Source organism: Protopterus annectens, chromosome 12.part0 (genome assembly GCF_019279795.1).
Source record: "Protopterus annectens isolate FY-2018-M chromosome 12.part0, PAN1.0, whole genome shotgun sequence".
Lineage (NCBI taxonomy): Eukaryota > Metazoa > Chordata > Ceratodontiformes > Protopteridae > Protopterus > Protopterus annectens.
This window is the reverse complement of record NC_056746.1, coordinates 538,245,722-538,389,900: the sequence shown is the minus strand read 5'-3', so window position 1 is coordinate 538,389,900 and position 144,179 is coordinate 538,245,722. Positions and strand designations below refer to the sequence as shown.

Sequence of the window (144,179 nt, the reverse complement as noted above, 5' to 3'; positions counted from 1 at the left end):
CTGTCTGACAGTTTCAATATTTAGTATTCTTAAAGTGCTACTAATCATCTTTGTTTTATTATAATATAAACTAGCCCATCCATTAACAAATAACATATAAATTGTCTTTTTATAAATTAAAATATTGTTAGATTGGTTTAATAATTGGGTTTGTATTTGTCAATTGTTAGAAAGGCAATAACTCAGGAGGGTATTTCTTCATATTTGCAACAAATGATTTGGAAGCAAGAACTGGAATCCATCTTAATAAGCTTTATTATAAAAAAACTATTCAAACCATTAAGATTTTATTTAAATATTATTGCTATAGCCTATTTACTAATAGCGGTTCAACAGGACTTGCCTTTGGTGCTGGAAGATCAGAAGGCTGGGGGTTATCTTCACATATCAGCTACTTAGATTAATGTCCCAGCACTAGCAGTGCGAGATAAAAGGGGGAGGTACTACACTCCTGAGTGTGCCATGCTTTAGATGAGATGATAAACTGAGTTCCTATCTGTCTGAATTGAAGGATATAAAAGATCCCAGGGCACTTATTGATAAAAGAGTAAGAATGTTGTATACTTTATTCACACATTTGCATGTATATACACATTTATAAATAAATACAATCACTTTCCTTCTCATTTTCTTTTAACATCTTAAAGAACAAAACTATTTATGTTATATATTTCAAAAAATATTCTTATGACATATATTACCCTCAATCCTTTTTAATTTATTAATAACATCCAAAAGGACTCACTTCTTATTAAATAACAGCTCATCCATTCATGCCATCTAAATTTCACATGTGATTTAAAAAAAAAATCACATCAAAATCTTTTCAACAGGGGGACTGGCCAAGATGGTAAGCAGTTAACAGCACTTTTTTTTTGTTTGTTTGTTGTTTTTTTTTTTGTTTTTTGTTTTTTGTTTTTTGTTTTTTTTTTAGCTCAGCTTCATTTTAACATCTCTGACAGGATTTTTACTAAAAAAATCAAATAAAACATTTCAAAACTTGATGGATTTATAGCTGAACATCTGCTGAAAGATTTACTGCAAAAATAACAAGTCTGAAACTCTTTTAATTGCTTTTTCCTGTAAAGAAAAATAAAAATAACTAATTGTTTCAGAATGAGCCAATCTAAGCCCAGTGTATAGGACAGTACAATGAAAAAAGACATACAGGCTATACTAACTAACATCAATGAGTTATCTATAAAGATAGATAAATTAGAAAGCAAAATAGGCAATTTTAAACAGGAATGTAAAAAAGCAAGTTGACATGCTGAGTGAATCTCTTAAACAACAATCATCACAAATCTTAAGTACAAAAGATGCAGTTTCTGAATTTCATCTGAAAAAAAAAATAACTTATTCCAGAAAAAATAGAAGACTTAGAGAGCAGATCTAGAGGGAATAACATCAGGACTTATGGGATTCCTGAAAAAAAAGAGAGAGACAATATGATTCAACTCCTTAATACCTGGCTGCCTAAAACTTTGAACCTCCCTGAAGCTTTTTCATTTGGCATCAAAAGGACACACAAATCACTTTCCAACTCATCTTAAAAAAAAAAAAAAAAAAAAAAAAAACACCTTCACAAAGGTCAGTGATCATAAGATTTTTCTCAAGTCAAGATAAGGATTAGTCTTAAAAGCTGCATGGTCTAATTATCCAGTTAAAATTTAAGAAAATACTATACAGTTTGACAATGACTATTCAACATTAGTGATGTCAAAGAGAAAAGCATGTGTGCCACTTGTTAAAAGTTAAAAAAAAAACACAATATTAAAGCACAAATTTTATTTCCAGCAAAAATAAGGAGTCACCTTCCAGAAGGAAAGAATATTTTTAACACCTTGAAAGATGCAATGGACTTTATACAAAAAATAACCCCCCCCCCCAAAAAAAAAAAAACCTGAAGAAATGGACTGGAATATATCAACTTCTTTGAAGATAAATGCAACAAAAGATGGTTGGCTAATAAAAGACAAAAACAGTAAAAAACTGAAGGACAAATGAAAATCAATGTATTTCATGGTTATGAATTCCTATTAATTTAAAGAAGTGATTGAATACTTATAAACATGTGCTGAATATTACTTTTTACAAGGTAAATAATTTATTTCTTTTCCTACTTCAAATGGTTACTAGTATCCTTTATAAAATGTTAGAGTTTGATTCTTTTAGCTACATATGAAATTAAAGCCACTTATTTTCATTTAAAGTTTAAAAGGTTGAACTATTAATTTTATTAAAAGTTAATCATTATTATGATGAAACTTATGTTAGATGGCATACTTTCTGATATATTGGCATATCTGAGTAATGTGCTATTAAATATAATACAAGATGCAACAAATGACACTAAAAAGGCATGTTACATTACATTCTGGGTTCTTAAACTGGTCCAGTAGTGTGCTACTGATAGTATACTTGACATGCAGTAGCACCCAGGAAAGACAAGCTATGTTATAAACAAAATATAAAAATATAGCTTTTTACATATATAGAATTATTATTGGAATGATATCAAATAATTAGAATAACATTCACACTTTTACAAGTTAAACCTGATTACACACTATTTTAATGCAAGTTTATATTCTGTCTCCTTTAAAAAAAGACAGTCTGCATTATATTAAACATCTCATACAAATAGTGCTTACTGAATCATTAAATGTTATTTCTTTAAATATAATAGCTTTTAAGTAGTTAAAATACTTTGAAATATTTTTTGTTGTGTTTTTTAGTAGTTTGGATAGGTTTGAGGGATTGATGTGTACTGTAGACATGGCTCGGATTCACTTGCAAGTATTTTTATGTGAATTGTAACTGATGGACTGTTCATTTCAAAGCCCTTTTCATGAAAACCAACTTAAAACAATCATGAAAACTTTTGTGATGATGAGGGAGTTCTGAAAATTCCAAGAACTGTCCAGGATACTTCTTCCTGTTTAAAAGTAAATAGCCATAATATTTTGAATCATATGTTAAGATGTCAAAGAATATAAGTTAGATAAGCAAAAGACAGTGAATCGCCTTCTAAACCACTTTCAGTTATTACATAGTTCTGAATGCTTGCTACTGATAGCATACTTGACATGCAGGAAGGTTATGCTATGTTATAAACAAAGTATAAAAAATATAGTTTCTTACATATATAAAAGTTATTATTGGAATATCAAATAATTAGAATGACAGTCACACTTTACAAGTTAAAACTGGATTACACATAACTGTCATCCTTTTCATGCAAGTTTATATGCTATGTCTCCTTTAAAAAATGACAGTCTGCTTTATATTAAACATCTCATACAAATAGTGCTTACTGAATCATTAAATGTTATTACTTTAAATACAATAGCTTTTTAGCATTTAACATACTTTGAAGTGTTTTTGTTGTTCTTTTTAGTGGTTTGGAAGAGTTTGAGGGATTGATGTATAATGTAGAAGTGGTTTGGATTCACTTGTGAATGTTTTGTATGAATTGCAACTGATAAACTGTTCATTTGCAAGCCCTTGTCATGAAGACCAGCATGAAGCAGCTTAATTAGAGTCATGAACACTTTTGTGATGTTGCAGAAGTTCTAATATTTCTAAGAACTCTCCGGGTTACGTCTTCTTCTCTAAAAGTACGTAATCATAATATTTTAAAGTATATGCTAATATGTCAATAAATACAAGTTAGATAATCAGCAAAAGACAATGGATTGCATTCTAAATAAATGTCAGTTATTAAATAGTTCTGAATGCTTGCAGTATACCAAAAGGATAGTTTATATACTAGCCTATAGAAAGACATTTCTGATAAAAAATTTAGAATTGTGTTTCTCTGTTATTGTCTCTTTTTAATGATAACAAAACTTAATATCTCAGAAGAATTTATTATGGAAAGTTTGAATCTTAAAAGGGAAGATTTTTCAGATGTTTGTCCAGATAATATTAGACATAACAGAAATAGAAAGAGATCATAATAAGTAAATATGTATATAATTAAATAATGTAAATATGTCTACAAGGGTGGGAGGTTGACATAGTGGTTAAGGTGTTCACCTTATAGGCACAAAGTGCAAGGTTTGATTCTTACATGGGGAAATTGGATGGGCTTGGAATGGCCCACAAGGGCAGTTAGCCTAGTATTAATTATGAACTTATGATGCTATGAATAACTTTACACATAGTAAATAAATTAGAAAACATATAAAATCATCTGACCTATAACTTAATAAATATGAAAATAACAACTGACTTCCTCCCTATAGTAGACCAGGGAGATAATGTAAAGTACAGGGAAAGATGACTGTAAAGATATTCAGTTTGGTCAACTTATAATAAAGATTCTGAACACTTTTCTTATTCATAATAACTCACTGATGGGCTTTTATAAGATGATACATACTAAAAATATGAGACACATTAATATGACTTAGAAGTATAACCTAAACATTGTCAGTCTAATGGAGAGACTGAGAGGTAGTTTGTTCATCTTTCTCAACAAACTAGGAATACACTATGTGATGGTAGAATGTTTTAAGGTTATATCATTAGGTAATGTTTTGTTTCAAAGGTTTTGTCCATATATATATATATATATATATATATATATATATATATATATACATATGTGTATATGTGTATATATATATATATATATGTGTGTGTGTGTGTGTGTGTGTGTGTGTGTGTGTGTGTGTGTGTGTGTGTGTGTATATATATATATATATATATATATATATATATATATAAAATAAGTTTTGTACATAAATGTAATTTCATTATACCTGTGTTTTTTTCTCTCTCTTATATAAAGGTTGGATTTTAAATGCATATCTATTAATATTAATGGATTGAATAATCCAGTAAAGAGGGCGAGTCTGTTCAAATACTTACAATTATATAAGCTGAGAATCACATCTTCAGCCAAACGTTTAATAAATTCTGTAAATCTAATGAATTTATAAGATATATATGAGCTAAGAAAAACAAACTCACTTCAGTTTACCCATAATTCATATAAATATGGAACACAAATACTGATAACATTTTTGTCTCAAACAATCTGTTATCACATATCAGAGAAGTTTCAATGGTGTAATGCCCACTATTGGACCATAATGCTATAATCTTTAATAATATATTAAAAAATGACAATTTAATACATCACAGGAGATTACCTATAGTACATTATTAAAATAAAATGATTCAGTGATTGGTATGTTAACGAGATCAAAAATTTCCTAGAAATAAACATGAATGGTGAAGTATCTGACATTGTCCTATGAGATTCACTAAAGGCTTACTTAAATGGAAAAGTTACACGTTGGTATATTAGTAAAACAAGAGAATGGGAAAAAGAATTGAATACACTACAAGCCACAATAGACACACTAAAGTTAAATCTCAAATAAAATGACATTATCAATCAGTCTGAATTTAAAAACTTAAATACAAAATATGTTGAAATTCTACATCATAAAGTTTTAATATGCCTCGAAAAACTTAAACTTCAGGCATATTCAGTAAACCCATTAAGCTTGCATAAACTTGCTCTTAGATCAAAGAAAATGCATAGACGAAATCATAGCAAAGACATTATAATACACATATAAATAAAAAAGGAAAGAAGAACAGATATTAAAGGCATTCTTGGGGTGTTTAAAATATTTTATGAAAATATAAATAATAATACAAATAAACTAGATAATGATGATGTAGTTTAAACTTTTGAAAGGAAAATATAAATAATAAAATAACAAGTGAGCAAATAAAAAATTGATAGACCATATACTTTAACAGAAATAAAAAGATCAAAGAAAAAAGTTAAAAAATAATAAGGTGCCAAGCTTAGATGGCCTTATGTCAGAACTATATAAAATACTACTGGATGATGCAGTTAAAATATTAGATAAGGTCTACAGAGAAATAAAAACAACTGCTGATGTTCCCCATCATGGAAATATTCCCTTATATCACCTATTTTAAAACAAGATAAGGATCCTACAAACTGCACATCATACAGCCACATTTCACTTTTTAATGTGGACTATAAGATGTTAATGTCCATTTTAGCTAACAGAATTAATCTACTTATACCTAAACTAAATAGTGATCAAACTGGATTTATTTTAATAGACAAATACAGAATAATGTAATAAGAATGCATACATTAATAGACTATGCAAATAAAAATAAAAAATAACTTTTTATCATTAGTCTCAATTTAGATAAGCCTCAGTTAATTGGTCATATCTGTTTAAAACATTTAAAGTGTATAATATCTCACCTGAGCGAATTACATTCATTTGTAAGTTGTACAATAACTCTTGTCCTTATGTTAAAATAGGTTCTTTGCTTTCTAATTCCTTTAAATTACAAAAAGCCATAAAACAAGGTCATCCATTATCACCTTTACTTTTTACATTAGCTATAAAACCCTTTGCTAATAATATTAGATCCAATAAAAACATTAATGGTATTAAAATAAAATAAGATTTTGAACTAAAGATTCAACTCTTTGCTGATGATATTTTACTAACAATAGGAAATATAGAAAATTCATTAAAATATATTGTTAGTTCTATGAGACAGTTTGAAGAAATCTTGAACTTAAGATTTAACCATAATAAAATAAATACAAAAATATTCGGACTTCAAATATAATAGCAATCAAATGAAATACCTTGATATAACCATTATGCCTAATAGCAAATAAATGATACAAACAAACTTTCAACAAGTTTTTGATAAACATTTTAAGTTTAGTCACAAACTGGAACAAATTCTTCTTTATCATGGAAGAATGCTTAATGCTTATTAAGATGGTAATTCTCCCTAAAATACTGTTTGTCTTACAATCTTTAGTACTATCTCCAACAAAAAATGATGAAGAAGATAAATAATATTCTACTTAATTTTCTTGACATCCAATTAATTAAATAGTTTCCTTTGATTGGCACAGAAAAGGTTGGAATAATGGAGGAATGGGATTCCCTGATATTCAATTTTATGCTACTTTAACAATTGTAAAAGTTATAGGATTGTGGATAAATTAATCTTATGATTCAAAATAGAAATAAATACATCAAAAATATTATTAGTAAATAATAAATATGTACAAAATAGTAGAAAACCACAGAAGAACCAACCAGCAGAATGTGAGTAATCCAAAGGACACCAAGTTTATTGAAGTTAAGCCCTTTCCTCTCTATTACATAATAGAGAGGAAAGTGATTAACTTAAATAATAAATATGTCACAACCAGTCACAAATTATTCCTAATAGCTTTATCTGGTTATTAAAAGATTTTTGTGAAAATGGAATGATACCCTCTTCTCAAATTCCCTATTTAAATAACTTCATGTCCTCTTTCCAAAAATCCACATGTTGTAAACATTGTATTAAAGAATTAATATTTTCATGTTTCCAATTGCATATACAAAAGACTGGTTAGAAACTCATGACTTCAACAAAATGCTAGTATTGAAACAACAAAGTAACTTAATTTATTGGGGTTAATTCTTAAATGGTACTGCTATATACTGTTGAAAATTTAAGGTCCAAATACAATCAAGATTCTGAAAATTGGTTAAATTTACAAATATTCAGAGACTTTGTGAACACAGAGATTAATAAGACATTTAACCTAGATAAGAAATTGCTCCACAAATTATTGGAATTCTTAATAAATTGTTGAAAAAAATAAAAAAAGAGGCAGAATCAGCAAGTCCAAAGATAAAATATTTAATGTAGTTAGCGCTTCCATCTGCCACTAATGAGCAAAATTCATCAGACTAGTAAAAAGGAAATATTCTTTAAATAGTAAAGAATACATGACATCACTTCCAATCCCTGTTAAATACAAATAACACTTTTAAAAATTGTATATACAAGAATAAACAAAAATAAATGTCTACAAATATAGTCCTACATTAATTATTCATATATTGAAAATCATCTTTCTAAAGATTTAGCCATGGTGGTGGTGCTGCAGTAGCATTGTCGCCTCACAGTAAGACACTGTCCGGTTTGATTCTCAGCTAGAGCATCTTCTGCATGGAGAACGTACCTTCATTGAAGGTTGTGCATCAGGGCTCGCAACTCGGCATGTAAAAATCAACTGCCAATCATTAGCAGAACGGAATTCCGCTGTGGCGACCCCTAACTGGGAAAAGCCGAAAGACACACATCTTTCTAAAGATTTAAGTTTTAAGCGACATTTAACATTAAAGTTGTCATTTAGTCCTGGGTAACTAAAGGCATTCAAATATAGCTGCCAATTAAGTTCCTTTTCTTCCAATAATAGTGACTAAGGGCCACATCGAATGTCAGTTCTTTAAAATAGCATCTATATGGTAGAATTTCAGCTGTATGTTGGAATAAACTAGAATAGTAGGATCAAAATATTTAAAAATCCAATAAAATTTTAATTTTGCTGAATCAACAGTTAAACAAGAGAAGAAATATATGCATGTATGATCAAGCGCTAATAAAAACAGCAACAAATACTTGACCATAAAACTGAGAGTGGTTTAGGAAATTAAGTTGTTCTCCAATTTGTTAACCACCAAAGCCAAAATAATTTAACAAAAAGATCTAAATTAATAACTAAATTAAATAAATAGTATTCAAAATCCAACCAATGATAATTAATAGCAGATACTGAAGATACCTTGAATGGATTTCAGAATTATTATGACAATATTAATGATGGTGATGATGATGTTTTAGTTCTAGAAGAAACAAATCTAGGAAAAATATATTAAAACTAATATAACAAAAAGGACTAACATTAGGTAAAATTATCTTACTAAGGTAGTATAAAATCCTGAAATTATAGATCATAATAAAGTTTTAAAAGCTAACATTCCTGATGCAGACGAGACTACACCTGAAATATATAAACATTTTTTACACATAAAATTGTTATTCTACTGTACAAAGTTTATAATAATAAATAACATAATAAACTAATTCTCCAGCTAGGAAATATATATATTATGAACTTTCGCATTAAAACAGCATGAATTAAATGTTGATTTGTAAAGTTTCTCTGTCACTCTTGGCAGACAAGATCAAATAATAGACTAATTATCCAGCTAAGAAATATATATATTATGAAATTTGGCATTAAAACAACATCAATTAAATGTTGATTTTAAACTTTTTATGTCACTCATCATACAGGATCAAAGCATTTTTACTATTCCTAATTGATGAAGATAAAACTGAGTTTATTATGTACAAGCTCAAAATAATAAGAAAGCTGTGTATTGTGGTTGCAATAAATAGGATTTAACAAATATTACTAACCTTAAAACCTACCACCTTTGCTCCTGGTAACATATTATCTGAGTACTTAAATATTGCTGATGATGCCCTAGCATTTTCTATCTCTAACCTAATCAACTACTCCATCACCAAAAGCTATATCCCAAACCTATGGAAAGTGTGCTACATTCTTCCTCTCCATAAAGGTGGAAACCCCAATAAGCTCTCAGATTTTAGGCCTATAGACATACTTTCTACACTTTTAAAGATTCTGAAGAAGTGTATCCAGCCTCAGCTCCTTAGCATTCTCACTGAGAACTGCCTCCTTCCCATTACACAACACAGTTTCCATTCTTTTCATAGTACTTGTATAGTACAACTTAGTTTTATAACATCTGTTAACCGATGTCAAAACTCCAGAACGTAGTACTTTTCCTGCATCAATCCAAAGCTTTTGATATGGTATCCCATCAAAAGCTGATTCAAAAACTAGCTTGCCTACAAATACATGAAACTCCATTATCTTGGTTCTCCAGCTACCTCTCAAATGAGCAACAGGCAATAAGACAATAAAATTACATCTTCTCTTTCCTTCCCATTACAGTGAGTGTCCCTTGAGGTTCCATTTTAGGTTCCTTGTTGTTCAATATATTCATTAGTGATCTCCAGCTATCTTCTAAACAAGCCACTATCATACAGTATGTAGATGATTCAACAATCGGCTGTTCTGCTAAAAGCATGCATACATTAAAACAACTCACTCAAGAGTCTTTCTCCATAATAGAGACTTGGCTGTCTGATGCACAGCTGCTCCTTAACTTCAAAAAAACAAAACTGATCCTATTTACTCTAATGTCTCAACTGACTACAAAATCATTTCAAAATCACTTCTAACATTAAAATAGAACTAGTATCTCAAACTTCTAGGAGTCACTATTGATGAAACGTTAAAATTTGATCATTACATGTATAGAGTCAAACAATACCTCAGAGATAATGCCAAAAAAGTATCATTCAATCCCATCTCATCCCTACACTAGTTTATGCTGCTTGTACACTCCATTCAATTCTCACTCTTGGAAAAGTGCTATAAGGTGGTGAAATTTACATCCCCATCTGAATTTAAAAAACTTTAGTTGTTAGAGTTAAGGCACCATCTTACACTTTCTCAACTAGCTACTTTTCATAAACTCATCTGTTATTCAATTGCCTTAGTCTGAAAAATATTCTCCAGCTCTGTAACCCAAGTAGACAGCTGAGATCCACCAACAAAATGTTATTAACTGCTACAGAAGCTAAGAACTCAACTTGTGACTCTTTGTATTTCTCTTTCCTGGACAAAATTTGGAACTCCTTTCTTTTTCCTCTAAGAAACACAGTAAACACTTACTGTTTTAATGCAAAAAACAAAAGAATACCTAAAAGATGATAAATTTCCTGGCCCTTACTTTCTCATATTCTTTCCAAGCATTAGACACTTAGTATTGGTCCAAAATCTCCTCCTTGACCTCTACCTCTCCCTCCCTCTTCTTTCTTCTATTTATCCTAAAACATTATTTCTCATCTCTTAATACTAATTCTCCATTAAAATATATAAAAGGTCAGAATTTTAAGTTGCAAGGAAAATTTGACTGACAAACTAAACGTATAGTCTATGTGGCCCTCTCCCAATCATGTAATGCTTTCTATATTGGCAAGACTGAACAGATGCTAAAAGAACAGATATATGAGCATTCATATGAAATTAAAAAAAGGTAGAACTATAAATGCACTAGCTAAACACATCTTAAGCAATCAAATGCATCATTTTAATTTAGTAGTCTTTAAGAAAGTGAACATGAATAGTAGAGGAGGACCATGGGCACTTCACCTTGAAAGAAGGAATTGTACTGGCAAGTATTGTTAAATTTGAATAGTTGGTCTGATTCAAATGGCCACTGTTCAATTGCCTGCCTGAAAGAACTATCTAGATAAACTTATGTATATTTAAATTATTTTAATATAGGTTGTTGTAATTTTAACATTAGGACTCCTAGTTTACTAATTGTTGTTTGATATATAGTTTATATTTAGATTGGTTTTTAGAATGGTTTATAATTCTATTTAAAATGACTATTCTAAGCTTTGTGTAAGTAGTGTAAGAAGGGGTTTATCTCTTTAAACTTCTTAGGATTGGTTAACTTGTCTAAGGATTTATGTGATTCATGGTGGGGTGTATTTAAAGACTTGAAATGTAACTAGCTTTTTATCTGAAGACATCATGTGGGTAACAGAATGAAAGTGCTTATCTCATGTTACTCTATGGTTTTGTTGTTTTTACCCTCAGATTAAAAACATTTATATAAGCCTCCATCAAGTGCCTGGCATTCTTCTGCATTGTTTTCCTGGTTTGTTAAGTCTGTGTTATTAAGCCTCTATTTCCTCCTTTTCTCTCCCTCTACCAAGTTAATTTCCAAATATGTTCCATAATCTTTACATGCTGCTGCTAAGTAATAATAATAAGCAATAATATGTTTAAATGTATAGTTATTGAGTACTTGAATACCTCTGTTGATTAATTGTATACCCCTGTTTATTGTGTTCTTAATGTAATATATTTTCCAGAATTGCCCCCAGAAAAAAACTAATTACAAGATATTGCTATTAATTAATGATACTCTGTTTAACTTTCCCATCTGTTTAAATTGTGTGTATTTGTTGATTACTTGCATACCTCTGTTTAGTGTGTTCTTTATGCAGTGTTGGAAATTTTTTGGACCTTTTCTTCCCAGCCCTTCAGTTAAAAGGGGTAGTTTTCCCAGTTGGACTAGCTCAGTAAACAAATGCAATAAATATATAAATAAATAAACAATCCTTAGACTTCATTTAATAAAATGTTTTGATTATTTAAATTGGTTATATCTTTTCAAAATGCACAAAGGCTTTGATTTCTTTAAGTGTTTGATAGATATAAGTAAGGATTTTTATCATATTTTAAATTATGTTAAGATGAGTATGTATTTAGCTTGTTCCTTTGAAATAAAAAGGAACAAAATCAGACTGCCCCCTTTCCCTTTGCTGTTCAGTTTAGGTGTGGAACCCTTAATAAACATAAACAGACAAGATTCTAATATTAAAGGGTTTAAATTTAAAAAAGAATTAGAACAAAATAGTTCAACATTTGCTATTGATCTATTATTAAAGATCAGTTATTAACTCTAACCATAAAACCTATGTGATCTATCATGGTATAATAAATAAGAAAAGTGTTCTTACAATAGTAAAAGAAATTTAATCATAACTGAAGCTGTAGACAAAATATTAGATATTGTTTTATCATGCAATAGAGATTATATAACACAAAATAAATACAACATTATTAGTAATGAAATTAAACAATTTCAAACTGATCTGGATTTTTTTTACTTTTGATGACAGACAATATTTAAGACAATTATACTTACAAAAGTTATATATAATTTAGACGTCTTCACTATCGCCAAATTAATGACAAATAAAAGAAATAAACAAAATTCTAGTACCCTTTTTAATGGTGTCCATATAATATTTGCCTTAAATAACCTTATTAGTTCATAGGATATGGAAGGTATTGGATTTCCTGACACTGAAACATATATTTTACCCTCAGATTTTAAAATTATATTCTATTGAATAGATCCCTCATATAGCTAAATTGGAATATAATTGTGTTTTTGTAAGCATTCCAAATTAAAAATCTCCGCACACCATTCAAATATAATTTAAAATAAATCTTATTGGTTCTGGATAATTTTCATCAGTATTCTGTCATCCAAAAAACTCCAAATAAGTTAATTGCATAATATAATACTTATTTTTATGAACATTTAGACTTGAACACATTATTTAACATACTTCCACTTCTATTGTACTAGTCAGTTCATTGACAGAGCTAATTTAAAAATGAAATGGAGGAACAGAGAGATAATGGACTTTTATTTTGGGTGAACTGTCTTGCAACACTTCCCTTTTATCTACTGATTCAGTTATAGCAAAAAAAAAGTTTTATTACACAAATACTACAAAATATTCCAAATATAGAATCTAAAAATTACTTTAAACTTTTGAATTTCATTGCTTTAAATCTGATGAACAAATCAATACCTATATTTAATTCATGTAATTTGTATAAATGCATAAACTTTTAATAACATAACAAGTCTGTTACATCAAAACCAAATACGGAGCACAAAAACCAGTAAATAGAACACAAAAAGGATCCAAATGGATGCAGGTGGAAACGCCAAAAAAATCAAAACGTGCTGGAACACAGGACAAATTTATTATAGTAAAGCGCTTTTCGTCTGTGTGGTACACAGACTTCCTCAGACCAAAGGTCCTTTTTGAAGTCTGTTACATCAAATAGTCATATATGAATCAAGTGATTCCATCATCATCATCTTCTTTTGGCTGTTCCTGTTAGGGGTCGCCATAGCAGATCATCTGTTTCCATTTCGTCCTGTCCTCTACATCATGCTCTTTCACACCAACTGCCTTCATGTCCTCTCTCACCACATCCATAAACATTATCTTAGGCCTTCCTCTTTTCCTCTTACTTGGCAGCTCCATCCTTTGCATCCTTTTCCCAATATACCCAGCATCCCTCCTCAGCACATGTCCAAACCAATGCAATCTTGCCTCTCTTGCTTTGTCTCCAAACTGTCCAACCTGAGCTGACTCTCTAATATACTGATTCCTAATCCTGTCCATCCTAGTCACACCCAGTGCAAATCTTAACATCTTTAACTCTGCCACATCCAGCTCTGACTCCTGCCTTTTTGTCAATGCCACCGTCTCCAACCCATATAACATAGCTGGTCTCACTACCCTCTTGTAGACCTTCCCTTTCACTCTTACTGGTACCCGTCTGTCACAAACACTCCTGACACTCTTCTCCACCCATTCCACCCTGCCTGTACTCTCTTCTTCATCTCTCTTCCACACTCACCATTACTCTGAACTATTGATCCCAAGTACTTAAACTCATTCACCTTTACCAACTCTACTCCCTGCATCCTCACCATTCCTCTACCCTCCCTCTCATTTACACACATATATTCTGTTTTAGCCCTGCTGACCTTCATTCCTCTCCTCTCTAAAGCATATATCCACCTCTCCAGGGTCTGCTCAACCTGATCCCTACTCTCACTACATATCACAATGTCATCTGCAAACATCATAGTCCATTATGTGATTCAATCATACTTTGCTAATCTATCTGAAACAAACTAATTAAATTTGAAATCCCATGCAAGAACTACAGCCTCTCCGTTTTATAAAACATTTACTTGGAAATGTATCCACTGATCATTTTAATCCTGTAAACATCTTTTAAATACAAAATAATGCTTGCTGGAGGTGTAACTTCAATACTAAAGCAGGCTAGTAGAATGTATTTTATGACTGCATTTTATTGAATGATTTTTGGTCCAAATTTCAATAGATTGGATAGTCCTTATGGTTAGATAACTTTATTTTGACTAAACAACTAGTACTATTTAATGATGCTATCTCTTCTTATGTAAACTAGATCAGAACATACTTCTTTTTTCTTATTTGTAATTGTACAAAAGACAATCCCCAGGATTTAATAAAATCTGTGCAGGCTCCATGTAGAGCCTACATGAAATGTATCCATGTACACGGCCATGGCCCCCCTCGGCAGCACGCCATGCATGTTAATAATGACACTCTGCTGAGGGATAGCATAGGAACAGGGATATTGAATCAGTGTAGGAAGAAGTATAGAGGCTACCCATGGTCATGGATGCATACAGAGTAATGCTCCTTCTACTGTTCCCAGATACTGTTGAAATGCTGTGAATTGGGTCAAATGTGTAAAATTTTATTTTATTTTTTTTCCTTTATTAGTATGTTTGCATGGCATGGCATGGAGTGCAGCAATACCAAGCTCTGCTCACATATAGACAGATGACATCTGCCAGACATCTAAAAATAGAAACCGGATGTCATTAATTATCATAATGATGTATTTATCTTATTTTACATTTTTTTTAATTGCTGCTTGCGCGCGCCGAGTCGAGTAGTGCTCATACATACATAGCCAACAGTTGCCAGACATCTAAAAATATAAACCAGATGTAATTAATTATTTATGTCTGGGTCTATTTAAGCACATTTGCATGGTGCACAGCAGTGCTTAGCAATGCTAACAGGTAGCCCAGTAGTGAAATATGGCACTGCTGAGTTGTGCTGAACACTGCTTAAACATGCTAATGGTGACTTTTGTTTGCACAGTGCTATGCTTAGCTAAAACCTCAGTTGTGCAAGTTTTTGCACTGTTTAGTTGTGCTTAGCTGGTTTGCACAATGCTAAGCAACACTGTGCTTTTTGAATGTTGCTCAGTGATGTGTAAGGGGGAAAAACCAGTCTATATTAGGCACAATAGTTGGGAATTCTGCAACAGTCTTTGGAGTCGGACCAACCGGTGAAATGGCAGGCCATGCTGGTGAACATGAACACTATTGGACACAGAGATGGGGTGTTCAGGAGTCCAGATCTTTGTTGGACTCCTGGTAAAAAGTCATGAACCTAGGCTGCTGCAGGGCAATTTCCAGGGCTTGGAGTGGAAGGTGGAGGCCTGGGACTGGTTGGCCAGGGAATTCACCAGTGTTACTGGTATCCTCTGCACAGGTGAGCATTGTTGTCACCATTATGATGACCTGAAGTGGAGAAAGAGGGGAATCTTGGACACCTGGGTCCAAGAAGCCAGAGCTAGGAATTCCCCACAAATATGTAAATTTGTTTTTCACTGTTTTACCAATATCAAAGCTGAATGTCTGCAAAACTGGTATGCATAATGGTGTTCTTCTCTCCAAAGAGCTGCAGCTGAGAGGGCTCGCAATGTCGATTCCCATGCCGGGTGCCTGGCCAGGTTGTGACATGAGTGTGGTATGTACGGATTTATTATGCTAACTGTAGTGCAATAAGCAAGAAAGAGTAAAGCATTTACTGTAGTAAAGTATACACAATAAAAACCGTAGTGCAATAAATGGGAAATCGGAGCTGTAGTGTAATAAATGAACAATAATAACTGTATTGCAATAAACAATACCAATAATAGTAAGCAAAATGATGTACAGCAGGATTGTGTTGTCATAATCATTGCAGTAGAACTGTATGCATTGTTTGTGTATGGTAAGGTTGCTTCAGTCAAGTGTAACACTGTAATAGCTGTAGAATGCTAAACCAATGGCCTGCAAACTGTATTGTTTAACTCATAGTACTGTCCAAGGCTATCTCTGGGCCAATATTGGTTGCATAATGTTCCCTGTTCCTCCTACTGCAGGTAATAAAGGTATATGGGTAAGGTAACCCCTCTATGGGCAGATATTGTGTGGACTTCACAGACATTTATAAGCAATACCAATAAAGTGCTAAGCAGCATTGTTGATTCCTAAAGAGATCTGTATCAATAAATGCAGTACAGCTGTATGCTGACACTGCAGTCAAGTAAAGCACTGTAATAGTTCTAGAATGCAAAACAAATTCAGTCACATAGTACTATCTTGTTCTCCCACTCCAGGAACAAATGGTATATGGGTGAGGTAGCCCATGTTATAAGCAGATATGATTGTGCTAATATTTCACAGACAGTTATCAGCAATACCAATAAAGTGTTAAGTGGCATTGTTGATTTCTAAATACATCTGTCTACATATTCCCAGAAAGGCTGTATTCCTTGCATGTCTGTACTAAGCTGCTGCAGTCAATGTTACATTTTTTTCTCAGATGTCCCCTGCAGTCACAGCTATTGGGTTCTATTCCCATGCCTGCCAACTAAGGCATAACAGATGTCTAGTTTATGTACTGTACACAAACATGCCTCTCAAGTGTTACAATTTCACGTAATGTAATTAAAACTGCCCAATCCGTCTGTCACAGGATTACCAGAAAAATGATTACCTTGAATGCAATGTATTACCTGATCTGCTTACAGAACACCTTGCTAGTTATAGAAGTCCACATTATGTGAAAGTGTTCTGTGCAGTTGTGTACCTGTATTTGTTATTGCTCAGACCATACTGACCTATGCTAACAGCTTGAGAGGTATGTACGTGCTACATCAACTAGAGGAGAAATGTAGTCACTGTACTCAAAATTGACACTACATGCCTGTAGAGCATTTATCAGTCTTTTCAGGGATATAGTCTGCATTGTCAGTAATGGATTGTTTCTCTCTCTCTCTCCCCACCCCTTATTTTCATTTATTCATTTATTTATTTATTTATTATTGTTATTTATTATTATGATTTAATATTAACATATTTTCTTTAACTATATTTTTGCAAAATGTGATGCATTATTGTTATGTGTTATTATGATTCAGTATTAACATATTTTGTTAAACTAACTGCTTTGTTGGCCTTATGATTTACTTCTTACTGGCATGTTATTACCATACTGACTGTTATGTAATTTGATGTTGTGTTACACATAATATACATTAATATGTATTTGGATTAATTAAAATGATGTTCCATTCTATTAATACTAACAGTGGTTTGGTTATTACTAACCTTAACCTATTGCTATACCTCCTTTACCATAGCATGTCAAGGTAGACTGGTTCTGGCTGATCCACCTACCTTGCCTCAACTGGCCATGGCACCAGGTCCCAGCACATCTGACACTCAGACCGGTGGTAACCCCTCTGCTGCCCTGCTCTACCTGTGGTGTCAGGTAGTAACACCCCATGGGATGGGGCCTAGCCCCCCTCTGGGAGTGGTGGTGGAGGGGGTGTTGTCACCCAGGATGAACTGCTGGCCTTGGTGTGCAGGATAGTCTACTGTGGTTTTGACCACCGTGGTGCCAGATTGAGGGCATGCTGGCCAACCTGGTGGGGCAGCCTTGCCCTGGTGCCCAGCTACCAGCACTGCCATCTGCAGGGCAGTGAATGACTAGTGCTGGCAGTCCCATGGGTGGGGATATGAGTCATGTTGCTGCCCTATGCTGGGACATAGGACTTGGATTCCACAACTCTCTCTCTTTCCAAGGTGTTCACACCATTTATGTGTTACACAGCACCCCTGTCTGCTGTCTTGTCTATCTACAAATGCAGCCTCACCTACCCATATTACCTCCCCCACACATACCTATGTCACTTCCCCAACATTCCTATCTCACCTTAAAAAAAATGGGCACCTGTCCCAAAAAAAAATATTGTCCCAAACATAGCTCTCTATTTTGCACACATGTCCACTGGATGGGTCCCCTTCAAAACATCTAAAACCCATAACATCTAATTTCATAACATTGAGACCAGAACAGCTAAAACCCAAAACATCTAAAACCCATAACATCGAATTTCATAACATCTAACACTAGAAATCACATGAAAATAACATCTCCTTCACATATAATGACATATAATGACACCAAACTACCAAACCCACTTTTTGCTATATTTCTGCAGGGGGGCTTGATACAGTGGGGTTATAAAATTTAAATTTTTTCCACTGTAGTGTGATCTTGGAGTTGGCATGTTTAATTTACATGTGGGGTGCAGGGGGGGCTTGCCCCCCTGCAGAAACTTACTAAAAAGTGTGTTTTGTAGTTTGCTGTCATTATATGTGGAGGGGATGTTATTTTCTTGTGATTTGTAGTGCTAGATGTTATGAAATTCGATGTTATGGGTTTTAGATATTTTGGGTTTTAGATGTTCTGGTCTCAATGTTATGAAATTAGATGTTATGGGTTTTAGATGTTTCAGAGTAGACCCCCCACTGTACACACGTAATTTGGTCCAATTGCCTTGGCAATGCAGTTATGTTGTCCTCACCCGTCTCTCTGGGGTTGAGAATTCAAAGTCATGTACAAATTCTGTCAAAGTGCACAGTTGTTGCTGTACAAGAAATGGATAGCTATGGTTCTTTCCTACAACTTTCCTACACATCCTTACCTGGCTTTCACTTTGTTTTTTCCCCCGATTGCACCCCATTTCACCAATTTCCTATCTTCCCATTTTTCTTTTCTTTATATTTTTTTAGCATGTTGCTGTGCAACGCACCATGTTGGACAGCTTTGCTAAGCTCACCTAGAGCTATATTGACTGTATGTGTTTTTAAACTTGTAATACACATGTACAAAATAAACACCTGTCTCATATTTCGTACACAAGATCGTCGCACCTGCAGACCACTGCATTAACCTGCCATGCCACACAACTCTTAATTAAAACAGGTGCTTTAAACAAAACATAGTAATTGCCAGTTACAGGCATTAAGCATGTTTCATCAGAGCTGAGCACTGCACCACATTGCGCAAACTTGATTAAAAAGTAATGGAAAAAATGGGAGTGTAACTTGGACTCTGGTGCAATAGTATACCACTAGAAAGCCAAAAACATAATAATGGATGTAAGTGAGGCCTGTGATAGCAGGTAAATGTGCCCTTCAGCAGCAACATGTAGAATGACACCTGCTAAGGCATTAATGGCAAAAATGCATGTTCAACTGGGACTCTGGTGCCCACATACATCCATATAAAGCCATGCACATACTGATGGATGTTGAAAATGTATGTCACAGCCTGCATGTGGGCACATATATCTTGCAAATTTACCTGCTGCAGCAATGACTCACTAGTTCAGTCTGTTAATCGCTTTGCAAACAGTACATTTTGCCACACACAGTCCTGGGTTCAAATCCAGTGGTGTGTAGAAGTGAAAGTACAATATTGTGAAGGCAGCAATTAATGACTGAGTCATGCACTCTTTATCTATACAATGCATTGCAAATGACATGTCTGCTTTTCACTGATGGAAGTCACAGGCCTGCAGGTAGGAACACACTTCACATACCCCTATAGCAAAACTATATGTGCATAAAGTGTCATGTCATGCATTAATATGCATTCACAGAGAATGTCAAAGCAGGTACTGCAAATGAGGGCCATTAATATCAGAGTGCACCACACAATCCTTCTAAAGTCATTGTGCAGATTATCACAGCTGCACAGCTAACATACACATTGGAAATCCTTACTTGTAACAAGACCTGCCCTCGTACATGCTGCAAATTACTACCAGACTGTAACACATGACCTGGCAGTTGCCCAAATGGTGGACATTGTCTTATATTTATAACCTATCTTACTCAAGGACACACCAAACATGTTGCCTAGTACTCTGTTAGTGATACCGTTAACTAACATACTTACATTAAACACATACCTTAATTGGAGTGGAAAGGGTAGACTCACTCTGGCTCTGCCTCTACAAGAAGGCTGGCACAGCTCCCACAGTTACTCTTACAGCTTGCTGTCCTCCAAAGTGTTCACACTCTCTGCCTATGTCTATTACCTGCTGCAGCAGTTGCAGCCTGTAGCACACACATCTCTATGTAAAGGTTTCTGCTACAGACCTAGCCTCTACAACAATGTAGTCTCCTCACTCCAGTAATGTCGAGCACAACATATCAGAAAGGGGCCCTAATCTACATGAAGGCCTTATATATTGTACAGGGGTTGCATGTCATTGGCTGATAATAGTACAAATCAGCTGTGTTGGCTGCAATTAGCCCCATGGTTTGGTTTGGAGACAATCACCTGCTGATGAGAAGCATGTTTAAAAGGCAAGCAGCTAGCTATGGGGAACCATTCTGTATGAGGCTTTCCTCACACAGAGCACACCTTTGTGAAAACTTTTATCACCACTAATCAACATAGGACTATTGCACTCCATCAGGTATGTAACTGATTTTGTATACAACAGAATGCAGATGGGTGAATAGACTTTTGGGGAATAGGGATTACAGAATTAAGCCTGTCTTAGACCTGTGATAATGACATGTCATTGATCTCCTGCTGTCTTACACCTACACAGGATGTACAATACATCAAGGGTGCAACGTCATTTGTCATTGTGGCACACTGATCTCATTGGACTGTCCCTTTATAGTGGTTGCAATAGAACACTTATATTTGTATGGCACTGTTCTTATGACATATTATCCGGGGGTTGCCCGTAGGAGACACACCACAGTAGACTTGAGTATTGGGCGTATAATCATAGAGCAGTATCTGTCATGGCATACAAGGGGATACCTGACTATTGCTACAATCTCAGTTGTATCCACACACTTAGTATGTTTGCACACTGTGGAGTATGACATGTGTGACCAAGTAGTGGATAGTGTCAGCCATTTTGTCCTTTCTGTACCTCTACATAGTGTACTTCCACATATGTGATCCTGTAAAGTATTCCCCTTTTGTTGTCTTTCAGGAATCATGTACCCTAGATGCCATGCACCCTTCAATGATGCAGAAAATGAAATTACACTGAAAGGACTAAGGCAACATCATCACATCTTACAGTCCAGGGGGAGGCAAAACAGGGAACAGCAGGCTGCACTTTGGGCAGACCTTGTCTGTGATGTGAATGGCATAAGCCATCAGGGCAGGACATATGAGCAGGTTCAACACTATCCAACTGACATGATCAATACTGTACAATGAAGGGCAGCAGATGTAGCCAGGGATCATGTCATTACCAGCGGAGGACCTGCAGAGGAACAACCATTCTCAGCCACTGAGGAATTCCCGGTGAGCCTAGGCACACACAACAAATCTCAGGCATCCATTACACCATACATCATGGAGGTGGTGCCACAGTTTCCACAGCAGAGGAGCATGCAGGTAGGCTTACTGTTATCAGCATTGTAATACCGTAGCAATCAGTGTGTCAGGCTGTGCATACTTTTACGTGGGTGTCAGGTCTTTGTTCTATGGGGGGGGGTTAACCTCAGATGTACTCGCATACTCAGAATGTGAAAATACAAGTAACACAGTAATTACTGTAACTATGAGATATATGGACATATTACCTTGTTGTTGTTACCTTGCTGTGCTGTGACATGCATTGGTACTGACATTACCTCACCCTCAACTATTCACAGGTCCGTCAGGTATTGGCTAAGGCCATGGTCCTGCTCCTGATAAGAATGACAGTTATTAGTTAAGGAACATTTATATTCTATTAAAGTTAAGGGCCAGAATAATGTCCTAAACATACTTTCGTGTATAAACAGGGTAGAATGTTTTTATTTTCCAGTCTGGAACAGGTACCTAAAGATCTTAGAGGGGGGTAATCAAAGGAGTGTAGTTGAACAAAATGAAACTCTTTGGCAGTGACATTTAAAAGCAGATAAGCCTCCTGGTTTAAATGAGGCAATTATTCTAAAATGATTTTTTAAAAACAAAAGGTTGAAAAGAAAATAAATTAGGCAGTGAAATGTGTATTTCACTATACTTGTTAAGATAGGTGTACTGGGTTTTTATGTGTTGTTTTATCAAGTATAGTTTCATATTGATTAATTAAAAGGTAAATTTTACTGGTTAAGTTTTACTTGATTTACCTGAAGTGATTGTTATAAAGGTCTTGAGTTGAGTGTGTATTTTTTTCTGAGGAAGTCTTTTTTGGATGAAAGCGGAGAAGAAAAATGTTTGACCGCTAATCCAGTTGTAGATATTTGTTATTATGAGTATTGCTAGATTTTTCCTACACAACAGTGCAGGTATTCATGTCCCCTTTTTTCTTTCTTATCACAGGTGACCAGGAGGGTTGGTGTTTCTCTCCTACACAGCCTGATGTCAGTGTCTCTTCAGACTCTGATGATGATGGTGGCCAGAGTGATGCACAGGTGGGAGTGTTGGGGGCTGACTGTGTCCCAGAGGTAGACATCCCTCTTCTGCCTCAATTGTCACTGCACACAGTCAGTATGCCCACACATACCCAGTCCCCGGAGGCCACAGATATTATACAGTCAGAGGGGGGGACATTGAACAGGAAAGTGTGGCAACTATGGCTCCAATGAGTGTAGACATTGGCCATAGCCAGAGACCTGGCAACATCCCACACAGGTGGATTGACAAGGGTGCCTGTAGGAGGCCTGCTGTCTGTCCACCACCTGTTGCAGGTGTCACATCACTGGTCATTCGGTGCATGTTTTGGGCCATCATGGAGGCACATTCTGAATGAAACACCAAATTTATGCTTAGGGTTATGGATGCAGCACAGTCTGACATCCATGACTGCTTCCACCACATTGGTAAAACCCTAGATCAATTGACCGATGCAGTGGACAGAAGGTGGGCTGAGACAGTGTCTATCTTGGACCACACATTGTCTGTGCTGGAACATGTGGTTGGAGTTGAGCATTGGACTCATAGACATAGGTCAGCAGCCCCATCTGCTGAGAGTCCACGGGCCCATGCACAATCATGCTCCCATACCGGCAGTACATCCAGTGCTACAGAGGGGGTTGTGCTGTCCACAGCATGATGTGGCAGGCCATGGGCTTATGGTCCTGGGCATTCCTGTAGGGGACACGGTCCCAGAAGCAGCAGTAACCATCAGATACTAGCACTTCTGTCCTTGGGAGTGGAGGTGCCAGTGCAACTCCTGGCAGAACCAGTTCCCATTTTTGGGGCTGGAGACGGTGAACTGTCAACTCTACCATGTATGGTCCAAAGCTGTCGAACATACACACATATAGGACTAGCACTGAGCTTGACTGTGTACATGCACACACACACCACTGTCAAATGCAAGTCACCTACAGACACACACGGTACCTTTCCATGGTCCATCGTATCTGTTTCCCTTCCTGGCTCACACACATGCTGTCAACCTTTTGGGTCATCCTAAGCCTCATGCACCCCCACACAACACCCTGTGAGAGTGATGATACCTGTGCCACATCCCTGTCATCCTTGCCATTGATGCAGGGAAATCGAGCTTTGTGTCTGATGCACAGGGTGACTATATTAGGTAACATGTACTTGTGTAATGCAATGTTGTTTTGCCATGCCACATGTAGTGGCTAATGACAGATACTGTATGCTGGCATTTGTCATGAGTACAACACATACTTTTGTGTACCTCATGTTGTATGATGTTGTAATGGCTGTATAGTTACACAATGACAGATGAGTCACAGATCTGTTTCTGTTTCTGTTTCAAGAGTCTGTCAGGATAACCTATGGATACACAGTGGCAATAAAGCAGCATAGGATGGCATGTCAGCACAGCACAAATATGTCTTCAGCAAGGTACAGCACTATAAGTGCATTGCTCCATAGGTTCATATGTGTATAACAGGCTAACAAGGAGAATGGTGGCATTCAGTATACTCGTGCATCCCTAATCTGTGAACAGGTGTGCTACCCTAGATAAGTGCCACCAGGGTTTAAGGAACACTCACATCTACAAGCTATCTTGATGGTGATGACCCATCTACAAATATCCTGTGTCCACTATAGACAGTTGCCCATCACCAGTTATGATTGGCATGTTCTGCATCCCATTTTGTAACTTGCACATGCTGTGTTGAAGCAGATTTGTGCTTCACATGCATGGAGGGGGGCTATTTCATGGAGGGTGTACTGTCTGTATTACATACCTGTCTTTCCAGCATGTACTATGTATACCACAGTGACGTTGTAGGTTTGTAGAACAGGTGAGACATCTGTTAGTCCTGTCATGGATATGCAGGAGGAACAAAGTGGGATCTGAATCCTCCCTGTATGGAGTCATACGCATGCCCTCCAAAGCATGTAGGGGACAGACTACACATGTATGGTCATGACACAGACTCCATAGGACAGTTTATCTACACTGTGTATCGGTGTACCATGGAACCAGTGTGGCTGCTGCAGGTGTACAATATGCCTGTGTAATGGCATAGCACAGGTGCCATTGCACACAATAATAGGTGTGATGACTGCCACATTCAGTATAGTAGTGACAGTCTGGCATGTATATCTCAAACCTGTCAGTATAGGTTGTACAACAGTGAATGCATCCCCACAGCTTACTGAGCAGTGAGAGTTAAAAGCTACATTACTCTCTGTGTCCATAACTCCATGTGTAATGGCACAACTGTGTGCGGTGTGCAGACACTACAATATTTTGCAGGGGTGGATGATTTACCACAAGATAGTATTGTGCAGTCATTGATAGTTAGTCTTTGTCAGTGGCTCAGAGTACAACTGACTATGTCTTAGGCCATCCTGGATAACTGTTGGTTCTGTGTGGGATTCTATGACAGTTCCCAATATGCAATCACCTGCTAATGTACTCAGTCAGAGGTCACTGACAGAGGCTGTGACTGCAAAGAGGGAATGGGTAGATGGGGTAAGCCAATAGTGGAGGGTGGTGAACTCCAGTGGTGATTGGCATCATTGTGGCATAGGTCTTGCAATGCTATATTCCCATAGAAAGACTGTCAGACACTTGCCTATCCACCAGCTGACATAACACTCTGTACATGATGTATACAGTTTCCAGCTAGGTCTGCTAGCCTAATATTGTCACACACCTTATCAGGCCATGGTTGGTAGAGTGAGACATATGTACAACATCCATTGCATGGTGTAACAGTCAATGGGCTCCGCCGGTTAGGCATGATCAGTTCTCAAGCAAAAGTAAGTGTTTGTTCAAGTGTATGCAGTGTCAGTGCTCATACCCATGCTAACTTCTATCATTGCATTTCAGGTGACATGACTCAGAGATTTGGTGACACCACTTGGCACTACATGGTAGTTGTCCTCTATCCAAGTAAGCATTGCTGTTACTTCCAGCATGTTACAAGTAGAGAGTCATGCAAGGTGTCGGTACAGAGCACAGACAAACACATTAGGGAACTGTAATATGTACACACAGTGTTGTTTAGTCATGCTGCGGCTCACTTGCCCAAAGGATGGTCAAGGTCCTTACCTACAATGCCCTGCAGCAGTGCCGTGATATCTCCACATGAGAAATCAATATAGTGCATCATGTGTTTACTGGTGTGGGTGACCAGTACAGCCCCTCCTAATGTGAACCTGTTGGGATCTGGCCACAGATCAGTCTCCTTAGAACTACTTGCATGTACCCCCCTTGCAGACAATACAGACATATATGTCAAGATAGCCATTTATTACCTTCTGTGGAATGGTTAACATAGATGGACTGCACCTCCCCCTTCAGATGGGACAGGCAAGTATGTAGAGCACTACACCTATGTATTATGTCAGGAGCATTACAATTGCATGAACTCAGCTGTACATGACAGGAGGGACACAGGCTCATCATGGCTCAGCAAACCTGACTGGTGGACAACTGCCATTAGCAGGCTGTACAGTAGCAGGTGGACAGTGATACAGTGCTATGTGACAGTTGGGGTAAGGGTGCCCCCCCGACATGGTGGCACTACCTCCTCAGCTAAAAGAAGCACATAGTGTTGTTGTGATGTTGTGTAGACATGGTAAGTGCCAAAAGTAGCCACCCTCACAAAGCAGAACCACAACACAGTGTAGTTACATGTGTGGCCTCAAAGGACAGGCCCAGATGGTCAGTGACCTCATACATCATGATGCCACATATGATAGGTCTGTACTCATACCTAACCTGTACACCCACACTGTCTGTGTCAGCTACTCTCCCTTGTCCCCACCACATGTGGCACATGACATTCCTACAACCTGTCCCATAACTTCCATATTTACAAAGCAATTCATAACTGGCCTCTCATTGGAAGATACACAGCATCTATTGCACATGCTAGCATTCCAGGCTGCATCCCACATATGATCTGACAAGGATGACTAACACCATTGAGAAATCCTTGCAATCATACTGAAACTACTGGCTGCATACCCAATGAGTGGACAATGGTAACTGTTATACCCTTGCACAGAGGTGGTGCATCCACTGACCAACATAACTATACACCTCTTTGTTCATAGGTTCATAGGTTGGTACTAGGATATTGGCCCTAGGGCCTATACAAGCCTAGCCATAACAATTCCCTGGCTATTTCTTCCCACACTATTTACTTCCCTGGACCCCTGTCTAGCAGGGTGACTGATGTAATCCCCAAGGTGAATTTCCTTTCTCCCATCCAATCATCAAGGTTCCTTTTGAAGAGGGCCAAAGAGGCGCTCTGCTTGACATGTATGAGCAGTCTATTCCAGAGTCTGGGGAGTCTCAGGGTCAGGAACCTATCCCTCCAGCATGTTTTGTTTATTGTGATGACAAGGTTTAGATCCCTGGAGCGTGTGGCTCTGAGGGATTGGGATTTCTTTAAGTGTAGCATATCCAACAGCTCTGGGTTTGACATGGCCTTGTATGTTAAGCAGAGATTGCCTCTGAGTAGACGATATGTGACAGAGTATAGCTGGAGCTGTTTAAGGTGGTCAGCATAGATCATCTGCTTTAGGCCTGTGATTCTTTTAGTGAGGTATTTCTGTGGCCTTTCCAGTTGTTGCAGATGTCTTGAGAGGTACATAACAAATGGGGCATTGTATTCTATAATGGGTCTAATGAGGGATGAGTACAGTGGGACAATGATCTCCATTTTTCTTGATGAAAAGCCCTTAGTGATGAGGTGTGCCACATAGAAGGATTTCCTGACTGTTATGGTGATTTGGTTATCGAAGGTGAGACCACTGTCCATCTGTGTCCCTAAGTCTCTTATCACACTTTCAGTGTTCAGTGTACTACCACCTATGTGGTAATTTATGGGTACATGTTTTTTTCCCAAAGGGGATAACTATAGATTTCTTGACATTGAGCTTGAGCCCATGGCTCTGGCACCAAGCATCTGTTTATGTAAGGTCCTTTTGTAGAGTATCCACATAATTTGGGGATTCAATAATGGCTCCCAGTTTGCAGTCATCTGTGAACTTTGTTAGCCAGAGTCCCTTAGTGTTGGCCTGTACTTCAGAGAAGTATATGTCAAACAAGAGCAGTCCCACGACTGAACCCTGAGGTACTCCATTTGTCACTTGTCTGGAGCTGGATTTGGAGTTGGCTACTTTTACAGTGTGGGCTCTGTCAGTAAGCCAGTTGGCAACCCATCAAGTGATGTAGGGATTAATGCCCAGCTTAGTAAGTCTATCTATGATTCTAGAGTAGGGGATGGTGTCAAAGGCCTTGACGAGGTCCAGATAGGCTGTGTGGACTGCCTTACCCTCGTCCACGGCTCTGGAGACTGATTCGAAGAAGTCAATCAGGTTCAGGATACAAGATCGGCCCTTAACAAATCCAAACTGGGTGGGATCCAGTGTTTGAAGGTTGCCAATGTCTTTGTTTATAAGTTCCATGATAATACGTTCCATGGCCTTGCAGATCAGGCTCGTCAGACTGATGGGGCGGAAGTTCCCAGGATTCAAGGTGGATCCCCCCTTGTGGAATGGAATAACTGTAGCTGTGCACCACTCAGTGGGCACGAAGCCTGAGGTGAGGCTATTATTAAACATGATACTTAGGTGAGGTGCCAGTTCATTTTGTAGTTCATGTAGTACACGGCCTGGGATGTCATCTGGTCCCATGGATCCTGTATTCTTAGCTTTGGAGAGTGCATTTTTTACCTGTGTGGGCATTATTACCAGAATTTGGCAATCTTCCGGTATTGAGATAGGCCATTTAGGGAGTGAGATGATGGTAGAGTTGGCACTGAATTAATCTGCCAAATATCTTTGGGATCAGTATATTTAATGCCATTCGATTGTAGGTCAGAGCAGATCTGAGCATTGCCATTTAGATTCTTGACATAGTTATAGAATGCCTTGTGTTTGTCTTTGGAATCTTTAGCAATTTTATTTTCGTAACTAGCTTTGGAGGATTTTATGAGGGATCTCAGCTTCTTACTGAGGCTGGTAAGGGAGTTTTTTGCATCCTGGGATTTTCCTCTTTTCTGCAATAGATTCTTCCTTTTGTTGTAAAGTTTATTTATGGCAGGGGACCACCAGATTAGCTTCCTTTTTTTGGAAGAGAGCTTCTTGGTTGCATTTGAGATGGCATGATTCATGCATGAGTGGATGTGCTCGTACGGTGCTTTAGTGTAGGATTCACCGGTCGAACTTTCAGTTCCCGTCTGGATGAGTGTCATGAGGTTTGTCACTTCTGACTTCAGTAGCATGAAGTTGGGTTTGGAGAAGTTTTTTATGGAGGTTTCCTTACTGGGGGTTGGGGGTGGGATGTGGATGTTAAGGATGATTAGCTTATGGTCAGACCTGACCAACAAGGGAGTGACCATAGGTGTGGAGCATCGATTTCCCATGTTGGTAATGACCAGGACTAGGATATTGGAGCCCCTGGTGGGACTATGGATTAGTTGATCCAGGGCATTGGAATTTATGAATTCCAAGAACCGTTAACCAAAGGTGCTGGTACACGAGTAGTTTTTCCAGTTAATGCCAGGGTAGTTGAAATCACCCAGTATTAGGATGTTTGGTTGTATCTTAATATTTTCCAGTATGTTTAGAAAGGCATAGTGAGAATCTTGCGGCATGGTGCTGGATCTGTAGCAAGCTACAATTTGGATTGCAGTCTTACCTAGTGTTAGTTGCACCTGGAGAATTTCAGGCACATTGTGTTGGGCAACTAGCCTGGAGGTGTGAATATCATTGGTGAATATGGACACTCCTCCACCTTTAGTGTTTCGGTCCTGGTTTGGTGGCTGAAAAGTGTGATAAAAGTTGTAGCCTGGTATTGCAGGGGTGCTCTTTGGAGCCTTGAACCAGGTCTCAGTCACTGCACAGATATCGATGTTCTCCATTTTTAGGAGTTCCTCGAGAGAGTGCATTTTGAGGTTTAGACTTCTATCATTAAGTAGCATTACCTTCAGATTTTGCATGCTTGTACCTGTTATGGTGGTGGTTTTGTCCTTTGAACTTTGCCTAAAAAAGACACTATAGGGTTGGCAAGAGCCTTAGCCAGTAACCTGAATCACAGGGGCGACAGGTGCAGACCATCTCTGGCAAAGCATCATGGTCTGTCGATCATGTTGTCCCAGGCAGACAGATACTGGTTCCCCTTTGAATGACACCAGAAGCTTAGCCAATTGCTGAAGTCAAGTCATTTTGTCCTTATATGGTGGTTTCATTCTGTGTGAAGGCAGGATGCTACTCAGGGCTAGGGTCATACTTGCCTGGGCCACATGATCTGAGAGCTCTTCCATGTCTCTTTTCATGTAGTCCAGGGAGGTAAGTCTCAAGTCATTCACTCCAACATGGACAATGACAGAGTCATAGTTGTACTTGTTGTGGAGTGACTTGAGTGCATGCATTATGTGGCAGATCCTGGCACTCGACAGGCAGCTGACTGCAATTTTCTCCTTGTTCAGCCTGGTGAGTGGGACATCAGTGTGCCTGACTATAGAGTCACCTATGACTAAAGTGTTAGATACGTTGTCTTGCCTTAGGGGCTGTTGCTGTGTGGCACACTGGTGTTGTGAGCTATGTGACACTTTGATTGTGATTGGTGTTTGTTTGCATTTCAGCTTCAGGGGTCCTTGTTGCTTTGGCAGGTTACAGTTAAGGGCCTCCGCATATATGGATTTAATGTTGCTATGTGTGGGTGTTGGTGGTGTGGGTTTAGAAGGGCTATGTGTTGCTTGAGGTGTAGTGTGGGTGTTAACCTTCTCCTCTTGACTGTCTAGCACAATCTTGGGTGGAGAGAGCTTTGCTTCCAGTTTGGCTATGTAAGTGCATCTCTCGCAGGTTGTAGTGTTGGGTGGTAGGAGGAGAGGGTTGTCTATGTACATGAGGCAATTGCTGCATTGCCCCAGTATGCCCAGATTCATCAGGTGGACAGGAGAAAATACCGGAAGCTGACCCTTGGACATGCCTGGTTTGGTGTTTTTTTTATAAAATACAGAAGCTGTTTTCCCTTACCTTAGCATGGTACTTTGCAATTATAGGCTGTTTATTGCCTATGATTAATTTCTCCTTATTAACAAGGAGAGTTGAGTGCTTGTATCAGTTTAAGGCTTCCTAGTGCTTTCCAGCAGGTATTAGAGCAAGTGGCTTAACGGTAAGATTTAAAAAAATGGTTTATCCTAAACACTGCAGTGTGCACTAGATAAGTTAGATGTGAAAGTAGGTAACTTAAGTTTTACCTGTCTAAAAAGTTATGTTTTAGTGGAGAGTTACTATTTTTAAAACAGCAAGATAGATTGAAAGGAGGTGGTCACTTTTGTATTCTGGTACTATGGAATGCAGTAGGATGGCCAATAAATCTAAATAGCTGAAGGGGAGTGACTTCACAAAATGATAATTTTGTGCCTACTCACACAAGCCAGTGAAAGCAGAGAGGAAATAAGATATATGGTCAAATTAACATAAGAGGCAGGCAACTAGAAAGACAGTGGTATTTAAGAGCACAACAGTAAGCGGGTGGGAAGGTGGGGAAAAATTTCTGCCTGACTCACAAGAGACAGAGCTGTGATCTCTTTTGAAGTTTTAATATGCAGTTAAAAGCAGAATACAAGTAAGACAGAAGGTAAAGAAAACAAATCACAATATTCAAAATATAAAAAGGCAATAAAGTAATACAATATACACCAAATAAAAAGCAAACTAACTTTTCCTTCGCAGCAAAGTGTAGTAGTGTCTGGGTGAGCCTTTCTAGTAAAGCTGAGTATCCATATTTGTATGCCCATAGGAGCGATCATCATGGAGCTGATCAGCACACATATGTGTTCTACACACAGTTGACTGTACAGAGTTTGGATGTGTGAGAAGGGGGAGCATGACTGTTCACATGGTGGACATTTCCGAGGCAGTCACCATGGACCTGGGTGAGGGTACATCAGAGCATACAACCCCCTAAACTGAATCAAGCCATCTGACTATATCCCCTTTCAGACAACATTTACAAAGCACCCACTTAGGCATCCATGATAATGTCATTGTAGAGGTCACTAAGTGGCCTATTGCTGCAACACATATGCAACTTAGGGACATCCACTTCCAATAGATGATCTGCAAGCAGCAGTGCTCAACAGGGTGCAGTCCTGGGTCTTCTACTGCTTGGAATCCATTCAACCACAATACACATGACTACTGACTGAGTGTGGCTAACAATGTTGGCTGATGCCTGCAAAGTGTAAGCATTCATAGAGTCTCTGTAGTATGTCACTGTCCTGCAAGAGGGTATTGTGAACACATGCCTGTTGACATACTAATGACCATAAACTCCATGCAAATATATAATGGGGTATCATTTCCATCAGTTAGACCTATGTACCTGGTAAGTAGCACATCAGTCACAACATGTGATGTACATACTCAAGGGTGAATGAACTGAGCACACACACTTGGCCACACAGGTTTACACCTAATGTGCCTCAGATCACCATGTCTCTACAGTGGTATGGCAAGAATCATATGGCATTGCTGAGGCCACAGTCACCAGGAAGTGACATACTCATAACCTCTAAGTACTCTTCCATCAGCATGCCAATATCTGAGTGCAATGGCCATTTGGTGATGTGTTCCAAGCAGTACTGGCAATTGTACACAGCAGTATGGTCCCTCACAAGGACAATTCACATCTTCAGTATGTGTTCAATGGGGATCGTCTGCAATGAGTGCCATTGTCACCTGTGGCATATAGAGTACTCAGAGGTGATCTGTGCCTTGCATACGGGGCAATGTGTAACCCTGCTTGATTGCATATGCTGCCTATTTGTAGGAGGCATAGTAGATGGATAACTCACTGTAAGGACATTAACTTTGTATGTAACATTAGTACTACATGCTTGTTGGAGAGATTTATCTAGCAGGCTTAAACACACCCATGAGACAGAACCATGCTTAATGGCACACAGAGCACCTCAGTGCACCTCAGCACATGCCATCTGCATGATTGGCTGGGCAACTGTCATCTCAACACAGAGCATCTGCCTGTGTCCCTCTTGGACTGGAGCAATATGTCCTGATCCTTTAACTATGGGTATAAATATGTCTATGACTGTGAGGGCTGTATAGCCATTATGCTAGTGAAGTTCAAATGTCCTATGGTTTCATAACATGATGTAAAATGCTCTAATAGGCTCACACGCAAACATGGCTACATTGAGGTTAGTGCCACTTCCAATCACTGTGTAAAGGACATGCCAAGGCACACACATAGTGCAAGTTAGCCATATGTAGATGTGAACACTTACCTATGTAATGGTATACACTACAGATCACAGTATGTGTTGCCCTCAATACACCTCATGTGTGCTAGTACTATCAGCTCAGGACATATTATGCTTGATGACATCAGCAGGCCTTGTTGTGGTCAGTCCATTGGGAGAGCCACATCACATGCTACAAATAAAATACTGCAAAACCCTAGATATTTCTAAGTTACCAAAGTGATCATATTTATGCCAGCTGCACCAAGTAACCTGGAGTAAGATTAGAACCCCTACCTATCTAGTCTTACACACTATAGATCACAGTATTTATCACATGTGCCACAGTTTAAGTCTGATACTACACTGTCAGCTGATAGTCTTAAGGTGAATGACATCAGCAGGCCTTGAAGAAGAAGGCAGTTTGGAAGCCAGCAGCAAGTTACAGGGCCAAAATTGCATAACCACTACAGGTGAATAGCCCTTGAGGACATGGCAATTGTTTTGCAGGGGTAGACATGCACCCCAAGTAGCCTAGAGTGAGATTAGAACCCCTACCTATCTAGTCTTACACACTATAGATCACAGTATATATGGCATGAGTCACAACTTAAGTCTGATACTACACTGTCAGCTGGTAGTCTTAAGGTCTACATCATCAGGCCTTGAAGAAGAGGGCAGTTTGAAAGCCAGCAACAAGTTACAGGACCAAAAAGTACATAACCATTGCAGGTGGGTAGCCCATGAGGGCATGGCAATTCTTTTGCAAGGGTATATACACACACATGCACCAAGTAGCCTGGAGTGAGAGTAGAACCCCTACCTATCTAGTCTTATTCACTATAGAGCAGAGTACGTATCACATGCACCACAGGTTGAATCTGTTGTATATGTGATTGCAGGCACAATACTTGTGCATTAACCAAACTAGGTTTGTGTTGAACAGCATCTGTGGTCTGTAGAGTGATATTGCTTCATACTGCTATCTGCATCTAGTATCCTAGTAGTGGGATAACTGTTAGTATCCTCGTTATGTGTGTACAGTTACCAGTATAGCCATATCTGGCTGCTTGCAGTTAGATAGGCAAACATGTAAGTAGGAACAATGTGCCCTGTCTATGCATGCATTGACAACATTGTACACTACACCACCTGATCACCTGCATCTCTGTACGTGGTGACATCCAGCAGGCACAGGGGTCTGTAGGTAAATGGATTATGTACTGTTACACCCTTAGTTTGGATCTTTTGAGCAACAGTATGGATGTGTGATAATGCAGATTTACTCACCATTATTATGGTATGTAGGACAATACAGACATCCCAACTCATATTTATGTAATTAATAGGGGTGTATATATAAATGTAGCTGTGTGTGTGTGTGTGTGTGTGTGTGTGTGTGTGTGTGTGTGTGTGTGTGTGTGTGTGTGTGTGTGTGTGTGTGTGTGTGTGTGTGTGTGCATGATACATATATGTGTTATGTAGATATATGGGGAGAGTCTATGTATCATTGTGATATATATATATATATATCGGTATATATCTATTTGAAACCTAATGACAACTGAAATAGTGATCAAAAACCACCAACCATGTAATAGAAACTACAGCACCACAGGAAGGCTCGACCAAGTCACTTGTTAAAATGTAGACTTTATTGGGTGTGACATTAACTGAATCATAAGTGCATTACCTAAAATCACCACGTTTTCATCATAAACCAGATTTCTTCAGATGAACATCCCAACAAAATGCCAGTATTAAATATCCAACCTCATTAAAATCCTCCAATAAAAACACATCCATTAAACTTCCTAATTAATTGTTCATCATTCTGATGATGGAGAAACAGAATTGCGCTCATTTTAACTAAGTGTTTGGGCATGCCCAGTGGGACTGTCAGTATTTATAAAGTGACCATGGGTCACACCTATCTGTACTCCAGTCTGGGATTTTGTGTGTTACAGACCATACCTCTCAACTGTCCAGAGTTTCACGGAATGTCCAGAGTGTTGGCTCATAATGTTGGTCTGCTCCTCATAAAATTTGTGGCTCTCTGGCAAATCACTTGGATGAACTGAGGATTGAAGTCACTAAATAATGACATACATTTGAGTTTCTGACTTCAAATCCTTCAGAAAAATGTCTGTTGAAACAAACCCTGTTATTCTAGCATTTTAAGTTTATGGGATCAGTGTTTAAAATATGCCCCCATTTGTGGGCCTTTGTTCACCCATTTTGTCAGGCTTTGTCTAGAGTTCCTGTACAAAGCACTTGAGAAGTATGTTACAGACATTGACATCCGTTCCTGTTTCACTCAAAATGTCCATGGCATTCCCCAGCTGTCTGTTGTAATTAATATGTGACTGAGGTTCATAATGGTACACCACAAACAGAATGACAGTATGTGAAAACACTGACATAATAATACCTCACATGCAAACAATGTGGATACTTCCAGATTAGAACCATCAACACCATCATCCCATGCTAACATCCCTAATCCACTGACCCACACAAGCTGCCAGACACAGTGGGAGTCATTCATCACACATTCAACAGCATAAATGTGTACATTGTTATTTCTGCTTTACTTTGGACATACAATGTGTGTTAGAGTACTATGTTAACAGCCCTGAGATTGCCTGGTCCAATGATATACCATTGCTGACTTCTTATTAAAACAGTTATATGGGAACACTGCTGTGTTGGGGGTGGGGGAACATCAGCACAAAGGAAATACAACTAATGTGCTGGCTAGGCACATATTGGAATTCCCTACTCATAAATTTAATTTCACTATTTTACACCAGGAACAATATAATAAAAGAGGGGGGCCATGGGCACTCAAGTTAGAGGAAAATGAGCTTTTATGGCAGATTCAAACTATTGCACATATATTTCCAGGTCTTAATGATTATCTATTATGTGCACTTTGAAACTTAAGCTACTAGATAGGTAAAGTTTCCACCCATAAAAGCATAAGAACGTGAATTTGGAGGATTGTTGGTTGGTTTTTAATGTTCTTTTGGATATCTAGGTTTTTTATATAACACTGTTTTTAATTTATTGTAAGGTAACTAATATATGTAATGACTTCATTTTGGGTTTTTAAATATCATTCATTAATTCATAGGTTAGTAATATGAATGCAATTTGGCATGTGTACCTTTAATATTGTATTGATTGCATTCTTAATGTGTTGATTGAGTCAATGATGTTTACCATTAGAATGTAGATATAAACTGCTGCACCAAATAGAACTGTCTGAAGAAGTTTGGAAATTGATTCAAACGAAAGCGCTTACATAATAAAATTTTCTACGAGGAGAATTCAGCCGTTTTGCTTGTTTGTTTGCTTTAATTGTTTTTTAGATACACTCATCACTGTGGCATGCCACACAAACGTGTGCCATGTAGGTAAACAAAGTTTAGCACTTAGTACTCACTTCCCCCCAAACTTCCACGCTCAGCATGGTGATGTGCCATGCAAACACACGGAAAGATGCTCTCTTTAGCTAAATAAAGCTTAGAAGTTAGTGCACACAGCCCCCTGAAAAGGCATGCTCAGCACAGTGGTATGCCTCACAAAGAAGGGCAGCTAAACTGAAATAGGCTTAGAAATGATTGGGCACATCCTCCCCTGATGTCATCTACCTTTTCTGTAGACATCAACATAGTTCACTGCCTACACGGAGGGTTTATGCAGACACAATTACCCTTTATGCTATTCAGTAACTCCACCTCATCTGCATAGGGAACCATGCTCACAGCTTGGAAACTACATGCCTCAAAGCTCTACCATGTTAGCAACTGCACAACGGACCATGGCCTAAACTCCACGCAGGGTTCTGTAATACATTTCTGTCACATATTAATTTTGTTTTTTTCCATTTTTTTTTTTTTTTTTATAAAGCATGTTTTCACACTGTACCATGCCATGCAAACATGCCCAGATTATTAAAAAAAAATAAATAAATGTATTTCCTTTACTTTTTCAGACACATAGAGGATAGTTTCACTCATATCTGTACATGGTATGCCATTTCTGTCCATATATCTACATTTTTACAGCCCCTTTTTTTTGTCTACATTCCTGTACATAGAGTTTTTCCATCTACACTACGGACACTGAAACAGGGTCTGCAGAGCTACCTGTCTACTTGCTGGATCACTCTACCTGCCTCATTTGCATGATTCACCTGCTTATGAGGTGATCTGCATGCCACAGGATTTTCTGTGAGCTTACTGAATCTAAAAATGTTCATGGCTGTGTTAGCAGTACGGTGCAATGCCTACACAGAACAAAAATGCGCAGGCTTTATTAATTTCCCACAATTACATGGAACTGGAACAAAACTCTCCCACAGTCTCTGAATGAAATCACTATTATCTCTGAATGAAGCTATTTTATATATCTATATTTTATTAGAAACAAATGTTATTAGAATAAGATCTAATGGTACTATAGTGCATGACAAAAACTAGACAAAATTAACAGTGCTGTTAGGTAAATTAATCAGGTATATGTTCTTTATTAATTAATATCCATCTGGCCTTTTGGGGGCAGGAGGCTGTGAGGCAGGGCAGCAAAGGTCAAATGAAAGGCATCCAAGTAGACTTCAAGAATGGGTGAAAGGGGAAGGGGCAGAAGTTCCCATTTCCAAAAGGTTGTAGTATCTTTTCTGAACCTCTATAATCTGCCTATACTCCCACACAAAATGTTTCACCATGCTTAGTGTTGTCTCTCCAAAGGAAGATTCTTCCACAGGAGATTCAAGAGAAAGGGAATTTACACCATCTGAATGGATCCGGCCATGGGAATGGAAATCAGATAAATAGGCCAATGAATTATCAGAATCAGAAGTGTCATCATCTTAAGAAGGAGCCTTTTGAGGAGAGGTGCTTGGAAGAAAAGGATTATGGGTTTCAGGGCCATAATGGCCTTGTACAGGCCTTGAGAAAAGTCTATCCATTCCTTCTCCCTAGAAAGAGGAGGAGGAGGTTACATGTTTAGTCTTTTGGCATGATGCCTGCTTGAAGCAAGTTTGGTGGCTCAGATCCCTCAATAAGTTTACCTGGGATCTACTCCCTAACTAGTACCTGGGAAATTCACTCTGGACCCTCTGAGATGATGATTCATAATTCAGCTTTATCTGTGGATTCTTCAGTTGTGAGAACCTCTGATGTCATACCAGCCTCTGACTGGGCCTTGGTGGTGGGCATCTGAGATGGAACAGATTGTGCCATAGGTGTTGAAACCTCAGTGGGTATGTCAGAGTCAGAAAGAGTCAACCAAGTTTCTCGGCTAGGTCTTTTAAGGTTCTTTTCAAGTGGTAAAGATACGCCTGAGGAAGCAGATTTCAACATTGGGTCTCCTGGAAAGTATTGAGCAAGGAAAAAAGTACAGTTGTGTACACTTACCATAACTGTAGATGTTTGAGTGTATTCACTGTTGCAGTCATTACATTTGGGTTATCTGCTTGCAGGTAGCCCTCAGTCGGCCTGATTAACAAAGTCTTTGGTCCTGCGTCAGTTGCTGTCTCTTCTTCCATGACGTCAGGTCATCAGGGGTATAAAACATGCAGCCGACGTCATTACATCAGTTTTTCTTGCCCCAGATATCAGATGCCCCCCTAATGGGAAGCAATTAAATCTATAAATATACAAGGTTATATCTCAAACAAAAAAGCAAATACACCAAAAAGCTTTTAAGCATTGAAAAGGAGAGAAGAGGTACACAACTGTACTATGTTCTTCATGTTTCACTGTTGTAGTCATTACATTTGGGTAGATTCCCAAAGCTAAGGATGGGAGGAGGAATTTAGATAGCATTAGGACCAGCTATAAGGCCCTGCAAAACTGCAGTGGCAAAGCCAGCTCTGGATTTAGAGAAAACTGGCAAATGATAATGCTTGGTGAAAGTATGTACAGAACTCCAGGTAGCAGCTTCTAGAATGTCCCTGGTAGGTACGCCTCTGAGAAAGGCTGTAGATGTAGATGCAGACCTGGTTGAGTGGTATCTGATCCTCTGTGGGATAGGTTTTCCATGGTGCTTATAGCAGAAGTGAATGCAATGGCCTATCCATTTGGAGATAGTTCACTTTGAAATAGCCTTCCCCTCTGTCCCTACAGCAGATGCCACCAGCAGTTGTTCAGATTTCCATTGAGGTTTAGACCTGTCCAAGTAGAATCTAAGTTGTCTGTGCACATCTAAGGAGTGCAGTATACATTTCCCTTTGCTCTGTGGATTAGGAAAGAAGGTAGGCAAATGAATGGACTGATTAAAGGCCACACTGGATACCACCTTTGGCATGAAAGAGGGATTGGTCCTGAGGGACACCCTGTCCACATGAAAGATGATGAAAGGCTCCACTGCCATAAGGGCCTGTAATTCAGATACCCTTCTTGCTGAAGTGATGGCTAAAAGGGAAGCTGTTTTCCAAGAAAGGAATTTTAAATCTGCAGTAGCAGCTGGCTCGAAAGGAGGAAGGGTGAGTTTCTCCAATACAAAGTTAAGGTCCCAAGCTGGAGTTGGAGTTCTCCTGGGTGGTCTTAAAGTTTTGGCCCCTCTGAGGAACTGCTTGAGCAGTGGAAGAGAGAAGAGGGGAGATTCTTTGTTATAATGAGCTGAAATGACTGAGGCGTGAATTTTTTATTGAGGAAAAAGACAGGCCTTTGTGAAGCATCTCATTTAAGTACTGTAAAATATGAGGTAAATTGAGCACTGCTGTGCTCATCCCTTGAATTTGGTTCCAGGCACAGAATCTTTTCCATTTTTCAGCATAAGCTTTTCTAGTACTAGGCCTCCTTGCCTCTAAAATGACATACATCACTGGTTTACTGAGGGATGGTAAAGGAAAGCTTAGGTAATTAGCCAGGCTGCTAGGTTCAGTGTTTGAAGCTGAGGGTGCAGAATCTGGTTCTTCTGTTGAGACAGCAGGGTAGGAGTCAGAGGCAGGTGCCATGGGGACAACAGTGACACACTGTGCAGGAGGGGGTACCAGTGTTGGCATGGCCAGGCTGGTGCAATCAAAATCATCCTTGGTTTGTCTTGTTTGATCTTTAGTAGTACTTTGGAGAGCAGAGGCAGAGGAGGAAAGGCATAAACTGATAGTTTTTTTCCAGCTGAAGGACAGAGCATCCACTTTCCAAGCTTGTCTGTGGGGAGTCCTTGCACAAATTTTTTCCAATTGATAGTTCTGGGGGGAAGCAAACAGGTCTATATCTGGGCTACCCCATTTGCTTGTCAACATGTTGAAAATCCTTGGTTCCAGTTTCCACTCGTATGGGTCCATGAGGGTTCTGCTTAGTCCATCTGCCAGTGTATTTAGTTTTCCTGGCAGGAATTGAGATTGTAGATGTACTTGGTAGTTCAAGGCTGTGTTCCACAATGACATGGCTAGTCTGCAGAGGGGGTAAGAATGTGTACCCCCCTGCTTGCTTATGTACCACATAACAGTGGTGTTGTCCGTCTTTACCATTAATTGTCCTGGAAGAATGTGGTCCTTGAAGGCTGTCAGAGCATTCTGTATAGCTAACATTTCTTTATGATTGATGTGAAGGTGCATTTGAATTGGGTTCCATTTGCCCTGAATGCACTTACCTGCCAGGTGCGCCCCCCCCCCATGCATAGTCTGATGCTTCTGTTGTTAGGGTTTGGGCGGCAGGGGGTAGTGTGAATGGTAGTCCCTTGTTTTGGTGGCAGGCCTCTGCCCACCAAAGGAATTCTAGATGTAGACAAGGAATGATAGGAATCATTGCTTCTAGATCCTGAGAATGTTGACACCATAGGCTTTTTAGATACCATTAGTTTCCTCATATGCAGTCTTGCATATGGAATTAGAAGAATGCAGGAGGCTATGAACCCCAAGGCTTGTAGTATTTGCCTTGCAGATAGCAGGGTTTTTGTGACCACTTGTTTGAAGTAGGTTGTCAAGTGAATTTGTTTCTCTGGCATGAGGAAAGCCATCTGGAAAGTTGTATTCAAGCTTGGTCCCAGGAATATAATTTGTTGACAGGGTACCAGGTGTGATTTATTTTCATTTATGGTGTACCCCAGATAAGTTAGCACCCTCTGTACAAAAGCCGGATGATTCAAAAGTATGTCCTGGTTTTCTGCCTGAATTAAAAAATCGTCCAGGTAATAGTATATTTGAATATTTCTTTGCCTGCAAAATGCAATGACTGGAGCTAGGCACTTTGTGAATACCCTGACCACAGTAGATAAGCCAAAGGGCAGTGCAGAGAACTGATAGTGTGTGTAGCCTGCTTTGAAGCATAGGTATCTTCTGCAAGATTCCCTGATTGGGATGTGCAGGTATGCTTTTTTTAAATTTAGTGTTGCCAACCAGGCATCTTTGCTTAGCATAGGAAGCAACTGGTGAAGAGTCAGCATCTTGAATTTTGGAATCACCAAAAAGGTGTTTAGAGTAGAAAGGTCCAAGACAGGACACCATGAATTGTCTTTTCTGGGCACCAGGAAAAGTCTCGAGTAGAACCCTTGTCCCTTTTACTCTTCTGGTACCAATTGAATAGCCCCTATGCTTAAGAGAGAGAGTACTTGCTTTTGGGCCTCTGCCTCTGCCCACTGCTTTGGAGGTAGATCCAGCCAACCACTTGGAGTTGGTGATGTGTGGAAGTGAAATCTGTATCCTTGGGACACTATATTTAAAACCCATTTGCCCTGGGTAATGAGTCCCCAGTTCTTTGCATGAAGTGCAATCTTTTCCCCCCAAAGGGGTAGTCAGTTGAGAAGTGCTTGGAAGTTTTAAAAAGAAGTCATTAAGACAGTTTACCATGGGGGGAGTTTTATTACTCCCAAATTTGGAAGTGGAGGCCCCCCACTGCTTAGTCCTGTGTCTCCCCTGGGACTGAAGCCTGGGTACTCTGCTGGATCTGGGTTTGGAATGAGAAGGTCTGGAAGAGGCAGGAAAGGACCAATTCTTAGAAGGCCAATGCCTACTAAATCTTGGAGGGTGTACTTGTAAAAAGTCTTTAACAGTTTGCATAGATTTAGCTTTTTCCTCCATCTTTTTAAGAACTTCTTCTGCCTTGTTGCCAAACAGGTGGCCCTGATTTAAGGGAGCATCCAGTAATTTTGCTTTAACATGATCTGGCAAAGATTGCTCCTTAATCCAAGCATGCCTTCTAAGTACACATCCAGTTACCACAGCCCTGCAAAATGCCTCTAGTGAATCAAAACCACATTGCAATGTATGTTTACCAACTTGTTCAGCAGAATGCATAAAATCCTGTAAATCCTTATTTTCAGCTCAATCAGGAGTCAACATAATTTTCTGTTTAAGCAATCCAATAATATGCAGCTGATACTTTAACATATGAAACTGGCAATTCAAGGCCCTAATAGCCAAAGTTGCAGAAGTGTATACCTTCTGATCCCATCTATCCAGCACCCTGGAGTCTCTATCAGAGGGGGTAGGATTTTTGGCAGTAGTAGCTTTAATGCCCTTGGGTCCCTGTGAAATGGTTTCAGGATCCGCAGCAGGATTTTTGAAAAGGAACTTGTGAGTCAGGAACCCTGTAATATCTATCAGATTTTCTGGAAGCAGGAGATAAAGAGTCAGGGGCCATTGCTAGATTCCGAAAAGGCATCATCATCAATGTCCAGTAGAGGAGGTATAGCTAAAGGCCTGTGCTGGTGCAGGAGTAAGAAATCCCTAAGCCTCATTTTAGAATCAGAGAAATCCTGACTTTCCCAATGAAAAAGCTCCCTGAGAGTATGCAAGGTTTCACCAAAAGAGAAATCCTCTGTGGGGGAAGCAGAGGGAATACTGTCCTCAGCATCAGAATCCTCATAGGTAGATAAGGGTAAATCCTGGTCATCAGAGGAAACAGAAATTTCAGAATCCTGGTCAGAAGTATCATAAGCAAACTCTGTCCTAGGTCTCTTAGAGGGGAAAGGTTGGCTTCCCCTGATTAAAGTAATAAGGTCTTCAGTCATTCTTATCATTTGTTCTTTAGGCATAGAGGCCTGACCATGTGGTCTGGGCGTCAGTTTTCTAGGCCTTGAAGAAGAAGATGGCATTGGTTTAATATGCAAGTCAGTAGGCCTGAATACATCCTCAGAAGCCGGTGCCTGCACAGCGGCTCCGGACCTATCCAAGGTAGAGACATCCGCAGGTTCCACAGTTGAAGCATCTCGCAGCATACCGGACTCTGAATGGGTCTCAGTAGAGGCCTGCGAATCTGAAGTAGCAGGTATCAGGGGCTGCAAAAGCACCTCACTGAGTACTGGTGAACTGGGCGGCCTGTCTCTGTCTTTATCTTTGCCTTTCTTTGGAATGTCGGTAGTCGGATGGCTTACCGAAGACATATCAGGATAATTGAACCAAGCACCAAAAAATTTAGAAGCGCAAATGTACCGATGATGAATAGTTTGTGGTTTAAATAAGACACAAAACTGACAGCGAGGTACGTCGTGGTCAGGGCCTAGGAAAGGAATACAGTACAAATGAAAATCTTTATGAGGTATTTGCTTTTCACAAGAAATGCAATTATTTACTTTTACTGACATCGGTTTAGAGCAAGGAAAAAGTTTCCCCAACGGGGTACTTAGCTTTTATTTGAAGACTTCAGTTCTGAAACTCGAAAATGAAACTTTCAGGAGTCGGCTGACTGGCACTTGCGAACTGCTTCTGCTTCGGGCACCACACTGCAAGAAAGACTGATGTAATGGCGTCGGTTACATGTTTTATACCCCTGATGACCTGACATCACGGAAGAAGAGACAGCAACCGACGCAGGACCCAAGACCTTGTTAATCAGCCTGACTGAGGGCTACCTGCAAGCAGATAACCCAAATGTAATGACTGCAACAGTGAAACATGAAGAACATCAGGATTACATCTTAGGCATAAATGATTGGCAAATGGAACAGGCCTTGTAGTCATGTTCTGCTCCTAAGCAGAGAAGACACTAGGTATGCAAGTGTTTGTATGGAATTTGCATACAGCACTATCACCTACACCTCTTAATTAATTTCTAATATTGGTAAGCAAAAACACTTTAGAAAAGCAAAGGAAAGTTCCCCAATGGGGCACTTATCTGTTTACTTGAAGCAAAGGTACCAACAACTAAACAACGATCAGTCTGACAGACACACAATCTGTGTTCAGGCTGCCAGCAAAATGTCTGTGCAAGACTTTTGCCTGGCATAACTCCTTCTGTCACTATCAGTGTATACTGTTTTACCTTCTGGAGTCTGAGGAACTATGCTCATACATCTTCGTATATACCCCTATGCTTATGAGCTGAGGTCACACATCGGACTTACAGTCCTTGAAGGTAAAGCCTTGATACCCCAGTTGGACATCAGCAGTGATAACTCATTCATTATGAATACTAACACTGACTTCATTCAGGACATCATTGCCTTCTTATGGGTGATTTCCAGATTGTGCAGCATGTAATATTCATTCTGCTTAGCTTTATCCTTTTACACAGTCTTCTGAAGAATGAAAAGTGCAAGATCATAGTATGTCTCCATTTCTGAATGAGTAAAGGAGATACATAAAATGGAGTACTTTGATTAATAGCATTACTGATGGCATTGTTATAGGCCATCATGTAGGCCACAGAATTATATGCACTCCACCCTAGATGGAGTTATTCAACTAAATAAAAAAGATCAGTATTAGTAGCTCAAGTTTCTGTCTCTTGTCAACTCAAGATCATCTATTCAATGGAAGATCTAGCCAGAAATATGCCAGATGATGCTTCTACCAAGAAAGTGGCTTCAGCTACAGCTCAGACGTGATCATTTGAAGATGAAAGATCAAGTCTGCAGTGCATCCGTTTTGATGAATCATGTAGATGATGCATTAAATAAAGCCAAATATTTTTGTAAGTCACAGCTGACTGAGAATAATCAAATTCAGATGGTTCACCAAGAACATTGCAAACCCCAGGAGCAAAACCTTCATGCTACTGGCAAAATGGTAAATGAGAAGAAATGCATAATCTGTTCATGTGTCCATAACATATACACACACACAATTGTCAACCCTCAAAACATCTGGACAAGTTCAAGTGAAGTGTTAAAATGAGTGTTACTGTGCCACCGTTTATATTCTGGCTGGGGCACTGAAGCATACAGAGGCAACTGTAGCTTTAAATAAGTGCCAAAATTATAACCTATAAACACTAAGTTGAAATTCCCACAGCAAATTAGATATGGTGCCTGGCTTGATGCACAATTGCAGATAAATACAAACATTAATATAAAATATACTTTGTAGGATCAGCAGCCTACAGGTCCTTCCATCACTCTACAAATGACAGCAAATTCTTAGATTTAAGATTTATATCCAGAGTACCTCTACCTGAGAATTTTACCATGGCGTATTTTAAGGATACTCCAGCAGGAATCTGTATGCCACCTGAGAGGCATCACAAAAGAATGGCATACAAGGCCTCCACCATTTGACTGCTTTGAATGACCAAACACTGATGCTAAAAAAAAAAAGATAAAGGGAGGGGCCGTGGGTAGGTCTGTGAAGGTAAAAAAAAACTGAGAGAATTACTCTGAACAGGCATATCCAAAAACATTGCATGCGTATTAAAACTGCAATACAGACACATCAAACAACAGGGGGTCATGCTCTCAACACACTCCTTATGATTCCTATGTCAGCATTTCCTGAGACCCAAAAAGAAAGGGGGACAGAAACACAGCAGCTTTGAAAAGAAGTGGCATGGAGCTGAGTGACAACCATAGCTTGACTGTTGAGGCACTGCAAAGCTGATCCCTGATGCATTACTGACAGAAAATGTACTGTGGTGTACCTTCTTCATGCCGCATTTAAAAGAAAAAAACAGCAGTTACACTGGCATGTGTAACACCACAGGTACGGCAATGGAGTGTGAAATAATGCACTGAAAGCTAACATACACACAAAAACACAAAGTGCTCTGGTTTAACCAATACAATTATTTAGTAAGCTGTTGTCACAAAAGGTAATAAATATACGCATAAACATTTATTGACAGATGTACAGACTTTGGTATTTTGCTTCAGTGGGTGTCAGTATTCATAATTACCGATCTTTATACTCAGTCTACCTTTTCCGTGGGATAGTCATTGTGTGACAGATCAGTAAAGCTTGTTTATGGAGAAAGATCATTCATTCCCCTATGTTATCAACTAGAATTACAAACGGACACAGTTACACTTATATCTAGCCAGTTAACACAATATACATCTGTAAAGTGAACAAAAACTTTGCATTGTTGCAAAGATGTGTGTTTACACAGATTCTCATTCCTAAGATGGTTTATAACAATTCACTCAAGCAGCACATGAGAAACAGTTTGATCTTCTTGTTTGGTAAGCAATACATGTCTCCCTTGCCAACACTACTAAGTTCATATCTATGAATGTCTACTCCATTGATGTAAAGCTAAAAAGAAAATTGGCATCTGACACAAATATCTTCTTGAAGTATCTAGGCAGTCGTTGATTTAGCTTGTAACTTATTATCATTGTTCCAACATCCAGAGGCTATGATGCTGTGCTTATATTCTACATCAATAAATAACACATGCAGTATGTTAAAATAAACTTGACATTACATTGTTGCCTGCTTAGTGATGTTTAACTCCTTGCATTCATGAGATGTTCACAACATTAACACACATTCAATGACAAAACTTGCATGATTAACTCTTTCCCACTTCTCAGATAACTGCTTCATACCTCTCAACCTGTAAGTGCAAGAAATCTAGACAAAGTCAAAAATAATGTGGGGACAAAGGCCCAAAAGTTGGGACAATTTTTTAAATATTGGTCTTAGAAACTCACAAAGTTAATACAGCAAAAGATTTTGTATTAGAATGCATTTTACGAAGGATGTGAAGTCTGAAACTCAAATGTCTATTATTTACAGACATCAGTCCTCAATTATTTGCGAGAAAACTATAAATTTTATGAGACAGACCAAATAAATATAACAGGCAAAAATCTGGACAGTTGAGAGGTATGACCTAGGTACCCAATGAACATTACCATTTCATTCCTTCACATGTACATTACAGTACTGTCACTTTGTTTTTCTCTAACTTGTGGCATCTATTACTGCTTCTGTTCTTCTAACTGCAGTTTTGATTATTTAATTACCATTCAGGACTGATTGCCTGTCTTATGCCAGCTGCTTTCCTGGAAAGGCTCTAGATGGCCTGCAATACTCAACAGGATTAAGCAAGAACTGGAAAAACAATTAATTTAAAATTGCAGTGTGTTGAGTGGGGTGCACTGAAGACATTCCTGCTGCTGATTTCCACACAGCCTAATGGTACAAAGATTCCAAATCCATACTGACACAAATACTAATCCTCAGGAAGGACAATTCACATGTCCATTTTACAAATCTTGGGTACAGGAGAATAGCTTATTAACTTGATGACAAAAGCATGAACATTTTCTGATGCCAATATGGACAACAGTGAATGAAAAAGCATGCACCTTAGCTTGTTTCATTTTTTAAAACCCATAGATGAAGTTTAAACAGACAGAAAACTATAATGAAGTTAACAGCTACTGTTTTGTTTTACTGGACTTGCGTGCTTTACATCATATGACAGCTACACCTCATTGCCACAAAATACTGATGTAATAAGGCATGCAGGTTGAGTAGTAGTCCAGATAGTCATGCCTGAGTTCCTTCACATTATACAGATCAGTTAGTATCACCAAAGCAGTAAACTATATGATTTTCATAAAAACATGTTACTCAAGGTATTGAACTGTGTATGCTTACCTGCTTCTGTCAACATTAAAATAATTTCATTATATCAATTACAATGCATTTATTTGGGTTATTAAGAATGTGCATGATTCATTGTAATAACTATAATTTGTCTTTGGTTTTAATAAGAATGTGGTATTTATCCTGCACCACTAGTAGATGCATGCCAATCAGTATTCTGCTTACATAGTATTTACCACTAGTTCAGTTTGTCAGAGAAAGGTAACCTTCAGCATCTTGTTTATTTTCAAAATGGAAGGTAGGTGGGTTAACAGGAGCACCCCCTTAGAAACAGGATTAATGAAAACATAGTTTCTTGACATAATGACATCTACAACCCTTGCAGATATCCTCCCACATGATATATTGCACCATTACTACCCATTCCCATCAGTAGTGTTACAGTTATATAAGGAAAACTTAAAAAAAAACACATAGGCAGCTTAGTTTATGAGGTAAGCAAACAGAAGCTGATGTAATACACTAATGTTTATGGATCAGGAAAACCACCTTAGTTCACATACACCAAGTTGTATGATTCATACATCAAAGCATTTAGGGGTTTGCTATATTACACAGGACTGCTAGAAGAAAATGACATTTTGTCTCTATAGCTTGCTTAGATTCAGGAGCAAACATTTCTCACAGCTCTGCAAACCTGACATCTGGTCCATGTCTCTTTAAAAGCTTCTATCAGCTCTGCATTCATCATCTACTCTATAGTCCATTCTTTGTACTCACTACCCAATCCAAGGACTCAGGCTTCTTCAAACTGATTAAAGGTCATTCCTTCCATTTGTAACTGATCTACTCTTTTATCCCCTCCTATCTCCTTATACCCCTCACTTCACAACACTGTCATAATATTTTTGCAACCAAATCATGTTCCATCATCCAATCTAATCTGCTGCAAGAAGCACCTCATTCGGTATCACATCCTTGTATGTTCCCACCCATTCCTCTAGACACCCTTGTTGCCTTTCTTTGGGCTTCACTTGTCAATGTTATTTCCATGCATAGTCTCTAGATCTTTGCACAGTACACTAGTTGGGATCTCTCTAGTGAATGACAAAGTAGCTAAATGACTTCCTGTATACAGTCAAGCATCCTGTTGGTACTTTATTACTCTGTACCTGATAGTCTAGTAGCGTAAACAATGCTATCCCCAAGTCCTTCTCCTAACAAGTCTGACTGAGTCCCTTCTCTGCTACACAGCTGCTGTTCTTCATTTGCATTACCTACATCCTAGGTGCAATGGCTTGCTTTTGACAGCACTGAATCTTAACCTCCTTTCTGCTAATTCAGATTTAAATATAATCAAGAGAAGATGAACAAATAATATCCAGCTGTTAATATTATAACAAAAAAAATAAAAATATTTTTCAGTGTTTATCACATGTTGATGAATAAATATTAGAGCCATTCAACTACATAGCAGAGAACAGGTCACAAAGTTAAATTAACAGAAGCCTGTTGATGTTGAGCTTGTTTTTTGTGACATTGTGTTGTGTTGTGGTTTGTTTATTGTCACACTGTGGCCAGGGAGCATGTCATTGGGCATTCAGTGATGGGTCACCCATCCCTTACAGGAGGGAATCCCACAGTGGCCACTGCCTCTGACAGCCAGCATGCTATTCAACTCTTCCCATAACAATGGCAGGGAACACAAATATGTACTACTGTGATATGGCTCACAATGGGAATGGAGCTCAAAGTACTAAAATCAAGAGACACTGACCATCCAGCTATTTAATGCTGTGGAAGGATGCGGTGGTAGACCTTTCCTTCACATAACCAGTCAGGAACAGTTCGCTATGGAGAATGTCAAGGGATTTGAACAAATTTGTAATATGCTTTAAATTATAAAGAAAAAATATATGTACTCATCAGGGGCACAAATCACTTTATTGGTTATACTGGCAGCATGTTTAGATGACTAGATTACTTTGTCAGGTGTGATTATTTAGCATACTACTGACTTTTATATTGTAGCTGATATTGTTGATAGATGCAGTATGATTCAGTGAGTCCATCTTAAGAGACAGACTGTCATCAACAAATCAGAATGAGTAGCACTAAAATAAAATACCTAAGTCATGTGGGAGCTAGCCCCCATGCCATCCATGTACTGAGCTTTGTCCACTGCATCTTCTTAATACATCTACTCCAAAGCTGCTCACCTTCAGAGTAAGTTAAAGATTCCAGTTGAAATGGTCAGTCACTAAGTAAGGCTTGGTGAACTATAAATTAGTCTCGTTATACTAAATCAGCAGTGTATATTGCTGCATTCATAACTTACAAACATGTACTTGACCCTTACTTTAACCAAGCACCCTTGAGTTCTTGCTCCTTGCCCAACTTACTCATATAGATAAGGGGAAGTACATAACACCCAATAGGCCATTTCTTTATTTTATTTGTGCATTAAAATAACAAATTAGATGAGAACTGTCCTAACCCCAAAAGCCAGGGTAGGCAGTACAGCCCTGTGTGATAGCATGTGACCATAACTGATCATCTCTGTCTCCCTCTTTCTACTAACAAATGCACAAGAGAGCACAATCAGATAACCTTACCATTCACCCTAAAGCAGAAGACGCCCCACCTATGGCAGTAACAACACACTCCCCTAAGGAAGGAGAGCTAGTATTAGACATTTGAGACACCCCCACTGGCCAACTCCTCCAGTTCCTGGCCTACTAATTGGGTCTGGCACGTCAGTACACATGATAAAAACTACAAGCTTTAAGGAGATTTATCCTGTAGCCCTGTGTTTGATTCCATTAACCTACTGTAGGACTCTGAGCATTTTCACTTCACCAGGCATTGCTCTGATGCCTCTACTGAAAATTGGACTTAATCTAGCTGACAAAAAATATAAATAAATACATTTTAAAAATTATCCCAGGTTATAGAGATCCCCCATTGCAGCACAGCGCCACATTCATTAGAAGTGGAAGGGATAAAACTACAATTAACCTGCAAAGGCTAGTTACTGACACAGTGGATGAATGGTATCATGTGACTGATTTCTTTTGTTTTAGAGTTGTAACAGTGATACATTAAATTAATTATAGTTATGTAACAATCAGAATCTGAATTGTAAAAATTGGATTTTAACCACAAACAGCACCCTTACAAACTGTGTTTTTTCTCCAAGCCTACAGTATTTAACTGTGATGTATTGTTAAAGGCTCCACATTCATATTAGTTGAAAATGCTTGCAAAGGTTGAAGGAAGATGGTGAAAGCATTCTTTTTTGTCCCTGTTGGGGCTGGATTTTATTTTGCTTTGTCAAGGTAGGATTGCCTCCTCTACTCAGCATGGAACACACCTGACTTGGGGCAATAGTTTTAGCAGTGCCTTAATGATTCAAGGTGCGTTCAATTATAAAACTGAGGGCAGCTGTTAAGACCAGGGTTTTGTTTTAAAATCTGAGCTACAGTGCTGAACTTGTTCATATCCTCAGTGCAATTTTGTGCTCCAACATAACCTTTGTATGTAGTATGGAATCAGTAGTAACAGTCTGCCATGATTATAACCTTTTGCATTGTCAGATGTTAATGCTATGTAATAGTCATACTGGTAATTACGAATAGGTGTTTTGTTCAGCTGAGATATGATTTACAACTGCCTGTTTAGCATTTTAATGTTGGATACATTTGTTGATGTTGGTTATGTTTATCTTCACACAAATATTACTGTACTTATATTGGCAGAATATGGACTAATGTAGCAATATTAGAACTTGCTAGGGTGATTGTTTAACTGGTCGTTTGATCTCTCATTGTAATACAGTCTACATCTGTTAGACTAAGTAATAATTGTTAGGCATTCCCCAGTGCATATTATACAGTTATTTGTAAACAGTATTCCCCAGCCCTTTCCACACTATACAGTAATTTGTTTACAGTATTCCCCAGCCCTGTCCACACTATACAGTTATTTGTATACAGTATTCCCCAGCCCTGTCCACACTATACAGTTATTTGTATACAGTATTCCCCAGCCCTGTCCACACTATACAGTTATTTGTATACAGTAAAAGGTGTGTAGACTGGAAAATAAAAACTTTTAATTCAACAGTAGTAACAAAGGTAAGCGCTTCTGAGGTTGCCCTCTTCTTCAGACCTTAATAAAAATGTGAATATCAAGACAGTTTAAATACATGCCAACAACCAATAAAAACACTTAAAATAAATCAGTGCTGCAAGCCTCTCTTTCTCAGGAGAGGTTTTAAAGAAACAGCATTGTTAAGGCCAGGTGATACATGAGCTTTAAAATCAACAATCCATCTTAATTCTATAAACTCTGTTTCATTACATATATCACCTTCTCTTAAACTTTCATTAATGATCTGTAGCACCAAGAATTTAAAAGTATGTTGCAAACCAAAATCTAAACAATGCTTAGCTAAGGCATTAGTTGCTTTATTGTTCTTTATATCATTGAGATGCTCCATTATTCTCCCTTTTAGCATACGATTGGTCTTACCTATGTAGTAAGCATCGCATAAGCTGCACTTAGCAAAATAAACTATATTTTTGGTGCAACAATCAGCATAGAACCGAAATTCTATTGGTTTCAGGTACACTGGATGCATAATCATAGTAGTTGACCAGATATTACTGCAAATTTTACATGCTCTACACGCATAGGTTCCCCTGCGTTCAGAAACAGACTTAGCTCTAACATTATTATGTCTGTAACAATCTTTAAGATTTTTATTATTCTTAAAACTAAATTTAGGAGTAGGACCTAGGACCCTACTAATATCTGGGTCTGTAAGTAGGATGGGCCAGTTCTTTTTAACCATTTCTCAGGTTTTGCTCACGCCCTATTGATAACCTGATCACATTTTCCCTTTGAATCCAATGTTTCTGTTGAAATCCCACTTGAAAAACATGGCTAAGTTTTATGTTCATCTAGAGAGTTAATCTCTTCCACAGCCTTGTCAATCTAATTTATTTTATAACCTCTATTCTCAAGATCTACATAGAGACCTTTAACTGCATCCTGCAAATCTCCCTTGTCTGTGTAGAGTCTTTTGCAACATAACACTTGATTCTTAATAATGTTTTTAGTAACATGGCCTGGATGCATACTAGACCGATGTAAAATCTTATTTTTCCTGCAACTTTTCTTATGCATCTTGGTGGTGATGCTAGCAAGCATGTCCTTATTGACACTGATGTCCAAAAAGTCAATTTGAAATTTAGAGTGTTGTGAAGTAAAAGATAGATAGGTGGTAGTAATACCTAAATAGTTGACAAAAAACTCTAGTTGGCTCTCATTACCATGCCAAACAAGAAAAATATCATCAACAAACCATTTGTAAAAGGTGACATATTTCACAAACAAGGGTGAGCAGAATACCTTATCTTTCTCCCATTGGGCTAAGACAATGTTTGCATAGGTATTAGCACAGGCTGTGCCCATCTCAACACCAGTTTTTTGTAGAAACAAACTCTTTCTCAAAGAGAAATACATTGTTTTCCAAAATCAGGTCCAACAGGGCACAGATCACGTTAACCTTACTGTTGGAAAAGTTGCTTTCTTTAGATAAGAATTGCCTTATATTCTCAATGCCATCGTCATTTGGAATAACAGTGAACAAAGAGTTCACATCCAGTGTTACAAAGAAAGCATTCCTGATGTCAATTGCAGATCTAGAATCAGCCCATGAGAATAAGTGTTCCAAGAACTGTTTACTATCTATCAAAACAGCTGGTGCCGTACTCAATACCTGTTTAAGTTGTTTCTCCACATATATGGACATTGGCTCAGTTATCCAACCTCTTCCTGACACAATCGGTCGAAGGGGTGGATCTGAGAGGTCTTTGTGGACCTTAGGTAGGCCATATATAGTAGGTATAGTGGGATGTCCAACAGTAAAGTAGACATATAATGGATAATCAATCTGATATGTCATTAGTAGGTCATATAAATAAAAATTGAGTCTACTTATAATACCATTCACCTGGAACTTGTGTAACATGACATATACATTTTCATCATAAAGCATCCTAGCATTCTATCTAGATAGTCCATCCCCCTCCTTTATTAGCAGGTCTAAACACAAGATGTTCTGCCTTAGTCAGATTAAACAATGCTTAATTTTCGTTGATAGTTAAATTATGATGACAAAGTGAATGTGGATATATGTGTTTTTAAAAAAACAAGTAATTTTGTTCCGAATAACTCTCCTGCAATGGAGGCTTTTATCAAGATGTGTGAACAAGATCTTAGGAATGCAGCCTTTTTACTAAACCTAAGAAATCTTTTTATAATTTAACTATCAACGAAAATGAAGCATTGTTTAATCTGACTTCCCCAGCCCTGTCCACACTATACAGTTATTTGTATACAGTATTCCCCAGCCCTGTCCACACTATACAGTTATTTGTATACAGTATTCTCCAGCCCTGTCCACACTATACAGTTATTTGTATACAGTACTCCACAGCCCTGTCCACACTATACAGTTATTTGTATACAGTATTCCCCAGCCCTGTCTACACTGTACAGTTTTTTTTGTATACAATATTCCCTAGCCCTTCTAACACAAGACTTTGTTATATCTCATTAATCACACAGTAACGTAGGAGCAGGACTGTAGCATAGGCCACATGAACTTCAGCTAAACCAGCAAAGGCCCTAGACCTCACTCCATATACCCACCTATTCCAAGGAAGTGATTCATTTATAAGTAACAATATGACATGACTTTCCCCATCTGGAACATAGCCCTCATTAAGTAGCACCAATGGTCTGGGTTAGAATGACTACACTATTGAGCACAATCTCCATTGTACTTCCTTCATGTACTACAAATCCAAGTTCATTTAGCTATTGCCTCTTATGTTATCAAACAGTTGTCATAAGTGGAATAATCATTTATTTCTTACATTTATTTTAAACCTGTTGCACTGCTCTTAACCCTGAAGTACATCATTGCTGACTGATGCTAACTCTTAACTAATCAAGGTTCTCATCCTCAGCAGTACATCCACCACTACTCAGTAATCACTGCAGCGTTGCTATCAGTTTCTCATATAAATCTGTGAAGCAGCCAGAAGGGTTGTCAACTTCACAACCCTTACATCATTAAATACACTGACAGATACGGAGTGGTCTTGTGTGACATCACAGAGTAATGCTGCTTAGAATACATGCTAAACATTCTCTAACATCACCATCAACAACCCCCTTTTTTCTACTTCCTACACATGGTCAGCATGTCGAGTCAACTGCTGCCATCTCTCAAGTCATAGCCACTCTCCTAACTTCTTAAACACTCATGCCTGACTGTCACAGGTCTTCTCTCACATGATCCACCCACCTCTTTAATGAGCACCCTCATTTCCTCTTGCCTTCTTCCCATCTGTCCCCAATACTCTCCACCAAATTGTCTTCTGCTTTTCTGCACATGTGTGCCAACCACCTTAATCTGTTTCTCTTTGACCTTTCTACAACTGGAGCTACTTTGGCTTCTGCTCTTATGTCATCATTCCTTCATCTGTCCCACAGTGTGCATCCTACCACCCATCTCTGGCACTTCATCTCCATCACCTCTAGCTTTCTCAATTGCTTTGCCTTCACTGCCCAGGTTTCTGTACCATATAGTTGTCCATCGTTTTGTACCCCTTACTTTTCAGCTTCTTTGACATTCTTCCATCCTACACTAGCCCTGACATTCTGTGCCACTTGGCTGCAACCTATTTGATTCTAGCTTTGCCCTCATCATTCAGACTTCCCTTCTCCTCATCCATCCTTCCAGATAATTGAACCGGTTTACCTGTTCCACCATTTTGTTCTTCTATCTCAGTTCTCAGCTTATTCCGATTTCCTCCATTTGTTGCCATTACAACTGTTTTATCCATACTCAGTTTCATCCCATGTGTCTTAGGTTTTTAATTCCATTCCCCTATCCTTTTCTGAAGTTTTTCTCAAGAGTCTGTCTGTAATGCCATGTTGTCGACATACAGCAACTTTGTTGATCTGTCCACTCTGACCTGTTTGCTAATGTAGTCCATCATCAGTAAGAACAGCAGTGGGCTCAGAGATGAACCCTTATGCCTAACAAATCGCACTGGGAACCCCTCTGCTAGAATAAACACCATTCATAATTGGGTCACTGGATCCTTATACATCACCTGCATGAATTCTACCAATGTTACTGGGATTTTGAAATACTGCAGGACTGCCCAAATTAGCTTTATTGGGACCTTGCCATATGCTTTCCATCCCCCATCCTTTGCTGTCAGAGTCTGTCTGTAATGCCACATTGTCTGCACACAGCAACTTTTTACTACTCTACGGATTCATTTATCAATCAACTTATCAAGAACTTTCATGTAGTGTGACAGGAATTTGATACCTCTGTAATGCCCACAGTTATGAATGTCCCCTTTGTTCTTGAAAACTGGCATTATTATGCTTACTCTCAAGTCATGTTGGATATATTTCTCTCTCTCCATACTGCTTTAAGCATCCTCAAGAGACATTTATCTCCCATCTCACCCAACGTCTTTATCATGGCTGCTGTAACCTCATCTGAGGCTGTTGCTTTCTCTGACTTTATTTTCCTTTGTGCTGTTCTTACTTCTGTAGTGGGGTCCTCTTCTTCTGTAGTGGGCTCCTCCTCTTCTCTCATGGTAAGCTGTGTCTGAGGTAGTACAGCTTCTATGGGGTTCTCTTCATTCAGAAGCTGCTGGAAGTAGTTATTCCATCTGCCTTTGATGTCCTGTGGACTGGTGAGTAGCTTGTTGCTGGCAGCCCTTATGAAGGTTGTCTGACTATCTTCTTTATCTTTCTGTCTTTGTCTTGAAACCTGATATAGTTTCCATCTACTGAGTCACTTTCCAGAAGCTGGTAGAGTGCTTCCGATGTCTTGTTCTTTGCTTTTGCAACTCCACTCTTAGCCTCTTTGTTAGCTAACCAGTATTCCATCTGCCTGGTCCATCTTTTATAACTCCCACTTTTTCTTGCGCTCCTTCTTTCTTTTCATGACTTCCTGGACTTCTGCATTCCACCACCAAGTTTCTGTATGTACCTTATTTACATGCCTGGCTCAGATGCATATCTGTTCTGTAGCCCTTACACATGCTGCTTTCAGGCACTGCCATTCTTTTTCAACACCACTGACTTCCTTTCCTCTTAAGGTGCTGGAGCCCTGAGTAATTCATTGAACTCTTGTATTTTCTTCTCCATTCAACTTCCAGGTTTTCAGCTTAGTCTCTGTTGAATTTAGAGCCATCTTTGACCACTGCATGAAGCTGATTGCAGCAATCAATGGTTTATGCTGTGCGCCAACTGTTTCACTGGGGATGACTGCAATTGTTGATTCTACTCCACTGCCCTTTCCTTACTAGGAGAAAGTCTACCCGAGTTGCATGTTGCCACTGTTGTATGCGATCTTGGTACTGTCTCTCCGGTTGAACCATATGTTGGCCATCATCAAGCCATTTGCTAGACAGAAGTGTAGAATGGATTCTCCTTCTTTACTCCTGTTGCCCCACACATGTGGACCCAGGCACTCATATACTGTTCTGCCTGTGGGAGTATGTGCATTCAGGTCAGCCATTATGAACTCCAATTCATGCTGTCCTGGCTTATCTATTAGTTTTTGCAATTTCTGTCTGAATGCAATCTTTTCCTTACTATCACAACCCTGGTTGTGGGGCTTATGCTGAGATTATGAATGCTGCCCTATCTGAGACCAGTTGGCATAATGGTTAAGGTCTACATCTCCCATGCACAAGGCACAAAGTCTGATCCTGACCTCTGGTCAATGCAATATGGAGTTTGCATGTTCTCTCTGTATCTCTAAATTTTACAGCATTATCCAACTGTTGCTACAATGGCAAAAGGGCAACATGTCCTCTGGTTAATACAAGAACTACAAAGGGCACACAGTAGCATGAAAAGAAACTTTGCAATACCTTGAAATGTTATATAAACACAACACACCCTATTATCACTTCTCAGTTGTAAATAATTGCAAGAAACTAGGAAACAAAGTGGAGTCATCCTGCCCACAACAAAAGCAAGCTTGCCTGCATGAAAAGTCCAGAAAGCTTCTGGCATGAAATAAATAACTTGGCAGGGAGAAAAAAAGCCATTACTGACATCAATTCTCACAATGGTTGGTATTTCACAGCTTGTAAAGCAACAGCAGATACTTTTGCTACTTTTTCTGATATCTACAGATTACCCACAGACTGTGCCAGATGATACATCTTCCAGTCTGTAGTTTCACTCCAAGTTTCAAATTTTGCCCAATTTTTGAAATTGAAATTAACATCTGGCTTAAAGCCATACCCAAACAAGGGCAGGTCTTAACACTCATTAGCATTTATATAGCTTTAATGCCCTTGCCCTATAGCACATTAACACCTCAGTTTCATTTAGCTCCCTCAACAGGGCCTCTAAAATATTGTGAACAGCTACATATCCTTCATTCTTTACTCCCCTCCCACCTCCGAAATATGACTAAAAGAAGTGGGCACCCACCCCATTAGAAAGAGATCCTAGAAAGTTATTGGCTTCTCTGTGGATATCAACATGGTTTCTAGAAAGCAAGTAACACAAGTCCCTGTCTTTTATCATTCACTATCAGGATATTTAAGCAGATGGTTGATGAATACCTGAATTATGTGGTTTTCAGTGATCTGGTGATAACATTCAACAAGGTTTCACACAGAGGCTTTCACACAAGTTCAGTTTATGGGGACTCATTAGACCAAACAGCTAATTACTCAACAGATCTCTCAGAGTCCAAGTAGGATGGTCACTTGCCCTATCACACCAAGGTATTGGGTGATGTTCCCCAAGGATCATTCCAAAGGCCACTGATTTTTAATGGCTTCAAAAATACTGACTCCTACTCCATCCCAAACATTTGAGCCATGTTAAATGCTAATGACTTGGAATTCAGTGATAATTATGTCCTAATTAACAGGTCACTAATCGGTCACTTACAAAAAAAAAATAAATTTCTTCATATAGTTCTCAATATGAGCTTGAAAAAATTGCTGCCTATGCCATTTCTATACCTTAAAATACTAGGAAACTGGTCCAATGCTGCCTTGCTAGACATGGGCCTTGTAAAGCATTTCAGAAACTTGGGGGTGTCTTAAGCCCTCACTGCACTTTGGTGTACATATACAAAAATATAAAGTGTATGGATGCCTCAAAGCAGGATGCCAGAGATGTTAACCAAAGAATCCAGAATTACTCCAGAGTAAAGTGCCATGATACAAATGCTAGAAGGCACTGTTTCCATAAAATGAACACTGAAAGCAACTGCTTCTCTCCAAACTATCATAAGCTACATATGGCACCAAATAAAATCTCAGCAATATTACTGCATATAAAAAATGCAGACAGTTCTAGATCATCTGCAAAGTAATCCTTCTAACGGGTTCTGGTGTGTAGGTCACGAGACATTTCCACATGAACTACAATGCCGTAACCAGAAGCCTGAACCACCACCTCCCCATAATGCGTTATGGTGGAAAAGCAAACTCACTGTGGTGTTAAAAATTGGCCAGCCATACAGCACACTGCTATGAGCCCTAAGTGGCAACACAGCTGTACTATAACAACAGAGACAGCCTCATTTAAATGGCTACATGGCCATATTATAACAGAGATAGCCTTACTAGAAGTGTTATTGACAACATGTCTAGCGAGGCTGCCTCCATTGTTATAATATAGCCATGTAGCCATTTAGGGATTGTAGCCTTGTGCTGTGTGGCTGGCTGATTTTTAACACCACAGTGAGTTTGTTTTTCCACCATACCACTCTACAGGGAAGCGGTGGTTCAGGCTTCTGGTTACAGAGTTGTAGCTTGTGGAGAAATGTCTCTCAACATACACGCCAGAACCACCTTCGAACCTATTCTTTATTTTATGATCTCTTACATCAAGGTTATTATTACTCATTAATATGGATACTTATAGCTCATACATTTCACTAGGTTGTTTCAATCATCCGCACTTTCTTTCCCATCTCCAGACATCCTCTGTCACATGTTTAAACACAACACAGGAACCTTTACAGATCTTGGAAGTAAAACCTGCAGGTCACTGCTGCCAAGCATTGAGTCGGACCAAGATGGAAGCTTTTCCAGTCAATCTAAACAAGCTCCTGTTCAGCAACATGAAAGCGCAAACATTGAACAGGTCTTACTTAGAATAAAGGTGCATGTACTAGTTATTATACCAACCTGAAGTTGCCTATAACACACCACATTCTTGTCCAACAATGAATCAACTGTAAATTTGCACAATAGGAATGTATGCATGGCTCTGTATTTCTCTATTCTTATGAAAACATATGGCTGAAAAACAGGCCTTGGTAGGCTAGCTGTCTGAATGATAATGCAAACACCAAATATTCCAGGTTGCTAGTACTACACTGGTAAAGTGAGATTAAACAGCTTTGTATTTACTGGTTCATTAATTATAACTGTAAGACATGCACATATCACTATTACATACTACAGGACATCACAGGTCCAGCATTCACTGCCGCTCAGTCTGACAAAAGATAGGCATCCAGTTTTAAAGTCTGTATGGACCTTCATTGCCTGCCATGTTAAATGCTAGACACCCCATAATTTAAGTTCAAAAAAGACATACAACCTTATTCTGATAGTATAAAAACCTGTTAATTTTCAGATAAAAATACAAACTTCACCTTTACAAAAGACACATATTTCTGTTGAATACATGTAAGCATAACATTTTACCAAAAATAAAGAATTTAGTTTCTTTGTTCAAATGACTATAGCAGCTGTATTACTGCTACAGTTATATTGTACATCGCAGCTATAAGAATTTTTTTTTTACATTTAACATAGTTACATGTGATGTATCATTAACATATACTAGAAACAGTGACACGTTATTAATACAATATTGCTGTCACATTGGCACGTGCCAGTGGAAAATAGTCTGCATGTATATCCTATGATTTAAGCACAGTATTTTATTTAATGCTTTAAATTAGAAGGAAGTCAAAATGAGACACAGTAATGACATGTATGCACAGATATATGCTTATGGTTTTAACATAGCTCAATAGATTGCATCCTGCTAGTAAAGTCATGATATAAGGCACATAGTGCCTGAAGTTTCTTGCATGTATAATAAAATAGAATGTAGTTCAATCAGACAAGACTACACAACGAACGTCGCGATGAGGAATCACTCTGCCAGCATTAGTTGGCGATAACCAATCCTCATAAGTCTTCTCATAACATCTTTTCCACAACTCTTCTTTAGAAACCCTGTGCTTCGTTTTGCTGTATCTGAATGGCTGCTAATGCAGTCCTTTTGAGTTTGCTTGCAGTCACTTTTATCCATCAAGCTCAACTAAGTGAAATGGCTTTTTTAAGCAAAAGAATAATTTCTTTTATCCACTATGACAATGGTCTTCCATTCACTTGGACTTTTTGACATCTTGGTATCTGGTATTCTTCCATTTTTTTCCATGTACATTATTATCAGTTTCCAAGAAAGAACGGAGTGCTGCAACTCAATTATTTAATGTCTTATAAAGAACAAATGTAGCTTGCTCCCTTTGTCCTCATTAAGCATCACTTGATCCATGTTTCACATACGAGAACAAATAAATAAAGCACCATTTGTGTTAAGTTCACGGGGTAGAACAAAGCTGATCCACCCGTTTTTCAAATGAATATCTTTCTGTAGCTTATCTTCACCTCACATCTGAAGGAAAGAAAACAACAGTTTGCATTATTGGTGTATAAACAGCTATTTTTTTACTTAAATATTCTGATTTGAAACAAAAGCTTATGTGAATACTGTGTTTTTCAGAAGGAATGCTAGTACTATACAATTCTAATTATTACGAAAAAAAGTAAGCCAATTCCTGTGTCAAGAGAAAGGAAAAAAATTACTTAAACATTTCAAAATGATTACAGAGTCCTGTGTTTCTCAGTTTTATGTCTAGACTGAACAAACAAACATTCTTATAATATGGTACATAATGTCAGTGCCAGCACAATCCATTTAAAATGCTAACAAAATTTTTTAAACTATATAAATGGGCATATCAAATTCAAATTTCATTTACATTTTTAAACAACAGTACTTATATTTGCTTGTTGTTTGTATGTCTGTTTGCTTATCCGCTTGTCTTGTCTTGACTGTTGGGCTACAAGAAAATTTTCATCAGAGGCCTGGTGAATTTCCAAGGTTACAAGCAGTGTGCATGCATATTGTAAAAGTGAGTATAATGTAAGTTTTCCATACAGAAGACAAAATACAGAACATACAAATTCAGTTTGTAATGAACGATTGTACATCACAGGCACCAAGTTTATTTCTTGACTTTTACAAAATTAATTACACCATGACAGGTTGAAGAAAACTATCAGCAGTATATATACCTGGATAATAATTATTCCACAAAAGACAAAATGTACAGGAAGATAAATGCTGTCCCTGCATTAGAAGTTACATTTTCGGGACATTTGTGATATTATTCTGAGAAATTTGTGTTTGTTTGGGGTGGAGAGGGAGTGCCTTAAGAAAGCTGGAGAAAAGCTGTTAGTGGTGTACAAAAAAAAGACACCTGTTTTAAAAATGTATTAGAAGGTTCTGGTTTGATTAAGAACAAAGGGAAAAATGGTTAAATGTGGGCACTGCTCCCAATGTATATACTAGAGGGGTCTAGTATTTATTTGGAGAGCTTTGGCACCATAAAACCCACTCCCAGATATCACTGTGATAGCAAATGTATTGTGTATGTAGCCAAGTACCAGGGGTGCCAATGTTTTTACATAGGCAAGACCATAAGGGGCCTAAAAATATAGGATATATCAGCATCGGTTAGACATTAAAAAAGGTGAAGAAAAAAATGCTCTGTATAAAAATATTAGGGATAACCTGTCACATTACCTTAGCTTTATGGAAATTGATTGTGTGGCATTAGGATTGAGGGGTGGCCCTACTAATTTATTTTTAGAATACAAAGAATTCAGGTGGCAGAATAAATGCAATGTCTCGGCCCCCCTGGTTTAAATAATATGATATCCATTAGTAGTGTTTTAAAACTTAAAGCTTTGGTGGCTATTTAAAAAAAAAAATTTTCAAACAAAAGGGATACAGTCATGGAATGTAGTTTTTTTTAATGTATTGTGGCTTTTACCTGAAAGTTTTATTGTGGTTCTTTTTTCTAAATTGTTTTTATATGAAATGGTTGATTATGTTTGTGTGATGGGCTTTTAGAATTGGAATAACTGTTTTGGAAAAATTCAGTGTAATTAGATTAATATAATTAATATGTTGTGTCATGTGATACTGTTGGATATAAAGGGTGTGTGCTGAAGGGGTGCATTATTCTGAAGAAGTCTGTAATGCTGTGGGCAAAAGCGCTTAATTTAAACAAAGTATAGAGCTGAAGCTCCAATTTGTTTCCCTTTGGTTTAAAGTTTTTCCTTTTCTACTGCATTGGAAGTTTACTGTAACCATATAAAATGTCAGGACCCACTACAGCAAGTCCCGGAATACAGATACTAAATGACCAAAAGTGCAAACTTACATATACTACGTCTGAGATGCCATTTCTCAGGAAATTCCCTTTTCTCCCAGATATGCTGACTTTAGAGTCAGTATATATAAGTCCAGGGGGTGGGGGGTTGCCTCCCAACATGGGGAGATTGCAGGGGGATCTTGCCCCCCCCCCACACACAAAAACAAGTTTAAAAGGTGAACAATTTTTGAGACTCTTCTCCTGTGTTTTCAGTCTTTTTTGGGGGAGAGGGGCTTGTCAGAATTCAGCATTTTGAGTGGTGACATTTCAATAGGGAGCCAAATTTTACAAAAAAAAAAATTACCATACGACACATTTTGACACTAGTTCAGAATGATGACTTATGCAGTAAGGTATTGGATGAACATTGTAAAACAAAAATTAAAACATTCACAAAGCAAATTCACAAGACAAAATTAAAACAAAAGGTCTCTCTTTCTCACTCTCTATCTCAGGATATCACCTTGGAGAATTAATGAACAATCAGCCTGACCATTCAGTTTTTGTGGGAAAAAAGAATATAAGATTGCTCAGACCTCATTAATCATTTTAGCCAAATGTCATGCTGACATACTTGGAGTGGGGAATAGTTCAGCTCTGAAAACATCCAGAAGCCCTCTGAAAATCAGGCCAGTGAAGGGAGGATACATATGTGCAACAAATTGCCATGGATAAGGAATTATACTGCAGTGGAGATCCTCATGACAAACATATGTTATACACTTTTGCACCCCCTGACATGGCAGGTGGCTATGCCCTCATACCTCTGCTAATTAATTATTTTAATTCTAGGCCCACACAACCTTAGGATTAAGTGCAAAATTCTATTATATGAAAACCTGCTGTTCATGTGGAAATTACCTGCCTAACTGCTGAAATCCTGTTGCCATTTAATTTTCTGGTCAGCAAGCTTTTCCTTGAGTGTTTCTAGCACAGTCTTGACATTCTGGAGTGCTGCTCTTGTGTAACTTAGCAATCCATGTTTCTGAACATCAGTTTGGGTGGACCTCGTACTGTAGTGCAGTGGTCAGGACCTGGTTGTCTGGTTCAAATCCTGGTTAGGGTGCACTGTCTGCATAGTCTACCTTTCCTCCATGTGTTCAAGTTGGATTTCACTGGATAGTATAATTTCCTCCAACATTCCAAAGATATGCTCAACATAACGTATCTGAGATACTTCAGATGCAGCTAACATTGGGTAAGACAGCGATTCAGGTCGTATTCTGCTATAGATCCCCAACCATGTCCCAAGACTCACACTCCACATTCCTAAGCACCCTGGAGAATATTAGGGTCCAACCTAACACTCTCATACTGGGCGACTTCAACTACCCCTCCATTAACTGGGAAAACTACTCATGTACCAATACACTTGCCCAACGCTTTCTGGAATTCATTAATTCCAGTGCCCAGAACCAAATCATTCTTACCCCCACTAGAGGTAGCAACATCCTTGACCTGGTCATTACTAACATTGGCAAATGTTGCTCCACACCAATAGTCAACTCCTCCCTGGTTAGATCCGATCACAAGCTATTCACCTTAGAAATCCACATCCCTCCCACCCCCCAACAAAGGTAACCATCATGAAAAACTTCTCCAAAGCTAACTTTGGGCTCCTAAAAACAGAGGTGGCTAACTTCACGGCACCCATGCAAATGGAGAATAGTTGCATGACTGCCATATTATACACCGATGCACTGTGCAAACATGTATACAAGTGCATGGATCTTGCCATACCCAATAGAACTAAGACGCTCTCCTCAAAAAAAAGGAAGCCAATCTGGTGGTCCCCTGCCATAAACAAAATCTACAACAGAAGGAGGAAACTGATGTGAAATAAGGTAAAGTCCCAAGACTGGAAAGATTCCATTATCAGCCTCAGCAAAAGGTTGAGATCCCTCATCAAACCCTCTAAAGCTAGCTATGAAAACAGAATTGCAGCAGATAGTAAAGACAATCACAAGGCCTTCAATAGTTATGTATAGAATCTCCATGGTAATACCCAGATTTGTTCTGAGCTACTGCACAATGGTATCTCCTATATCAAGCCAACAGATATTGCAAATATACTGGCGAACAGATTCAGTGCTAACTTTACCCCCCCCTCCCCGAAGGACCAATCACAATACCAGTAGATTGCCAGGCACCCAGTATTACTGCTGCACAGGTTAAAGCAGCACTGTCCAAGGCCAAGAATACAGCTACTGTGGGACCTGACAGTATCCCTGGCTATGTTCTACATGAACTACAGAGTGAACTGGCACCTCACCTGTGTGCCCTGTTCAATCACAGCCTCACCTCAGGCTTTGTCACCACCGAATGGCACACTGCTACAGTCATCCCTCTCCACAAAGGAGGAGCGACTACAGACCCCGGGAACTATCGCCCCATTAGCCTGATGAGTCTGATATGTAAAGCTATGGAATGCATCATCATGGACCTAATAAACAAGGATATAGGGAATCTCCAATCTCTGAATCCTACACAGTTTGGTTTTGTGAAGGGTAGATCATGCCTGCTCAACTTGGTTGATTTCTTTGAGTCAGTCACCAGAGCTGTGGATGAAGGTAAGGTGGTTCATACAGCCTACCTTGATCTGACCAAGGCCTTTGATACCATTCCCCACTTAGGAATCATAGAAAAACTTACTAAGCTAGGCATCAACCCCTATATCACTAGGTGGGTTGCAAACTGGTTCATATATAGAACCTACAGTGTGAAAGTAGCTGACTCCAAGTCAGACTGCCAACCAGTCACAAGTGGAGTCCCACAGGGTTCGGTCCTGGGTCCTCTCCTATTTGGTATCTACTTCTCTGAAGTCCAAGCCAACACAAAGGGACTCTGGCTGACAAGGTTTGCAGATGACTGCAAGTTGGGAGCTATTATTAACTCCCCAAGTGATGCTGACATCCTATCTCAAAGGCCTCAATGAGACCAACGACCGGTGTCAGAACCATGGCCTTAAGCTCAATGCCAAAAAATGTGTCTTCATCCTCTTTGGGAAAAACCCAGTTCCCATGAATTACCACAGTGATGGTAGTCCACTGAACACAAAAGGGATTATAAGAGATCTGAGAACACAGGTTGACAGCAACCTCTCTTTTGACCACCACTTTGCCACTGTGGTCAGAAAGTCCTTCTATGTGGCACATCTCATTACTAAGGGTTTTGCATCCAGGAAGAAAGAGGTCATTGTCTCCCTCTACTCTTCCCTCGTTAGGCCAATCATCGAGTACAATGCCCCATTTGGCATGTACCTCGCTATACACCTGCAGCAACTGGAGAGGCCGCAAAAGTATCTCACAAAAAGGATCCTAGGCCTTAAACACTTGTCCTATATGGACAGACTCAAAAAACTCCAACTATTCTCTGTCTCTCATCGCCTACTTAGAGGCAATCTCTGCTTGACTTACAAAGCGATGTCTGACTCAGCTCTGTTAGAAATGCTACATTTAAAGAAATCACAATCCCTCAGCACCACATGCTCCAGAGACCTCAACCTCACTACCACAATCAACAGAACATGCTGGAGGGACAGGTTCATAACCCAGAGACTGCCCATGCTATGGAATAGACTTCCCCATACATGTCAAGCAGAGCACCTCACTGCCCTCTTCAAGAGAGATCTTGATGAGTGGATGGGAAATAGAAAATTCACCCCAGGGATCACTCCAGTGGCTCTACTTGACAGAGGCACTAGGAACTAAGGTTGGGTGGCACGATGCCAGGGTAATCCTATGGGCTAGGCTTGTAAAGGCTCCAAGGCCATTAGCCTAGTACACACCTATGAACCTATGCTGGTAGATGAATTGGTGATTCTGCACCCTGCCCATAAGTAAGTGTGCATGTGTTATGCTTAGATGTGTATGAAGCTGATAATGGACTGTCATCTTGTCCACAGCAAGTTCTTTGCCTTACACCTATTGCTTGCCAGGATAGACTTTGCTTTCCCTATGACCCTAAGTAGTCTAAATGAGGTATAAAATAAATGTCCTTAAAACAATGTACTGAACCCTATATATGTAATGTGTGTACATACTGACATACTAAAAATGATCAACACAACCAAATGTAGACATTGCTAATGTCAGCAATATAAAACCGATTTAAAAAATGATATGCAACTATGCAAAGAGAGCCAAGAGATCACCCTGAACATGTAAATTAAAAACATTGTTTTTACATGGGGGAGCAAGCCCCTCTGCACCCCATGCCCTACTTTCATTTTTCTTACTCCAGGATTGTGCAATACCAAGGAATCCGCATACTCCCCATTCCGGTAATCAAGGGAGCTCTTGCACATCTATCAACCATATGTTTAGTCGACCAATTTGCACTGCCTATATAGATATCGACTTAACAGTCAACTTGCTTCCTGGCATCTGCCCACATATACAATGGGGAAACTCCCGATCATGGGTATAATAAGGAATATATTCTGGTACTGTATATATATACTTTTATTTGCCTAGATTCTTAGCATGTTATTGTTTACTTACATTCCCAGTATATCACTAAAGGAATTAAAATCCTTCTAAACGCACCATACTTACAGTAGTCTCTAAAATCTAACGTACAGGATTTCAAAATGCACACACAAAAAACAGATTCACATGCCCTTCCTAAAAAATTAATATCCCACCTAAAATAATACTTGTAAACTGAAATCTACAAAATATACTGAAAAATACAATGACAAAAAACATGGATTACATTTCCTGTTCACTTTACTGTAAATAAGTCAAGTTTTCCCTCTGCACTCAGTAAACTAAACATACAATCCCAGCAAGAATACTGCTCATCTGAATCTGAACCCTAAAAATTAAATCATTTCTAAACGTTTGGCATGTGGATAGATGTGTGCTAAAGTTTTTAGGGGGTGCATGAGGTTTTAGCTGTCATTTAGTAAGTATTAGCCATGCGAGCTTTTTTTAATAATGACAGTACTGAGCAAATGGTACTCATGCAGGGGATGCTGTTAACCTATCAACAGCCTTTCCTTTGACTGCTGAAACTTCGAAGGTTTTGTGACAAAAAAGCTTTCAGCAATAGTGGAGTTTTTTCTTTTCTCTACTGTATATACAAGTTTTGGGGGGTTGCCCTCCACATAAGAGGGCACTAAAGAGACTTGGCCCCTTAAAGAAATTCTTCTGAGGATTGTAGAAAGGTGCTTTGTTACAATATCTTCAATCAATTGGCAGTCAAAAAATGGATGTCAATAGATAAACATGAATCCCTAATGCATGAATATTTTTTGTTTAATGTGCTCATTGCTAGGGTGCAGGGTTATGTTGTGGAAAGTGACATGCTTTTCTAGGTGTTTGTGTGTGTGTGTGTGTGTGTGTGTGTGTGTGTGTGTGTGTGTGTATACATTATATATATATATATATATATATATATATATATATATATATATATATATATATATAAAATGTGTGTGCATATTACCTTCTGATTGAAATGGCAGTCTTACAGTTCTCATACACGGACAGCCTGCAATGCATATCATTCTTGTAAAGCAGGAAGTTTTTCTAACATTCTGCACATAACAAAAGTTTTTTTCCCCCCAGAAATTAAAATGTGATTAAATGTTGTGTTAGATTTACAAAATGCATAACCTGTAGTACAGGCAGTTTTTACAGTACTGATATTGTCTTCTATTAAAAACAGTCAGGTTGTTTATATCTCACAATATAAGCAGAAATTACCTTTCATTGTCTCTAAACTATGATGTTTAAACAGCTACAATGAAAGTTTTAGATCCTGTGAAGAAATATCCATATTTACAACAATGTATTAGTGTTATTTTCAGCAATGTTATTCAGATAATTTTGCAGAAATACAGGTGACAAAGTTCAGTGATTTCATATGGGATTCTTAATATGTACCCTTAACTACATTTTAACTACAGACAAACCTATCCGTGCTCTCCAAAGATATACTTACATTAGTGCTGTCCTCACAGTGAGCTTGAGTGTTACCTCATAGGGAGGTCAAACAGAACGTCTAGCAAAAGCATGTTAGTATGCAATGCCTATTTGAACCTGTATATGCTGATCTTTGGCTTTTAACTGTACCAGTTTGAGAAGACAAACACTGTCAGTATGTGTGACGATGCATTGAGTGGAGCTGAAGTCATACAGCAAGAAAAAATTGTGCCCCTTCTGAACGACACCTATGATCCCTTACCATTGCTCCATTCTCCCTAATGCCAAAGGTCACTATGAGGTAGAGATGGAGAAAAGAATGGCCCAAAAGGAAATAAAGACCAAATGATCACAGCATCAGGAGCAAAATGCAGAAAGGGTGATAAGTATAGAGAGGTCATTTGGCTACAGTGATCATTCTATGATTCGGCACTGTCTTCAGTGGGAATAGGTACCCAGTCTATGTGCCAGCAGGCAGAACATGAGGGAGAAAAGAGACGGCTTTGGCAATATAACCACTGATGTTGTGCAGCCACTGATGGATGTCTGAAGGAATGCAACAAGGAGGATTTTAAGAATACTGGCAACAGGACTGTAACAAAATTTTGTAAGAATAGAGTCAGCAGACTTTCCATGTGGTGGGCAGGATGTGCGTCTATTGAACGGCTGATGAGCATAACTGCAATCACTTGTTTCAGTGAGGATTATATACATTGATTATGAGGGCGCAGTATCTCGGAATATTCCTTGTCTGAATGACAGCTGCACGTACTAAGCCAGGGAGTAGGATGCAGTATCACATACGATTCTTTCTTCTCTGAGGTACAGCAATCTCAAAGTAAGAAGTGTAGGTGTGGAAGGGCACAACCCTTATGCCGGAGAGGTGTCGGGAAGGTAGAACAGATGGTTTCACAATTTACTCTTTTTGTTTTTGAACTGCAGTTTGTCATGGTCTAGAAACTCACGGTAGTTTCTTTCACAAACTCAGCACTGCAGTTTGATAGGCTCTGATTCTTACCCCCCCCCCCCAGCTCATAGCTATTAACCAGAAGAAAATTAATGAGTTAATGGTCCTTTGGGGAGCATCCTAGAAGTCACAGGTCAGTGGGTGACCAGGGATAATTAAACAGGGATTATGTCACTGTATGATTCACAGTGACAAGAAGTTATAAGAGTGGCACAGAATGAGGCATGGTAACATAGGACATGTACCCCAACTTCAAAGGCAACAGACCCCAAAGTAGGTTGACAGTTTTGGGTAACTTCTCAGAGAAATGTCCAATATCAGTAAGATGGCACTCTGTTTAGTGCTAGGACAAATACTACTTAAAATATCTTCATCAGATATCATTCTGGGCTCAGACACCAAAGACTGTAGTACTGTAGCGGTACTTGCATGTGGGGCTGGCCCAGTCTCCATGGAGACGTACTATGGCTTGCATATGAGGTGAAGGGATGGTAATAACTGAAGTTTAATGCAAAACCCTGCAAGATCACACATTCCTTTGGGGAAAGGGGGAATCCAAGCAGTTTTGTATACTAGATGGGGAAACTCTGGCGAAGAATGCGTAGGAACAAGATCAGGTGGTTAGAATCATACGTTTTATAACAAAGGCAGAACAGTACAAAAGGGCAGACAGAGGATAATGCCACCATGATACTGACATGCAACTGGTGAGGAGAAGAGCATAGAAACACCCAGCAGTGTATCTGTCCTACCACCGTGTAGGACAGTGGAAAAGCCACAGCTGGAATACTGTGGCCAGGTGTGGTCGTCATACGTAAGAAGTGAGAGCAGAATGCAGTAAATGTCAAAAGGACAACTAGGAAATACATATAACATTAACACATTGCAATGCCAGGGAACAGGCAAGTGAATTGTAATTAAAATAAGAGCAAAATAGGAAGCACGATTTATGGATGGATGTGGTATGTCTCAAGAATGACTTAAGAAAACTACTCTTTGCAGATGGTGGTGAGCTCTAAAATGCAATACCAGAGTGAATCTCCTAAGCTTCCCCAGTCTAAGCCAACCCAACTAAGCCCAATCCATACCCTATGAGTCACAATCTCTTGAAGTGTTTCTGCTAATATTCTAAATTCATATTTATTACACTGCAGGATTGCTCTTTTTAATTTTCCTCCACGTTCAGAGCCAGTATTCTTCATCTACTGTTTGCTCAGATCTACTCAAAACTATCACTGCAGTACATCTAATCTCATCTCTTGACCCTAAGATGCTAAATATATATACCAATTTACACCACTGAACTGACTCTTGGACAATAGCCATGTTGTTAAATATGAATCTGGTTTGTATTTAATTGCACTTAACTGAGTTTGAATTAAATGTTTTGAACTAAATGCTGTTAATATTAGCTCCTCTGCTATATTATCTGTACTCCTGCATTATCTTGCTTTTTTTCATAAAGCTTTGCACTAGGAGGTTGGCATAATGGTTAAGCTGTTTACCTCACAAACATAAGGTACAGGGTACAACTCTCACGAAAAGGAAGTTGGCTAGGCTTAAAATGGCCTGCAAGGGCAGTTAACCTAGTACTTGCCTATGAACTATAAACTAACACATGGCCTCTGCTCAACAGGGTTTACTTTGTATATCTAGTTTGACCACTCCAGTAAACAAATGAACACTGTGGATAACAATTAGTAGTGTCCCCAGAGGACATAACAGTATTTGTGATTGTGTTAAACTGACCTTCGCTATATATCCAAATTATTTCACATGCATTTATTTAATAGTTGAAATTTTGCACACGATTTGTTACTGTTCATGGAATGGCACACAAAAGAAAAAAAAAAAATTTTGGAGTTTCAGTTTCTACATGCCTTCCCTTTTAACATTATTAGTTTCTCACAAATCTAGCATGATCCACTGTTCTACAGCTAGCTAAAATGTGACTACTGAAAGAACTCCACATTCTCTCAAGGAATTGTCTTAGGGACTGATGGAAGAAATTATATGAATTCTTAGGCTTATTAATATTTATTACCATTTAAAGTTTTAATTGGCCATTTGTAGTCATGTGTTGACACATTTTTGTATTTAAGACGGGATATGAACTTTATTTATTCTGAAGAAGTTCTAGCTATAAAAGGGATGAAAGTGCTAACTCATTTGCCTTGGTGAGCTTTTTTTTTTTGTTAAGATATAGATCACTAAGCTTTGTTTTATTACTATGATAGGAAATACTCTTTTCATTAATTTTTAATATAATTTTTTACATCCTGTGTATTTACTGACATCTAATCACTGAGAAAGTCCAACTGGGCAGAAGCCCATTTTAAGGGAAGGCCGGGGGAGAAATCTCCAAATTACTACAAAACAGTTCAAAAACAATAATTATCCATGACCATAAACAAAGTCCACCAAAAACTAGGAGCCTTATACAGAAATAAGCAACTCCTCACCAAAGCAGCTAGGATTTCAGATGCAAATATGCACCTTATCTCCACCCTACTTTATGCCTCTCCAATATATACCAACCTAAGGAAATGCGATTTATATAAACTCGAGACCTGCTACAACAAAATCACCAAATTCGCCACCAGGGCATCCTACCACAGTCACCACTGTCGCTCACTTACTGAACTAGGCTGGCTAGAATTCCCTCACCTCCTTCAATGGTATCAACTCACACTCGCCCACAAACTGGTTAACCATCCTCTAAAGGTCCCATCCCTCCAGTATGTACTCCAACCCTATCTCACCACCAAACCACTACGGTCCAGCAACAAAAAATCAATTACAGGTTACTAGAGCCAATAACACTGCTGGAGAAGCACTATTCTCCAGCGCTATAGCCAAATTATGGAACACCTCCCCCCCCCACAATAACCTCTCTACCATCATGCACCCACTTCAAAGCATTACTTAAAGCACACCTAAAAACATGCCGGCTATGCCCTTGTAACTCTCCCCTCTAACTTCTCCCACTCCATCTACCCTCTACCTCTCTTCCACCCCACAAACTACCTTTGACACAGCAAGCTCCAATACTTCTATGTCTATCTACTTATTATATGGCAGTAACATCTTATTGTAACAATTGTTAATATCTGCTATGACTTCGTGGATAGAACAGATGCTAGTTATCTACTGAATGTAATATGTTCTTCATCTGTAACTATGTTTGTAATATTTTAATTTCTAGGATTCTTAATCTGTAAATATGTCTGTAATATTTTAATTTGTGGAGCTTTTCTCTCCGGGCCTCCACTAAAAATGGACCTGCGTCCAGTCGGACATTCCCGGTCAACAAATGTAAATAAATAAATAAATAAATAAATACAATCTTCAAAAGTAAAAAAAAATCTGCATTTTAAATAATTATAACAAATTAGACATAAAACAAAAACATTGGTTAAGAATTGATACAAGGTATATGACAATCATTTAATATTTAGAGAAATTTTAGATAGTTTGTAGAGAAATTTAGTCTAATACAAATAATAATTGCATTATGAAGTGAGGGAAGCTGGTGCCTATCCTGGCTTTCAATGGGTATATGGCAGAGACGTATCCCTTGCTGGGAAGCCAATCCATCTCAAAAGACGTGCATGTACATTCAATCCAGAGGATCACCATCTTACCTACTATTACTTCAGTGAGACATGAAAAAAAAACAGGAGCATCTGACATAAAAGCCATGTTTTCACAGAAGAAGCCTCAGCCAAAAACCAAGCTAAAGAACCAATCACTGAGGCAGAAATGTTGTGCCACTGTTTTGTCCAATTCTCTTTTACACTTAGAAAACACTGTACAGCTATTTAGGATAAATACCAGTTGCCATTCATACCCCAGATGGCAAAAGGCATGCTTTTATTTAATCTTCCCATGTCTACTATCATTTGTTGCTGAAGTGATCTTACCAGCTATCCCATACAGCATCTGTGCTCAAAAACCAAAAAATGGGATCTTTATTCATCTGTAAAGGCGATGTAAAGACAAAACATGCCATTCACCTTCCTTAAGAGGTACTCATCAATCCAGTCATTCTTAAGAGTCTAATCACCTAACCTGTAGCAAAGTAGGCCCATACCTCAGAACAAAAATTACTAGTAAAGGGCATTACAGGCCATTCAATCACAATGTTGAGACAGTTAAGGTCATAAAGTTCTTTATGTTTCTTCCACTCAGACTTCTTGATAGGTTGTGATTTTGACCACATACACCTCCATAATGTTATTCTCTTTGCCAGGGTTCTGCTACATAAAGAAAACAAGATATTTTTCAAAAAACATCAGCAATTATCTTTTAAGTGCAGTATCTAATGGCAGCACAGACTTTATCAATTTTCAGAGTAGAAAAAAAAACATTTTTGCTTCCAATACACTGTAAGAAGAATTATTTAATATTTCAGATTTTTGCATGCACCAATTTTTGCTAATGTGAAGAGAAAAAGAATGAAAAATCCCTCAGGAAAGGAGTTTGATGCTTTGTATAGATATTCATGTTACCAGTGATCACTTAAAATCAGTGCTGGAAAGAAAACGAGATATGTAACATGCTAATGGTGATATGAAGCTAGGAAAGGAAAACAAAAGAAAAAAGATTGTTAAGAAGGATTATAGAAGCCAATCTTAATTATGCCAGAAAAACTGCTATGCCTGCTAGCCAATAATCCAGTGTCATTTCATGCTTGTAATGAATTCGGAAATCTCATAAATCACGCTAAAATTATTTACAGCGTTTAACTACATGCAAGATATGATGTAATGATTTCCATTAACTTCATTTTGTTCTGGCCACTAGGCCTGGAAAACCTCCACAGAGGTTCCAGAAATTGGCAAGCAGGCAGCAGTTCTCCAAAGTGAGAATTTCATTTTTGATTAAATCTGAATGATTGGTTGTAAGGATTATGCTCTGCATTACTTGCAGAATCTTTGCTTTTACTTCTCTCTATCCTACCTTATAGTCATACAGCTGCTGAAGTGTTTTTGTAGATCTTAATTTTTTTTCGTTTCCGCTTTTTACCTTTATCCCTAGGTCTTCCTGTTAATATAAGTGTAGGGATGATAAAAGGCCCTGAGAAAATGTATTCAGGTTGAATTATGTAAACAGTGTAATGAACTCCAGAGGCATTCATATTTGCAAAACAAGACTTTATAACTGCATCTAAAAAAGCATAGCATAACCAATGTGCCTGGCAAGTGTACGGAATTCCATACAATTATTTTACAGTTTGCCCAAAGGCAGTGGACAGAAACCCTCCCAAATTAACTTTTTTGTTCAGTTGTACTACTTGCTGGTGAGTGTTTAGTTATTCTGTGATATGCCGTACATGTTTAATTTCATCTGCTTATTCAAACACTCCCAGATATGAGAAAATTTCCCCCAGATGCTTAATGTATAACATCACATTTAAGCACTGACTTGTTCATATCAGGTCTTAGAAATGCCACTGATAAGTCAGGTGATGTTAAGAATTTTAATAAGTAATCACATATGTTTAGCTTTGAAACATCTTTTCATGACACAATGTAAAAAAATAGCAATTACACATTCGTTAAAAATATAAATGTACAATATGATCTATCAAAATATTCCAGTTCTGGCAAATAAATGTATAATCCATGACTAAGTAATATAGGATGATAAATGAGATTACCTGTTTCTTCTTCTCTTAAATCTGAATTTGAATGCTGTGGTACACATACACACTCCAAATGTTCTTCTAATCTTACAAGAACCTCCTTTAATTTTGTTTTTCTTCTAACAAATTCCACTTTTGCCACCTAAACAAAAATATCACTGATTTAGACCATCGAGGAAAAATGTCTGTGTAAGAAAAGAATAGTTAACATAATTCTATTAATTCTACCAAGTCAAAATATCTACACAGGATAGTCTATTTCCTTGATTTTTAGAGAATCCTCCTGGTACAGACATTACAATTGTGTTTTAAGAGTCCTTAAAATATTTGATAAAATGTTTTCCAGGATAGTAATGGTTTATCAGCCTATTAACTAAAAGTATAGGGTGGAAATAATGCCAAAAATAGATACAGTTGAAATGATTACAGAGGCCATATAGATGGCCTTATTTTATATATATATATATATATATGTATATACATCCACACACCAGCACATACATGGTAATTCACGCACCAGCACATATACAGTAATTCAAAATAATTTTGCACATACTTTGTCATACGTGAAAGAAAACAGGCTTTTACTTATTCACCAGCCTTATAACACTGCATTTGGATGGACACTGGAAAATTCTTGACAAAACCTAATAAATGTTTACTGCTGCAATGATGAACATGAAACTCAAGCAATACAGATATGCACATGAAGGGACTTTAGCTACATACTGTTACTTAAAATAACATGAAACAATAGTGGGTGACAGAGGGTACATAAACAGCATTCTTTCAGATTTGTATGTTGCTACTAAGATTCCAGAATAGAATACTGCAGAATTAATTTAAATATATTTAGGCACTGATCTGGGATGGTATATGTGTGGGTGTGTGCACACGTTAGCATACGTGTCTCCTTATGTCTGAAAGTCTGAATTGTAAGTTTCTTTCTTACACTTAGTTTTGCGTTTGATTGACTTTGACAAGTAAGGTGTCCAGTGAAGTGATACAAAGTCAGTAGGAGGCACGCAGACCTTTCAGGATAACACTGCCTTCAACTCTAACATGTCATTCAGTACTGTCACCAAGGGCATTGCTGTATGGTACTGTTGGATTGTCAGGCTTTTCCTGTAATCATCACTAACATGGGCATAACAGACTTTCCTTACAATTATCACCAAGACTGTGTGGAAGGTCAGGCCATCCCTGTAATCATCACAGAGATTTTAAGAACAGTCAGACTATACCATTTTCTTTATGACAATTCCTTAAACAAAGAAAATTTCCCATTTCTGTTTTTACCTGTCAAAAAGAAACAGAGCATATAACCATTTTATCTGCCAGCATACCTCATCACACTTAAGCAGACTTAATACCAACTCTCCCAACCAAACTTTCCTTCCCTGCTGTATTGACTAAATTTCCATTTTAAGTAAATCAGATATAATTGCACTACACTACAGGTGTACAGATCTTATTTGAAAGTTCTGTTAATGTTTGTCCTACATGTAATCAACAACCAATTGGTTGTAAATGCCCAGTCACAACTGGTCAAATTTGTTATTTATCATGTTTCTGATCTCTGAAGGGTAGGTATGACTTACCCTGCTCTGTTTTGAGGGGTTTCTCTTTTTTTCTACTGTTGGGTAATTATGGAGTTGGCATTTTTATTTATTGTCATTTGTTTACTACGGAAATTCAACTGGATAATTTTATCCATTCTCAGCGGAGGACCAGGGAGAAACATTACACAAATAAAAACAGAAAATACATACGCACAGGTAAAAACTGACATCATATTGGAATATACGGTAAATACAAATAATAAATACACATATGACATAGAATAACACACAAATACTATATTTAAACAAGATAAAAATGATATCATGCACGATATCGTGCAGTATTGAAATGTGTCGACATGTTATAAGTGTGAGAGTTTATTACTCACTCAAAGCAAATGTCAGAGTGGAACATTCAAACAGTGGGTGAGGAGTAGGACAAGAAGGGAGGGGAGAGCGAGAAAAATTATTTGTTAGCGGTAATAAGTGGGGAAGATATGGGCGGCAGGAGAAATAATGAGGGAAGCAAGATTCAAAGTAAGGAAAACAAGAGTAAGAGACGTAAAATAAGTAAAAGGACAGCTAGAGCGTATACAGGTATAAGGAGAAGGAGCTGAAATTATTAGCCAGGAGAGCAGCAAAGAGGAACCATTTTAGCTGCAGCGCAAGTAAAAGAAGGTTATGTTTTGCCCTTGTTGGTGCAGGGATTTTATCCCATCCTTTTGCGACACAGTGGGAGTACAGACTTTGACAGCAGTTGTTTTAAGGTTTATGGATGTCAAGTAGATTTTTGTCAAAAAGATCAAATGTGAAGATTTGGGAGATACTGGTGTAGAATTGTACTTACAGCTGGGCAAGAAGTGGAACTAAATATAATTTTGTTTGATTAGGCAAGTTGGGTATAATTTATTTGGTGGAAAAATTCTAGCCAATTTAGAGGTTTTACTGCAGATAAATAAGATACTGGACTGTGGGGGAATACACACACACACACACACACACACACACACACACACACACACACACACACACACACACACACACACGCTTGCAAAACATAAGTGTCAATTTTTGTGAGTAAGTTTACATTTGCTGTGGGTTTTTTTTGGTCAACTGTGACAGAGGTTTCTTGTTTGAAGGATCACATCTTAACCACTCATAAAACAAGCATTCTTAATATCCACTCATAAAACAAGCATTCTTAATATCCACTCATAAAACAAGCATTCTTAATATCTGGCATGAGCAACATTGAGCCTAACTACACAAGGCAGCAATAATAGCTCAGAACTGTTGAATGTATACTAACCTTAAAAGGAAAAAACAGATTGTTTCACATTATTGCATACAGAGTGCAAAGAAAGATCATTTGGGTCTTCAGCATAATCAAGTTGAGTAAAACTTTGTCCCCTTCAGATAACATTTGTACTTGCATAAGCTGAATAACATTATGTCAAGTAGGAAGAAAAGGACTCACCATTCTAATACTGGACATGCTAGAAGGTCAAACAAAGGAATAATGGCGTAGATTTGTGGTAAATGGAACTGAAGAACAAATTTCCCTCCACCAATGAGCTGGTTGGTGCTTCTGTGGCAAGCACCAATCCATTATCCAAATTCCCTAAATGAGGACGTCTCATTACTAATTCATTTGTAATGATAAAGTGGAGCATGGTCATGATTTAAAGAAAACTAGTACCTTTATACCTGTTAGTAATGTGGTTGTACAAGCTTTTGAAGCAGCTTATGTGAATGACTTATAAGAAGTATTTTCAAACAGTAAGCCATTTCATTCATTTAATTATTAATCTGAAAATGAGGTTTTGGCACTGGTTGACAAAGGTGGTGCCACAGATAACTACTTTGAGAGCTGATCGTACCCTGGGTTTAAATGCAACAGTTACTATAAACTAATAATAATGTATATTTAAAGCTAGATTATATAATACATATTGAAAGCTAGGTCTTTAAGATGAAATTTTATTAAAACTGTTGTAGGCTTTTAAGTATTTTTTTGGGGGTTTGATATTATGTATTTTTTGGATTGTTTGGTGTTAAGATTTGTAACACTTGATAAAGCAAATTATGAGCGCTTATTAACATTGCATGTGAAGTTCATAGTTTATTAAAGTTCCTTCTGTAATGTTCTGAGTGGGGGGTTTTTCTGCAACATTGCTCTTTTGGACCTGTTCGAACTTTGCCTGCTTGAGCTCTCATTTGTTAGTTTTTGACTCATTACATTCCTTTAGATTACAGTTAATATATTACCACTTTAATTTGTTTTTTTTTTACCACCAATGATGCTCAGAGATTAAATTTAAAATGACTTAATATATAAAACCATACATCTCAAATGTCCAGATTTTCCCTCCTATTTATGGTCTGTTCCTCATAAAATTTGTGGTTTTCTGGAATGTGTGTCAAATCAGTGAAGACTGAATTCAATAAGTAACATTTAAAATTTGTCCCTATTTTTGGGGCTTTGTCCCTGCCATTATTTTTGTCTTTGTCCAGATTTTTTCTGCTAAGAGGTTGATAGCTATGTATAAATCCCTATGCTTCCTTGTAATACTGTAGATGCTAATAGTGACAATCCAATGCACCAAATCACAACTTGAGAAATACAATGACAAATACGGTTATTCAGTATATTAAGCTATCCGTGGATCCGTGGAACAAAACAGAAATGCATGTTTTTTCTCTGTGAAAAATGTCCCACAACTGTACATTTTACTTCCCACTACTTAACATAATTAACTCAAGAGATTTTTTAATTATACTTTAAACTTTGTGTTGAATTGATTATGAACTGAAAATTTATATTTTTGCACAAAAAAGCCCATTCAGATGTGTCAGCAAATTTGTTTGAATAATCAGAGTGCTTCAAACAAATGGCTATCTTACCAGCTACTGACACTAACATTTATGCTATTTTCTGTGTGTCTGCTGAAAGTCCCACAGCAGTAACAGATCCTTTGAAAATGTATGTGTGAATAGTTAGAATACAGACTTCACCTACTCCAAGGTACAACAATCTCAGAGATGACACAAACAGTACGGGTATGAGGGGGTACAACTCTACCTTGGTAGATGTGCGGGGGATGTTCCCTGCAAAAATACTAAAAAACTGCAATAGCATGTTCCAGAATTTGCATTTTTTTATCAGATCACACTAAATAGTTTATATTTTGCTGACTTATTTAGTAGCACTAGGTTTTGGGCCACTTTTTAGGGTACAGCCAAGGTGCTACTTATACTACCTAGTAGGGGAAATTTGGCCAGGGCACTATGGGAAATTATTCTGCTCTATAAGTGATGCTATTTGTGCTTCCTGCTTGTGTCATGACTGAGAACACAGCAGAGAATGTGGCAGGGACTGGTTTTGTTTCCAGACTGTCCACTACAGCTGTTATTGAGTACAGCTGTTGCTGCTTTCTAAATGGAGGTCTTTGATGATTCAGAGTAATTCAAAATGGTGGAAGGTACAGATGTACATGAAGACAAGCAGTCAAGGTTGGCAACTGGTGCAGAGATTAAGGTTGTAAGCTTTAGTCCAGGTGGTACAGCGTTCGATTCCCTCTGTCGTCATTAGTTACTGGGCGACCTTGGGTGACCTTGAGCGAGTCACACAATCAGACAGTGCTCTCAACTTACTCCTTAAAAGGGGCTGTGTATCCAGTGGTCCTACCTGGTTAACAAATAGGCATTTATTCATTTATTCCATGCACTGACAAGAGTTGGGATGGTACTATGGAAACCTTGACTGACAACTCTCCCCTTGCAGTTGTGACTTGTTGGCATCATGGGATGCAAGTACTATTGCTATTTTACGTGAACAGTTAGGCCTTCCTGATCTGCTACTAATGATAAAACATTCAAGTCTTACGCTGCTTTTTCTTCCAAACAGATGCCTTTCCAAGTCCATGCCAAACTGTTAACGAACCAGCACTGTAAGTCTGCTCTGCTTCGTCTGTGTCTCTATGCAGGTACTCTTACCGAGTTTTGGTTTAGGGCTCTGCAACAAATCTGTTCAGTTTTCACTCAGCTGAAATCAAGACTCTTATTCATCTTGAATGTGTCATTTACATCAGCTGTTCTTGTTGAAAACCTTCTTCCTATGTTTGCATCCAAATGGTTCGTGTTGCCTTGGAGTAACTATGAGGTTTTCAATATTAGTGGACGCAGAAAATGTTGTCTACGTATGCATTTTCATACAGACCTTTTGGAAAAACACGATTGTGCTTTTTCTTGAATGAATTACATCCAAAGGGGAACAATAAACGAGCATTAACCCCAAAAGGTTTCAACAGAAATTCACCTTTAAAATACATAATAAAATGTTTTGATAGATGTTACAACATAAAAGGTGCAGATTTTCATTCTAATGTATCAAATGTTGGCATGTATTAAGTAATTTACACAGCTTGTATATTATGTTTAATGGATCGATATATTACTGCCCCTTGCAGACCCTTATCACTTTAGCCCAATGCTTAATCCTTAAACATTTAACAAATCAGCATAATTCTCCCAGACTTGAACTCCTTCCTCCTCCTGCACCAATTAATTTCAGTTCCAGCTATCCCCTAACTCGCCCTCAGTCTGTGACCAGGGTATAGTAATGGTACAATTCATTTCATGCCTCTGACTGATGTCAAGCTATGATTCTGGGTATTCCTTCTAAGTATAACTTATAAAAACGCACTTCAGTGGGGTTCCATGGCACGTTCTGTGTGACGCTGTTATACCCAGCTCTATTTAATAGTTGGGACATTAGGGCTGTGACTTGAGTATATATAAGTACTCGTGTACACTGGTCCTAGATTTGACACTATGCAACTTTCCTCTCCTGTATATATTTTTTTTCCTCTGAACATGTTGTTTATTATCCTTAATGTTTTTTGCACTAAAAGTAGGCTTTTTATTGTCTGTCCATTATTAGTGGACAATAAAAATGTGCACTAACCCAAAGCAAAAGCACAACTTAACCATAATGAAATGACTGTAGTCATATACCTATTTACAGGCCAATCATATTAAAAGCCAATTATTAGCCAGTCTGCAAGAAACCAGACTTGGAATGATTGCACCACAATCAAAAAATGGTGAATCTTCCATAGCATCTCTCCTCACAATGCTTTCTTAATCTTCCTACCAACAAGTTGAAAATACAGTTCTACCTAATGGAGGGCTGCTTAGCCCTGTTTTAAAGACCACCCTGACTTATCGCCCCATCATTCAAAAATGTCTTTTTACTATATCCTAATTTCCCTGTAACCTTACATATATCTTTTTTTTTTTAAGTTTTACTCCCAGTAAACTCCATAAGTGATGTCAGCCAGCTACTGTACAGTTAAAACAACAAATAAAAGCAAAATTAAAACTTAACTGTTGCATAGAGTAACTTTATGTCTGCAAAGAAGAAAAACAAATATGCTGCTGTCTGATGGTTTCAGCTCTTACTTTAGTAGCAGGATATCAGAGGTCTACACTATAGTATCACAGACTTGAAACAGAACTTTAAACAAGTTACTGTTACACACTGAATATGTGTGTTAAGGGTTACAAGCAGAGTGTGACTGGAAATTACATATTACTTCTTCTAAATAAGAAGATTAAGGAATGATTTTACTGTTTTTATAATCGGACCTCATTTTGAAGTAATTAAATACTTTTACACAGCACTTATGGGGTTCTGTTCAGGCTTAGTAAGGAAACAGTAAAGACAGAGAATGACTTGAAATTTCTTGTTACTGTCCACAGTGCATGCATAAACATTCTGACACAACAGTTGTGCGAGGTGAGAGGGGCAAAACTCATAAATGGGAATATAGGGTGTCTTGCCCCCTGCATAAAACATTACAATATATTTGCTGTGGTGAAGTCTTCTATGAAATGTCTTTGTGCATCAGCAATGATTCAGTGTGTGTGTGTGTGTATTTTGTCTTTTCTCCACTGCTGTGCAAATGTGTTTTTTGTGTATTTAAATAAGATAGGTGCCGGGAGTACGTGTTTTGAAAAAAAAAATCCCTTGGGTGTTTTTGATTGTATTATACTTCTGTTATTTTGAATTCAATTAAATGGTCTTTTAGTGAAATGGGCTTTCAGCCATTTTGACTGATGAATTGTTTTTCCAGTGATACCATCAATTAGTGATACCATCAATTAGTGATACCATCAATTAGTGAATTACCCTAAACCCCAACACACCTCACTAGATGAAAGAAAGCTGAGGAAAGAGCCAGAATACAAACTGTACAGTAATATGTTTATCTTGGGGACTTATAGCCTCGGTGCTCAAGGATCTTTGGAAGGTATTTTCACAGACCCTCTCCCAAATGCGATGAAAAGTACCCTAACAGCATGAAATAATTCTGACATTGTCAATAACTGTCTGATGCCCTCTAAAGACCAGCCTGCAATCAAATATTGACTCTTTCCTTACCTGAACTTCATCAGTCACTTATGTCAACTCAAGGTGATGGATGAAAGAGCGACCATTGCCTAGTGTTCTTATTGGTGCCATTTCAGACAGGTACTACAGAGTTAATTGGTAAAGAAACAAGAGTTCAGACAAATAAAAGCTAAACAAGCCTGCATTTCAGTGATGGCCCCCTAAAGTCAATAAAAAATGGAGCCTGCTTTCATCCGACCTGCAAACAAAGATTTTTGGGCACAGAAGCTAAAATGTCCCAGAAGCTTAATTTTAAGGCTATCAGATCTGCATAGGAAAATATTTAAATCTATGTCTGACATGTAAGAATGTTTTGCTGGAAGGTCATCTAGGTGCCAAAAGCAAAAATATTTACAGCCCGGCATGTAACATACTAGCCGTTTCCATGCTCACAATGCTAAACTTGCATGGCAGGATCCAGCCACACAGCCTGAAAGATAAACTAATTTCAGGACTTGTTGAACACACATTGTCCAAGGCTAGAATAAGGATATGATCTAACACAGTATCACATAACAGTGCAGACTTCATTTTAAAATAAATATAAGTGCAGATTTCATTTCAAAATAAATATAATAATCAGCATTTTCAAAAATAAAGTAACTGTCTACAAATACATTTTACAGTGCTTAACTTGGAGGAAATTATATGCAGTGCTTAGCAATGCAGTAGTTCTGTGCAGAAGATAATATATTCAAGATATGAATATACACTTTTTTCATAACAGACATCACGCTTTTGATTTTGACATGTTTTGCTCAAGTGACCCAGAATGAAACTCAAGCCCCTGCCGAGATGCATTCTAAATGAAATTCTTTCAAAAAGCTCCAATTTTTTCTTCAGGCAAAATACATTCAAAATAAAAGATGCATGGGAATCTGGAGATGGTTAAGCTTGCAACTTAAATCAACATGGAATATAATAAAATTCCTGAGGTTTTGTCCTAAAGCACCTGCTGCTGACAAACTCTGTAATTAATGCATGCAAAGATGTTTTAGGCTTCACATATTTTCACTTTCCCTGGAAATCATATCTTTGCTCCAAGGAGAAGAGATAATCATACATAATTATGTACCAAGCAACACTCTAAAGACATACTGCCATAAAACATTTACTTAAGCATGGAAAATGTTAGCTCTTCCTAATGGCAGTGGGAAATCCCTTCTCCAGTACCTGAATGATGATTCCAGTTAAGCTGGATACTAAAGTGTGTTTGTTCTCTTTTATAGGTATGCTGAATCAACACAGGTTAAGAATGACAAGTGTATTTAGTGCAGCGGTCAGTCATACAGCCAACATTTAGCCTTTACACCAATCTGCTTTCCTGCAAAGATTTTCTACACAAGCTTTTGTTCTGGTCACCTGAGGAGCAACTGTGCTTCAATAAACAACATAAATAATTGTGATTCAAACTAAGAAAATGCACATTAAAATGAAACAAACTACCAGTTGTTATTCACAAGCCCTCTGTATCAGAAATAATGTTACTGGTATGCTATAAAATAACATATTCAGCTAAGTTAATATTTACTAACAAGTTACACATGTATCTAATGTTGTGGTAATACCCTGTGTATGTTCTTAAGACTAAATATTTTTGTTACTACATCAACACAAAATAACTACCAGTAATCTGACTGAAACTTTATATATTAGCAACCACTGGAAATGTTAACATTTTTTCTTTGCTTTTACATTGTAATAATAACAATAATAGTAACAATAATAATAACACTGATGGAACTGAATCTTGACTGCGACCAAGAAATCTTGGGTTTGAGCCCTGGGACCTGACACTAGAGTAGTCAGCTACTGGGGATGGATCGACTGGTTAACACCATCCCCTCTTCCTGGTTCCCTTCTCTTTGGTACAGACTGAAGTGGGATATTCACCAACCATAATCCCAGTTACACTTAAGAGAAAAGGTCAATAAGAACAGGCTTTGTTACCCTGCTTCAAATTTGAAGTGGGCAAGATTTCAACTTGTCAAGTTTACTTTCACAACCTGAACATCATTGATGATTGTTCTTCACAGGGAATCACTGCTTCTGCTATTTATATGTATTAACCAACAGAGATTCAAAGTTCTTTGTCTTTCGTGTTCTTCACCACAGTTGTGTGACCATGGAATTAGTGGTCATTTGTGCATGAACATGGTACAAAATGTGCAGTATCATTGCATGCTATGCCTTTTGGGGTTAGGAAACTTATCCACATTCAAACTGCCATTCCACAAAGTAAATAAAAAAAATCCTTCCCCCCTAGCTGCTATAAGATACCCCCTTCTCTGTCTCTATAATAAGTAAGCTGGGAAATGAGCAGCAAAGTATCAGCAGTGGTTGTACGGAACAAGCAAACAAACAAATAAAGTAAATAATCTGTGAGTGGAATAAATAATTACTATTGCATTTACCATTTATTTATTTTATTTAACATTTGCTTACCGGGAAAGTCCGACTGGGATAAAACCCATTGTCAGCGGTGGCCCGGGCAGAAATGCTCCAGACGCATATCTTGCCCATAACCTACAGAGAGCATCATCTGTACAGTGAAGTCATTTACAATGATTTCACAGACAATTAGCCCTCTAATGAGAGCGGTTACTAATACCAGTACTATGGTTATGTATAACCAGCTGCTATAGGCACAGTAACTCAAAATCACAGCAAGGCAGAGAAACAGAAAGTTGATTATAAAAGTAAAGAGGCATAAAGGATGCCTGATAACATGCTGAATGCAGTACACTGGAAATAAAAATGCTGAATGAGAAACATTAGAAGCCATAATAGTGACTGCACTACAAAAGCAACTTTTTGTAAGCAATACCAATTTTTGGTATTTGTTTGTGTGCTCATTATATGTAATGTGTGAAAGTTTGCAAAGTGAAAAAAAATATTTTAATAAAGCATTTTTTCTTGGGTTTCCTGGAGCTGGTTGGGATCTTGATTTAGAGGGCAAACAACACCCACGCTTTAAAATGCAAATGTTACTGCTCTAAAAGGCAAGCTAAACAGACGGAGCTTTATTTATCTTAGTTCTAGCACTACAAGTGGAGACAAGGACAGATGCCTTTAAAAAGTGCTTTAATAATACAGCTTACATAAAGTAAGGCTGTGGGATGTTACATTCACATTTGTTCATTACAGATTGCCCAACTTTTTAGACCACGACTCCAACTCAGAAAATGCTTAGCTTAGCCACAGAAAAAAATTCCTGTTCAGAAAATCATTAAGCATAAAAAGGGTGCACCCCATGCAAGCCAATTACACTTGGTGAATGAGGTGGCAGTAATGCACAACTCTACAGTGGTGTGACACAGCACAAAGTCACACAAAAGAGTTGACAATGGTGAAAATCATGCACACATGGGTACAAATATGTTAGGACATCAAGGAAAACATATGCTAGCTGTACCTGCACCATCCAACTGTATCTACTTTCACTGGTGCAATCACTGCAGTACAGTTAGCCCACATCCCAGCAGTGCACCAATCATCTCACCAGCACACACACACCTGATGTCATTCCAATGTCAGGTTATTAGGAGTACCATGTTGTTTGCTAAGGGAATGTTAGTCTAAATTGCTGTGTAACTAAGCAAATTTCACCTAATTATTTATTCTTGAAAGCTCCAGGTTAGAGCCCTGTCCTAAGCCTAAAGTTCAGCATTATATAAGCAATCTAGTTTAGAAATTTTAAGGTCCAAGCTAGAGTCAGTAAATTGCAACTCACTCACTGGATTTACAGTCTCTGAATAACCACGCTGATATATTTCCCTGAACACCTACAGTTTCACACTCTGCTGTGTATCTTGCAACATACTAACACATATTAAAATGTGAAGGCAGACACTTTATTAGCAAAAAAAATAAATAAAAAAGAAAGCCTTACAAATTTCTTGTGAAAGAGCACTAATTGTAAGAGTGTATAAACTGCTGGCAGTCCTGTGAAGCAGGCTTGGGCAGCCTTTTACAAAAGAAATCCCACTGGATAAGAACTGATCTCTGCAAACTGACAGTGCTGATATAAAGACGGTGCTCTTCCCCATTTCCAGCCTTCAGCAACAGCCTCAAGCTTCTGGCCATTCTTCTTATTTATATCATGGTCTCATTAAACCTCACAGATGATGGACAGAGCTAGAGTATATGACCAAGGGATTGCAGATAGGAACTACAGAAATATGATCCAATTAAAACTGCATTTCAAAACTGCTCTAGCCACTCTGGACTTCTAACTACTGCCCCAAAATAACCCCGCATAACACACAGGCTCTTATCTTAAAGTTTATTTTTCTATGTATATAGCTCTTATGACATCTAAACTGATAAATCTTGGGTCATTTCATGAAAGCCACATCAAGATACCATTTGCACATGTAAGGTTCAGCTATTGTCTACCCTGGAATTCAACATGCAGATACTTCCGAATTAAGTATCCACCACAAAGATAATCTCACCATAATCAGAACTTCATTAAGAAACCAAAGAGGGAATGAAAACACTTCAGTATTTCACTCCATTACATCAGCAAGCAAAACATACTCCAGTTTAAGGTTAAGATGAAAACAATCATTTAAGTTATAACTTAAATAAATACTTCATTACAACCGAGAAATAAAGCATCTGAGGATAAAAGCACTCCGCTATATGCTTTATACACAATAAAAACACAAACATCATGATAAATGCAAGCAGAAGATCTGTGTATGGAAGACCATCACCCAAATCTAAACAATAAACCTGGCAATGAAAAAATTACCTTTAGTTTCACATGTAAAATGTCAGTCTAGTACTACTAACAGCCAAATGTGTAAACATGACAAAATAAATGCTTCCTATCAAGAAACGCAAAACACTAATGAATATTAATAACTGCATTTTCATAAAAAAAATCAGAATGTGGGCCCATTGATAACATCTTACAAATCCAAAATGCTCAGCAAAGAGCCACAAAAGCCACAGTATTGAGACTTGCTAAACAAATAAAAACAATAATAATTTATAAAGACTGCTGCTGCTAGCAATAATCAGAAAGCCTTGCTGTCGCACAGAATTCAGTGCTTTGAATAATAATGATGCATGTTTCAGACAGTCTTGACACAAAAGCCTCCTTACATACATGACCTATGAACTTTGACATGTTGAACTAATGTGCTCACTCACACAGTAGGTAAATGGAGCATAAGGGAGTTAAACCAATATTTACATGTTACAGTTCATCCACAGTTTATAGTCTTAACTGCATCCATTTCCGTAAGATGCTGTTCTCTAATTAAAATGCATGATAACTAAACTCCATGTCCAATCACAGCAAAAAAAAAAAAAAAACCCTAAAGTAATCTGCAAACATACAAATGTAATAAAGACCATTTTGCATAAACAACTGAGGCAACACACAGGAACACAGTGCACACTTTAGCACAAAATAATAAAGCAAGGTACTATGAAACTGAATGCTGTCCATAAAATAAAATGTTTACCATGAAAGAAATGTGCAAATCCAGCCAGTACACAATGGCAAAATATTTTACTATGCAAGGAATTGCCAAAAAAAAAAAAACATGTTGGGCCTACCAACAGATATGCTATGCATTTGGACAGATCAAACGTTTAATATTTAGGCATGTTAATTTATTGCCTTTTTTTTACCAGGATGGTCTAACTGGGCACCCAGGTCCATTTTCAGTGGAGGGCTAAGGAGAAAAGCTCCAATAAAGGTAGAAAAAATTTTAAAAAATTACAGAGAAAAAAGAATTTCAGTTTCTTAACAGTAGAAATGGGGTTTTAGGATCATGCAATGTGTAATACAATCAAGTCAGAGGGTAATACAATATGATTTTTAAGAGTATTATACAATAATAAACATGTTGCATTTACATATATGGCAATATGCACATTTCATTTACATAGGAGTGATGAAAAGCAGTATATACTTAGAAATGTAGATAGGATTTAGTTACATTACTTCCAGGATAAGACAGCAGAGCCAGAAGTTACGTATTGTTGATAGTCTTAAATACAGATATTTGATCGGATGGGAATTTGTATGCAGTAATCCACACTTTTTGATCTCATGGGGCTTTGTATGCAGTAATCTGCATTCATGGCCATCGACCATTCTGACACTCTGGGCCCGCTCCCTCACTCACTTGCCTTTGCCACTCACTCAGCTGTGGATTACAGTACTGCCAGTTATGAAGTACTATTTATTATACAGACATGACAGAAGGAAACATGACAAGTTTAGTAACATTGAAACAGAAAACTCTCCTTAACCTGTGCTAACACAAAACTGACCAGACTGATGAAGATCCAAGCACCTTTACATTTTAAAAGTCCAATGATACCATACTTTTTTTTTTAAATTTCAGATACAACCCCACAAAGTTTACATCTATTCATTCACACAGAACTACAATCATGCTAGTCAAGCTAGTTTTGGTTCCAGAAGTTACAGACTTACAAATGTGGTCTCACTGAAGATGCGCTACATTTTGCTGCCCATCAATGCGTATCATTCTGTGACATACGCTTAGATGCCTCTGTCATGAAGGTGGAAGCACAAGTGACTCTGGATCAGGAAAATGCAGTTTCTAGTTCCATACTAAGTTTTGAATCCTTCTACATATCCCTGTACCCTGCAGTACTATTATGGGATGGCTGTCAACCAAGTGATGTTAAAGCGGAGGCCTCTTCTGCCCCATGGCAGCACCTAGATGAATAATATACACATTGTTACACAGTAGCAGAATCGTTGATAACTGACCTCAAGCGTACAATCACTGGGATATACAACCATGGCTTTTTAACTTGTTCTTCATCTTCTTTGTAAGACTTAGCATAATCAAAGTGCCCATGCCTAATCAAGATGGTGTTTCAATAAAGATTTTTGTAAAGACTGGTATTTTTTTGAGCAGTTACAGTTCTTATATTATGTACCATTCTGATGTCTATAGTGTTCGTGGTGTTTTGGCTACCAAAAGTCATCTTAAACTCTTTTGCTGGCTATCCTCTACTATCTACATCAAACTTTTACTGGGAACTTTGCCAGCTCTGTTGGTATAGGATAAATCTGATGACAACCCCAGTAACCCAATTTTAATTAGTAGTTTGAGAAGGCATTGGAGTCGGTGGAAGGCGAGCAGAAAGGAGAAAGGGTGAGGAACATGTGTCTGGCCATACTCTCCATGTCAGAAACCTGAACTTCATCAGGTGTGCAGTCTCCTGGAGACAGGCCAAATGAATATGCCACATGTGGATGTGTGGATGTGTGGATGTACTTCACAAAGGCTCACGGCATGTCATGTCTTGGCTGCTATTAGGCATGTGCTTAAAGGGAAAAAACGTAATCCTCCACATATGAATGTTTGTACAACACTCCTGGAAATCTCGACTCTCATCCCAAGAGAGCCTCTGGGCTGAAATGCCCTCATCCTGAGAAATTAATGGATCTATTGGACAGCCAGGAGGATACAGTAAGTATTATAGTCACTTTGAGGACTGGGGGCAGAAAAGTTACCAAGAGCAAGCACTGTAGTTAATTCAGACCTGAGTTTCATGTTATTACACATGAAGCATGGGGGGGGGATGAAAGCAAGCAGTAATGTATAAGCACCCTTCTCTATTCAGCAAATAACTAATGTCAACAATGTCCCTTTCTCCGCAGCTGCACTGTATGCCTCTGTAAACAGCCATAATGTTTTCCTCACCATAATCTATGTTCAGCCCTGAAAAATGTTTCATGGCCAGAACTTACATGATGTCAAGTCCTCAATCCTATACACCTTATATAAACCTGCTGTTTACTTATAAACCACTAAGTATACAGTTTATTACTTAAATGCACCTCATAAAAACGAATGTAGAAAAAAATAGCATCACAGCAAATTGCAGCTAAATTGTTGCAGTTAACTTTTATGCATGTGTGGCTTTAGTGGCATTCAGAAAGAAATAAAGGAACATGCACAATGTATGCCAGCCATGAAAAGCGTCACATATCATATCACTAATTCTACAACTTGAAAATGATGTCTATTCACAGATGCAGCATTTGATTAAAAAAATATGTAGAGCCAGAACAGTGCATCTTACTAAACAAAGCCTGCAGGTTTCTGTCCACTCACTGACCCTTCTAGCTTGTGTGAGCTAAAAATACAATGATGTGACCTCATTAACTTGGCACTAAGATATCCTTTTGTATTTTATTGCAAGTAGAAAGACACTCTCATAAGCCTTAGCCACACGCATGTACAAAGGAGTTCAGTATGCATTCCGAGCATAGCCAGCTGTACATTCCAGATGAAGGCTTTACAACGCATCACACTGGCTAAATAATACCGCACAGTTCTGAGTGTAGACTTTTAAAATGCTCCTATTGAAATGTGAAAACAATTAATTACATCAAAGCTTACATGACAGCTTATCCACGGAAAATAAATAGCGACTGTAATCTAGCCCAGAGTTTGACAGAAGGGTCAGTGCACACCCCTACAATGGGCAAACTGTTCCACTGTAACCTTCTGCCCAGTTTAGTCTTCCTTCATTTAATGTTTACAACAATCAATTTTCTCATCAGAGAAAGTCTCTGCAAATGCTCTTCCAGCTCGTTTTGTATGAACAGCATATGCCTTTTGTCTTAATTCTGAGCTAAACAAGAACTGCTCTCAGACTCCCAGCTTTACCACACACAGGTTCAGTTACAGGAACAACCATTTCTGTCTAGGCGTGTCTGTACCCATAGATGTGTCACTCAGCTCAGAATACCCTGTAATTTCTGACACATAATAATGGAAAGAGATATCCTAAACCAATGACAACCTCATTGTTACATCACAACTGTGTACTGCTAAACAGTCTAAAATAAAATAAAAAAAATTGAAAAAAATCGAAATGGGTTGGAGTAGACATGAGTAACCAAGTTGTGACATGGTGGTGCGGTATAAGGATCTGGGGGGACAGGGGAAAAAGCAGCTTGCAGGAAAACTGGGGTGCTAGATGCAGAAATGTGTCACCTGAAGACATTGACAGGGGAGCTCAGAGCTTGTGTCAGTCAAATGGAAGGAAACACACACACACACACACACACACACACACACACACACACACACACACACACACACACACACACACACACACACGGATCTGGGTAGAATACAATGCAAGTAGAATGGAGGAAGAACAGGGAGACCAGGCAGAAAAGCAGAGCTGGAACCGAAAACAGGAAGCCAAGAGGAGCAAGAACATTGGAGTATGACTAAAGAGAAAAAGCTCAAGGATGAAACTATAGAAGGAGACGTAGAAGAGGTCATGTGGAAGCAGATTTTATTCCTGCAAATGGTAGGAAGATGGCATGAATACTCGTCGGAATCATGTTGATAGACTGACACTTTTCGACTGACACTTTTCCACCTGACAACAAAAACTCTGAAAATAATTCACTAAAAGCATTTTCATTGAAACTTGAAATAAATCTTTTTTTCAGGAGGGCAAGCCCACTGCACCTTCCCATGTGGAAGGACATCCCCTCAATAGGTATTCTATCGCACAATAGTGAAAAAAAATGGAATTCTTCATAGTCAGTGAAACATCCATCAGAAATGTCTGCTATCTACTGAAAGACTCCCTACTCATCTGGATAAGGGCACCAACCCATTGCATGATGCCCCCCACACACACATACACATATCTATGTACAATTTAGGGGATCATCAATTCACCTACAGCTTATCTGTGATGTGAGGAAGTGGATCATGGCTCCCCGGGAAAATATAGGGGAACACAAGAAGAACATACAGATTCTGCACAATGATGAATTTACCAGGCTACACTTAAAGTTATATAAACCTGGCAAGTCCATGGCACTGGAATTTGCACTGTGCCTAGGTTGCTGACATGCAGACAGCTTCTTTTGTTGACTTTCATCTTGCGATTTAACAGCACAAGAAAAGTCACAAGAACAGAAGTTACGCATATGGCAGGCCTGAGTATTACCTTTAAAGATGAGGATAAGAAGGTACAACAGGAATGTCAAGTGAGTGAACCACTGTAAGCAGGGTCCCTTTTGCTCAGATAAAACAAGAAATAAAAAAAACACATTCCCTTCCATGACTTTAGGAAGAATTACTCAGAATTACCTACAGTCAAAAATGTCGACCCCTTGTTCATTGGTATGGTCGACACATAACAACAGGCAACCCTGCATTCCACAGCTCTTGGCAACATTAATGTGCATCAGAGGTGAAGTGCTTAGTGTGTGGTTTGAGAGTATAGCTTGCCAATGTACAGAGTGCAATGCCAGGCAATCTAGTAACCACATTCCTGCCCACTGTAAAACCAGCTGCCCAGACTGCTATTCAAACCGATTTATGCACAGCATTAAGACAAGAAAAGGAATGGAAAAAAAAAGTCAGAGGAAAACATAGCATTTCTAATTATCTGACACATATGTTATACAAAAGATTCCACAATTTCCGTTTTCTGGCTTTATAATGCAAAATGTGCATGTCTTTGCTCTTTCAACACTATGAATATGATGCTTTCCACAATGTTTTCATCTCTGACAGAGGCACACTATAATATACAGCTCCTGTTTCTGTGTTAAATGCTGTAGGACGTATTATGATGACAGACAGAAGGTACACTATTGTACTAACCTATTCCAGTCAGTTCTACCTCAACACTGACTGCGTTTCACGAAAAGCAGGTACTTCCCTAACTAACCAGGGAGTGCATCAGAATTTAACCTTTACTTACACTGTGTCCTTCAGTGAAAGTCTTGCTATAATGTTATGTGCTGTAGCATGTACAGATATAACATTCATGCCCTCAGTGGGTACAGTATTCTACACAGTGACTGCAGCTCCTTAAAAGTAATGTTTTAATAACTTTTACTGATGCATTTTTCCAAACCTTAATGCAATATCACACCCTGTAATTCTGCTTCAGATATCCTTCTCCAGTACCAGTACTTTATTAATGGGAATACACAGATCTCTTTAGTCAAGGGACAGCAAACATCAATGAACCACAAAGAGAATATTGCACTGTGCTGTGTATATTAGAAGACTTAATATGCATGGCTAAAGTATTTCACACCATGAATCCTAGCAGGTGAAAGGCAGCATGTTTGTACAGACATGATGCACCAATGGTATGTGCAAAGCCACATAAGGTTGTATTACCCCACACAACATCTTAAAGAATTTTCTCACTTCATAAATTATACAGAATGAAAAATAATCATTACAACAAAGCCAGTGCATATTAGCAGGGGTTTCTGTGGCAGCCTGTGGCATTTTTCCCCCAGTACACATTTTCTTTTATTAACAATACTGCTGAGCACACTAGCAAAGAATTTTGCTCCTGTCAGTAATGCCAATAACCTGGGTTCAATTTACTATCCAGGTGCTGGAGGACCTGACAGAGAGAGAGACTGGAAGACACAGCTGCTGTCCAGTGTTCTTCCCTCGGAGAGAGAGAGCGGTCTTTTTGCTCTGCTGTGTTACTGACCCCTGGTGGAATACTGGAGTATTACTAATAGGTGAAGACCATATACACTCATCTAATGCCTAATTCAGTAGTTAGGTAGAACACGTATAATCTTACATTCTAACAGGAAATCTGTTGACAGTGAAGGTCAGGGAATGGCTGGGCCTGGACATTCAAGGTAAAGCTTCGGAGTTCCTGACCACTAGTTGGTTGCCCTTGCAGTCTATTCAGAACACAGCCAACTGGGGCTTCAATCACTGGACCAAGCAAATAGAATACAAATCTAACATGGTCAGGGAAGTAAAAAGTCAGCACAGGTGAAAAAAATAAAATTAAAAATAAAATCTATATTAAAATAAAATGATAACAACACCACCAAGGTATGTTACCCTCTGTTTGTGAAGTCTGTGTGAAAAGAAGGCAGAAGGGAATATGGTAAATGCTGGTACACATGTAAATGTAGTGACTGAGGCATGTTAATTACTGTAACCCACGAACAACAACCCAATCACCTCTGTAAGAAAACAGTCCCAGTGGCTGATTAAATAATACACGAGAAAATGTATGAATTATCACACACCTCATTGTGAGTCAAGTCCTACACACCAATGGAAGATTAAGCACAAAATATAAACTAATAAAAAGTTCACCAACATTATTTTTTTTACTGGGAAACATCCACAGACACACACACCAATTTCTTTCTCTCCGCCTGTCTCTTTGTTACAGTCCTGAAACTCTAGATAGACACACACACACAAACACACAAATGCACACATGCAGTTCCTGTAACCAGTCTATCTCAGTTGAGTACTGTACACCCCCAGTGTGTACACTCAGCAAGTAGAGACAAGCTGATAATATCTAGTTAACAAGTTACAAAGACATGTATCTGGGGCGTTTCTCCCCGGGCTTCCACTGAAAATTAGCTTCATTCCAAGTCGGACTTTCCCGGTAACAAATGTTAAGTAAATAAATAAATAAATAAAAATGCACACCTAACATGCATCAGAAACAGTCATTAGTGGGAACTAAGACATGTTTTTCCCTGTTCTTCTAACTCTTCACTTTTCTGCAGCAACCAAAAATATCACATTTCTAGCAAACTTACTGCAAAAAAGCAAGAATCATTTTAATAAAGTAAGGACTTCTGAAAACAGTGCAAGTATTGCAAAATGTGTTGATAAAGTGCTAAAAGACCTCTGAAAATGGTACAAATGGTCTCCAATAATTTAACTGCAGCAAATGAAACTTTCTGTACAATTTGCTTCCAGATTTTTGTATTCTGTATTGAACAATAAAAAAGTTTCAGTCATTTTAACAGTGACAATCATCTTAAAACAAGGTTTAAACTGCTGGCTGGCTAGACCTGCTGCGGGTACTAGTAGTAATCCATCTGCCATTAATTACCATAATATCACTGCAATGAGTGTTTTGTCACTCTGTCTTTTCCAGCTACAAGAAGAAACTGAGAACTGTTGCTCTTTGTGCAGCTGGCATCAGTACCTCTTAATCCTGGATGCTAAAATTCACCCACCCACCCCACCCCCACCCCCAAATTGATCCAACATTTATCCCACAGTCTGACAGGAGCTCAATGTATTGCTGCTATAGGATTTTTTTGGTTATGTTTGACCTATATTGTGCCTCCACACTCTACATATAACGATGCAAGCCCAATAAGACTTGAGAATGTCTGTTGATGCATACTCGGGTATTGTTAACCCAGAAAAAAATTCTGTTAATGTTTAGTCATTCCAAAATGAAAAAAGATTGACAACACAGTCAAATGAAGTCCATCCATGTAGCTAAACAAATATGGCCATAGCCCAAGTTTTGACATTTTGACTTATTTGTCTTCATGCATGCCACTACTACACCTAATATCTATAACAAGGAATTATTTTTTTCTGTTTCATCTGTAGCCATCAACCCATCTTCAGATACCTCTACTGACTCATTTATCCCCCCCAATCCTGACAGCATTTATCCCCCCCCCACTCCTGACAGTATAACATCTCAAATCACACCATGGGCTGGGTCTCCTTTAGGTTGAAACACAGGTGCTCAGTAGGAAGGTAGCTGGAATAAAGAAGCTGACCCACGACAAAGTAAAATCTTCTTTTTTAATACAAAATAGTGAGCGCTTTCGCAATGGTAACCATTGCTTCATCAGACAGTTCATTCAAACAGCAACAGCACTTAAATACATTAATTCATTACTAAAACAACCAATCCAACTACTCAGTTAATTCAGTGCTCAATTACTATGGTTACGTTTTGTCTTTAATTAATTGCTGAAGTCAGAAAAACTCTTGTTTAAAAACCACATGCACAAAATGCTCACCATTTTGTATTAAAAAAAGAAGATTTTACTTTGTCGTGGTTCAGCTTCTTTATTCTAGCTACCTTCCTACTGGACACCTGTGTTTCAACATTTTCAACTTCTGGGCTGGTTTGGATTTATTTGTTTGCTGCTAGGGTCTCCTTTATCTTGAAGGGCTTAACCTACCTGACATTGTTAATACCACAAATCATTAAGCTGGCGAGGTTCTCCTCCTTCTGGAGTATAGCCTTCTGATGATATTCCTTTAATTGTCAGACTTTGAGGAGGTGAGAGTCAGGATGGCAGATGGACATCATCCTGATGGAATCGGATTTTCTATTTCTAGATACAAAGACCCCTCAGTTGGTTTGCCTATATAGTATGGTGCCCTTCCTATCACTTCAACTCAAGCTGCCTGAGTAGAAGCATGGGGACTCTCCTTGTCTTGGCTCTTGCACTTGGTTCTCCGATTCAGTTCTTGGCTAGGCGGAGTCTGTACGTCTTCCCTGTGTCTACGTGAATTTTTACTGGATGCACGGGTTTCCTCTTGCATCCCAAAAACATGTTGGAGATCACAGGTTCATCAGTAGTTACTAGGCATGTAGTCCAGCAGACCCTTAAGAAGCCTAACCCAAATTCTGAATTGCCCCAAAGCACATGTTTGGTTAAGTGACTTTTTCAAGGTCACACAGTAGTCAAATTAAGGCTGAGTAAATCAAACCCTGAACAAGAGAAAGGAACTCATCAACAGCCTATAGCCTCAATCGTCCAACCTAACTGAAAGATGAATTCTGGAACTTCATATTGAGCACAGATGAGCATGCCATGTTGAGTGCATGTGTGTATGTATAGGAGTGTGTATGCATGGGTGTGTGCGTGTCCGTGCGTATGTCTTAAGATAAACCAGTATCCCGTATCCCGTTCTGGAACTGTGGTTTTATAATACACTGGGGGGGTATGTTGTTTCTCTACTGTAGCGCAATCCCAGAGTTGGTATATATTGTTAGGGATGGGTGGAGGATGTAGCCATCCACCTAGGTGGGTTTTAGGTGGTGCATTGTTAGTTACTGTTGTTTTGGGCAAGTATTCACTTGCCCTGTGCATACTTATCTGATTTGTGATTCCATGTTTCGTGATTTTTGTCTCAGTGTTGTGGTCATCAGTATTTTTGGCCTTTCGGTAAATAGAAGAAGACCCGTTTTAACATCCCACCCCTCAGCTGAGCGACTGAGCTAAGGCTCAGTCTGCAAATTTCATAAATGGAGATTGTTGTGGTTTCTTCAAAGTGACAGGGAGTGTTGTATATCCTCTTCTTATACCCACCTGTATTACAATGAAACAATGATTATGAGTTATAGGTAGGGTTTTGATAAGAAAGTTTTAGCCTGAATGAATGAAAAGGTCAGGCAACTCCGGAAACAATTTAGCAGGTTATATTTCAATGTTCCATTGAAACAGAACCCCTATGGTTTTTATTTTGTTTGTTACTCTGAGTGAATTTACATTTTTTTCAGTTTGGATACTTCCATAGACATATGGTGATGATATTGTGTTGGGTTCTTGTTCCTCCTGTTTTGTTTACCTCATTTGCTTTCTTTAAAAACAAAGATAACATTCAGTCAGGAAGTTTTATTTACTCAATCATTTTACAATGTTAAACAAACTTAAGCAATAAGGTCACCAGAGCAAGTCATCTTCCATAGTGTCTGTGAATCTCTTTGCTTGAGCACGCAGTACGTATTGAGGATGTATTCTCCTTCTGTGTAAGAATGGGTACTTGTATTATGATTATTTACTTATTTCTTTACTTGCTTGCTTACTCATCCATTTGTCTGTTTATTTACTTGTTTATTTATGCATGTTTAGCAATGTATAATCAATATCCTCAGAAACTGTTTCACTTAAATGTGCTCTGCCCTACAAACTGATGAGACAGACTTCCAATGTGCCAAATGGCTAGTTAGTAGCAAAGAACAGACGTTAGTGGGCAGCTGGCTTGTCTGCTCTTACAGACAGATTGGCAACCCTTTAGGGGACCAAAAGAATAGCTACAGTATGCATATCACAAAACCTGTGGTAGGTCACCCTTCCAGCTTGGCAGAATCCATGCTGGCAATATATACATACTACACAAGGAGGGAACAGTATATGCATGCTGGGGGGATAGGCATTGTGCATACTGCATAAAAAAAACTCTGGTGACCTTGAAAACCTGATGCCCCATCTCTTTCACCAAGAAGAAGGACTAAATTAGCAGTACAGGTTAAACACATGTCTCCAACTGCCTGAAAACCACAAAGAAGTACCACAAAAAAAATTAAATACGCCTGAGCTCAGTGCACTTTTCTGATAACTATATCTAAATAATGCCAGTATTCTGGGACAACACAACTGAATCATATTACTTAACTGATATAAATCAATAAAATATTCAGATGCTTCAATCGTTTACCTAGAAAGTATAGATTCATAGATGATTACTAAGATAATGACCCCAGACGACTTTTTTTAAGCCTAGTCATTATTCACAAAGGTGAGAATCCAACCCTGTACCTTATGATTGCAAGGTAAACACCTTAACCATTATGCCAACTGCTAATCCCACTATATTGTTGTTAATGGACCATGAAAATGGCTTATAAGATAAATGAGCACAGCACTGCACCAAGGGTAACATCTCTCCTATCAAATCAAAGCTCACAACTTTTATTGTGCCAAGATGTGGCTCATTGTCTTCCTGGATTAGACTTGGAAAACAAAATGACTATACCTTGTCAAAATGCATAACACATCAAAATGTTAACCTACTGTAGCATTCCAAAATTATATTCCACATTATCAGAGTGTTATGAAAAAGACTAGTTTAACATTTGAAGAGATGTCTTAAAATGCTGTTCAAACAAAGTTTTAAACTAATTATTTTATAAGAGAATAAATGAGGCTTGTTTTACAGATCAAAGGAGTACTGTGTCAAGTTTGACAGTGGTCAGACAATACAGTCAAAGAAATAAAAGATATTGCACATAAATGATGCAACATATTCTCACCTTTACCACTCTGTGATGTATCTGTGACGGTTGGCATGACAAACTACTAGTGTTGCAACAACCAGTGCAGCGTTTCACCTCCACACACGGCGGCCATATCAGAAAGTTTGCTGAAGCGGGATCAACCTGGCTACGAGGTATTTCGTAAATAACAGTCCTCGTTTTACAGACTGCAAGGACAGCTTCCTCTAAAAAAAAAAAAAGAACAAGCAAGACCAACTGTCATCCTGTCTGCAATGGGAAATCCTAATTAGGATGAGAAGTATTCACAGATAGTATTCGTAAATACAAGTAAATGAAAACAGTGTTTTATGCCTTCAGTCACCCAATGATATTACAAAGTGCCCTAATAAATTTATTTTCATCAAAAAACACCCTTTATTCACACTGCATCAACATTTACGGTCAAAACCTTACCTCCCTCGTTATAAAAATTTGGTAAATATCCACTGAACTCTAATGTGTTTAGAGATAATCTATGGTACTAATTTACTGGACACACGACATTCTGATCTAGTTCCTAACATCATTGTTGTCACCATTTTGTTCACATATTTCTGTTCTTCTTTTATGGGCTCCATTACTTCAGAAGTGAAAACGTATAGTTTCCAGATCACAGGACAATGAAAACTGTGCATTTTATACTAGCTACAGCTTTAGCCTCATATAATTTTCCACTGAAGTAATTCAAATTCTGAGCCTAACAGATGCTGGCAGGTTAACAGCACCTCAGCATTTCTACAGTACAGAATGATTCTGTCATTTTTCAAACCTTGGACATAAACTTGATCTCAGAATAGCCAGGTGTGAAATACCGCAAATGGATGTCACACACACACACAAGATAAATAGCAGCAGAGAGGAACTGACATTCAAATGAGTGAGGTGATTCTACATGTCCAAAATATGTAAGCCAGCAGAACAAGCCAGCCTCTCTTGCTTTCCCTGCAACAGTCATCACAAAATATAAAGAAAATCACACAACAAGAATATGGAATGCTTTGCAGAAAGGTCTTACAGCTAAGCTTACAATGCTGACTATCAGCCATGTCCTGCAGAACAAAATAAAATGGCAAATGATGTAAAGCTTTAGTGGCCAAAAAATATGTCCTTAATGTTCCACATATGTTGCAGAAACTATGACATTATAACTGAAACATCTTAATGTAATATAATACACTGAAAATAATATATTCCTACTTCTAATAATATGAAAACAAAAACAATCAATATAGGAATGCCTGAGATTCTATGTCTTACTGAAATTGAAATTGCAGAAAGCGCTTCTCCACTTTGTTCCTTTGATAAAGGAGGAATCCCAGTTCATAACTTGTACACAATAACAAATCTCTGCTATGCCATGTTTTAATAGCCCCAAAATATACATATTTCTCTTAGAAAACTACAGCATGCTTGAAAACACTCACAATTCATTCGAAAAACAATTTATTCATGATGGTTTTATCAAGTGCCAGTGTAAAAGAAATGCAGCTGCAATCCACCACTGAATGACACCAAAAAAAAAATGCCTGCTGAAGTTCTTGGTGAGACAGAAACAAAAAAAAAAAAAGTCATGTTTCTTGGTAAAGTGACAGTATGGAATTAATAGTCCCTGGTACCTGATCCTTTTTTCACATCTATCACACATTCGCTTTTAGAATCCTTCTTTCCCTGGTAACAAGAATGGTGCATGCACAAACCAGTGTATGCACCATTCCAGTTTCCGTAACGAGGCTTGACGCTAAATCTCAAATCTCCAGTCCAACTTCACCTTCAGTTTTATTATCTTCTATGGTGCAAAAATAGGCACTAGCAGAAATATGTTCTTAATTCTTAAAAGCAGGATGGTATATGCACAACTTCTTAGTCCCATTAGGACAGTATGGGAAATAGTGAAACATTCAGCTGCAGCACTACACAGACATTTGGCAAAGTACATTTTTCTCTAAGTGTTATCGATCCCTGGCAAGGTTTCAGATCCCTCAAGTAGATTTTTATTTTATTATCTGTAGCAACATAACTTTTCACTCAGCATCCTTTATACAGTAAACATTATGTATTGTACCTGTTAAAACTGGCGCTTCAACTTAATCCCTCACTAGTCCAAATACCTTTGTATTGTTAAATATGGAGGAGAAAATCCCACTTGACAGAAGACACACAAATTAAAAGTGAATTTGTTGTGATCTTTCTGTTAGCATTTTGTGAGACATTTGCATATTAGGACATTTGCATATTAGTGTAGGACAACAGCAAGGATTATTTCTCATGGCAGTCTTACACAGGAATACCACTATGTTCGGTACATGTGCATAACTACTGCTTATGATGCAACAAAAGTGCATAATACAATGCAATTGTGTTGAAAACAAACAATTTTAGAATGTTATAAAACTCAGAGGCTTACAATCTAGAAACCTGCAAGCAAACAAATAGTTAGGATGTTGCACATGAAGACTTGAAATTAGAAATAAACCAGCTTTTTAATACTGTGCCCCAACTGACATATCAGCACATTTTCAACCTGCTGAGCTACAACTATTGGGAAATAAGCACATTCGTTTTCAAAAAGCAACCTAATCAGAAGCTAAACGATGTGCCAAAGATAAACAGACTGCAGAATGAACCAGCAAAGCAGTATTTTTAGAACCAGGATAATGAACCAGCAAAGCAGTATTTTTAGAACCAGGATAATGTTTATCGGCTTACCGATGCTACGCTTCTTGCGAATGGATATGGGATGGTGTCGAGAAGAATGAGTACCATGAGGTCTCATGCTGGCCTCTGCATCCTCTTCCTCACCTGTTTATTTTAAAACAAAACAAAAAGTATGTAAACAAGCACTGTACAACCAAACAGTAAGACACTGATCAGACTTTTTTTTTTTAGTTTGTAAGTGATGCTGAAAGGCTCACATTAGATCTGTCTGCTCTTAAAAAGAAAATAAATGAAAGGCTACAGCTCCTTGATCTTATGAGCGTACAAATCATTTTTAGGGTAATTTACTAGGGCAAACGTACATTACTGCATGCATTTTGTAGTTCCTGCAGACAACCTTTTAATTCTTTGAAAGTGACCGTTTTGGCTTTGGGTTAAGAAAAACAATACATTCTAAAATTATGACCTGGTTTTCCATGTTCCTTCACTTGGACATTTACAGGTTCAGACATCTTGTGTAATATACACTGACAACTAAGAGTATTGTCATCAGTGGTGCAATGATACTCTATTCTTGGAGTGCAGTGTGGTAAGGCAAAACTGTAATATGCTCAAGTCTTACTTGCCACACCAGTTGCAGTAAGTTTCATTGCCCTTTTTGATGATGTTTAGCCTAGTGGCTGCCATACTATGCCTGTCAGCATAACTGACTCTACCATTCTAATGACTACACAGATAAAAACATGGCTATGTTACAATCTCTGCTAACATTCGGTAAAGAGCTAGTGACAACTCTGAAATCCAAAACCAGAATTAGAGTGGGCAGCACAGCCATTCATTAATCTACATGGATTCTTACAACACCAGAAAAGATGCCTACCTCAATAGCCCACATCTAATGATATTTATTCCACAGGGAGAAAGAATATAACTTTCACACTGTAGCCATGTGGCAGGTACCCAAACCAGGAAACACATAGGTGCAAAACAGGAAACATGTGGGCACAACTAATCAACAAATCAGAACATGTTACTCTGTCAAATTAAACAGCATCAGAACAAAATGGTAAAGCCCTTCTCAAAGTCTTCCCTGAACAGATATAGCGGTGGGAACCAAAACAATGAGGGAAAAACTGAATATATAAATACTAAGTAGACAGATACCAAGTATAAACTGTGAGATAGGAAGAGAAAAATCCAAGGGGCAGGCATAACAATATTCCAGAGGATACTGACCTCAAAGAAGCACCTCTAAAAAGACCTACAGAAATGGGTGTAAAATGATTTGTCTGGCAGTGTACTGCAGAGAAGTCTACAAACTACTAAAAAGTTTTAAGCTCTAGCCCTAAGTTTGATTCTCTAAGTCTCAACTTCTACATTGTGTGGTTCTGAGTAGAGAACTTAATGAAAAAGACACAACTGAAAACAGGCATTAGTGTCTTCTGGGTCTTGGCTAGCTAAGAAATGAATAAAAGAAATACTTAAAGCAATAACAACGGAGTTCAGTTAAATGAAGCAGTTCTTTTAGAAAAGTCTTCTTTCAACTTTTCTTTTTTTGTGTGTATAATATGAAATAGCTGATCAGTTGCCTTTAAATCAAAGCCTTCAGTATTTAAAAGGAGAATTCAGAACTACACCCACCCCATTGGGTATAAAGCCCATTATACCTTACATGTTGGAGACTTTGCACTCAAGTTATATAACATAATCATCTGCGAAGTTACTGAACCTCATAAAAAAGTACATCCCCTCAAGTGACTTCTAACCTGTAGAGCTGCATTTATGTACAAGACACCTCATTGGTCAAGTGGGCAGCAGTCAAACACCATATTGTGCAACAGTAAAGGCATGGCCTATGGGGCCAGCACTTGGCGCAGTCAATAAACTGTAATAAAACAGATTGTGCACAATGTTCCAGTTCCCTCTGTTACACTTAACAAAACAAACACAGCATGAAAAAAAGACGGGTGCCACTTCATTGTGCAAAGGAACACAAAGGTAAACAGAAAGGGGAACAAACAAATCAAAACAATGGTTCTCCGCACTGAGAGAATTTGAAATTGACAAGAGAGTTGCTATTAGGGGCAGGGTTACAAGTTAGCACATATGAGTAATGTGGGACAGGGTGGGTTCAACCACGATATGGCATTTGTTCAACAACTGTAATGCCGCCCAAGTTTGATCAACAAAACCGCTGAATGAAGTATCAGAGTGACATCACTGTAATAGCAGGGAATGATAATATGCCCTTTCGCTGCTAGTGTGTGGTCTGAGTTATATACACTTAACATGGTGGTTACAGCCACTGTTTTTTGCTTTACATGCGCCACGATTATGTCTTGGAGCATAGGTGTTTCACTGTCAACATTTTGGCTTCAATGAATTTTCTCAATGATTAGTGCTACAATATTTTTCAGTGGTTTGCAGCACTTATTATCTTACATATACTTCTCTCTGTGTGTACATGTATATATATATATATATATATATATATATATATCTATAAGCTATACATACACACACACACGCATTATCTATTTATACACACACACACACACACACACACACACACACACACACACACACACACACACACACACGTATACATACATATATGTGTAACATTTACCCCTGCTTTTGTGGGTTAGGTCTTGACTGAAAAGGGGATCACACAAATACATTTACAGAGTTAGCTAATTAATCAATTTTTTTTAAAAAACATTTACTACAATAAACATGAAACACAAAAAGGAAAGTGTTGCCACACCCTTGTAAATAACCATCAGCTTCTTAATGCATAGCATTCCCATAAATCTACAATATGCAAAAGTGGCTACACCATCAGCAGACCATTTTTACAACAGGCATATCCCAAACGTTGTCTAGTCATCCAGATGGCACATGTGTTTTTCTGTAATTCTTCAAAATTTTATAAGCACATTCCATTTTCAGAAAAAAACTGAATGCAATGGCGAGATTAACCGAGATGCTCACTGTACAAATAGAGGTTGGGATATTTAATCCCCACTCTGTTAGCATAAGCACCCTTTAGTAGTCTAAACCTCTACAATATCTATACTGAAGTTGTCACTATGGCCGATCCACTCCAAATCATTACGCCCACATGGAGCAGATGTCCTTTGCAAAGTGTATAACATTCAATTATTTTCTGTGCCAACATGAAGTGCCACCATTATAGCAAGATGCACCACACAAATACACATAAGGTGCTCTTCCATGCATGTTCTTTTTATGATTTTGTAAAGCCACAACCCAGCAAGACAAAACTAAATTTTTTTTTAATTTCTGTCAGGAATGAATCCATGATCTCTAGCTGGACAAGGCTCGTGATTGTGGGCGTCTCCCTTTTTTTCTTTGCTTATTTAGTCATCTCCAAGGCTTTAACCCAAATGTATTTTTGTTACATTTGACGACATTTTTACAAACACAAAATGAGATATAAATACCCCGGCTCCCATTTATTCAGCACATACAAGGCATTTTTAAAGTAACTTAACCATGTAAAGCTATTTTATTTATCCAGCAGAAATCTGAAAGCATTTTCAGAGACTTAAAATTAGCATTCACCCCTATAAATGTTAAACTTGTATGCCTTACCTAGGGCAATCGGCATGCTTCCGTTTCCTGTGAACTTGAAAGTTTGCAAGCCCTTCTAGATGGCTATGGTCACAGATATGGAGACTCTGCGTCTGTGTGCCTTTGAATACTCCATATACACATTTTGAACTGTTACACAGCTAGCACAGAACTATAAATTCTATGTAGCCCTCCATAACTTCACTATCTCAGTCTCTCAAAGCAAACGAGGCTCCCCAAGACCTATGGTTCTCATGTGAGACCAAACTGTGATGGCTCCGTGCTGAATTTTCAATCTTATATGTATGACAAATTCCTTCTAAATCAGACATCTTTCACTGGATGTTGCCACTTGGTACCAGTTAGCACCTGTGTCCTGTGAATAATATATGTGGAACGTGCAGCATCTGTGCCAAGAATAATATCCAAAACAGACAGAAGCAACTATGGCTCACAGGGAAAAGTAGCTAGCTATACCGCAGAAGCGTGTGTGGGTTTTGTGGAACACATGCCAAACCAACACTCATGAGCTCAGTCTTATTTTAATGTGTGATAATTGTAATTATATGTATCCAATTACAGTCAGTTATGCATCCCCAGTTTGAGGCACTAGGTCACTAATTACTGGAAGTGCCATTGTCTCTGTTTAAGCATGATGGCAGCAGGAAACATAACTAATCTGGAGATTTATGCACAGTCTGTCATAGCTGCGAATACCAGAACTGTATCAAAGGATGCCCTTCAAGAGGTTCACATATCATGTCAGCACAAACTATGGTGAGTTATCTTACACACCGCAATTACAAACAAATTGAGGCAGACTTTCTGCAAACATACAACTACACATGACATTTGTCCTATTATTATTGAATCCCAGCTCAAAACAAAGCAAAAATACATTTACTTAATCGTTCATTCATTCACTAAATGGTAAGTGGGTTTGTTCAGAGACTGATTTTAGCCAGAGCCTAGGCAAGAGGCAGAAAGCATCACAGACAGTAGTTTTTGTATATGAAAGCGGCATGAAGACTGGTGAATACAATGAGAAATTCTCTTCATGTATACAGTTCGTAAGAAGATATTTTAGGTTACGGTAAATAGTTAAATACATACAGTTTAAAGGAAGTATGCCGTATGTGATTTGTGTATAAATAAGACTGAAGCATAAGAAATGACTAGGTATACAGGGGCTTTAACAAAAACAAAAAAATAAATATATCAGCAACAAGAAAAAAGAAGCATTTGGTAAATAAGGGTATAAGAACAGTATTGAGGACGGTGATGGGGGAAGGAAGAAGAGAACATGTGTGTTAAATTGGCTTAAAAGCATGTACAATAGGTATTAGCATTTAAATTCCTGAGTGGAGCTTGCCTGAAAAGTGAAAACTTTACTCAATGACAGAATAACTTTCCTAATAAACAAGTGGCAAAATGGTTACCACATACATTTTTAACAAAAGCTGAACTAAAGTGTTTTATGAGTAAATGTTTTTATTAAAAATAAAGTAAGCATTTGTAGCACGTTTGCTTCTTCTGTTTTGTTGATACAAATTTGTTAATTAAAAAAGCAAGTTTTGCAAGTTAATGGTGATCACAGTAATACAATGACAAACTACACACACACACGGTAAGATCATAATTTATTTATTAATTTGTATGTTCACAGCAGTATCAAAAGTAAAAAAATAAATTCAGGTATTGCAGAAAGCTATTCCTTTCTCTAACTACACAAAGGAGCTCTCTGCCACCATAAGAACCTAATCTAACCTACCACAGAGATTACTTTAAAGTTATACAATTTCAAGTATCTCCCTTAATGTAAATAAAAAAACTTTTTCCAACACTTGAAAAAATTATTGTTTTACCACTGTCTTTTTGCTGTAAACATGCTTAGACAGAAACATATCAGTTAATTTCACATTGCAAATATGCCTGCTAATTTGCCATTATGAATGCCACTCTATGTCAGCGCTGCAACATAAACAGCAAAATTATCAATCTGCCTATTTTGTCTGAAATAAAATGTCTTATCCTTAGCTGGATGCTCAAACATAGGTGTCTTTCTTAAAATTAAAGTTGCCTTGTCCTCACATTTGTGCGAATATTATACAATACTGCACAACGAAGAATACACATATACTGCGAGTGTGTTAATGGGACAATGAAATGGCACAACCCCTAACATATATCCACTTGGATCATCTAAAATCCCAAACATTTAGAAGAATGGTTTGATAAAAACATTTCTGTGTTCTTTTTTATTTTTTTTTAAATTGCATACCACTGCCTGGAAGTTGTTTCTAACAGCATACACTACCCGCACACCACTGACTGCAAGTTGTTTCTAACAGCATACACTACCCGCACACCACTGACTGCAAGTTGTTTCTAACAGCATACACTACCCGCACACCACTGACTGCAAGTTGTTTCTAACAGCATACACTACCCACACACCACTGACTGCAAGTTGTAACTAGGCAGGTCAGGTAGCAGACCAGAACAAAGGTAATGATGAGGCCTAAGTGCACTTTAGCTAGTCATTTGGCAATACTATTCAAAAGTGAACAAATCAGCCAGCTTTGGAGCTGGGGTCACAGGGTGGTAGCATGGGTAAGGCACTGACTAGATAAAGGGGCACAGAGGGTCAAAATAAACTCAGTTCACTCATTTCAGTACTGAGGCAATAAGACTGACACCCAAGAAGGAAGAGAAATTACGGAAAGTGAACAGACAAAATTAGACTTGTCTAAAGCAAGATTCTTAGACGTCGAGAAAGAGACACTCTCTGTGATGATAAAAATACCTTCATACTTCCCTAAATACCAAGTCACAAGCATTACTGTGCAAAAACATAATACATACACATACATTTCTTTCATTGCAAATCTGAAGTGAAGTTAAGCAGTTAGGGATCATTTGTTCAGTGCATAGATGCAAACCCCTAATACAAAAGGAAGGGATTAGTATTTTGTTCATTTCTTGATTTTTTGAGTTGACTTGCACATGTGCAAGCACAACACTTTGGATCAGTAACAAGTGTCTTGCATTCAGAGGGGAAACACAACATAACGACTTCCTGGCAAGATACCACAAGTAGGGAATGCTTTAGACTTCTCTCTGTCTTACACTTCCATAGCTAGATGCTTGATAATGTTATTGCTTATCACTAGCACACTGAAGGCAAGGCATCACTGACATTGTTTATGCAGACTAATAAACTTGTCAGTGTGATTAATAGAATACCACTTAAAGAAAAACACTTCCCTGAAACTGTAAGATATATACTTTTCACCATATTTTAACAGTCTATGTACTACAAAGAGATAACAGATTTTCTGCATTTTTCTCATGATGTATCAATTCGTTATATCCTTAAGTAGCTGTTACAGGGACTGTCCATTATGTGGATTAGTACTGCATACTTTCATAGACATGGTAAGAAAAATATAAGGCAAGGAGATGTGCTATACTTGGGGGAAAAACTGATTTATACTGGGATATTTGTATGTTCATATATAAACGTATAAGATTTGAAGATATAATGTGGACACTCAGGACATACATACATACATATATACATATATATATATATATATATATATATATATATATACATATATATACATATATATATATATATATATATATATATATATATATATATATATATATATATATATATATATATATATATATATATATGGATCCCTATTGGATTGCTGAAGTTTCAAAACGTTGAAATTCATATGATCAAGACCATATGATCGAAGTTTTGAAAATTTGAAAATAGAATAAAAAAAATACAAAACATATTTGTTTTACATTTTCACAGGGGAGCGGGCCTCACTGCACCTCTACAACCCCTGCTAATTTAATATATCAACTCTGCGATCACACTACAGTGAGGAAAATTGTAAATTTTCCATTCTGCTCTATACGGCCATCCCCATTCAAAATATTCAAAATTTCAAAACTTCAGTCATATGAATTTCAAAGTTTTGAAACTTTGACAATATAATAGGGATACGTGTGTGTGTGTGTGTGTGTGTGTGTGTGTGTGTGTGTGTGTGTGTGTGTGTGTGTGTGTAAGAAGCATTTTTCATGGTGTATTACTCATACAGTCTTTTAAAGAGGAATAGGCAAATAAAACAGTGACTGAATTCAATAATGCATGGAGATTAATGTGTGCTAACCTTGACCCTGCTCCTAACTCTATACCTTACCTTAAAAAAAAAAATAATTTCCCATAATATTGTCACTACACAACACAGGCTCAGGTATATACATACACACACATAAAATACACATTAGGCTCAGATATATACACCAACACATTTGCAACACTAGGTATATCCCTTTACTTGACCCTTACTCTAAGCTTACCCAGCAAAACGCACAGACACACGCACGCACACACACACACGGACACACACGCACGCATACACACACGCATACACACACGCACACACACGGACACACACGGACACACACGGACACACACATACACACACGCACGCATACACACATACACGCATACACCCACACACACACACACACACACACACACACACACACACACACACACACACACACACACACACGGATTGCAACGTCATTTTTTTAAATCTTTTCCTTTTCATTCTTTGAAGAAATTAGGAAAGTCTAGCACTTCAGAAGCACTGACAAGCTTAATATGAAATAAAATGCTGCGTCATCCAGAAGGAAAGGAATCCAGATTTACAATTAGCAGCAGCAAGAATGAATGCCTGAAAACCATGGCACTGTGCTAACATCAGCACCGGCAATTTGGTGTCAGAATGTAGTGCACTCTTACATAAATACTAAGCTGTCACCCTCTTAACATTTCAGCTGCATATAACAGATAGTATATGCATGCGGTCACAATGAACTTCAGCCGTTTGCAGACGATCTCATGGTGCTAACGCAGTCATTTGCATTTCAAGAGAGACTGACTAAATCCAGGCTGTACCAGTGAACCAACTTGTTTCATCTTGACTCTGGGATTAAACTTAACTTCAGAATAGGGATGCTAAGTAAACAAATGGGATTTCCCATTTATTATCAGCAGGAAAGCATCATCAGTGTCGTATGTACTCCTTCACATAACCCAACAAAAAGTTGGGAAAATGTTCAAGCTGATAGGCTGCCCCCCCCCCCCCCTTTGTAATTTGTTTCAGTTTGATAACCAGGTAAGTGGGTCAACATACTCTTTTCAACCACAACCTTGGCACCATGTTGCAAGACACATAAGTATATAAAACAGTTAGAAAATGCCTGTAAATGTTGTAGTGCACTGTCCATGCTTACTTTTCTCAGTTTCCTGACCAGATCATGAATTGGATAGCAACATGTACAAGTCTTTGAGTTCTAACATCAAAGAATGTTCTACTTATTCAAATAACAATACTTGCAAGTTTGGAGTCCCCCTACATCTCAGTAAGTTAAAGCTCAATAAAGGTTCAGTCAAATGAAAACAGCCAGCTGAAGCTTCCTCCAGACAAGAGTATTTCTGTTACTGCCCAAGTGTTGGAAGCCTACACACACACATACACACACACACACACACACACACACACACACACACACGTGCACGTGCACGCTTTTATACAAACACACACACACGCTTATGTACGTACACACACACACAACTTATGTACACACACACACGCTTATGTACATACACACACACACACACACTTATGTAAACACACACACACACACAAAATCACATATACACTAATTTTAGGGGCATAAAAACATAAAGCATAGGGACATCTTCCAAAAGGAAGGACTCACTGCCAGTTCACATGTAGAAAATGAAACAGCAGTGATTTTTTAAGGAAAAAATGATTGGGGGGTGGTCACTGAACTTGATCAGACTGCATCTCATCCAGTTTATGCTCAGCAAAGTGTAGGGAAGCCTGCATACTTGGTTACTAGTTTAGTTACACCATTTATCTTTTGATGGAAGCCTGCGTACTGCCCACAGGCAGCACTTATGAAGCATTTCATTTAACTTTGCACCCTCCACTCCTCACCTCTGCCACTTTTAAATCTTAGTTATAACTCACACTTACAAGTACATGGCTGGTGGCATGAGAAAGATGATGAGTTGAATCAAAGCTGCAGGTCCAGTGGTGTTACATATGCAATTAATGTGTTCAGTGTTCTAGGCCCAGCCATGCTAAATCCTAAGACATACCACTGCTAGAAAGTTAAGTGGCTGCCATTTTTTAATTACCTCCTTACCAGTCATTGTCAGAGACAGTCTGAAACACAAGATTCTGTAAGTGCTTGCTATCAGACTTTCAGTATTAACATTACCCTTTCGTCATGAAGCCATATGAGTAGCGTTGCTGTTAACCGATGTAAAGATATCAAATGACACTCTCAAAAACAATCCACTGCCATGATGTCAGCTCACTCAGTCAAAATATTTAAAAAAAATCAAAACAAGAAAATAAAAGTTTGCATTCCTATCTATAAATTAAATAATGTATGTTTAAAAAAAAAATACAAACCAAGCCTTATGCTTAAAACTCTGTAATTCCTCACCAGCTGTACAATCCTGGAAACACAATAAATCTTCCTGGAAAAACAAAAAATGACTGCAGATATGAAATAATAGCAAAAATGTGTGGCAGAGGAATGAATTTACAAACATATATGGCACGGGCAACAATCAATGACACAGGCGTGGATTATAATAGGAATTTGTTCATTCAAAACCCAAGTTTGCTCACTGAGACTGTCATCATAATTAGATCTTGCCATTCATGAGTAAATCTGAGCAAAACCTACCCTCTAGCCATGAATTACTGCTATAACCTTGAAAATAGACAAGCATACACTACATATGCCACAGTGTATACATACATTTAAAAAAAAAATTATTATTTATTTATTGACGTTTGGTAACCGGGAAAGTCAACTGAGCCAGAGACCCATTTTCAGTGAAGGCCCAGGGAAAAAAGCTGCAATTACAGTAACAAAAAATAATATTGTACAACATCATATCAACGAATATTGACAGTATAAAATAGATACAACATTAAAATAAAAAGCATTTATACAGATATCAAAAGCATTTAATTCAAAAGTATTCATATCCAGTGTTTAAAATTTTTAGTCATACAGTTAAACCAAGTACAAAATGAATATTACTCTATGAAGCTGCTAATGCAGTCCAAATTGCTAGTAGTGTGATAATACCTAGAGCTGAAACAAAAACCTAAGAACAGTAAAAGAGGTGGATGGAAGTTAAGAAGTACTAGTTGGTAGTGATTTAGTGACAGTAACTTATTTACGGCGGCTTAGGCAAGTGGTTGCAGGAACACAGAGGAGGTCAGAGCATTCCAGAGTGAATGCTTTTATGGAGTCTAGTTGAGTAACAGAAGAGGGCAGAGCATTCCAGAGTTTGGCAATGGTGAAGGAATAAAGGCTTTGTCCTGCCCATTTGTTTGGGCTTTGATATGTTTAGGAGTTGTCTACTTGAAGACCTAAGATTTCTGGTTGGGGTGTATGTTTGTAGCATAGTCTGAAGTGAGGAGCCATAATTAGGGTTATACAGTAGTTTGTGTGCGAGAGTTGGTTGGGTGGTATGTAGACAGTGGGAGAATTCAAACCAGTTTAAATAAATTATGGCTTGGGAACGATGGGCCCGAGATGGCATGTTGGTGGCAAATTTTGTTATTTTGTAGTTTGTTCCTGAGAAATGCGTGGAGGTTAGTGAAAATGGGGCGAACATACAGGAGGGGTAGGGAGGAGTAGACTGTTGGCCAGTTTTAACTGGGTGGGCATATCCATATAAAGTTTATGCCTATAGAGCTTACCAAGGTTAAAATGGGGCTTTTTAATTGTGTTGTGAATATGATTTTCAAAGGAGAGTTTGTCATCAATTATGATGCCCAGACGTTTTGGCGTTTTTGCTAGTTGAATTTTGGTATTGCTTTGTGAGAAAATCTTAAAATCTTGAGTTAGAGGTTTGGATGAAAATATTAAGAGTTTAGATTTTTTTGGATTAAGTAGAAGCTGTGCATCATTTAGTCAGGATTCGATAGATATAAAGGCTTTTTGCGTTAACTGTTGAATATCCGGCAGGTTGTTAGCAGAAGCAATCATCATAGAATCGTCAATGTATTGGATGCGTGCGCTAAGATGGGATGCTTTATGGAGGTTGTTAATGAATATGTTAAAAAGTAGTGCCCCAAAAAGGGACACCTGGGGAGCTCTGGTTTTATTTGTAAGACATTCAGACTGCTTGTTTTGCCATTTGACAGATTGTTTCCTGTCATAGAGATAGTTGGAAAACCAAGCCAGTGCGTGTGGGGAGCAATTTAAGGATTCAAGCTGTAATACTAGTTTAAGGTGTGATACTTTATCAAAAGCCTTAGATAAGTCCAGTAATATAACTGAAGTTGATAGACCAGAATCCAAGGCTTTGTTAGCAGTGTTGGTAAATGAAAGTAAGGCTGTGTGCTGGGCAAAAACCATGTCAGATGAGAGCAAGTAAGTTATTGTTGGAGAGATATCTTAGCAATTGAGAATGTATACACTTCGCTAGGATTTTAGATAGAGGATACAATGATTGTTAGTGGCATATTATATTTATCATGGTATATGATTACATGTTTTGTCAAATAGCTGACCAGGCATTGTGAAAAAAATAATTATATTTATTATTAACAGTGAAAAGCTATACTGTCCAGAAACATGCACTATACAGAGGTGATGGCTACACCTGTTTAGGGATGAGGCTGCATTCTGGAAGCTGGTGTGCTTTTCCAAAAATCCTGGCTATACCCTAAGTCAACATGTCCACATAGCATGGGAGAGGCTGGCAAGGAGAATGCTGTGTCCGCATATGGCAACATGCTGACCAAACCACAATTAGGATTAGTAAACACATTTATGTCTGTTGAGGGAACATATGAAAAAGAGTAGACAATTCCTGTATGACACCTTCTACCACAATCACAAATCACCATTTAAAATGCAGTAAATGAATGAATGAATGACTGAATGAATGACTGAATGAATGCATGAATGCATGCAGCTGGTTATCATTTTTAGAAGGATGTACAACCTGCCAGCTCAGTTTTCCCAGGCTGAATACTCCCACAGATGGAGATTGTACAAGCATGTTAAATTAAATTGATGAGGCAAGAGGAACAGCTCCACTTTATGAGGCATGAGTAAGAAAATACCTGGACATGTATGAATACTTTAGACATTTTTCTGACACTGTGGATTCCATTCATTAGGTGATGCTACAGCAGGACTCATGAAATGTGACTTGTTTTAGGTGCACTACTTTAAATGCGATATCACTGGAGTGTCCCTTTACGGGTTAGTATGTCTTCAACAGCATGAGTTATCTTCTATTGATGTCTACAAGGAACATTTTGCTGCTTTGTGATGAGGACAAAATTAAACAATAATGTATGTGACAGTGTGGATTACTGGCAATTAACACAGGTTATACCTCACATACCCCTTTCACAAACTAAGCTAACTGAGCTAACAAGACAATACACAGCATCTAACAGTCAGACTCCAACATGCTTTATGCTACTTCAGCAATGACTTGTTGCAATTTAAATGCAAGACATATCTTCCTTATTTTTTTACACCTCCTGTAGGTAAAATAATAGTTTTATTTGTTTCATGCAAATGCTCTGTTGCCATTCTATCCCATGCTAGTATGACAAAGATGGGAGTGAATTTCATAAACATCCCATCCTGCTGCTGCTGGCTAGCATGAGGCAAGAAGCCATAATGGATTCACCTCAATTTACTCCACATATAATAAAATGATGCAAAAGCACACTAAGTGATCATTCTGCTGTAATTGGCTCAGCACTACTTCAGATCATTTAAAAAAGGCAGAGCTGCACCCCATAAAATTAGGGAACACAGCACTTGTGTTGTGTCCCAGCAGCACCCTCGTTCTGCTTCATACAAGGTATAAAACCAGACAGCTCCCTAAATTTTCTTACAGTGCCATGACCCTTTGCATTTTTCTGTTACTTCGTCTCATTTGGTGAAAATGTAGCCATGACCATACTTGCACAGGGTCTGCACTTGTACACGTAGCATTTACACTGTATACGTGTATATATACAGTGGATATAAAAAGGTTACACACTCCTTAAAATGCCAGGTTTTTGTGATATAAAAAATGAGACCACAATAAATCATTTCAAAACTTTTCCCACCTTTAATGTGACTTATAACCTGTACAATCCAATTGAAAAACAAACAAATCTGTTTGAGGAAAAAAATACAAAAAATAAAAAATGTACAATACACGGGTTGCATAAGTGTGCACACCCTTAAACTAATACTTTGTTGAAGCACCTTTTGATTTAATTACAGCATTCAGTCTTCTTGGGTACACACCTACCATCAATTAAAGAGACTCTGATTAACCCCAGATAAAGTTCAGCTTTCCTAGTAGGATTTTCCTAACATTGCCTGCTACACCAAAAGCCATGGTTCACAGAGTGCTTACAAAGCAGCAAAGGGATCTCATTGTTGAAAGGTATAAAAAAATTTCCACAGCACTGGTGAAAACAGTCATCAAAAAGTGGAGAAAATAAGGGACAACAGTGACATTGCAAAGAACTGGACGTCCCTCCAAAATTGATGAAAAGACCAGGTGAAAACTGGTCAGGGAGGCTGCCAAGAGACCTACAGCAACACTGAAGGAGCTTCAGGAATTTCTGGCAAGTACTGGTTGTGTACTACATGTGACAACAACCTCCCATATTCTCCATATGTCTGGACTATGGGTTAGGCTTGCAAGACGTAAGCCTTTTCTTGCACAGAACAACATCCAGGCCTGGCTAAAATTTGCAAAACAATACATCAAGTCTCCCAAAAGCATTTGGGAAAATCGTCTGATGAAACCAAGGTTGAACGGCCATAATTCCAAAAGGTATGTTTGGCACAAAAGCAACACTTCGCATCACAAAAGAAACACCATCCCCACGATGAAGCATGGTGATGGCAGTATCATGCTTCGGGGTTGCTTTTCTTCAGCTGGAACTTAGACTCTAGTTAAGGTGGAAGGAATTAGGAACAGTTACAAATAACAGTCACATTTGGTCCAAAACCTTCAGGCATCTGCTAGAAAGCTGAAAATGAAGAGGAATTTCACCTTTCAACATGACAATGACCCCAAGCATACATCCAAATCAACAAAGGAATGGCTTCACCAGAAGAAAATTAAAGTTTTGGAATGGCCCAACCAGAGCCCAGACCTAAATCCAGCAGAAAATCTGTGGGTGACCTGAAGAGGGCTGAGCACAAGAGATGCCTTCACAATCTGACAGATTTGGGGAGCTTTTGCAAGGAAGAATGGTCAAATAATGTCAAGCCAAGATGTGCCATGCTGATAGACTCCTACCCAAAAAGGCTGAATGCTGTAATTAAATCAAAGGTGCTTCAACAAAGTATTAGTTTAAGGGTGTGCACACTTATGCAACTAGTGTATTGTACATTTTTTATACTTTTCCCCCTAACAGATTTGTTTTTCAATTGAATTGTACAGGACATAAGTCACATTAAAGGTGGGAAAAGTTTTGAAATGATTTATTGTGGTCTCATTTTTTATATATATCACAAAAGCCTGGCATTTTAACAGGGGTGAGTAAACTTTTTATATCCACTGTATATATGTACGCGCGCGCACATGCGCACACACACACAAACACGCGCGCACACACACAAACATGTGAACACATGCGCACACACACACAACACGCGCGCACACACACACACACAACACGCGCACACACACACACAACACGCGCACACACAACACGCGCACACACAACACGCGCACACACAACACGCGCACACACAACACGCGCACACACAACACGCACACACACACACACAACACGCGCGCGCACACACACACACAACACGCGCGCGCACACACACAACACGCGCGCGCACACACACAACACGCGCGCACACACACAACACGCGCGCACACACACACACAACACGCGCGCACACACACAACACGCGCGCACACACACACACAACACGCGCACACACACACAACACGCGCACACACACAACACGCGCACACACACACACACACACACACACACACACACACACACACACACACACACACACACAACACGCACACACACAACACGCACACACACAACACGCACACACACAACACACACACACAACACGCGCACACACACACAATATGCACGCACACACCACATACACACACCATGCGTGCACACAACGCGCGCGTGCACAAAACATGAGCGCACAAACACGCGCGTGCACACATGCGCACACACACAAAAATGTGCGTGCACACAACACGCACGCTCACACATGTGCACGCACACACACACACATACGTACAAGTATACACAGATACACACAGACATGCACACATATATGTACCATAAAGATAAGTTCATTTTTGGGATGCTGCCCAAAGAAATGAGAATGTCCTTGAATGTGCTAAACCCTTAACATATCCAATAAATGGGTCTACTTTAAAAGACCAAATTTTCAAGACCACATGAACGATGTTTTGACAAAACTCTGTACCGTGATCACGGGACAGTGACGATGAGTGAATTTGCCTTCTTCCCCATTGTAGTGCAGTCTCAGAGTTTGTATTATATAAGTAACATGAGATGTTGGGGGGTACCGGACAGTGCACAGGAGGGCTAGCCCACCCCAGCCCCCACCCAAAAAAACACTGTTTCTGGTGTTAGTCTGTTTTAAAGCTATTCAAAATATCGATGATATGATCTCCACCTTATGAAGTTTGATGGATTGAAAAGTCAATCCACTGAACTGTCTATATACAGTATGTATGAAAAAAAATCTTTCAGAAAAGGACAAGGTATAGTGTAAAGTACAGTGTTAAAGGTATTCATTTGTCAGTCAAAAAAAATTGCTAAAAGAAAATGAAAATACATTGAAGTGCATTTAAATTTCTAATATGCATGTTAACTTTTCTGTAGCAACACTTGGTACAAGTGGTCACATTTAAAATGCAATAAAACACAGTGGAATGAAATACACAAATACTAATGTTTATTTGCCAAAAACATTATTTAGAATCTATTGATTTAACATGTAAGTGGGCAGCACATAAAATTGCATTCTCATAGATGGAAGTTTTTCCCCCACCAGAATTAATATATATGACACACCATATGATACACAACATCCTGGCAATAATTAAGCACTTCCACCAGCCTGGATGTCCACTATGGCTACTGATTCCTAGTTTATATTACACCACCGCCTAAAAGTTGTACCGGACACTGTGTGTTAAACACCTCCTGTTACACACAAGTACACGGCAGACAGCAATGCTGTACAAATGTCACAGCAACATTCTATATTTTAACAGCAAATGTTTGAGGACCCATTTATTCTACAAGTAAGTTTTCTGAGCAGCAGTAACAGATATGATGCCACCTTTGTGAAATAAAAATTATAAAATGATCCTGAACCATTACATTCCTGCTTTCAACATCATGCACAAACTCCCACTGAAATCAATCTAAGAATCATTTCACTGACTTGTAGGACACCCCTCGCCTCACATTCAACAATTATAGACTACCAGTCCTGATGTGGTAGCATAACAGGACCCAGTACTTAATTGTAATCTACTCTTGTCTTCCCCTGGAGTAACATCTGCCACACCATGAATAAGGATCCTGTTAACCCTGCAGATTACTTACCATACATGCTTTAGTCTTCATCCAGTATAATGCAGTAAAATACCATTGGAAAATAATGTTCATCTTAATTAGCTGACTTCAACAAACATCTGCTGCCAACACTGAAATCTTATTATGCTAATGAACAGTGCAAGTCCACAGGTTTCCCTTGTAAAGGATGGAACCGTTTATCCCCTAATGTAAGTCACGTCTGGCACATTTCAATGCATCTAGCTACTGAAAAACACCTCCTCTCTTTTCAAAATTGTTTATCTTTTGCATTCCACTCCAGCCTATGCACGTCTCCCATTTCATTCATTCTTCCAAGATATGCCGTTAGTTTCTTCTGACATCAACAGTGTGATACACATTTGATGTCTTTATAATGGTCTTTTTCTCATATGCTTTAGTACATAAAAGTTATCAGTCTATATATGCTTTATGCTGTACATGCATATGCGCGTGCACACACACAAACAATAGTTTATATATACATTAGTGTTTTTTTTTTTATAATTTTGATGTTCATGGACTTTGTGACCCTACAGATGCACTCCCTTTTATCTCTGTTGTTACTGATACAGTGAATTCTCTTTTTGCATAATTTTCAGTAACCATACACTAGTGATTATAAACGTTCTGAGTTGGCAGAGAAAAACAGCCTCTGTACAACAGTGCTTACTCCAGGACCAGAAATGATAAGCACAGCATCAATGACTACCCAGGCCCACAGGTCACCTTCTCGGTCAGCACTGACCACATATGTACCCATTCTCCTTTCCCTTACCTTAATTCTGAAGACCATGCTGCTTATTATGGTTATATATTTTTAACAATTCTTTAAAACAGTTCATTCCAAATAGATGTCAAGGTGCCCTTCCATCCCCTAACTCATAATGAATACCCCAATTTTTTTCTTCACATTATCTCACTTCATTTATAAGCTAAAATCTTGGTCAGTATCTGCAAATAAATCATTTTTTATCAAGAATTTCAGCGAAATGCATTCCCTCACTGATTAAGCATTTATTTATCCTTTGCTGACAATGTTAGTCCCAATACACTAGCAGCCTCTTTTTTTAGGGGAGACACAAGGTGGTATTTATACTACTAGGGGAAATTTGGCCTGGGAATAAGGGAACTTCCTCTACTCAGTGTTGTTGCAAATGGGACCCATTTTGCAGGAGCACTTCCTGTTTCCATTCCAGACGCAAAGGCAGTCCAGAGAAGCAGGGAGGTAGATAGAGAGAGAAGGAGATAAAGCAGTGGTGACAGAAACCAAGGAAAAAGCAAATAAAGATACCAGAGAATGTGTGTAGGATTCTGAGGAGATGTTTCAAAGAAATTTGCTTGATAGAGAGGAGTCAGGCAAATGATGGCTGTATAATTAAAACTCTCCAGTCAGAGGGTTGCAGGATAAGTTACTTAAAGAGATGGTGATGCAGGATGAGCTGGAAAACATTCCTGCATCAACATTATGGAGAAAATACAAAAGGAGGGTGCAGAGACAATGCTGAAAATATAGTGGTAAGATGGAAAAGAAAACATATCCAGAGAAGGTTAAGAAAGGCAACAGGGGTGTATCAGAAAAGAAGGAAGGCAGAAGAAAATGAAAAATGGAATTAAATGCTAAGGAATCAAAGTAAAGAAGGCAAAGAAATGGACAGGTATGAAGTGTGGGACAATTTAATAGCTCCTTTGGGTGTAAAATCGCATGAGGTAGAGCATTTAGACAAAGAGACATTTTGTGACATTATATTTGAAACTGTTTTTTTTTTAAATGGAAAATTTTCTTGGAGTAAAATGTAACTCATAGAGTATTTATATAATAAAAGCATTTAAAAGGGGAAACAAAAAATAAAATTATTGTACAATTTCAAAACAGATGTGGAAACAGACTTTGAAAGGACATTTGAAACTTTATGTAAAGAAGTTGTGTACATTGCAAAAGTTTATAACTAAAGGTGTTTATGAATTGGTAGATGTGACTGTAATATTGTGTTAAAACAGAAAGTGAAAATGTATACATATACCAAGCATGACAAATGGAGAAGAATAGGGGTGTCATAAAATACTGGGGACAACCCAAAACATGTTTTTTTTTTTTTTTAGAAAAGAAGGACACAAGTAATTGTGATAAAAGAAAATGTTATATTTGTGGGGAAATTAAAAAAAACATGAATTGAAATATTATAAAATATACCAAAACTGGAAATTTATGGATGGATTGTAAAAATGAAAATAAGAGTAAGGAAACTGAAAGAAAAAAAGAGAAGAAAATAAAGAAAGAGAAGAAAGTTTAGTAGTAGAAACAGAAGAAAAATTAAACGAAAAAATGAGAGGACATAGAAGGAGATTCTGAAACAAGTGATGAAGAAGATATAAATTGGGGGATGATACATACTGGTAAATAAAAGACAGGAAAAAAATTTAAAGGAATAATACAAAAAAAAAAAGGAAATGGATGAAAAAAGAATAGCTGCAGCTTATTGATTGGGGGGGTTGGCATAATGGTCAAGGTATTTAACTTACAGCCATAGAGTAGGGTGTTTGATTCTCAGTTTTGGGGGTTACTGTCTAGGCTTAAAATAGCATAATAAGGCAGCTAGCCTATTAACTAACTATGAACTTATGAAACCATGAATCAAAGGGAAAATTTAAATTTTACAGTGCTTTCTTTAAATGTGCATAGTATTAAGAATATAGTAAGTAAAATATGGATTTTGGAGTGGTGTACTACATGTGATGTAGATGTAATTATATTAAAAGGCAAAAGATTTTTAACAAATGAAGATTACAAACAGCAAATCTATGGGGAGGAAAGATAATCTGGAATTTGGGAAAAGAGAGATGTCCCAAAATAGCCATAGTCTATAGAAATACAGTAACATATTAAAAGTAACTTAAGATTAACCATTGTAAATTTAAAATGGAAAGAACAAGTATACAAAATTATAATGTCATATGTTTATACTAATTGTAAAGAAAGGGAAAGCTTATTTTGTCAGATTGTACACGGTGTAGTGATTAATGTGAATATTGCAATAACAGGAGACTTTAAGTGTGATTTTAAGAAGTAAACATAAAAAGAAAGGAAATGACATACGAAAAAATGTCATAAGTTATAAGACGTGGCAATGGAAAACTTTGGGACAAAAATTCATGGACTTACAAAAGGGGTATGTATAGAACTGAAATAGATTATTTTATAGTATTAAAAGGTTTAGTTATAGGAGAAGAGGAAGTAGTTGAAACTGGATTTTCTGATCATCTTGTAATATGACTAGAGATAAAGGAAAACACGGAATATATAAAAAATAGGCAAAGGAATAAAAAGGATAAATGAGAAAGCATGGAATGAAAAAGTAAAGAGATTGGTAATGGAAAATTATGGAAAGATCATATTACTATGTGAGCACTTTATAAAACTTGGTCTGAATTGTGGATGATATTGAAGGACAAATATAAAAAATGTTTTTCAGGGTGGCAATATGATGTGGAAAAAAAGTAGAAAAAGAAAAATATAATAGAACATATAACAATGCATTAGAAGATTTACAACATAATTATAGAAAGCACAATGGCAAACAAAAATAATTCCATCTATCCACAACCTCTTTTTCCCATTTTTGCACATGGGTTTGAGGTATCACTTCAACGCAATAATCATTTAGAGTCAAGGTTTACACCACTGGGTGGCTAGCCCTGCCATGATAGTTCTTCTACATCATGCATTCACACCTATAGCTAATTTAGAGTGTCTAATTCACCTACTGCATGTCTTTGGAATGTGAGATGAAACCCCACACAAACACAGGGAGGACATACAGACACCACACAGAACGCATCCTAGCTGAGAACTGAACCGCAGAATCTCTTGTTATGAGGTGACAATGAAATACTGCTGTCCCACTGTGCCACCTCAAAACAAGAATTGTTATATAATCAAAGATATTTTTACAAGGAAAAAGGAAGATGTATCGAGTTACTTAAGCAAATTAAAGGAAAATGGTAATACAATGACAGAAATTAAAAATTCAAAGGAAGAAATAGAAAGATCTCAGGAAAATATTATGAATAGTGAAGTACAATATGTACAATAAATTTTTAAAGAAAAAAAAGAATGTAGTGGAAAAACATGGAAAGTAATAAAGTTAACAGAAAAAGAAAACAAAGAGTTGGAAAAAGAGATTTCTTTAAATGAGCAAGATAAAGTATTAGGACAAGTAAATATAGGTTCAGCTGCATGACCAGATGGGATACGATATGAAATACATAAAAATTTAAGGGACTGGCCAAAAAATATTTTTAAATATTTTGAATGAATGGTTAAATGAAAGTTTTATGTATAAAGAACTATGTAGTGGAATACCTAAACTCACATGGAAGATGACTAAAAAACTGGAGAGTGACATATGAAAATAATACAAGAGAGATTTAAAACTAAAATGGAAAATATTATGAAAGATGGTACAAATAGAATAAAGGGAAAGGGTTGTCAAGAATTATTAATGATAGAGAAATTGTGGATGATATTATGAATAGAAAAGAAGTGAAAATCATGATAGGAGACCTTAATAAGGCATTTGATACAATTGGACATGAAACCTTAAGATTAACAATAAAAGAATATTATAAAATGAGAAAGTTAAGAAATTATGTATGTCAACGTATAATAACAACAAAATAAAAATGTGTAAATGGCTGTGGCTGGTTAAGCAAAGAGGTATGTATGAAGAATGGTAAAAGGTTTAGTTATGAATGCATTAGTTATGAATGTGATAGTATGTGAAATAAATTTCAAACTGAAGGAGGTAGGGCATGTAACACATGAAGAGCTAAGAATTATAACTCTGTTATCATCTGCAGATGACATTATAATAATTGCAAAAACAAAATGTGGATAAAAGAAGTAATAATTTGCACAAATGAGCATTTAGGTGTGAAAGAGATGGCTTTCAATAAAGAGAAAAGTAAAGGTTTACATGATGCAATAAAGATAACAGGTACATATTTTACAATGAATTAAATTTCTGGGTTAGGTATAAAATTTGGCAACAAATATGCAACTAGAATTCAATGGGGAAAAAACAGAAGAAATAAAACAAACCCATCCTTTCAACATACAAGTTATCATTCATTAAAAATACTTATTTGATAAATATAGTATGGATGGGAAAATGATCATACTTAGCAAGTGTATTTATGCTGCCAACATTATTTGAAAAGGCATTATTGCAGATATTTTTTCCATTTATATGGGGTTCTAGATTAAACTCAGTAAAAAGAGTAGTTTTATAAGAAAATAAAGAAGAAGGAGGTTTAGAGTTATTAACCCAGTGGTATATGCTGCTTCATTTATGCTGCTTCATTAAATTTGTATAAAGTGTTAAAGTGGATAAATGAAAAAGATGAGAGATTAGTAGTAAAACTGAAGTATGATAAATTTGGGGGTATGGTAAAAAAGAATGAAAGAGAAAAAAAAAGAGTGTATAAATGAAGAAATAAAATATTACCAATGGAAAATATTTCTTGTGGAAAATAAAAATTGATGATATAGAAAAAGATAGAAAAGTATGGTATAAGAATGTAATGACAAAACATTACTATCTAAAACCAGAGGAAAATCTAACAGATGAAAAAAAAAGAAAGCTACAAAAATAAGAAGCAAATGGTGTAATAGAAAAATTACAAGTAAAAGGAAATATGCCATATAAAAAGTGAAAAAAAATATGTTTACATTGTTAAGAATAAGAAGAAACAGAACATGTGTTTTTGAAATGTAAGAGTAAAAAAGTTATGGGGAAAACTACGTAAATAAGATTTTTTTTTTTCAAATATCTAAAAGAAGTGGATAAAATAACCATGGATATGATTAAATATAGGTATTGTAAGAATAGCAATAAGGGATATATTAAAAAGATAAAAGGTTATTTTATGTCATATAAGTTATGTAGAATTAATTCTGAAATTATGTTTAATGGTAAATGGATTTTTGCAACAATATTTAGTATAACCAAGGAGTGGGGATCTAATAGGGATGAAAATTTAGCATGATTGTAAAGAAAATTATGAATATCTGTAAAATATTTGTATATATACTAGCACATTTGTAAATACATTGTAAATAAGAGTTCATTTTGTACATAAATAAGGACACCTACTCTTTTTGATAGGTGCCATGGGATCTTTTACATTTAATTTTATTTATTTATGTAATTTACATTTGTTTACCGGGAAAATCCAGCTGGACCAGGTCCACAGGCTTTGCAGGACTGAAATACAGTTAGAAATAATATTTACAAAAGTAGTATGTACTGTTTACAGTTTTAGTAGGTATGCACAGAAAGAAGTACAAAGACCAGAGTGGCATATTCTAAGAGTATGTATTACTCTGTGAATAGAATAGTGTGTATTCTAGACTGGAGTAGTTTGGTGGAAGAGAAGAGAAGGTAGAGAGATTGTCAAGTGATACAAGGGCAAATCCAAGTTGTCCTGAGATGAGAGTTGAGTATTTTTTAAAGTTTGTGTTTGTTGTTGTGGAGGTTATATTGGTGGGAAGATTGTCCCATTTTTTAACTATGATGTGGGATTAAAGGGCTTTTCCTGCAGTGTTGTTAGCAGTAGTAACACTGAGGATGGGTTTATTGGAAGAGCAGAGAGGGCGACTGGAAGAGTGTGAGGTTAATAGCTGACTGAGGGCTGGAGTTTTGTCTGGGTAGTTTCTGATGGTAAAGGCATATGTGAGTTGTTGGTAAGCTAGCAAGTTAGGAAATTCAAGCCACTGAATTTCTTTTAGTACTTGGCAGTGGTGAGTTCTAGAGGGGGAATTGTTGGCAAATTTGGCAATTTTGTTGTAGCATGACTCTAACTTATCCAGATCTGATTTTCTAGTGCGGGTTAGGACTGGTGCAGCATAAGTAAGTGTTGATAGGAGGTGAGTTTGAGCTAGGGTGATCCCTGCTTTTGCTGTAAGGTAGTTTTTGTGCCTGTATAGGGTTCCCATTTTTTATGAACTTTTTGAATGGTTTGCGCTATGTGAAGATCGAATGATAGGTTGTTGTCCATTTCAACTCCTAGGAGTTTTGTGTGGGTGGATGGAGAGATGATAGTGCCATTCCTAGATGAGTTAGAGAAAGTAGGAGGGGTTGTTTTATTAGGTGTGAACAGTAGAAGTTTGGTTTTGTTAGGATTAAGAATTAGTTGGATGTCAGTGATCCAATTTTCAATAGCAGAGAATGATTCTTGGGCTAGTTGTTGTAGGGTGTCGAGAGATGGGGCTGCTCAGATGAGAGTGCAATCATCTGCGTACTGAATTAGTGAGGCATGCCTGGAGGAGGTATATAGATTGTTTGCAAAGATAGAGAAAAGTAGTGGGCCTAATATTGAGCCTTGTGGTACTCCTATAGAGTTAGGGAGAGGAAGGGAGAGGAAGGGATAGTTCCTGTGCCATTGTACAGATTGTTGTCTGTCTGATAGGTATCCATTGAACCAGGAGATGGTAGGGGAAGTAAACGATAGAGAATGAAGGGTGTCCAGTAGTTTAGGGTGTAAGACCATGTCAAATGCTTTTGAGAGGTCTAAGAAGGTAGCAGATACATAGTTGTTGTTTCTATGTTGATTAAACAGATTGGTGAAGGAGAGAAGAGCAGAAGTTGTACTATGGTGAGGGTGGAATCCGTGTTGGGTGGATGAGAGACATTTTGTTTGTATCTAGGAATTGCATAACTTGTGAGTGTATGCATTTCTCTAGGAGCTTAGATAAGGAGGAAAGAATAGCTATAGGCCAATAGTTGGAAAATTCGTAAGATTTACCTGGTTTGTGAAGAGGTATAATGTAGGACATTTTCCATAGTTGTAGAATATAAGCTTCCTGAATGGACCTATTTATTAGGATTGATACTGGGTAAGAAAGAGTCAGATGCTATTTTTACGAAGTTAATGGGTATACCATCTGCTGCTAGTGTGGTAGGTTTTAGTTTGAGGAGGAGGTTTCTAATTTTTGATGTAGGGACAGGAGAGAGAGAGAAAGAAGGATGGTTGGGTGGTAGGATTGCCAGGAGTGTTCCCAGCAGTTGTGGTTGATGCGGTATAGTATTTGTTAGCTGGTTGGACAGAGTTTGGATTGAGTTACGAAATGAGAGTTAAGTTGAGAGGCTATATCTTTGCTGTTAGTATATGGGGACCAACTCAAGCAGATGAGGCCTTGGTTTAACATCTCATCCAAAGGACACCATATTCAGGAGTGCAGCATCCCCTTGTGCTGCACTGCAGTGTCAACAATCTATTTAAATGGTGTGAGACTAGAACCCACAGCCTTCTGCACTAAGCATGAGTGTATCTGAATAATAATAATAACCTCATGTGGAACATCCAGTGTGACTTTAGACCTGTCCATGAAACAGACTACTCTACTCAGTGCTTTTCTGTATATTCACTCAGTTAAATGTGACGAATGTATCTGGGTCAGCCTTTTTAGATATGTCTAAGTCATTAGGCAAAAATTAGTCATAGCAGACTTTTATAGATCGTAGTCAGTTATGGTCTCTAACTCAGTGCAAGCAGTTTACCAGCAAACAAAGAGCCAGGTTTTCTCCACCACTGGCAGTTACACTTGGGAGAAATGCAGGACTCAGTTTAAGCTCCTCCTCATTCTGTTTAACAATGCATTTTGGGAAAAATCAAACACACTACACTGATGGAGCAACTATTCTTGAAGATAAATACATTTCCTTACTGTGGTCAAATCTTCAGAATACCATCGACTCATAAAAATATGGTTAAACTGATTGGTTTCACCTCATCATGGATAAAATCCCCATCCTCTTCTCTAGCAAAACTCAGACAAGTGTCTAATTTATCCACTCCTTCTAAACTGAAGGTTTAACTATGATTTATGCTTACAATGCAAAGCAAATAATGTTAAGTCTATGAAGTTACTTGGTATAATTTTCAGATGACCAACTGAAGTCTGGAAGGGCATGAATACTGCTCAGGTCACAGCAAACCAAAAAAAGGGTCACCTCAATGGGGCTACGTTAGTTATTAACAAAATAACTATATACTTCTTCCCTCTCTTCTTTACAGTTGTTTACAAAAGTACAATGTCCATTTCAACATAAATGACCAGGGCTACAGCAGGACAGCTAGATCTGCCAATTTTTATTACAGCAGATTTCATCACTTTGCATCTCTCTGTAGCCTGCAACAGCTAGAATTGAATAAATAACCAACCCTCATGCTATTTCAAGTTAGATATAAGCTGCTATAATCAACCAAATGCCCACATTAAACTATTATACTTGTATGGTGTAAATGCCAAGCTGATCGACATCTTTAGTATTCATTGCATTCACAGTCCTAGATGGAACAATATATCTGGAAATGCATGTGGCTCTGTGTACATAAACATCATTCATATTGCAAAATCATTGGCATATACATGCAGTAATCTGTGACCCAAAATTACTCATATTACATTCACTGTCATTTAAAGAAAATAATTTCTACATCTTGGTCACTAATTCCTACTCAGAATTACTGCCACTTGACAGTTCACAGCTTGTTTATCACTATTGTGCTGTTTAATCACTGCAGTTCAGCTTTGCTCTTAGCTGTACCTACTTGTTCGTTCACCTGGCATTACTTCTACAAGTTATTAACAAATCTGGCTCACTGTATGTTTACCAAGTCTCTTTATCTATAATCCTATGGATTATTTTGTACATAAACGTTAAGAATTCTGTATTGAAAGTTCTACTGCTGTTAAATAATCGCCAACGTCACAGTGATTTAACATGATTTATATCATATCATATAATATTCCAAAAATAAAGTACCACAGATGAAGGAAAATAGTCGGCTCAATGATAGAATTTCAATGCTGTGACCCAAAATTACTCATATTACATTCACTGTCATTTAAAGAAAATAATTTCTACATTTTGGTCACTAATTCCTACTCAGAATTACTGCCACTTGACAGTTCACAGCTTGTTTATCACTATTGTGCTGTTTAATCACTGCAGTTCAGCTTTGCTTTTAGCTGTACCTACTTGTTCGTTCACCTGGCATTACTTCTACAAGTTATTAACAAATCTGGCTCACTGTATGTTTACCAAGTCTCTTTATCTATAATCCTATGGATTATTTTGTACATAAACGTTAAGAATTCTGTATTGAAAGTTCTACTGCTGTTAAATAATCGCCAACGTCACAGTGATTTAACATGATTTATATCATATCATATAATATTCCAAAAATAAAGTAAGTACCACAGATGAAGGAAAATAGTCGGCTCAATGATAGAATTTCAATGCTGGTTTAATAATCAATTCAAACACAAACGCCATTTCATACACAGCATTTTCGTCTAAGTTGCTAAGACTTCATCAGATGCAAACAATAAATGAACCATCTCATTACATAGTCCATTAGCTTAATTATTCAAGTAATCCACCAATGAGAATACAGTCCATTGTCTCAATAAAGCATATAATTGATTTTCACAGCCACTTCTGGCGCTGCATTCAAAACCAAAGACAACAACATGATGCCACTAGGCAATGGCTTTAAATGAATAAGACTTTCATCTTTTGCAACATTGTCTCTGCCCTGAAGCTCATTATCATCAGACTCAGAATCGGAACCATAAGAAGCAAGAGCCGCTATAGCATCCTTTGATTTTGAATGCAGCACAGGAAGTGGCTGTGAAAATCAATTACATGCTTTATTGAGACAATGGACTGTACTCTTATTGGTGGATTACTTGAATAATTAAGCTAATGGACTGTATAATGAGATGGTTAATTTATTGTGTTTGCATCTGATGAAGTCTCAGCAACTTGGATGAAAACGCTGTGTGTGGAATTGCATTTATGTGTTTGAATTGACTATTAAACCAGCACTGGAATTCTATCATTGAGCAGACTATTTTCTTTCTTCTGTGGCACGTTTTTGGAGTTGTTGGTGTACATGTTTCCAGTGTTATTTTTGATCGTATAATATTCTAATTCTGTGAAACCGAGACTCCACTGAAAACAAGATTTGCCCTGTTGAACATTCCCTGTGAACAATAAACATAAAAATTAAGTAGGTAGGATGCCCAGTCATGCCTGGGGGCCTGAAGATGTTTACAAAGAGCTGGCAGAGTTAGCAGGTAACTGATTATACCCCCCAAAGATCAGTTCACCCTCCATCCCAAGGTTACAGTAGAAAACAGACTGGTATATCAAGCACATCTGTTAAACTCTAAATGTAAATGCAACACAGGCATACACCTCACTGTACAAAGGCATTCACAGGGATACTAGGGCAGGGCAGGAGCAGTAACATGCATACTGATGACAACATGCCAGTACATAATGCATTCCTGATTTAGGAGTTTTCAGTGAAGTTCTCCAACACAGTAGTGCCAATTCCCATTTTCAATTAAAGCTTAGCGAGAAAATCACCAAAACAATTAATAAAAGCAACTAAAATTAGTAAAACAAATACTTCTGTACATTTGTTTGTATTTCTTGTTTACCTGCTTAATTCATTGCAGGGCTGTGGGAGAGCTAAAGACTAAGTACACAGTGGGGACAGAGAAGAGAAAGTAATCCTAGACAATACACTAACCATCAGAGGATGCACACACACACACACACACACAGACACACTACACATGCATCTATAGGTAACTTCAATGATCATAAATTCAGGTGCAACACATTTTTAGGATGTGGGAGGAAACTACAGCATCCAGCAAAAACTCACACGGTCAAAGTAAATAAGTACAGATTCCATAAAGAACAAACTCCAACCAGAACTAAGCTGGAAAGTGTTATGAGACAGCAGTGATAACCGCCATGCTGTCTATCACACTAATGGTACTTAAGCAAAGTGTGCAAATGATATGTATTTATCTAAGGATTTAAACATTCATTTAATAAATATTAAAGTTTCATAATGATTACAACATTATTAGTGCAACTTGTTAAATTGTGTACTTCTGGACATTTATGCGAAACCACCGATGTGGCTAGAGAGCTGACAGAGGAAATTAAGGGAATGTCATCAGTTACGAAAGCCCCTTCTCCTAAAGGATCTATGGACACATCAAGTTTAGTGTCATCTAAACCTGAGGACTGGTAACACAAGGAGGGCTGAAGACTGTATGCTCCTCACCCGAAACTGCAACAAATGCTAAGTTTACATAGGATAATTCAAATGGAAACCGAAATGATGCCTTAGGAATATTATAAAGTTACCTTTTTAACCTCCTAAAAGGCCAGAAAAATATGTTTTGGCCTGCAGCTTCCAGATGAAATCGCTCAATTGAAAAAATGTAGGCAACTAAATGCATTTAACACAATCCATCTGAGTACAAAAGGAAAATGTACCCTGTGACTTTTGATGATGTGTATAATACACTAGCTGACCACTAAAGTTCTTATAATGCATGTATATAACACAAACAATTGCATACTCATACATCTTCATCTAACACGCTAAGTATATTACACAAACACATGCACACACACACAAAATCATGCTAAGTGTTCTATTGATACATGTGAGGGTAACAAGCTGTAAATACTATATAATCATGGTGTGTATGTAACTTGGTGATCACATGTTATGTTATATGGTCTCAATAGTTGTACAGTACCCTTTACTGTTAGCTTGAGTAAAGGTATATGCTGTGGAGCATCCACTTTGCTGAAAAAATGTTTTGCCCAGTCAGACTTTCTTGCAAACCAAAGACAGGCAAACAAACAAAAAAACAAACACAGTAAACTCAAAAACATGTCACTATAAATGAGCTGTTAGATATTATAATTTATTATAATTTAAGGTGTAACCCATCAAAGATCGGAATTCATTCAGTGACTCCAACTTGTTGTATATGGTTCGAGACTAGTCCACATTTTGGCCACTAATTCACATTTGAAAAATAATACATTGAACTCAACTATAAACATCTAATTTGACTGAAACAGCATTTAACCAATTGTATCTTTGTTGTGTAAATTATATAGTACGTGTAAAAAAATGTAAAATCATATTGTCAATTATAGTCTCTTACACACTTCGGTGTGTATGGGAATACTGTGTGTGTTTATGTATGTGTGTACAAATATAACATAATATGGGAATAGAGTCTGTCCATGAATTGTCCAGTGATAGCTAGTCATATGCTTGAGGATTACAAATCTTCAGTTGTGCCACCACTGAAGGAAGCCTTCCTGTGATTGGTTTACATCCCCAGAGGCTACCAAATTCCTTCCTTTTCCCTCATTCTTCCACTTCAGTGGGGAGGAGGAGTCCCTGAAATACGCTCCTTCAGAAATGACTCCTTAACTCCTCCATGCCTTTCCCCTATTTTCACCGTTCTCAAAGTCTCTGCTGAAGGGCCAGGCTGTACAAAGCTAAGGTAACTGTCATAGCTACATATGGGCCCTGACTGGTTGGCTTCCCCCATTGTGGTGTTCACCTTCTAGTAAAGAGACACCGAACCTCCAAGGTAATACAGAAGTTAAAATTAGTATATAAGAAGTCTATGAGCGGGGGGACAGTTCCCACACTAGAGGATGAAAGGGGTTCTGTCCTTCTGCAAAACCATTGTTTTAAAGTAATGTTGACTGTATGCTGTTTATATTAATTTTGATTTAACTAAGTAATACTTCCATCAGATAAGCTGTCAGCTATAGGAAGTTTCAACCATTTGAATTGAATGCACTGAGATTAAGATAATTGTGATTTTCTAAAATGACATGCATCACATTAATTCAGCTACATGTCACAGCGCTGCACCCGCCACGTGTTCGTCCAAGCATGAGTCCAGTACATTGCAGCTTTCATTCTCACAGTAGCACAGGACAGGACTAAACTGTACACCAGCAATAAAATACAAAAAAAGTGGGGGATCAAGACTGGCCATCGACTGTTCCACCACTAAGCTGGCAAAATAAATAAATAAAAGGTAAAATATTGCTAAGAAAATTTAAATGGTGTTAATTCTGTAAATTGGTAGCTGTTTTCTATACTTCAGTAAAACTTTTGCTGACTGCCTAATGCTACCATTTATGGACAAGTGCACCGACTGAGGGGCATTTTGATGCATGACAAGGCCACATCCGATGAAATATAACTAAAATAATAACAAAAACATGACTAAATGCTGCTTCGTGCAGACACAACAATTTGCAAATGAGTTTTACTATATCCTGTTGAACCTGGTGTCAGTAACACACCTCTTTAGGTGCGTCACCTGGTATCTTCGGTCAGGCTATGTAACTTGATTAGAGTCTCACAGCAATCACACAGGATGTGGAATTGATACTAAGATCAGCAAGCAGTTGGTCTTAAAAAAAAGATCCTACCATAAACTTGTTATACCCCCTGTTACGTTTCAGCTGAAAAGTTTAAGGACAGAACTGACATTGAGCTTGCAGGTTATTTATCATGAGAGCACTGAACTTGCAAGTTATTTCATGAGAGCACTGAACAGTTCATTGATACAAAAATAACTGAACCACAAGACATCTAAAACAAACTGTTCCTCATCAGAGCAAACCCCACCCACCCCCACACATACATACCAACTCCAAAGTTGATACACCCTGCATTTAGCAATTATCCCTCCCGAGTGTCAAAACCATATTACTTTATGTAAAAAACATACTTTCAAACAGTTGCTGAAGAAGGACTCATTCAACTTGCAGACCATAAGGCTGTAACTGACAAGCATTCAGCAAAGCTATTGCAGTAAAGCTAAACCACTGCCCATTGTTACCAGCACAAATGTAGGAACAAGCCAAACTGCATTTAGGAAACAGAAATACAGAACATATAAATTACACTTAAAAGTTGTTACATGATACTTTAAAATTATTGATCAGCCCCAGAAACCCAGTGTCATTCCCTCCTCAAATGTTCCTGTTTTGGAGGAATAATCATATTTTCAGGACTATTATATCCCCTGCACTTTATACACTTAATTTTGGCAGTCTTTCCCTGTTCTTGGGTTTGATTAAAACCTATCACAATTTTTCCTCAATCACCCTCATCACACATGTCAGAAACACTATCTGACCAGCATACTAGAGGTACCAATAATTTAAAGAGAGAGGACACGCATCTTACCGTCTCCTTTTTTTTTCAGAAGTAAAAACAAATTACGTTGTGCTGAAGAATTTTACAATATAGTTCATTAAAATCTACAGATTTTACAGTCTTTTTGTTAGCATGCATATATTTTCCCATCATCATGTTACTATTTTTAAACATGTTTCTGGGTAGTATACCACACTCCTACTGGAACAGTGATATGGATTTGGTATTCAAACTGTATGCTAATTAGAAGTCCGGACCTTTTGGCTGGACGTACCTACTTTTCAAGGGCCTTTGTACCTATTTTCAGTGTCTGCATGCAGGTTGAGAGGTATGCCTTTCCCTGCACAGCTTGGAGTTAATTCACATGGCTCATGCCACACAGATATTGCAGTTCAGTATCCATGGATATACTGCATGAATTAAGACTTCTCTGAATTGTAATTTCAAAAGTAACCTCCAAATTGCATTTTGAATGGTAATAACTCATGTACCTAACAATGTCAAGTGAGTAACAGTTCTGATTACAACCTCCCCTGTCACATAAATGAGTAAATACGTCGGGTTCATGTATCAGCCTTTACTTGCTGTAAAATCAGACATGGCATGTACAGCTACCTCAGACTTTCATAGCTTACTGTTGGATCGTTTGGGTGCCAACATAACAGAGCTTGAATGTCATGGAGCACTGTGAAATCATTTCACATTTAGCTTTGTCTGTAGCTCATGATCAAAGACTAGGGTTCAAAGCCCTCGTGTTACTGACTTTTAAATTAAATATGTACCGCAAGGTGTGTGACTGTCTGAGAATGTGTATTATTACTTACTAATAGTATTATCATCATTATGATAGCGCCCACACTTCACTACTACAAAATATTTTAACAAATGCTCGCATTTTACATTGACATAGCTAAAAGAAGTTCGGTATTTCAGCTTTCCAGTAGTTGAAGCCATTGACCTTTAGACACCCCATCCTTCCTCCCGCCTCTACCACATTTCTTTAATGCCAGACGAGAAATAATTCATACTGGTGAACACCACAATAAACAAAGTTTCACTCGCCCTGCCTCCCGAGGGAGGTGAAAACGAGACTGTGTGAAAAAGGAGGGGATTTACGAGGAGCAGGAGGAGGAAGCTAGAGAAGAAGCATAGAAAAAAATCAGAACAGAACAGAATTTACCTACGGAGTCAATCTCCAGGAGGCGCTGCAGATCGCTGATGCTACGGATTTCGCTGTGAGCTAGTTTCTCAATAATTTCCTGCGGGATCTCGCCTTCCTTAAAAGAAGAGACAAACCAGTGGCATTAGTCTGCTAGTGTGGTTCCCGAACTGTCAGCCAACACAAACACTAAATTAGAGCTGAGAATGTCACCACGTTCCAAGCTGTCCCTCTTTCAGTCACCTCTATCCCCCACCAAGAATTAGTGTCGTGCAGGTTATGCTGTTAATGCACCTTACCTCCAAAATTGCATTACCTATCACTGCATACAATCCTCCAAGTGTAACAAACACTTAGTATTTCCACATTTGGAACTTCACAATGCGCCATTTCTGCTCACCATTTCGCAGCATCCTTAAACTGGCGTCTTTAAGCCCCTTACAATAATTAAGAGCTGAGCTTATGGCTTGTAGATGTCACCGCACTAACACACGATTCCCACCTTGGCAAGCGGGCATAAAACGATATTAATGCATGCATGGGTGAAATTTTACACACGTATATCTTACTTTCTGCGTCTCGCTACACAAAACGCAAACAGAAATATGTAGTATTTGTAGCAAAATCGCTGCAAGCACCAACAAGCACGTGAAAGCCTTTAATGCACGTGAAAGCCTTTAATGTTACAAAGATTAATGGGCGCGGTGCAGCAGGCATTATAAACAGGTAACTATTTCCCTTAAAGCATTAGTCCTAATGTTGCCTGCAGCTACAGAGAGCAGTAACCAAGATAGTAACCAGCTGCCGTTGAACATCGTAATCGTTCTGCACAACTCTAACAGACTATAATATCTGTGCTTTTAGTTTTACACTATTCTGGGCTACATTTTTGGAGGGGGGGTAATCGTACTTCTAGCTTTTTTCTTTCCTCTGTATACTAATCTTAGCTAGCGCATTTTTATTCTCCCACCCTGTTGATTGTGACACAAAATTATGATATGCTGCTGAACAGGACTAATGCCACAACCGCACTGCACAACCTCAGCGCTTACACCCGCACACCGGGCGCACACGTAGATGAGGTGCAAAGACTACGGGGCACGTCTACAGACGTGATGCTATTTACACAGTACAGTAAAAATGAGAAACGTAACGTGTAAACTGCAGCAATCCTTAAACTTTAATGCGTGGCATTAGCCAGTGCCTTGAATGCACACGCACTGCAATAACGAAGGACTCCTTTCAAATGCAAAGTGACTGTAGCTGCCACCTTTAAAGGGACAAACGTCTCATTTATTCAGCACTGAATTGCACTCCGCTGATACCAAAATGATTTACTAGGCACTGGTTAGATTTTTGTTGGTAGGGTGGAGGTGGCCAAATTGTGCGGCTAGGCAGTTCAGCAAGCAGTGCAGAATTAATGTGCCAGGACTCGTTGCAGAGGGATGCGAGATATCTCTACTATCCTATTCCTAGCAATCCATCACCCCTGCAGGCCACAGATATTACGAGATTTACTTAAATGGTAGATAAGAATCTGATCTTTGCAGGTAATTGGATATTTCACTATATCAATATCCCATCTGAAGAGCAATATGTATATAACATTTTCCTTATCACGAACACCACTATGCAATACATCAGTATCTGCACCACTCAAAAGAAGCAACACAGTGATAACCTCACCATCCAAAAGAAGCCTTGCTCCTAACCCAAAATATAGTACTCCCTTAACCTGTGGCTGCAGTCCCGGTAAAGGAAACAAGTAAAGGCAATACTTACTTCACTGACAGTAAGGGGCAAGCACAATAAGATTAACACTAAAAAACGCAGGTAGGATCTCATCGTGTTTTAGAAATGTCGTTTTATTCGGAATCAAAATAACGATGTTCAGGAGCTGTGAAACGGCTCCTGCATCTCCCAAATTCAGTAGCATCCCTCAGTGCAGAGCTTTCGATCGAGTGTGCATTGGATCCAGACCGGCTCTGTTTCCATCGGCCGTTTGAAGGTGCAACCTGTAATATGCACCCAACTCCCCCCCTGGCTGGTATACACGATCACTGGTAAACCGTGGATTTAGGTGGAGACCAGACCGAACATTTACACACTTGCTCCGATCAGACCAGGCAAGCAAACCCATTAATCGGCGGGGAAACACACCGAACCGCCCATGTTCACCTGCCCAGGACAGAAGGTAAAGTCGCTGTGTAAAACCTCTTTCTTCCAAAAGTGTATTGTGCTGTTTATCCTGCCAGAATTAATGCAATGGCTTATTTGGATCAAAGGGAGTGATTTTTTAGCAAGTGCCCTTAGAATCCGTTGAAAGAGCTCCTTCTTGCATAGGAAGACTGGGTAACTCCTGCTGTGCCTCTGTCTCCCTCCCTTTTTTTCTGCGTCTCCTGCCCTGTCCCGTCCTCGATCTCACTATCTGCCTGGCAGTGCTCAGCCTCTGCACTCTGAGAGCAGAAAAGCCGCACACAGTTCAGTAACTTATTTGCATTCTGTAACATGATTGGCCCATCAGAATTACAACCTCCAGTATCCATCGAGGCGGAAGCCACAGGTTGGAATGTTGGCATTTTTCTTGAATTCTGTAAGACTTGCATGTTTCTCCAAACTTTTCCCCCTTTGTATCTTGTTAAAACAGTTGCATTTGTTAGCTTTTGTAAATTGTTCAAGGTTTAGTTCTTTTGCATTATTGTTTTATTTGTCCAAGTCTGGTTATAAAGACATGGGGCGTAGTTTGCTGGTACAGTGAGACTGTTACGAAAATCATTTTTTATTTCTGTCCTGGCTTACATAACACCTGCTGGTGGTGTCATAGAACGAACGTCATTAAAATGCTATGTCACGCAGGTGTTGGAGGGTCTGTTATTTACACATATTAAGTAACTGTGGGATGGAAAACACGCAGATCACCATGAAAGTGCTAACTCGGTTAGAGCTTGTTCGCTGTGACATGCTTACCGCATCAAGTCATGTTATGTATCCTTTTAACAGGACTAAAACCAACTAAATATGTGTGAGAACTTAAATATAAGGAGTTCTGAACGCTAATAAATATAACAGCAAATGGTCTCGCAAGTCTGGGGAAAGAATGTTTTGGGAAAGGGAAATGCTGAAAATGTCACCATCGATTCCAAGAAAGCATGCAAAACACTTTAAAACCATCATTTAGTATTGAAGCACATCTTAACAGAGCACATTTGGCAGCCTGTTGGAGGTAAATTAAACGCTGTCACCCCAACATTAGGAAGTGTACGTGTGTTGGCTCCTTCAGGGAAGTTTTATCAAGTGTGTGCAACACCCAGTGAGCTAGACTAAAAGAAATGCCACAGCCGCCAAAGATATAGCTAGTCTATACGTGTACTCAGAATTTTAGTGTGAAATACGTGTCTACAAGAACAGTCTAAAAATCCCGTGCATGTTTTCAGATTACAGTTTTGTATTTTAAAACTGTAGCAAAATGGCTGATACTGAAATTATGTACAAATTCCACAGATATACTTTAGAGTACAATACTACATATGTGAAAAAAAACAGCCTGACACAGGATCGATCATATTAATTCATCAAAACTGTTTTTAATAAGCAACATGTAAAGCACATTGTAACCACCCTGTGAGCTTCCCAGCTGAAGTAGTCAGTAAGGTGTTAGTAAGTGTTCCATATTTTGTTCCTTTGTGTCACATTATGAGAGGTAGTATTCCTCATTTTGGAGATGGAAAGTTGAGATCTATGCACATTACACCATATAAGGACATAGAGAACCTGAATGCATCAAGGATTATAAAGGATGTAATTATGCTTGAACTTTCTGTTACCTTAATCTGTTGCATGTGTCAAGAATATGACCCTTCTTTTGTTGCTACCCCAGACCCATGGGCTGCTATGTATGGCTGATACAATGATTTGGACATTTCCCCAGAAAACTACACACTCCTCATGTGTGTGCCTTCCCAGGAACACTGCATGTCTAAAGCAGGAAGTCTGTTGATGAGTCATCCATAAATTCAATGAGCAGCAACACATTTACACATTATTTGCACCAAGCCATCCATTATAGATGCTAAGATATACCTGCTATGAGAGGTACAACTTGAAACTACAGACAAAGAAAAAGGCTTGAGATTGGTAATGATGCTGTCTATGTGCGCACAGTGAAAAAGCAGTGGCTATGATGTATTGAATGCTAAAATGCATCCTGAGAACATAGACTACAGTGAAGGATGAATTGTTACAGCAAACATAAGGATCATAGTGCTGTTGCAGTTGGGGCTATGCCATGCTGCTCTGTAGACTGCATAGCTAAGGAAATAATACAGATAAAAAGGCCAATGAGGGCAGTAAAGAAACTAGAAAGAAAAGAAAGGAAAAAAAGTTATGTTGAAAGAGTGAACTTGCACTATAGTTACAGGAATATAGGTGAAATGGGGTTGCAATGTTAGTACAGAAACATTATAAAAGGAGACTGACGGACTAACAGTCAAGATAAAAGATAAGGTAAGGCAAATGGAATATTAAAACAGACGGAACTTGTCTCAGTCTTGACTTAAGGAAATACCATGGCATATGAAGGGTGGTGAGTATATGGAATGAGCTATCAGAATGGATGGTGGAAAGTGAAACAACAAACGTATTCAAGACTTTTGGATATCTAGAAGGGGAAACAGAGGTAATAGGAAGAGTGCATCTGCAAGACTATAGTGTCAGACATTGGACAAATTGTTGTTGCCTTTTTTCACTATAATGTGATACAATGTGATATGTTTGCATACTGAAATGAAGAAAATATGAGCAGAGAAACCTGCATTGATCATTGTTAACTCAGACTTGCCACAACATCTAAATGCACACTGTACACACACACACACACACACACACACACACACACACACACGCTGGTAATTTTTTTTCTTGAGAAACACAAACACTCATATCAGACAAATTCACACATATGTTTTGAAAATGGTAGGTCTCTCAGAATTAACTGAAGAAAGGAGAAATGAAAATATTTATTTTCACACAAAAAACAATTATTTGTTTTTTATCACACTAACAGCAACCTCAGAGGTGATTATGATAATATAATAATCTACTTATTATTCTTTCTCTTACTAGCTTAAATGCTTCCTGGTTATGCTGTTGCTATCACCCACACCAATCCACCCATAATTTCTCCTCCCATATCTACCTACTCACCTAATTTCTCTTCATCATTTCCCATCTCTGTGACATCGCCTCATTCAACATCCTACATCCCTGTCTTAGTCTCTCCCCAACTATTTATCTAATCTTTTTCACTTTTACTTTCCTACTTCTACCTTTTCTACCCTTTTCACTCCTCCTGCAAATCTCACTCACTACCTTCCTCATTTTTATACTCCTAACATTCTTTTCTCATATATTTAACCTGTTGTAGTCCTCCCTCACCATAGCCCAAGCTTATTTAAACTGATACTTAGTGCCAGTGGTGGCTGGTGACTTCAAATCAAAGGGGGGCTGCAGGAGACAGCTGAATGGGTGGGGCTAATGGGAAAGGGTGTGTCCAACTAGAAAGGGGCAGAGCTATGCTAAAACCACAAAAACTGGGACTTTAATCAAATACGCTGCCCTGGGTGCCAAACCATCATTATGGAAGTCCAATCAAGACAAAATGAAGTGGAGAAGAAAAAAAAATGTTTCAATGTATTGGCTACATGACAGCTTACTAGATGGAAACAAAAAGGTTGTGAGGCATGAAAAAATAAATAACTTTTTAAATACATTACTGGAATGCCAGTCGAAATCAAGTATAAAAAAACAAGCAGCACTCATCTCAAACCACTTCTCCTTACACTGCAGCTATAATTATAATTTATATTCAGCATTATAAAAGTACCAAGTAATATACTGAAAGTAGCAATCTCTGTGATACCAATTACTCCCACTTGTAAAAAAATGTTTCTTATCCAAAAAAGACCTGCTGCAGTGCTGCCTGACAACAACTATCTACTTGTTTCATGGGGAAAAAATGATTAAAGTAAAAAATGAACAGCAAACAACAAACAAGCTCAATATAAATTGCTTAAAGGATTACTGCACAGGTTATGGACCACACATGACAGATTGGCATTCTGTTTAGTTTACATGTAAAGCCTGCAAAGATGATTGCAAGTCTCCAACAAATGTAATCACCTTCTGAAAATAATGTAATCCTGTCCTTTATTACAAATACTGTCATATGCATTTCAATACATAAGGCTTATGCGTTATCTAGCTATGTAAATATTCTCTGCATGGCAACAACAAAAAGGCTTTCAATGTTGATAATTCTTTAACAGTTGTTTGTCTTTTCGGCTTTTCCTGGTTAGGGGTCGCCACACCGGAACGCCGCTCTGCTAATGATTGGCAGTAGATTTTTTTTTTGAGTTGCCAGCCCAACACCCAACCTTCAGCGAAGGCACGCCCATTCACGTATGTCTTTCAGAGGCCACTTGACCACAGGGAGGACATGCAAACTCCACACAGAAGGCACTCCAGCCATGAATCGAACAGGAGAACCTCTTGCTGTGAAGCAACAGCCCTACCGCTGTACCACCGCGGCTTGAAATTCTTTAACAGTATGTTTATTAAAGCTAACTTGCATCTTATAATCTCAGACAAGCTTACCTGATGGTCACTAAAGCATCGCTACTTAAACACAGAGCAACATCCACTGCAACAACATGCATTTTCTGAATAATAAGAAGCATAAATCAACAGTATAAAAATATGACAGAAAACCAGAATATTCTGCAAAATCAAGGATAGATGAAAAGCCACTGTAGTACTTGTGTCTACCCTGGATGGGGTGGATACTTTGCACACTTACACTGCATAACTGCTCCTTGGCTTGCTTGGACACATCCAGAGTCACTACATGGGGGAGTGGGGTACAACAAGTATGTCACAATTTGAAATGTCTCTGGCCGATGGTGATGGCCCTGACACATTTGT

The 144,179-nt window shown here is 38.0% G+C and overlaps 1 protein-coding gene across 4 annotated transcripts; it reads right to left on the bottom strand.

The window, feature by feature from the left end:
- Positions 1 to 60,604: 60,604 nt before the first annotated feature.
- On the bottom strand, positions 60,605 to 139,667 carry PDGFA (platelet derived growth factor subunit A). Of its 4 annotated transcripts, none has more exons than XM_044089691.1 (7): positions 138,984 to 139,665; positions 137,223 to 137,319; positions 103,647 to 103,739; positions 100,938 to 101,125; positions 76,077 to 76,203; positions 75,377 to 75,493; positions 60,605 to 61,689 (listed from the first exon to the last, which is right to left on the bottom strand). In XM_044089691.1, the coding sequence occupies exons 1-6, from the start codon at positions 139,044 to 139,046 to the stop codon at positions 75,384 to 75,386; spliced, it is 678 nt and encodes a 225-aa protein (XP_043945626.1). In that variant the 5' UTR covers positions 139,047 to 139,665; the 3' UTR covers positions 60,605 to 61,689; positions 75,377 to 75,383. The 4 variants fall into 4 exon arrangements, with proteins under 4 accessions (XP_043945626.1, XP_043945627.1, XP_043945628.1 ...); XM_044089692.1 differs by having other exon boundaries at positions 75,377 to 75,460; positions 138,984 to 139,664; XM_044089693.1 differs by lacking the exon at positions 138,984 to 139,665 and adding an exon at positions 137,602 to 138,244.
- Between the last annotated feature and the right edge of the window lie 4,512 nt (positions 139,668 to 144,179).

Coding starts and splice junctions, on each gene's coding strand:
- PDGFA (XM_044089691.1), bottom strand. CDS start 139,046: ATGAGATCCTACCTGCGTTTTTTAGTGTTAATCTTATTGTGCTTGCCC. Junction 137,320..138,983: donor TGCCCCTTACTGTCAGTGAA/GTAAGTATTGCC, acceptor TCTTCTTTTAAG/GAAGGCGAGATCCCGCAGGA. Junction 76,204..100,937: donor TACATCACAGAGTGGTAAAG/GTGAGAATATGT, acceptor ATTTTTGTTTAG/GTGGCAAAAGTGGAATTTGT.